Here is a 121,896-nt window from a genome sequence, read left to right on the forward strand (position 1 = left end):
CAATGAAAAAATAGAGTTAGACTAACTTTTAGATTTAAAGTAGACATGTCACATTTTTTAAAATCCTATAATTTTAACATCTGTCCTAGCAGATATATAGATGGTTAAACTTGGAAAACTGCTACATGGCTTCATTCCTAATATTATTTGCTGAACTAGTATATTCAACAAAGTTTTTTGGAACAGCTTAGAAGAACAGTTTCATGTCATGTATATTTTTGCAAGGAAAAGGTTTTTAAAAATTATATGTAGTCTACCATATATATAAAGAGAACAATAAAGTTGTTAATTCACTATATTGATATATTTTCAACTTATGTTATTTTCCACACTCTCATTATTTAAAGGTATAATCAATATCTTTCTAGCAAAGGATACATCTTCTATATCCAGATTTATTTTCAAGACAGAGGAACATATTCATCTATCCTGAAATCTAATTATTTTATATTTAATCTTCCTTTCATAACACATGTTTCAGTTACATAATCAGGTTTATTTAATTTTATTAAACTAATTAAATGTCACAGATAACCACAGGTAGAATTTACAAAACATGGATTCATTCTCTTTCTGCCCAAAGGAGCTACCCACTTCCTTTAGTTGCTCCATAGTCTAATCTAGTTATTGTAGCTAAAAGTAAAAGGTTATTCCCTGGTGGGAGATTTTATCTTTTCAGGGAGAAATAAAATATTTCTTTGCTTATGCAGGTTCGAATAGCTTTGTTTCCCACAAGATATATGACAGATATTTTTGATGCTATTAATCTCATGCTAAATTTGCTAATATTTCAAAACAAAACTAGTTTGGGATTTTCTTCTGTTAGCACTAAGGAATTATCATGCTGTGTATCACAGAGAAAATGTGCACATTCCATGAGAAAGGCCCCTTGTCTTCCAGGATAACTATTCCCAGTCATTATTAAATTGTTTGCATGAGATTTTTCCCTGTTGTATGCTCAATGTATAAATCTCACATACACAGAACTGGGCATGACTTAAAAAGTAAACCAATTTTTCTGTTCCTTAACTGACACAATCTTCTCTGACTATAATGTTCAAGCAGGACACATATAGACAAAATTATGAATGAAGGCCCTAAGGTTTGTGAGTTCTCAGCATGATTGAAGATACATAAGGACTTTAGGCTGGAAACTAAGAGAATGAGGTAGAGAGAAGTAGCACGTGAAGTCAGAGAACATACAGTTTATACAGAGCCTGAGAGGCCATTGTAAGGAATCTGGTTTTTATTCTGCATAAAATGGGGAGTCACTGAAACAGTTTTGAGCAGACAAGTGGCATGACCTGATTTGTGATTTAATATTCTGTGGCTACTTTGAGAAGGATGTACTGTGGAGGCAAGAGTAGAAGTACCCAGACCAGCTAGGAGACTACTGTAGTAATAGAAACAAAAACAATGGTAGCTGACTTAAACCGGGCTGGTAGCAATAAGGATAGTGAGAAATGGTCAGCCTCTGAATGTATGTAGAGTCACTATGATTTTCTGAAGGGATGAATGTGAGGTGGAATTTAAAAAAAGAGAGAATCAAGGATGAGTTTAAGATTTTTGGCTTGACAAGGAGATTTTGAAAGGATGGAGATGGGGCAACCCAGGTGGCTCAGCGGGTTAGTGCCGCCTGCAGCCCAGGGTGTGATCCTGGAGACCTGGGATCGAGTCCCACGTCAGGCTCCCTGCGTGGAGCCTGCTTCTCCCTCTGCCTATGTCTCTGCCTCTCTCTCTCTGTCCGTGTCTTTCATGAATAAGTAAATTAAAAAAAGAAAGAAAGAAAGGATGGAGATATCATAAACTGTTACTCTCAAAAGGCTTCAAAAGTTGCCTCATTACTAGGGTCTGGAATACATTTTGGCTATAGTTTCTCATGAGCTAGCTTCTCATCTCAAACAACATAAGGAAGAGTCCATTCTATACGTAGAAAAGGTATCTATGTATAAAAACTGTAGAATAATTTCTAGGGTGCCAATAGGGTACAATGCCCTCAAAATCCTCCACTCCTTGTTTGTATCTGAAATCTAAATTGTTAGAACTTTCCTTTAAGGTTTTGAATACTATTGCAATACAAATGGCCCCAAAGACAGATGTCGTTTAAGTTGTTATCAATCAGCAAATATATTTACACCTTTGTATGCAAGGGTTATCAAAGAAACACAGAAAGATAGAGGTAGAAAGGGCCTTCTCAACAGTTCTAGATTAAAAATAAGTAACCTGAGGGTAACCAAGGTGGCTCAGTTGGTTAGGTGTCTGACTCTTGGTTTCAGCTCAGGTCATGATCCCAGGGTCTTAGAATCAGGCTCTACATTCAGTGCAGAAGCCTCTGGAGATTCTTCCCCCCTCCTTCTCCCTCTCTGTCTGCTCTTCTCCCCACTAACTCCCTCTCTCTCCCTCCTCTATCTCTCTCTCATAAATAAATAAATAAATAAATAAATAAATAAATAAATAAATAAAATCATTTAAAAAAATAAGTAACCTGAGAGACAAAGAAATTATGTGACTTGTATAGGTTCCTAAAACTCATTGGGATGAGACATGAGACTGGAATCCAAGTCTTCTTGTTCCTAGTTCAGCATTTGTTTAGGATAGATTTGTTGGAGGAACAGAATGAGTAGTGCAGAATGGATCCCTATTTGGGAAAACAGTAGTGCTGAAGGCAGGAATGGACACCAAACACACAATAAGAATGATTATCTTGAACATACACATACATATATGTCAATCTTGAACACCTTGAACATACACATACATATATATATGTCAATCATACATCAATAAGGCAGTTAAAAATAAACATAAAAGTAAATAAAAATTCCTCATTGACCCTCCATCTCTTTGTGTATCTCTCTCCACTTACAACCAACTCCTAAAAATAAACTGTACACTGAATGACCATTACTCTTCACTGTATTCACTCTTGAGCCCACTGTAAGCAAGTTCCCTTTTCGCCACTACTTAAACTCCTCAATGACCCCTTAAAAGATCCACGGGATCTTTTTAATTCTCTGCATACTTGATCTCTCTACGGTGTTTCAGTGCTGCTAACTCTTCCCCCAACAGTAACACTCTGTCCTCACTTGGTTTCTGTGGCTTTATGCTTTCTGGGTTCCCCGTCTTCCCACTCAGCCCACATATTCTCTATCTCCTTTGCAGCTCCTGCTCCTACATTTCCTCTTTAAACAGTGGTATTCCCCAGGGTTCTAATCTTGGTCTTTATCTCTTCCTGCTTTATAAACTTTCTTGGAGTGATTCCATTCTTTCCCTGCACTTCTTCTACCACCTATGTGCTCATTTCTGTCTCTAGGCCAGACTTTTTCTCTAACCTATGTTAGAGAAATTCTCTTGTAGTCATTCTCATGTAGTCATCCAATTAATAACTCAACTTATGTGCATATCTATCCACAGGGATCTGAAACTCAACAAGACCAAAACTGAAATCATCTTTCCATCCAAACTATACCTGCTGATATACTCCTTATCTTTATAAAAGACACTACCCAACTCATAGATGCTCCCCTCCTCTCCATACCTCCCAATACTGTCTTAGTCCAAGGCCTTACCGTATCTGAGCTCACCAGCTGCAGTGCTGTTTCAATGGTCTCCCTATCTCAAGTCTCCCAACCATTCCATTCTCAATAGCATAACTAAAATTGCCTAATACACAAATCTTACCATATCATTTCCCTGATTGAAATCATACTATTCCCCCCATGCTGACAATGGGATACATTCCAAATGACTCATCCAGGTATAAAATGTTCCTAATAGTCAAACTCTTGGCTACTCCCTCATTTTACTCCACGTCTTGCTCTTCTTCCCTCACCACTTCTTCACTTTCACTTTCATTCCATCTACATCCAACAGTCTACAATTTCTTCAAAGAACCCAATCTGCTTTACATTTTCAGGACTTCATACTTAAGGAGCTCTTTTTGCTTGAGGATACCTTATCTCCTTGTCTACCTGGAACATATTCATTAATTCTTCAACACTCAAGTGTCCTTTCCTCAATAAAGCAATTTCTAGCCATCCCAACAAATAGAGTTCATCATTCACTCATTTGTGCCCTCACACTAATCTGCACTCTGTCCTAGCACATACAAAAGTTCATCACACTATTTTTAAACATATGTCTATCTTTTCTTACTAGACAGTGAGAAAACTGGCAAGGATTCTACCTCATTCATCTTTATATTCCCCCAAAATTTGTAAAGTGTTTGACACACAATTCTGTAAAATTTTCACTAAGCAGAATTTATCATATGTAAAATTTAAAAACAATGATTCCTGCATATGTGGTATCTTTATCCAGAGAACTAAATATTGAATCATATACTTTCAAGAAGCAAGGCGGATGTGAGAAGATATTTTAGACATAGATGAGTTGGGGGTGAGGATGGCAATTTCTGTATCCTTTAAGTTATTCTCATATTATTACTGCTCCTACTGTGTCTGGCCAGGATACATCTGCCTCCTGGACTTCACCAATTTTCCTTCACAATATATTAGCAGTAAAGTGGCAGAGAAGTCAGCTCTGTACAGAGATTGGCCTCTATTCTGACCTTATCTGTGGATTATTTGAAACCTCATCCAAACTAGCAAAGCTTCCTGTAACTTTCAGGCAGGGTCTCTACCAAGCCACAGCATTTTCCTTCAAAGTGTGGGTGATGACAATTTTCCTATGACTTGATCCCTCAGTAGCAAGGCACTCATGTTTCTATAAGAAATGGGAGGATATTAAATCATAAGGAGCTCAGACTAACTTAGAAAACCTGTTGAGGGGGATCCCTGGGTGGCGCAGCGGTTTGGCGCCTGCCTTTGGCCCAGGGCGCGATCCTGGAGACCCGGGATCGAGTCCCATGTCAGGCTCCCGGTGCATGGAGCCTGCTTCTCTCTCTCTCTCTCTCTCTCTCTGTGTGTGTGACTATCATAAATAAATTTAAAAAAAAAAAGAAAACCTGTTGAGAATGACATTGTGATAACTGCCACAAATGATTTTAATGTTTTTAAAAACACTCTGAAATAAGAATGGATTAGAGATAATAGCAATAAAATATTTTTTGTTGTTTCTATGAAGTTATATTTATCTCTAATTAAATAAAGCATATGGTACATAGAATCTATAAGCAAGTTTTATTTAAATCTACATAGTTTTTCCCCACTATTCATTTCAAGATTTTGACTTTTCTAATGATTGTACAGCCAGAAGTCACTACAGAAATATTCCATTACATCTCCTTTAAGTGTGCACCATAAAAAGGATGGGAATGATGAAAAACTTATTAACTAAAACTGGACCTTTAGAACAAAAGAACTTCAATAAACCTGAAGAGTTTTCTAAATGCATATCCATACTCAAAATGATTGAAAACCCACATTCACAAATATACTATTTTATATAAGAAGATGCCTCTTTGGTAATCAGGGCAATAAGCACTGATGATTTAAATTTATTTTAAATATTTGATTAAATATTTCATTTCTACCAACATATTCATTATGAATTATACTCCTTAATGATAGAAAACTTGTGCTTTTCAGTTTGATTTTAATATATCACACTCATCTGGAAAGAAACTGAAGAAATATTGTGCACAGGAGAAAATAAGCACTTTAAGCACTAGAACTCCTTCACTGGTTTCTGGTAAAAACAGGGAAACTGCTACCTCCCACCTTTCTGTCAAACAAAATATAGAAAACAGTCCTTTGTTCAAAATATTAGGGGCAGGCAATGCATTAGCTATTGTTATATTGTTTGGCTAAAAATTTCTTCTACATAGATAATTATCTTTCAAAGGATCAAAATACAATGAAATATATAATACCTATTTGACTACAAATAAATCATTTTTTGATGAAGGCAGTTTAAATTGTTAAAATTTCTCAATGATCCCTCTTTTTCTTCAGCTTTATTGAGGTACTGACATATATAATATATATATTTAAGTTATACAACCTGATGGTTAAATATACACATACATTGTGAAATTATTACTACAATCAATTAATGTAGTCACACAGTTACTATATTTTTGGTAGTGAGAACAGTTAATATCAACTCTCTCAGCAAACTTCAAGTATACATTATTCATTATAATCACCATGCTGTACATCAGATCTCCAGAACTTATTTATCCTGCATAACTGAATCTATAAACTCTTTGAACATCTCCCCATTGGCCCCATTTCAGTCCCTGGGAAACACCTTTCTGCTCTCTATTTTATCATTTCAAATGTTTCAGATTCCATATATAAGTAAGATCATATAGTATTTGTCTGTGTCTGGATTATTTCATTTACCACGATATCTTCCAGGTTCACCCACATTGTTTCAAACAGCAAGATCTTCTTCTGTTTTAAGGCTATGTATACACACACACTTATGTTGCTTTCATATATCAGATATTGTGCATAATTGTTCAATGAATGTAGGGATGCAGATAACTCTTTGAGATAGTAGTTTAATTTCTTTTGGATATACACTCAGAAATGGTATTATTGCTGGATCATATGGTAGTTCTATTTAGAATTTTTTGAGCAACCACCATACCGTTTTTCATAACCATTGTACTAATTTACATTCCCATCAACTGTACCAGGGTTCATTTTTCTCCATATCCCTGCCAACACTTGTTATCCTTTCTTTTTTTATAATAACCATTCAAACAATTGTAAGATAATTTTTCATTGTAGGTTTGATTTGCATCAATCTGATGATTAGTGATGCTGAGCATCTTTTCATACACTGTTGGTGATTTGTATGCCTCTTGAGAAATAGCTATTCAAGTCCTTAGCCCATTTTGAATTGGGTTATTTGGGTTTTTTGGTATTGAGTTGTTTGAGTTCTTTATATATATATTTTGGGTATTAATTTCTTACCAGAATAATGATTTGTAAATATTGTCTCCTATTCTGTAGGTTTCTTTCCCACTCTTATTTCCTTTGCTGTGCAGAAACTTTTTAGTCTGATACAATCCCACTTGTCTATTTTGCTTTTGTTACATGTGATTTTGGTGTCATATTCAAAAACACCATGCCTGGACCATTGCCAACAAAAATTTTCTCTATGTTTTTATCTAATAGTGTTTCAGTTTTAGGTCTTCTTTTAATTCTTTAATCCATTTCAAGTTGGTTTTTTTCTTTTTCTTTTCTTCTTTCTTTTTTCTTTTTCTTTTCTTTTCTTTTCTTTTCTTTTCTTTTTTTTTTTTTTTTTTTTGTATTTGGCATGAGATAAGGGCCTTGTTTCATTCCTTTCCATGTAGACATCTAGTTTTCCCAAAACCATTTATTGAAGAAACTATCTTTTCCTCATTATGTGTTCTTAGCACCCTTGTCAAAGATCGGTTGACCATAGATGAATGGATTTATTTCTGGGCTCTCTATTCTGTTACATTGGTCTATATGTCTTTTTATGCCAGTAACATAAGTGCTTTTATATAAGTTTGTAATATATTTTGAAATCAGGAAGTGTGATGCCTCCAGCTTGGTTTTCCTTGTTCAGGATTGCTTTGGCTATTCAGGGTTTTTTGTGGTCCCATATTAATTTAGGATCATTTTTACTATTTCTGTAAAGAATGCCATTGGGATTTTGATAGGAATTACATTGAATCTATAGATGGCTTTAGATACAATGGACATTTTAACAATGTTCAATCCATGAACACACAATATCTTTACATTTATTTGTGTCTTCTTTAATTTCCTTCATCAATGTTTCATACTTTTCAGTGTACAAGGCTTTTCCCTCGTTGGTTAAGTTTATTCCTTAGTGTTTTACTTTTTGTGTTGTTATTCTGAATGAGATTGTTTCCTTAATTTCCTTTTTGGGTGGTTTGTTGTTTTGTGTATAGAAATGTGACTGATTTTTGATGATTTTATATCCCTCAACTTTACTGTTAATTTTTTAGTTCTAACACTTTTTTGTTGTCGAGTCTTTGCATTTTCTACATGTATGATCATGTCATCTGCAAACAGAGATCACTTTGAGTGGGTATTCTTGTTTTGCGCTAGATCCTCAAGGGAAAGCTTTTAGTTTTTCCCCCATTAAATATAGTGTTAACCGTGGAGTTTTTTTCAGATGGCCTCTTTTGTGTTGAGGTAAGTTTCTTCTATATATATTTTCTTGAAAGCTTTAATCATAAATGGCTGTTAAACTTTGTCCAATGCTTTTCCTGCATCTATTGAGAACATATAATTGTATTATATATTATTATATTATTAGTAGTATTATGCATTATTATTATTAAGCTATTTGAGATTTTTCTTGTTTCTTAATATAGGCATTCATTGCTATGAACTCTTAGAACTGCTTTTGCCATATCCCATAAACTTTGGTTTGTTGTATTTCCATTGTCACTTGTCTCGAGATTTTTTTTTTCTCTTTTGATTTCTTTTTTGAACTATTGGCTGTCAGTAGCATGTTGTTTAACTTCCACATATTTTTTAATTTTTAAGTTTTCTTCTCTTTATACTATTGTGATCAAAAGGAGATGCTTGATATGATTTCAATATTCTTAAATTTATTAAGACTTCTTTTGTGGGCTAATATATGATCTCTCCTGGAGAATGTTCCGTGAACACTTGAGAAGAATGTGTATTTTGCTGCTTTTGGATAGAATGTTCCCATATACATGTTAGGTTCATCTGATATAGTGGGTCATTTTAGGCCAATATTTTTTTGTTGATATTCTATCTAGGTGATCTATTCAGTAATTTAAGTGGGGTATTAAAGTTCCCTGCTTTTATTTTACTGCTATTTCTCCCTTTAGGTCTGTTAATATTTGCTTTCCATATTTAGGTGCTCCTGTGTTGGGTGTATGAATATTGTAAATGTTCTATCCTCTTATTGGATTGAACTCTTTATTCATCGTATAATGCCCTTCTTTGTCTCTTAATACAGTCCCTTTTAAAACCTGTTTTGTGTGATATAAGTATAGCTACTTCAATTCTCTTGGTTTCTATTTGCAAATAATGTTTTTTTCCAGTCCTTCCCTTTAGTCGGTGTGTATCCTTATATCTGAAGTGAGTCTGTCATAGGTAGCATATAGATGAGTCTTGTGTTTTTATCCATTCAGCCACTCTATGTCTTTTGACTGGAGAATTTAGTTCATTTACACTAATTATTTTTTTTTAATTTTTATTTATTTATGATAGTCACACAGAGAGAGAGAGAGAGAGGCAGAGATACAGGCAGAGGGAGAAGCAGGCTCCATGCACCGGGAGCCTGACGTGGGATTCGATCCCGGGTCTCCAGGATCGCGCCCTGGGCCAAAGGCAGGCGCCAAACCGCTGCGCCACCCAGGGATCCCATTTACACTAATTATTGATAGCTATGTACCTATTCTCATTTTGTTAAAAGCTTTCTTCCTTTGAGATTTGATGACTTTCTTTAGTGATCTCCTTATCTCTTGTGTATCTACTATAGGTTTTTGCTTTGTGGTTACCATGAGCTTACATATAACAACTTGTAACTGTCACAGTCTATTTTAAGTTGATAACAACTTAAATTTAATCACATTCTGCAGCTCTACAGTTTTCCTTCCCCACCATTTTTTATATCATCTTCACCTTTTTTACTTTGTATATTCTTTAATTTCTGTAGTTACAGTCCTTTATCAGATGGGTCTTTTACAAATGTTTTCTCAGACTGTGGTCTTTCAATTCTCTTGATATTGTCTTTCGTAGAGCAGAAAATTTTAATTTTAATGAAGTCTAGCTTATCAATTATTTGTTTCATGTACATGCCTTTGGTGTAGTATCTAAAAAGTCATATACCATATTGGTGGAGTATCTAAAAAGTCTAGGTCTGTGATTCATTGAGAGTTAAGTTTTGTAAAAGTAATTTTGGTATTTCTAAGGTATAAAATAGGTTTCTGGGATTGGAGTCCTAGTTTATAACACATGGCTAGAAGAACTAAGGATTTGATTTATATGAGCTTGCTTTTTAACCATCCAGGAGTCAGTTAGGTCATATGTTGGAGATTATCTGCTCAAGTGGTTCCCAAACATCTCTCTTTAAATTGGTTTCACTAGAATTATATAGGATGGTTGGATAGTTCGGTTTGTTGTTTAAAATTTAATTCTCAGGAGCAAATTGTCAGAACAGGGGTGTTACGGCACATGGACATGATTAATCATTATATCCTATTACCATGTGTTATTTAAGGTTTTAAGTAAAAAAAAAAAATAAGGTTTTAAGTATTTGTTTATTTAAGAGCTCAAAAAGGAATTCAAGAATTTAACATAATTTAAAGGAGATTGCACTCATACTATTTTTGCCATTGTCTGGAGAATTGGCCTAACCAATACACCAGCGCTAATATTTGAGCTTGGTGCTACCCTTCTAGTGGATGGAAGCTTTGGAAAGTTTCTATATTCTCTGGCAAGTATCACTTTATGCTAACTGTACTATGACAAAGCTTGAGATTTTAGATTCATTCTGAAAGTGTTTCATAACTACTTTTGTACTTTACTATGACACATGATAGTAACCCTTGAAATAGTAAAAAAAAAACAAACCCTACACATTTTATTTGTATTTTTTCAAAACTGCATAATAAATATAACAAGTCATAAGCATAAATAGAATCACCTACAATATTCCTGTTGCTTGATGCTTGGAGGCCCTATTGACAAAACTGGTTGGAAAAAATATTAGCAAAAAGTAACAATTGAGAATGGAGAGTGTGGGAGGTGCTGAGAAAGGGACCAATGATACAGATTATGTCATCTTCATTGAGAAACACTGAATATGTGTCTCACATCTTTCTTTACCCAACCAACTCAGCTTCAACTTCCTCCGTGCTTTTACCTAGTTTATAAGTATTGCTTTATTAACAACCAAAACAAACACTTAGAAATAGTGAATTACTTTCTCCTTATAAGTTCATGTCCAGCGCAGCATTTTGTGTACAGATTACAAATTTTGCTTTATAATTTGTGAGAGACAGAAGGCACACAGCTTGAATTTTCAGTTTTCAGGTTGAGTTTGCAGCAGGTGAGACATAACTTTGGAGTTTGAAATAAATCCAACCTGTAAATAATCACGGACATTTTTAAGTGAAAATTAACAATTACATCTATCCACAGCTAGGCTGAAGAAAAGCTGTGAAGTTCTAAACATGAAGATTTGTGTTGAGGTCACACACCTCCTGCCCTGCAACATATCCTGCCCATACTACAGCAAAACATGCCCAATCCTCCTGATATCAGTTTTTGTTTGTTTGACCTGGCATACACTCCCTCACACACAGCTGATCACCCCTGCCAGCACCAATTTTGCACGACTGTTTCTTTCTCCCACTCTCTGTTAGAACTACACAGATTTTTAACAATGGCTTTGGGCATTGCAATTCATTCTGGAATAGTGACTTTATCCTAATACTTTCATTTTGTCAGGAGGAGGAAAAGCAGTCCCAAGACAGGTTGGTAGTAGAGGAAAAAGCAAAAGAGTCATCTTTGGCAAGCCTCAATCATACTGAGTGGCCATCATCTTCACTTTCACAGAGCAGGCAAAAGTAAGTACAATATGGAATAAACTTCTCAAGTAATTTTATTAGTGACCTATTTAAGGGGGAAAAAACAGTCCTGGACTTGACTGATCCTTATTGTTAATATATACAGCCCTGTGTCACCAAATAATTATAAGCTTCTTGCCTTCATTTTTCCTATGCCAACCTAGGAAGTTTGGGGGTCAATTGCTGATTTTTATTTGATAGACAAATACATGACTTAGTAGTAAGAAGCAACAGCCTAGATTGAGTAGTCAAGAGGAGTTCTATATCCTCTTTTCTCTCAGAGCTAAACAGTGGCAAATCATCAAATTTTTCTCTCAGAATCCTCTTCTGTAAAATGAGAATTTTAAATACCTCATATTATCATTTTAAGAATCAAATAGAAAAATGAACCCGAAAGTGCTTTGCAAAATAGAAAGTTCTATCCATAAATCATCAGCTATCCCGTTTCTACCAGAAAGGGAGTTAAGTTTGTATTAATTCACCTATTCTCTCTCAACCAGTCCTCCTCCTTAAGAACAATTTATTCATTTCCAAAAGAAACTTGAATTAGAGTGTGGCTACAATAAAGTTACCTTTCCCAAAAGGAACTGAATCTATAGCTTTAGCCTAGTGAGATCACTCAGGAAACAGGTGGTCTGTGGAGATGAATTCTAATCTTATCCTCCCTGCCAGGATGGGGTTCAGGTGTGTGACTGTGCAGGCGTACAGGGCCCTGACCTCAGAAGGGCCCTCCCAGGTGTGGTGCTCTGCCACAAAGGTTTGCCGCCTGTTGCCATCTTGGAATTCTTAGTAATTTTTCATTTTGCAGTGGGCTGGGCAGATTAGGTAGCTCACTTCTCCATTACATCCCCTTATACTACACAAATGTGCATACCACAGGTCCAAAATGCATGTTTTATTTTGTATTCAGTTGCATATTATTCTATTTTGTTCTATGTATGTATGTATATCTTGATCTCGCCTCTGACCCAGGGCAGGACATCGTTAGTTTCCTGTTAGTCCCTTGCTCCCAGGGTTAGCAAGGGAGCCTTGAATATCTCTAATGATGCTATGTCATTCACTACTCTAGAGCAGATTAAAATGTATTCTCTCTGGAAAAATAATTAATTAATTAATTAATTTTGCCTGGCACCAGACAGGCTCAAAGCAAACTATGAGCTCAATTAATTCCCGCTCCAATGGTAAGAAGTGACATGAAACTATCAAACATAACACTTTACAGTTCAATATACATTTAAATACTTTTCAAACTATACTTCCTAAAAAAAGGATCCATCCTCTTGTATTTACTAACATGATCAGTTCTTCAGTGAAGAAGGACTCTGCTCGCCCATTGCTCCAGCATTAATATTACTTTTCCTTTTTTTCTTTGCTATTATTCTTTTATCTTTTTATTTTTATTTAAATTCAATTAATTAAGTAATAATGTATTATTGGTTTCATTTGTAGAAGTCAGTGATTCATCAGTCTCATACAACACCCAGTGCTCTGTACATCAGGTTCCCTCTTTAATGCCCATTACCCAGTTACTCCAGTCCTCCATTCCCCTCCTCTCCAGCAACCCTCATTGCTTAAGAGCCTCAAGGTTTGTCTCCTAAGCAAAGTAAGTCAATTAGAGGAAGGCAATTACCATATGATCTCACTCACATGTGAAACAAAACAAGATCATAGGGGAAAAAAGGAAAAAATAAAACGAGGCAAAATCAGAGAGGTAGTATTAATTTTTCAACTTGCCTCATGAGGCCTGGGGGTAAGGTTAACTGATTTCCAGCAAACTTTACAGGATTTAGTTGATGTAAATGGCTTCTTTCAAGTTTAGAGGTCTGTGATAAAGCTCTGTATTGGGTAGGCTATGGACCCCTCTGACCTGTCTCTGCAGCTACATCGGATGTTCTCTTAGGCAAGAACTTTTGTACCTAAGATGCCCCTTTTTAGCATAATGCTGATACCTTACTAGGTACTCATTAATCATTGAGTGCCTGACGCTTCCTGAGGATCATTTTACGAGTTCTTGACCCTGAAGCCTCTCAGAGTTATTCCAAAGTTAACTAAACTTAAGTCTACATCGGTGAGAAAGAGGCTTCCTCCCAGCGAGGCGGAAAAAAAAAAAAAAAAAAAAAAAAGATATTAGAAGGCCCAGACTCACACAATACACGCAGTTTTTCTTTCCTTCTCTTAAATTGTATACCCATATTTCCCTGAAAAGTCTTTTAAAATAACTTTCCTTAAAGAGCTAAGCTTCATCCGTGCTCAGACTCTGCTTTCTCGAAGGAATAAAAGAGGTGCGTTTGGGATCCGTGGGTGGCGCAGCGGTTTGGCGCCTGCCTTTGACCCAGGGCGCGATCCTGGAGACCCGGGATCGAATCCCACGTCGGGCTCCCGGTGCATGGGGCCTGCTTCTCCCTCTGCCTGTGTCTCTGCCTCTCTCTCTCTCTCACTGTGTGCCTATCATAAAAAAAAAAAAAAAAAAAAAAAAAAAAAGAGGTGCGTTTGCAGAGCACTCGCCGGCCAGTTTCCTAAAGCCACCAACTAACTCCCATCCCAGGCTTCCAGGGCAGCCCCGCCCACACCTAATACTCTGCGTAGGGCCCCGCCTCCCCCTTAGAGGTTCCAACCAATCCTGAACTCCTAATGTGGGGCCGCGCTATCGCGAGATTCCAACTGTATCCTCCGCGAGGCTTTCACCGTGTGGACTTGCGCAGAAGCGACTTGTGAAGCCATCACCGGAGAAAAGGGGCGGGGCGCTCCGACGTGCGCGTTCGCCTTGACCCCACGCTCCAGCGCGCACCCGGCAGCTGGGCGCTGTGGTTTCTGGGCCCCCGCCCCCCGGGAACCCCGACACAAACCAGCATAAAGCGCGCGTGCCCGACTGAAGCTGGTGTTCGGCGGGTGGCGAATGCATGCCCGTGACCTGCGGGGGCTTTAGAAGAGCCCCGGACCTTGGTGCAGAGCGGTTCAAGAGGCTTAGAGAACCAGCCTAGGTAGGCGCTTGGGGGATGGAGGGTCAGGGGTCAGAGGTCGGGGACGGTAGACGCCTCCACTCGGAGACGGAGGTCCCCGGGAGGGAAGACTGTTGTTCTGGAGCCCGGGAAGCTACAGGGCTGAAAGGGAGCCTCTGCGCGAGTCTCTCGGACCCTTTCCCATCCCAGGCTTGGGGGCCGCCGGACCGCTTCGGCTCCCCCGGGGGAAGGTAGGGCCGTGGGAAAGGAGGCTGTGCTTCTCCCCGGGGGCTGGGGCCGGGGCCGGGGCCGGGGCCTGCGGCGTTCAGACCGAGCGTCCGAGGGACCGCCGTCGCGCTCCCCGGCCTCGCGGGTGGCTTGTTTGCCCGGCCTGCTGCGAGTGATGCGGCGCTGACAGCCCAGCTCAGACTCCGGGAGCCGCTCTTGAGTTTCGGAAGAAAACCGAGTGGGTATCACCGTTGGTCGGGCACACGCCCCTGGAGACTGGATCCGGGCCGCTGCCTAGCGTCGTGGTGCTCGGGGCTGTACTGTGGTAAAGGGGAGGCGAGGCTTCCAAGTTAGTCTGAAAGTTCTCAGTTACCTTTGGAGTCCGATGAATTACATTCGCTCTCAGAACCATCCTTGTACGTTGTGCATTTTGACTCCGTGGTCCGTGGTCGTTGCTAAGGTTGATGAACAAAGATACATTATTTGATGAGCAAAGATATGTTATTTGATGATTGTCACTTTGAGGCATAGCACTATTAGTTAATGGCCATTAAGCTCGTGCTGTTTGTTTTTTTTTTCTAAGTGACTTTCTAAGTGACTTTACATGACCCAGGAGGTAGAAATACTAGATGTTTGATGGTTTCCTACGTGTATTTAAATTACTTTAACTCTTTAACTGGACAAAATATCTTTTTAAAGCCATTACAGCTACTTAAAATTGTTGTTATTGGATGGTAGCAAGATGTTGAAACGTCCATTGATAGAAATGATGCATCACATCTGTACTGTCACCAGAAAGACCCTTTGGTTTATAATCAGAAATGATGCTGAGCATTACTGAGCATTAACGAGAGACGTGTGTATGTACTGGGTAACCTGTGCTTGCTAGATCTTCCCAAGTCGAATTAGCCAATAAGCTAGCAGTTGACAATAAAATAGTTTACTTTTGAAAGATGCTACTGTGTATATGTCCTCTTTTGGCCCAAGCCTAAGAACTCCACTTGCAGAATTATTAAATCTTTTATTAAAAGTTCAGGCTACAAAGATTCAGAGGAAGAGAATGTACTGGTGAAAAATGCCTTCTTTTTGAGGGCATTTTTCAAGTTTATGTGACTGACACATTTTGGGGTTCAATAGATGCAAACACTCTCATCTTGCTGAAGTCATTACTACAGAAAGATTGTGATATTGCTAGATCATTAAAAGCTTCTCACTAATCCGTGATGATTGGGCTTTGCTTGCATAAGGCTCACCTTGGGCAGCAGTGTGGCAGATGTATACTTCTTATTGTTCTTAAATTCTAAATCCAGGCCTACCATGGAATTGTTTTAAGTCAGGATTTGTATGTGTCTTTTAATGAAGAGATAATAATTTGGAGGGAAAAAAAAATCTAAATCAGAGTTTAGTAATCATTTGTCATATTGTTTTAGTAACTTAGCATTTTATGTTTATTTTTCTAAAAATCTGTCTTTTGTTTTCTCTTGAAGGTATGGGTCAGTCAGTTTTCTCTGTCTCATTCAGAGCCAGAAATAGTAAAGAATAGTTTCACATTACTTGTAATCTTCTAGAATGTGGTTAAGAGACTCTTGTCTAAAAACGAACATAGTACTTAAGAGGGAGGTTATTTGGTATTTGGGGAATTAGAGATATTTGTTTCACCTTGTTTTGAATATCAATTCCATGCTGGCATTGGGGGTACAATGGTGAATAGGATACCATTCCTGCCCAGCTGTCATAGCCTTCAAAGTCATACAGTTGGAACAGTACAGCAGTTGGGATCAGGGAGGAATGGCCCTTAACTCAGCATGCCCGGTGGTGGAAGGTTTTCTGGGGAAGATTGGAACAGCAACAGGTAGAAAAAGTATGAGAGGGCGTTTCAAGCAAAAGGCTTTTTACATTTAAATGTAGGACAATTAAGATGTGGTTCCTATTTTAAAACCTCAAATAAACGTGTTTTACCCAAACTCTGATATTTAAGGAGGAGGAATAAGAAGTAGAATAATCAAAAATGGGACTCAGGTAGTGTATAGAAAACCAGAAGAAGGATTTGGAATATGATTAGAAATCTATAGAATTTTACTGGTACTTGACTTATTAGCTGCCAATTAACATTATGATTATAAGTAGTTTTGATCAAATAACATCTTCTTGGTTCAAGAAGTTATCCCTGGATAGAAATCCCTTAAGAAAAGAGTCAATCTGGGATCCCTGGGTGGCTCAGAGGTTTAGCACCTGCCTTTGGCCCAGGGCCTGGTCCTGGAGGCCTGGGATTGAGTCCCACATCAGGCTCCCTGTGTGGAGCCTGTGTCTCTACCTCTTTCTCTCTCTCTCTATCTCTCATGAATAAATAAATAAAATCTTTAAAAACAAAAAAAGAATCTAAATAAGATTTTTTTTTTTTTAAATCATGAATGTATGTTCAGTTCTGGTTTAATTGGCTAGCGTAGAACTTGGGCATCAAGATTTTTTAAAGTTCCCCCAGATGATTCTAATGTGCAGTCAACTTTGAGACACACAGATGCATGGTCCTTCATCCTACCACATTACAGCTTGGTTATTAGAATATATAATTTATAGTTTCAAAGATGGTGGTGATTAGCAGTTACTGCTCATTGTATGCTAAATTTCTGTTAACTATATTATGGCACTTATATTATTTCTAAGGATAATCCTATCATCCCCATCTTAGAAATGAGAAAACTCGCACAGAGAGGTTAGATAGTTAGATAACTATCTGTGCACACAGTAAATGCCAAAGCTAGAATTAGAATCTTTTCTCCTGTAAGCCATTGCTTTGCAGCTGTGAGACTCTATAGCTAGTTCCTTTTGGGGCCTTTAGAGTTAACAATTCCATAATTGCCATGTTTTAAATATTAGCATTATTGTTGGTAATAAATTATGTAACCCACCATCACCACCACTGCTGCCTCATATCCACACTCTGCCATTAGCAGTTCTACCCGGTAGAGAAGTCTGGTACATTACCCCCCCTCTTCAGTTTGGTCCGTTACTGTGACTTGATTTATTTATTTTGTGGAACCTTGTACTTTTGCTGTGACCACACTTTAAAAAGTACTTGTGTGATTGGATTTACACTGTTACCCTTCAGCTATGGTGATAAGTATATTTGGGAGTTGCTTTACTGGTCCTAGGAGGAAAATGAGAACTACATTATAAGCAGGGTTGAACTGCTCCTCCAGAAACCTCACCTACATCAGCCAACCCTCAGCTAACCAGCTAACCTGCAGATCTGTGAGATTAAATGATTGCTTTCTTAAGATATTGAGCTTTGGAGTGCTGTACAATGTTATCTGGCATTATTTGTGGCCATAATCAACTAATAAGTTGATATAGCTGAACTTTTCAGAGTTCTAGCAGAATGACCAATTTCCAGTATTCTAACCTATGTTCTGATAAGAACTGGACGAAGATAAACATAGGTTATTGGGTATTATTCTTCCAAGATCATAGACAAGATAAGGTACTTATAGTTAACCATAGTAAGAGATTGTTTACAGTTTATTACTTGCAGATTCATAAAGCAGGCACTGGCTAAGGAAATGGAATTCTCATGATTGACTTAGACCTGTACTACTTGCTAGCCTTTTTGCAGTTTTGAGAATGTCTTATATTTGCACCGTCTAGTATAGTAGCCACTGTTCACATATGACTGTTAAGTGCTTAAAAGTGTGACTAGTGAGATTGAGGAGCTGAGTTTATGATGCTATTTAAGCTTATTTAAAGTTAAAAAGCCACATGCAGTGTGACTACTAAGAGAATTAATTATCCATTTATATTTTGTCAGTAAATTACTCATTTTTTCTAGAATTTTCAAGTTAATTAGAATAAAAATGTTCTTTTTTTAAATAAGATTTTTATTTATTTACTTATAAATGAGAGACACACAGAGAGAGGCTAAGACATAGGCAGAGAGAAACAGGCTCCCCAAGGGGAGCCTAATGTGGGACTCCATCCCAGGACCCCAGGATCATGCCCTGAGCCAAAGGCAGATGCTCAACCACTGAGCCACCCAGGCGTCCCAGAATAAAGCTGTTCTTAATAATTCTCTTATAATTTTATTTTTTTAGGATTTTGTTTATTTATTAGAGAGAGAGAGAGAGAAAGAGAACACAAGCTAGGGGCGAGGGTGGCAGAGGCAGAGGGAGAAACGGACTCCCCATGGAGCAAGGCGCTTGACTCAGGGCTTGATCCCAGGACCCTGGGATCAAGACCTGACCTGAAGGCAAGTGGTTAACCAACTGACTGAGCCACCCAGGCACTCCATTCTCCTCTAATTTTTTTTTTTTAAGATTTTATTTATTTATTCATGAGAGACACGCAGAGAGAGAGAGAGGCAGAGATACAGGCAGAGGGAGAAGCAGGCTCCATGGAAGGAGCCCAACGTGGGACTCAATCCTGCGTCTCCAGGATCACACCCTGGGCTGAAGGCAGCGCTAAACCGCTGAGCCACCCCGGCTGCCCTCTCTTCTAATTTTAAGTCTTTTCTGCATCTCCTTTTCGTTTGCACTTTTAAAATCAGCTTTATTAAGGTATAATTTACATATAGTAAAATCCAGCAATGTTAAGTGTACCATTTGATGAGTTTTGACAAGTATGTACAATTACGTAAATACCAGTTGAACATTTCTGTCATCCCAAAACTTTCTCTCCTGCTCCATGCCATCAGTCCACCTCTTCCCACTTCCTCTGCTTTAGTAACCACTCACTGACTTTCAATCAGTAGGTTTTTGCCTTTTCTAGAATTTTACATAAATAGAATCATATAAGGTCTTACACATCTGGCTTCCTTCACTTAGCGCAATGCTTTAAAAATTCATCCATCTTTTTTTTTTTTTTAATTCATCCATCTCATTATATGTTGTATCAGTAGGTCATCAAGAAATATCCCCCTGTTTATCCATTTACCAGGTAATGGACTGTTTCCATTTTTGGCTTTTGTTAAAATTGCTATTAACACTCAAGTTTAAATCTTTTTTGTAAATCTATGTTTTTATTTCTCTTTGGTAAATATCTAGGAGTAGGATTACTAGGCTGCACAGAAAGTTTGTATTTCATTTTGTAAGAAAATTGATGGACTTTTCCTCATGTTTGAGAGTTCAGTTTTAGTTGCTCTACCTCTTCAGTCTTTTAAATTTTAACCATTCTAGTACACACATACATACATAGTTCCCTGTCATGGATTGTAGGTTGAATTTGCATTGCCTTAATGACTGATGATGACGAAGATATTCTCATGTGCTTATTTGGCACTCGTAGATCATCTTTGGTGAAGCGTATGTTCAGAATTTTTTCCATTTCGTCATAAGGTTGTCTTACTATTGATATGTGAGCTTTTTTCTATTCCACATACAAATCCTTCATCAGATACTTGCTTTACTAATACTGCATCCCATCCCATCCCATCTGACTTCCCATTTCCTTTCTATAACAGTATCTTTTGAAGTGCTAAAATATGTAATTTTGTTGAAACTTTATCAATTTTTTGCATTCTGTTTTTGTGCCCTATTTAAATTTTTTTACCTAATTTAATGTCACTTTAATTTCTCCCCTGTTTTGTTCTAGAAGTTTTATAGTTTTAGCTTTTATATTTCAGTTGGTGATCTATTGCAAGTTAATTTTTCTATGTGGTGAGAGGTAAAGGTCAAAGTTCATTTTTTTGCATATGGCTATCTGTTTATTGAAAAGAATATTTTTGCCCATAGATTGCCTTTGAATTTCTTTCAAAAATTAATTGACCAGGTGCCAGGGTAGATCAGTCAGTTAAAACATCTGACTCTTGGCTTTGGCTTAGATCGTGATCTCATGAGTCCTGACATCAAGCCCCAAATGAGGCTCTCCGTTCAGTGGGGAGTCTATTTGAGATTCTCTCCCTCTCCCATTCTCCAGCCCCACCCCCATGCTCACTCTTACTCTCTAAAATAAATAAATAAACAGTAAATAAATCATTTTAAAAAAATCAGTTGACCATACATGTATGGGTCTATTTCAGGATGCTTTAGTTTGTTACATTGATCAGTATGTCATATACCATTACCACACTGTTTTAATTACCATCAGTATAAGTCCTAGAATAAGTGTAAGTCTTTCAACTTTATTCTTCTTTTTGGAAATTATTTTGACCCTTCTAGATCTTGGGCATTTTAATATAAATTTTAAAATCACTTGTCAATTTCTGGGGCGGGGGGGGCCTATTGGGATTTTGAATAGGATTGCTTTGTAGGTCAACATCTAGGAATTGACATTTTGACATCTTGCATCTTTCAGTCCATAAACTTTCCAAATTGAGAATATTTCTTAAACTACCCTGAAGCTAAATTTTAACTGTTTATACATCCTTTTTTTTTTTTTCCAGCTGTATCATTAGAATAGGTGGAATTAGGCATCAATCATCATTACAACTTCATGATTTAACCTCTGAGTTGTGTGTTTCATATAGAAATTGGCTATTATTTTGAGAAAAGTATAGTTTGACCCTACCTAATTGGTGTCAGACCAATTTCCTTTTCAGAGATGACAAAGCTTTCTCTTCTTTTTCCTACATTTTTTCATCTCTTTCTTCTTTTGTCTTTGCTCCATTTCCCCTGGTTGCCATCACCAGCTTATTCCTTGCCCAGCTATTCTTATTTATGCCAATTCATAAAAAAGAAATATGTTCTGTATTTTTATTTTCTTCTTTTGAGAGAGAATATATATATTCGGGAATTCTTCAGCTATGTGTGGGTCAAGGGAAGTTTTGTTAACCTGTTGGGATTATAAAACAAAATCAAATTTCTGTTGTGATGAGTTCAAATGTTACTAAAACTCTTCAAATAGCATTTCCAGGATATTTGAGAGATTTACCTTAGTGTCATGCTGCTCATTACATGCATTTTTAGAATGTATTTTGTTCTATATAACACACTATTACGTTTATCCATTAAAGAACTGGTAAGACCATTGAATTTCTATGATGCATGAGATTATCAATGTGACCTTACTTGTATTTGACTTATTTTAAAAAAATTAACCATTGCTTTTTGTATCTTTTTAAGATTTCATATTATGTGTGTGAGCTGTTAGTTTATGGTGAATTATTCATCTGGGAGCACTTTAATACCAAAATTCTCTCTTGGAATGCTTACTTGTTGCATTTGTCTCCTAGAGTTCACATTTGCTAACCAAGAAAACTTGAAAATGAGTAGCCGGAGGAAACGTGCTCCTCCAGTGAGAGTTGATGAGGAAAAACAACAGCAGCTTCATTGGAATATGCATGAAGACAGAAGAAATGAACCTCTCACCCTAACTGATGATGAGAACCCCTGCTCTGGTTCAGATTTCTCTTCTGCTCACTGCATCATCTTAGGTGATAGTCTAAAGGAAGAAGTGGCTCACAAAGATAAAAAGAGGTGTTCGGAGGCAGTGAGCATCTCAAAATCAAACGATAAAGAAGAGACTTGTGGCACTTTTTCTCCTTTGTCTATAAAGCTGAATATCGTGATTTCTCCCTATCACTTCGATAATTCTTGGAAGGCATTTCTGGGAGAATTAACTCTTCAGCTTCTTCCTGAACAGAGTTTAATTGAACATTTTTCTGAAAAGAGTTTTACACTGATGAGTTCAGAGTCAAGCGATCATTTCCTGATCTATGTTAATTCAGAATGTGAAGATGTAGAGAAGCAAGAAAAAGGACTCAATGAGCCAATTAGTACTTGTGACAAGGGTATTCGAGTGGAATCATCTTTCAGTGGTGAAATATTAGAAGATTTGGGGTGGCTACAAAAGAAGAGAAGAATAAAACTTTACCAAAAACCAGAAGGAAATCACATGATCAAGGTACTCAATTTTTATGGTGTCTCTTAAAGGTTCTTCTGTGTTGGGCAGTCCCATTTTGAAGTTAACTTAGAAGGAAGGTCTAAAAGCCAGAAATAAACCTCTCATTAAGTTTCAAAGTGTACTTTATTTTGAGCTTTCAGTAACTGTAAAAAATGTATACTCTAGCTGATCATTTCCAGGCTGTCCTTTTTCAAGATACTCTTCCAGCTCTGCTCTCGGTGTCTTGTCATCTCTCCTTTTTCCTGTAGCAGTCCTTTAACCGTTGCCCTGCTTGCCTTTTCAACTCCATCTACTTTGTCTCTGGATTAGTATAATGTGAATGAAATGAAATTCTATTCTTTACTGCCTACAGAACCAAGTGTCATCTGGCACATAACTCTCTTCTTTGATAGGCCCTTTTCTACTTTTCCAGCCTCTTCTTTTATCACTCTGCTTTTTATTTTGTCCCAGAAATTCCAAATTGATTTTTTTCCTACATGTTTTCTGGCCATATTTCTGCATCTTTGCTTTTGTTTAATGGTTCTCTGCCTGGTTTTTTCCCTTCCTTTTCCCTAATAACTCCTGGGCATTCTCTAATATTAAGCTCAGAGTTCACTTCTCTAGGGAGATCTTTTTGTAAATTTCATGGATTGTCTTACATGCCCTTTCCCCATAATACTCTATACACATTTGTTTTTACCATGACCACTTGTAGTGTACTTTCATTTTAGATTTTTCTCCTTCAGCAGACTACAACATCATTTATCTTCACAGCCTAGTAAAAGTCCTGATACTGAACAGATTTCCAGCAAATGAATGAGTAAATTTATAACTCATTTCAGGCTCTTCTATTTCCTAGCTAAGTATCTTTATGTGACTCATTTAAATGCTCAAATTTCAGTATCTTTCTGTATAAAATATAAATAATAAACATTCTTTTTGCTTCATATAGTCATGTTGAGAATCAAGTGCATTGCTGTAAATAGATGTCCTTTATAAACTATAAAGTAGGCTAATATGCCTACAGGCCAAAGCTTGAAAGGAAAAGAAATTCTAAAATGTTAAATTCAGTTTTGTTCAATTGAAATCTGTGTCTTGTGTTTCTTACATTAAAAAGCAATTGTAGGGCAGCCCCGATGGCCCAGCGGTTTGGTGCCGCCTTCAGCCTGGGGTATGATCCTAGAGACCCGGGATTGAGTCCCACGTCAGGCACCCTGCGTGGAGCCTGCTTCTCTCTCTGCCTGTGTCTGTGTGTCTGTCATGAATAAATAAATAAAATATTAAAAGAAAAAAAAAAAACGGGTAGCCCGGTGGCTCAGCAGTTTAGCGCCACTTTTAGCCCAGGGCCTGGTCCTGGAGACATGGAATCGAGTCCCATGTCGGGCTCCCTGCATGGAGTCTGCTTCTCCCTCTGCCTGTGTCTCTGCCTCTCTCTCTCTCTCTCTCTCTCTCTGTGTCTCTCATGAATAAATAAATAAAATCTTTAAAAAAAAAAAAAAGCAATTGTAAAAAAAAAAAAAAAAAAGCAATTGCATTGGTATGCTTTCAGAATTGATAATAGGAAAGAAAACTTAGGAGCATTAGATTGTAATTAATTCCTCCCTGGAGAATGAAACTATGCAACCACTTACTCCCTTTCCTTGCTGATTGTGTGTGAGGAAATTGTGGCTCAGTGATAAGCATGTATATAAGAATTCGTGGCTTGTGTATCTATTCTGTCCACCTTCCCCATGGACCAATCCTTGATCTATTCTGTTTTCTTATCCCAATTTTTATAAATATTTAAACGTTTATTGCTGTTACAATAAGCTAACTCTAGATGCATACAAGGCAGAGTACAAATAATAATTAAACGTACTCTTTGTTACTCATTCCTAAATAATGCTGGGTTGGCTTCTTGTTCTTTAGGAAAAGAATATGAGCCTCTGTGTGATTATGGAATCAGATCCAGGATAATGGAAATGAAAGAAAATGTATTTATTGAGTATTTACCATTAGGAAGTTTTAAGTTTGTATTATCTAGGCTATTTCATAGAGGTTTCTCTCCTATAGCAAATAACAGCATTTGGGTTTAAATAAATCAATTACCTTGCCTGTTTTTTTAACTTTTAAACACCGATGCCAGTATTCAACTTTAAATATTTTGACTACAGAACTTCATACCGAATTGTTTTACAAGAATCAGGATATATTACATCAATCAAGATCTGTTTTCCTATACATTTTAGTGTTTGATCTAGTAACAGGTATTCCCAAGCCTAACTGCTTAAGAACCCTGGCATATGCGTCAGAATCTTCTGAGGGAATCTGCATTTTTAACCAACTTCACTGATTATTTTGATACTCATCAAGTTTGAAAATCATTGACTTGGTAGGTGGGATTGGTATTCTCATCACATTGTCCCAAGTTCAGTTCCAGTTTAGGAAGTATTTTTTTCTAGCAACTTGAATGGTGCATCTCACATAGTAGGCACTACATTTGTAGAATGAATTTGTTATTGAAGTTTTGAAATTTGTGAGGGAGATTTAATAGGTATGTATCTAATATTTGTGGAGCAAATACTGTAAATATGTTTAAAAACAGTAATGGTTAAAAAAATTTTTATGTCCTCATATAGAATGTATAGGACTATTAAAACTATTTTTATGTTGATTAATTCTTTGTAGGTTGGAATTTATCTTTTGGAAGGTGGTCTAGCGAAACTAGACTTTTTGAGTGATGCAAATTCAAGAATGAAGAAATTCAATCAACTTATGAAAAGAGTGATGGAAAAGTTATACAATTTTGTTATTCCAGGTAAATTATAAATTGCTGATACTTTAAGAATTGGGAGGTTTCCCCAAATCATATACATAACAAGCAGAAAAATGATAAACCATAATAAAATTAAACAATCTCTATAAAATCACTATCTGATAAAATTATATGTATCTGAAATGCCCCACTAATTTGTGTCTTTCCTTGCTAAATACTGAGCTTAGAGAAGTACCCACGAAATATTTGCAGTCAATAGTCAGAGTCTAAAGGATCCAAGCTGATTAGAATTTTTGCATCATTCTTGTGCTTTTATTTTGTCATGGCCAGAGATTCTTGGCTGGCCTTATTCCACCTCTCCTTTGCAGTCTGACAAATAATCTCAAGAGCCTGCTTCCCATAAAGACCAGTTAACTTTGCTACTGTTTCTTGGCAAGATGTTGCATCTTTGGTCAGGACTGCAGCTTCAGAGTTGTCTACCTTTGGTTCCCAAGGAGAGAGTGTGGATGGCTTGGTGCAGCCCATCAACACTCCTGGAAAAACAGCTCAAACTCTACAAGGCCTGCTCATGGTGGGTCAGCATTATTTCAGGTTCAAATTACAGAACATTTCATACTGGAATATTTGGGAAATCAGTTTCTAAGCTTGACCATTGAGTTGTTTCTTTACTACATTCTTTTGCAAAGCTTCATAATACTAATAAAAGTAGGGGTGCTTGGCTGACTCATTTGGTAGAGTGTGCAACTCTTGATCTCAGGGTCATGAGTTCAAGCCTCATGTTGGGTGTGGAGCCTACTTAATTAAAAAAAAACTAATAAAAATAAATCATTTTGTATATTGACTTAAAAGAAGGAAAATCTCTGGTTTCAGAATTGGAAGGGATGCTTTTAAGTACATCTAGAATTTTTAAGGTTATGGTAAGAATTATTCTGCCTTTTCAAAATAATACAAATTGAACTTTCTTTTTTTCAAAGAAAAACTTCAATTTAGTTATCAGTACTAGAATACACAAGTATAGTAAAAGTGTGAAATAACCTAACATAAAACTAGACATTAATTATAAAATTTTGAAAATCTTGTATGGCATATTTTTTATTGAAAAAAGCAAATTATGTATTTTGTGTTACAGTCTTCACTCTATGGCATGTGAAGTACATTCTGTAAAAGTGTAAATAGGCCTTTTTGGAACAGTTCAGAAGTAAATCATAAGCTAAAGTGGGTTTGTACAGTTATTCAAGATTTTGAATTTTTGTTCATGTTATAGTAGTCACCAGTCTTCTTCCAAATGGCAGTCATGCCCAACAAATGTATCTGATATTTTTACAAATTTGTATTAGTGGCTTAAGCAATTATCTCCTAGTTGGCTTCTGCTGCTACCAAATGCCTGTCCTTTTTTAGCATAAGAAATAAAATGGGAACCTTTGTCTTACTAGACATAGAAAAATTATGTCTGCATATGGATTTTTTATGTTAAGATGTAAAAGTGAAATAAATTATCCTTTTATAAACTGCAAAAGATATTCACATTCAAATGTTTATTAAATATCTACAATGGGCAAAGCATGTGCTAGCTGCTCTGACGAGCTATAAAAACAAAAGACAGCCTTTGCATTACAGTTCAGTGCACAAGGGAAAAATACACATAAATGACTGTACTGCCAGATTGATTGCAATCTATTGCTATATCAAAAGTAGAAGAATGTTACAGGAAACAGAGGAGAACATTAGTTCTAACCAAGGGAAAAAAGAAAGGAAAAGCCATGGAAAAGGTTGAACTATCTTGAAGGGTGGATTTTTGATCAGTGAAGAATTTAGGTAGGGCCTTCCAGTCCCAGAGATGGAAAACTACATAGTAGAATAAAAATTGCTTATAGTTTCAAGAGGTAGATCGGGTTGTTTCGAGTATATTTATTGTTGGATATACAGACGTGTTGGAAGAGGATGAGGAAGAGTCAGAGAGTGAGCCAGAGGGACAGGAGATTGATGAACTCTATCAGTTTGTGAAGCAAACACATCAGCAAGAAACACAGTCCATCCAAGTGGATGTGCAGCATCCTGCCTTGATTCCTGTGTTGAGACCGTACCAGAGAGAGGCTGTCAATTGGATGCTACAACAAGAGCATTTCAGAAGTGCTCCTACTAATGGTAAGTATAAGATGCTTAAAGAAAGGCAAATTGATCATAGAGATTATATGAGAGATAATTGGGATGGGGGATATTGTTAAGCAAATCATATTGAAACAGTAGAATGGGTTTTACTATGAACAAAATGAGAGCTTAAGAAATTCTTTAAAATTAAAATCTAGAGAAATTAATTTGTGGGTTCCCTCATCTTTAAGTGTTTGAACTAATTTTTCCTACCTTGATTAGAATTTTTAAAAACCAATACATTTTTTACATCTCTTTCCAACTAAGAATTGCTTTTGGAACCTGATCAGATGGGAATCTTGCTAATTATCTGCAAGAGGCTTCATAATTTAATGATGGATATTAGCAACAGAAAGCAAATTTACCAAAGTGGGAGAGTGATGTGTAACTAATTCTTCTGGGTTTGCATTTATTTTCTTTTCTCCACAAAATAAATAATAAAATCTTATCTGTTAAGTGTTTTCCTTAAAGTGAATTTATGGGAGTCATTTATACCACTTCTTTATTCATTATCTTTAAAGAGACAGGCACCAGGTGAGATTTTTTTTTTGTATGATTCTAGAAAGTGAAGTATCAACTGTATCTCTTTCTTTCTGTACAGATTTATTTTAATGATGGATAGCTCTTATTTCTCCCATAGGATCTAGTTTGTACTTTTTTATTCCACAAAATTCTTTTTTTTTTTTAATTTTTAATTTTGGAAAAAAATATCCATTTATAGTCAAAATTTCTTCTCACTCCCCCTCATTCCATACTCTAAATTATTCTGAAGTAACCATTTCATATATCACTTAATCTGCTAATATTTCAGTTTATTTTATTAAAACAAAGGATTCCTTTAAAACAGATATAAAATATATATCTTACAATGGCTTTTTAAACCCAGTAATTTCTTAATATCACTAAATCTCTCCCTTCTATACCTTCCTTTCTTCTCCCCTTTCTCTCTGTTTCTCTATTCTCTTTCTCTCTTATAATTTATTCAGATCTGAAACCATGTAACATTCATACATTGGAATTAGTTGTTGTCTCTTAAATTTCTGTAATCCATAGATTTTTATGTCTTCACATTCTGTATTTTTACTTCAAATTTATTCATTGAAGAAATTGTTAGGTCTGAAGTGTGCCACAGACAATTTGTTCTTCAAAATGAAATAACTTTTCTTTAAGTAATTAAGATATAACTTACAGTAAAATGCACAGACCTTAAGGGCACAGTTTGATAAATTTGCACAAATCTGTGCATCAGTATCTCCAGTGACCCAATTAAGACATAGAACGAAATTTCCTCAAAAGCCACTAGCCACCCCTGCCTCTTAAGACTTGAAATGGCTGGGATCCCTGGGTGGCGCAGTGGTTTGGCGCTTGCCTTTGGCCCAGGGCGCGATCCTGGAGACCCAGGATCGAATCCCACATCAGGCTCCCGGTGCATGGAGCCTGCTTCTCCCTCTGCCTATGTCTCTGCCTCTCTCTCTCTCTCTCTCTGTGACTATCATAAATAAATAAAAATTAAAAAAATTAAAAAAAAAAAAAAGGAAGACTTGAAATGGCTGTCTAAATTATGTGTTTTAAGTTTAAAATATATATCAGATTTCAAATAGTACAAAAAAGGATGCCAAACATCTCACTAATAATTTTTATATTGATTACATGTTGAAGTGATAATATAGTGGTTATATTAGGCTAAAAAAATTATTAAAATTGACTTTACCTATTTCTTTTATGTCTGTTTTTCAATGTTGACATGAAATATTTCTGTCACTCCAGAAACTTCCCTCATGACCCAGTCAGTTCTACTTCAGCCCCTTCAGGAGGCAACTACTGCCATCATAAGTTAGTTTTGCCTGTTTTTGAAATAGTAAATAGTTTGACAAAATATGGACACGTGAGGCAGGAGAGAAATTGACCTCTTTCAACATAATGTTTTTGAGATTCAACTATGCTGCATGAATCAGTAATCCATTCTTTTTCTCCACAGAATGCATTTTCTTGATTCAGTCTCATGTGTCATTTAATAGTTATGTTCCCTCTGGCTCCCATAAATTGAAGCTTTTTATCTTTTAGTTTTTTCATTTTATAAAACCTATATATCTTTATTCGTACTTCATCTATTAATCCCTAAAGAAGGCAACAAAAAATTACTTGCTGTTTCACTGGTAGGTAGAGACATACTTCCTAATTTGGCAGTTGGTTTAAATGACTTAAAATATTAAGGGAAAGGATAGTGAAAGATTTTGATTGAAATACATTCTCTACTTCAGTGTCTTAAGATACTTTTTCCTCAGTTAAGTAAGCTGTTCCTCTCAGCCCATGTAAAACGTTAGGTCTGATTTAGGTTAATGTATTAACCCACTAGCATATGTCTGTTGAGTTATTTAAAAACTCAGGCAACTTCTTGAAAGATTTATAAAGGATAAGCTACTTTCCTTTATTGGGTAGGAATTGGTCACATATACTAGTTTTCTTTTCCTGTTAATCCTCTGTGATTTACTACACTTTGTTTTTCTGTCTTAACACTTTATCTAGAAAAATAGTGGTATCTAAAGCAAAGGAAGAATAATTGTAAGAAAGATATCTGAAGAAAAGAATGAGATCCTAACCTTTTCCAGGTGTATGTGACTTTCCAGGGTGTCCTGACTGCTAATTTATTTTTATTTTAATGTGATTAGCAGAAGGCAAGACAAACAGAAACTTTTCTCATGGTTATATTTTTCTTTAGAAAATGCCTTGCACTTCTTATGGCGTGAGATTGTTACACCTGAGGATTTGAAACTCTACTACAATCCATATACAGGCTGGTAAGACAAATTTCTTGTGCTTGGTATTAAAAATAAATATTATGAAAACCTATTTGAGATTGGTAGTATATGTCTTTAGTTTTGACAATAACTTTAAAAGGGATACTAAGTTAAAGTCCTGTTAGACTTCATATCTTTACCTTTTTTAGAAGTAGAACAAATAGAAATTAATAGTAATTTTCATTTTTCAGTAAATGAATGCTATATATAATAGACTTAAGATGCTTAGTTATTGACATTCAAAGAGATGATAATGTTAAGTGAAAATGTCATCTTACAGACCAATTTTTATATTTTCATTATTAATTTCTATTATAAAAGCCTTAGGAATCATTAAATATAATAACATAATGGGTGAATCAGTAGTTATTGGCCTCTTTTTTTATTCACAGACACGAAAGAAAGCAGACATGTTTCCTGTTATTTATAGGAGAGAAAAAAATGATGGGCATTTACCAGTACCACTCCTGTTTCTACAGACTTAGTTGTCAGCTCGGGTAGTTTTTTGATTACCGCAGTTCTTTATTTATGACGTAGGGTTTCAGATTGCTTCACCCTAAGATATATTTTAAAGAAAACTTAGACTTTTATGGATTTCTTCCAGTTTTCTTTAGGAATAGTGTAGTTTTTACTTAGATTCCTGTGATATGTTTTTCTTGTTTTTTCCTTTAGCATCATCCGTGATTACCCAAATGCTGGGCCACAGTTGCTTGGTGGAATCTTAGCAGATGAGATGGGTCTCGGAAAGACAGTGGAGGTTTTGGCTCTGATTCTGACACATACTCGACAAGATGTCAAACAAGATGCTCTCACTCTTCCTGAGGTAGGAGGAGTACTGTAGTGCTGAGAAAGCAGGGGACATATGTTCTCAAAGAGCATCATATGGCGAACATTTGCTTGGCACTTAAGCCAGCACTTTCAGTTTACTTTGAGGCTAATGATTTTTACAAGTTATTAGTTAACTTCAAGTGGGCACAGATAATAGGATGTTTGTGACCTGGCAGGGTTTTTGTAAGTGGTATTGGCCAACTAGGAAGGAGATATGCTCTCTTAGGAAAGTACTGTGAGTTCATTGAATATTTTGCCAGTACTACAAGCTTCCATATTACCACTAAATATTTTTGAGTGATTTTTTTTTAATTGTACAGATCTCAGATATGTAAATCATAGAATCTAATGATTGATTAATAGATTGCTAAATGAATCAAACTCTTAAGTCCTCATTCCAAAATATATAATTGTATTTAAAAATATAAATTTTAGAGTTTATGAGGGTGCCCTGAGACAAATGTAGCTCATAATTTCAAATAACCAGATCTAAAAGCAACACACTAGTTAAGGACATAATTGATTACTTGTAGGGCCCATGGTGCTCACAACTTTAATGATAATGTGATCTTCTGATAGGGTCAGATTTGCAAAGTTAAAGTTAACTTTATAGATTTGAGTATGGAATAGAAAATACCTATTTAATTGTAAAAAAGAAAAATGTTAGAATATATAGTTTTGTCGGTAACTTCTGTATTAATTCCATACTTAAACAAGCCTTTAAAAGGTAATTTTAGAAGTTCTACACTTAACATTTGGGTAATTTAAGATAACAGTTTTTAAAAGTGATGGCCAGCAGTAAGCCCTGAGATATTAAAAAAAAAAAAAAAAAAAAAAAAAAAGGTTTGTATGTATGAATAGCATTCTAGCTCTTTCATCATTTTTTACAACTCTCTTGCATCTCCTTAGTAGAAGGAGGGTTAATTTTAATAAGCAATCCCAATTACTGAAAACAAAGCACTGTGTGACTACTGAATGTTGTTTATATCAGGGAAAAGTGGTGAATTATTTCATTCCATCACATTATTCTGGAGGAAAAGTAAAAAACACAGAAACCCAGAATATGGAATTTGAACCAAAAGAAAAAGTTCAGTGCCCCCGTAAGTATGAAATCTTTAAAGAAAATACCTTTTTTACAGTCATCTTTGTGATAGTTCTTTCATTCCTTGTATAGAGCTGTATTATAATTGTTATGAATTGTTTTCATAGTCATTTATACTTTGTATAAATGGAGTCAATTACAAGTCTTAACAAAAGTAAAGATTTATTCTTTCATTTGATTTTTTTTTTAGTCTAGATAGTTCTTATTTAGTCTTTTATATTTGAATTTCTTAATCTTACAGTTTAATCCAGGTTTTATTTATTCTCAGTCATAGTTACTTCAAATTCTTCTAGCAAATGAATATTTCCCTTAGGTAGCATATATATAGATAATTGTGAGAGGTTTTTTAAAATACAATTTTAAATGATAGTTGCTTTCTAAGGTTAACAAATTAAAGAATAATTCTTCCTTAAGTTATTTCTATAATAATTTATTAATGTGTTGAGATAAACTTATTACATATTCTTCAAAATGATGATACACAAGCAATATATCTCCAATAAATCTTTGCTTTATATTTTCTCAACTTAGTTCTCAATGCATTTAACTGTGTTCTGTTTTTTGATTTTAATTATTTTGACTGAGCTAGCATATCCTTTTGCATATAGCTACACGTGTGATGATCCTGACAGCTGTGAAAGAAATGAATGGAAAAAAAGGAGTTTCCATCCTTTCCATCTATAAATATGTCAGTTCTATATATAGATATGATGTTCAGCGGAACAGGAGTCTTCTGAAACGGATGCTGAAATGTTTAATTTTTGAAGGTCTTGTGAAACAGATCAAAGGCCATGGTTTTTCTGGAACTTTTACATTGGGGAAGAATTACAAGGAAGAGGATATATATGATAAAACAAAAAAGCAGGTAACAGAACATTTGTTAAGTTGCTGTTTGTGATACCTTATAGAAGGCATTGAATAGATCCCATTTGATACTGAGGCTCTTAGACACTAAAGGTAAAAAACAAACTAAAATAATCACATATGGCTGTGACTTATCTTTTCTACTTCCTGAATATAAGTTTCACCAGAGTAGAAATATTATTTTGTTTACTAAGCCCAGAGAAGAGTGCTTGGCACATAGCACATACCCAATAAATATTTACTGGATGAATTATATTAGTGGGTTAAGCATATTATAGAGTTTAAAATAACTCTAAAGAATATATTTTTTAAAGAGAAAAAATAAGCAGCTCTATCCTCATCATGCTATTGTCAGCAGTTAAAAACATCTGTAGTTTAAAAATATTAGCTACCTTACATTTGCTTAGCTCTTTATATACATTTTCAGTTTTTTATATAGATTCTTATTTTTCTCATATCATCTTAGGAAATTTTTACATTTTGTTATAAAATTGCTTTTTGGGGCTCTTAATTTCAAATTGCATTTAAAAAATTGGTTACATAGCTATTAAATCAGGTAAAGGGGGCTTGACTGAATCAATCAGAATAGCGTGAGCATTGGTTATAGAGATTACCAAATAAATGAATGAATAAACTAACTTTATTTTTTTTTAATATTTTATTTATTCATGAGAGAGAAGACAGACAGAGAGAGGCAGAGGCACAGGCAGAGGGAGAAGTAGGCTCCATGCAGGGAGCCTGATGTGGGACTCAATCCCGGGTCTCCAGGATCAGGCCCTGGGCTGAAGGCAGGTGCTAAACCACTGAGCCACCCGGGCTGCTCAGTAAACTAACTTTAAATAAATAAATCAGATAAAGACTAATACAATAAATCAAAGATTAGGACAACCAGCTTGTCTACTGTGAAAGAAATGGCAGATTAAAAAGTTCACTTTCTGGAGTAGGGAGACTCCAGCATTTTCCCTCTCTAGATTAGAATGCTACAAAGATTTTCTGTGCTCTAGTAATCCATTTGTCACCAGGAAAGAAAAATCTTTTTCTTTTCTTTCTTTTTTTTATTTTTAAGATTTTATTTATTTAGTTATTCATGAGAGACACAGAGAGAGAGGCAGTGACACAGGCAGAGGGAGAGGCAGGCTCCCTGCAAGGAGCCCAATGCATGACTCAATTCTCGAACTGGGATTACACCCTGAGCCAAAGGCAGATGCTCAACCGCTGAGCCACCCAGGCATCTCAAAAGGAAAATCTTCAATTAAAACCATTCACTTAATTTTAAGTGTTCCAACTCCTCTGTTCAATCTCAGTTCTTTTTTTTTTTTTTAAGATTTTATTTATTTATTCATGAGAGATTGAGAGAGAGAGGCAGAGACACAGGCAGAGGGATAAGCAGGCTCCATGCAGGGAGCCTGACATGGGATTCGATCCCGGAACTCCAGGATCACACCCTGGGCTGAAGGCGGCCCTAAACCGCTGAGCCATCCAGGGATTCCCCAATCTCAGTTCTTATATCACTTCTAGGGCGCTGTTGCTAGTGCCTACCTCTCTGTCACAGCCCCTCTGTTACATACCCTCTTACACATTCCTATACCATCGTTTCACTTGTTATTATTCTCCCATTTCCAATTGACCCCTTTGGAGACCACGAGTTAAGTATTTCTCGTATTTGTATCCCCAGCATCTAGCACCGGCACAGAATTGGCATTCAGTAAAAAATTTCAGGAAGGGACACCGGTAGAAAGGAGAAAAAAGGAATTTATTTGCTAATTGTAGTAACTAGTAGATTAATTTTCACTTTATTTAAATGCTATGTCTTAGTGCTTGGTATGTTTATAATGATCCTAGTTTGTCTATTTATGTATTATAAAAACTGCAGTCTTTTATCGGTTTAGACAAACTATAAATTATAAGAGGTTAATTTCAATATACTACCTTTCTAATTTTTATTGTCTTCAAATTTTACTTTACCATAATGGAGCCTCCCTTTTTTAGACCTAGAGACTACAGAGGGCAGATTGAAAGCCACTGATCAGGAATGATTCTCCTCTGGGAAAATGGTAGCAAAGAATGACTGTTGGGCTTTTATGGAAAACTTATAAGTAAGGTTGGGAATATAATTTCAGAAATGTAATCATGTTGAAATCAATTTATTTTCCTTAGGCAGTAGGGAGTCCAAGGAAAATTCAGAAAGAATCCAGAAAATCAGGGAGCAAAGACACAGATTCTGAATACTTGCCATCAAACACATCTGATGATGATGATGATCCTTACTATTATTATTATAAGGCTCGGAGAAATCGTAGTAAATTCAGGAAAAAGCCTGTTACATCCACAAAAAAGGGAAAAGGTCAGCCTAACATCAATCTCAGTTCACAAGATCACTGTCCAGCTACCAATGACTCTGGAATTACTGATGTTGCCACATCTGAAAGTGCATGTATCTTTGAAGGCAAGCAAGAACATGCAGCTGAGGACCAAGCTAAATCTCTAAGCCCTGCTGATGGTGATGTGCCGCAATCTACTATCTTGAGTCCCTGTAATTCCTCTGATTATCGCTTTGAATGCATATGTGGTGAACTTGACCAGGTAGACCGTAAACCTCGTGTTCAGTGCCTGAAATGCCACCTGTGGCAACATGCAAAATGTGTGAATTATGAAGAGAAGAATCTGAAGATTAAACCTTTTTACTGTCCCCACTGTCTTGTTGCAATGGAACCAGTATCAACAAGAGCAACTCTGATCATCTCACCCAGTTCCATCTGTCATCAGTGGGTGGATGAAATCAACAGGCATGTGAGGTCATCATCTCTTCGAGTCTTGGTAAGGCAGTTTGGGCTCTTAAAAGGGATAAGAAAATGTTAGTTTTTGCTTCCTTGTGATAAGTTTCATAATCTTTGTCACTTTGTTCTTTATCCCAAAAATTAACTTAATGAGATAATATGAAGTCAGAACTTGAAAACGAGAAATGAAAATGAAATGAAAGAGTGGATTCTATATTCTTGTCTGACATCAGGCACTTTGAGTGAAAAGATGTGAAAGCTTTTGAAAAAATTCATCATGTAAACAAAAAAGACTTCATATATGCATTTATACTCTCAGACAGAAATGCAGTCCAAAGGCACCATTGTGTTTAACAGTAGCTACTTGTCTGATCTCTACCTCTTAGCTCCAGAATCATCCTCTGATGCCTCACCGTATCTGTAAAATAAGAATTTACTCATTCAACAGTTATTGAGCACCTACAATATACTAAGAATTGTGCTAAGTTCTAAAAATAGTACACCCTCACATACTTTGAAGATTAAATGATTTGATAAAAAGTGCTGGTACATAGTACGTTGTAATTTACTAATGTTAGTATTTCTTTTTTTATTGAAGTATAATTGACATACAGGGTTCTATTAATTTTAAGTATGTAACAGTGAATTGACAATTCTATATGTTAAGCTATACTCAACATAAGTGTAGTTATCTGTCACCATGCAATGTTATTACAGTATTATTGATTATATTACCTATACTGTATTTTTCATCCTGGTGACTTATATATCTTAGAACTAGAACTCTGAGGCAGCCTGGGAGGCTCAGTGGTTCAGCGCTTCCTTCAACCCAGGGTGTGGTCCTGGAGACCCGGTATCGAGTCCCATGTCAGGCTCCCTGCATTCAATGGAGCATGCTTCTTCCTCTGCCTGTGTCTGTGCCTCTCTCTCTGTTTTTTTTTTTTTTTTTCTCTCTCTCTCTCTCTCTGTGTCTCTCATGAATAAATAAATTATAAAAAAAACCTTAAAAAAAAAGGACTAGAACTCTGTACTTCTTAATTCCGTTCACCTATTTCACCCACCCCCTCAATTCCCTCTGCTCTGCTAACCACCAGTTTGTTCTCACTATTTATACTTTATGTTTATTCATTTGGTTTTTTAGGGTTCCACATATAAATGAAATATGGGTTTATCTTTCTTTCTCTGACTTACTTCATCAGGCCTAATACCTCGAGGCTCATATTGTCACAAATGGAAAGATCTTACTCTTTTTTATAACTAATATTCAACTAATATTTTTATACACCATATCTTTTTTATCTGTCCATCTGTCAGTGAACACAGGTTGCTTCCATAACTTGGCTATTGTAAATAATACTGCAATAAACCTAGGGGTGACTGTATTTTCAAATTAGTGTTTTCATTTTCTTTGGGTAAATAGTGGAATTACTGGATCATATAGTATATAGTATTTCTGGGTTTGTTTGTTTTAAAGATTTTATTTATTTATTCATGAGACACAGAGAGAGGCAGAGGGAGAAGCAGGCTCCATGCAGGGAGCCCGACACAGGACTCGATCCCAGGTCTCCAGGATCCCGCACGGGGCTGAAGGTGGCGCTAAACTGCTAAGCCACCCAGGCTCCCCAGTATTTCTCTTTTTTAATTTTGGTGGGAACTTTCAAACTATTTTCTACAGTGGTTGCAGCAGTTTACATTCCCACCCACAGTGCACTAGAGAATTTCCTCTTCTCCATATCTTCACCAATGCTTGTTAGTTCTTATCTTTTTGATACTAGCCATTCTGACCAGTGTGAGGTGATACCTCGTTGTTTGATTTGCATTTCTGTTTAGTGATGTCGAGCATCTTTTTTATGTGTCTGTTGGCCATCTGTATATCTTCTTTGGAGAAATGTCTGTTCAGATCCTCTGCCCATTTTTTAATCATATCTTTTTTTTTATGTCAAGCTATATAAGTTCTTTATATATTTTGGATATTAACTCCTTAATGGATATATCACTTGCAAATATCTTTCCCATTCACTGGATTGCCTTTTTGGTTTTTTTTTTTTTTAATATTTTATTTATTTATTCACGAGAGAGACAGAGAGAGAGAGAGAGAGAGAGAGAGGCAGAGACACAAGCAGAGGGAGAAGCAGGCTCCACGCAGGGAGCCCGACATAGGACTCGATCCCGGGTCTCCAGGATCAGAACCTGGACTGAAAGCGGCGCTAAACCGCTGAGCCACCAGGGCTGCCCTGCCTTTTGTTTCGATTGTGTTCTTTGCTGTGTTTAAGGTTTCTGTTTTGCTTCAGTGTCGGTAGTTTACTTTTGTTTTTGTTTCCGTTGCCTGAAGTTGCCAGGCCAACTTCTAAGAGGTGACTGCCAGTGTTTTCTTTTAGGAGTTTTATGGTTTCAACTCTCACATTTAGATTTTTATTCCATTTTGAGTTAATTTTTATATGGTATAAGAAAGTGGATCACTTTTATTTGTTTGCATGTAGCTGTCCAGTTTTCCCAGCACCCATTTATTGAAGATACTATCTTTTCTCCATTGTATATTCTTGCCCTTTTATCATAGATAAACTAACCATATAAGTATGGGTTTATTTCTGGGCTGTCTTGTTCCATTGCTCTTTGTATTTCTTTTTGTGCCAGTACCATACTCTTGATTACTACAGCTCTCCAGTATATCTTGAAGTCAAGGATTGTGATACCTTCAGCTCTTGCAGGATTGCTTTGACTATTCAAGGCTTTCTATGGTTCCATTACCAGTTTTGAGGATTATTTGTTCTAGTTCTGTGAAAAAATGCTATTGGTATTCTGATAGGGATTGCACTGAATCTGTAGATTGCTTTGGGTACTATGGATATTTTAACAATATTAATTTTTTTAATGCATAAGCATGGTTTATCTTTCCGTTTGTGTGTTTCATCTTCAGTTTTTGTCTTCAGTGTCTTACAGTTTTCAGATAATAGGTATTTCACCTTCTTGGTTAAAATTATTTCTAGTATTATTTTCTTTGTGATATAATTGTAAAAGTGATCATTTTCCTAATTTCTCTTTCCTAATTTCCTAATTATTAGTGTAGAGAAGTACAAAAGATCTCTGTATATTAATTTTGTATCCTGTAACTTTACCGAATTCACTAATTGGTTCCGATAGTTTTTAGGTGGAATCTTTAGGGTTTTCTATATATATACAATTATGCCATCTGATAATAGTGACAGTTAAACTCCCTTCTTAATAATTTGGACCAGTTTGGGTGCCTTTTATTTCTTTTTCTTATCTGATTGCTGCAGCTAGGACTTTCAGGACTATGTTGAATAAAAGTGGTGAAAATAGATACCCTTGTCATACTCTTGACCCTAGAGGGAAAGCTTTCAGTTTTTCACCATTGAGTACGATGTTAGCTGTGTGTTGTCATATACGGTCTTTACTATGTTGAGATGTTTCCTCTAAACCCATTTTGTTGAGTTTTGAGGGTGGTTTTTTTTTTTTTTTAAGATTTTAATTTATTTATTCATGAGACACATCGAGAGAGAGAGAGAGAGAGAGAGAGAGAGGCAGAGACACAGGCAGAGGGAGAAGCAGAGTCCATGCAGGGAGCCTGATGTGGGATTCGATCCCAGGTCTCCAGGATCATGCCCTGGGCCGAAAGCAGGTACTAAACCACTGAGCCACCCAGGCTGCCCAAGTTTTGAGTTTTTGATGTTAGTATTCTTCACTTCCTTTGTTCTTTCCACACAAATGTTACTTAAGGTTTTCGATATTTCAGCTACTGCTTATAGACATGGAAAAAGAATATAGTAGTAAGTAAAACACCCATCTGTGCCATTGAGGAGCTCTGTTTTGTAAGGTAGATAGCCCTCGCTTTGAATCTAGACTCTGCCAGTTTTGAGCAAGAAACTTGATGTTTCATATGTGTAGGATAGGAGTAATAACAACTACGAACAAGATTGTTATTGAAGATAAGAGTTAAAGCTTAGCATGGTGTCCGAAATATAAAAGATATTCAGTAAATTATAGCTCTTACTGTTCTACTTTTTTGTACCTTTGTGCTTTTGCACTACCTACCTTTTTCTTTTTGCTCCCCCTGGGAGAACTCCTAAGTGTTCTTCAAGATCCACCTCAAATTTTCACTCCTCTCTGAACTTCCCTTCTCAGCTCCAACATTGGTCTTTCCACTGTGCTACCACTTTTACTTCTGTTACATTTCCTTTCACATTGCTTATGTCATTGGTCTTCCACCCTAAAATGTATCTTTCTCTAGGCATGTTGAGAATATATCTCATAGCGTGTCTGGTACTAAACAAATAGAGCTCAGTAAAGATATAAAGGAATGAATATTTTAGTTATCTTTGATGAGGCTTTCTGCAATAATTCTATCTGTGGTGATTATTTCCTAGGTATACCAAGGAGTGAAGAAAGATGGTTTTTTACAACCTCATTTTTTGGCCGAACAGGATATAGTTATCATTACCTATGATGTCCTTCGTTCAGAACTAAATTATGTAGATATCCCACACAGCAATAGTGAGGATGGACGTCGCTTACGGAACCAGAAGCGCTATATGGCCATTCCCAGCCCCCTAGTAGCTGTGGAGTGGTGGAGAATTTGCCTTGATGAAGCCCAGATGGTTGAATGCCCTGCTGTGAAAGTGAGCATTTCGTCAGAATCTTATGAGCACTGGGGAAGAAAAAAGAAGAGATTGGGGAAACTGTCCATAAAAAATTTAATAATTTAAGTATAATTAACCCACAATACTGATATTGGCAAAAAGTTTGCTATTAAACACAATACATTTGCTTTTCTGTTGTTCCATGAACTTCATAACCCTTAGGAATTATTTTGGTACTAGGTGAATTATTGCTTTATATGCAGAGCCTATGTGTATTTCAATAAGATGGCAGTTTATGTGTGGTGCAGATGAAAGTAAACTCTGTTTAGGGACTTTTCTAAGCATTTCTGCTAAGTGGAAAGCTTATCATATAGGTCCTGATAGTTTTGGGCCAAAGTTAACCGGCAATTTTTTTATCAGAGAGACTATATCATAACAGACCATGCTACTTTAGAATGCAGAGTATTGATTCAGCTTTTGTTCATCATATATCTTTATTCTGTCTTCTTTGGCCAGTTTGTAACCTGAACTCAATTTATGAATGGTATCTATTAGTACATTAGTCCACATCTGAAGAATGGAGTGTCTTAGGGGATGTATCGGTCATTCAGGGAGGCTTTTCATTCTACACAAACTTGAACTACTCTTCCTCTTTTGAGGAGGGCACATGGCAGCTTGCTACTAATGGGAGCCACTGCTAGAAGATGACCCATTCATTTTGACATTTAACTTTGAGTGTGATAGCTGTTAAATAAGAGTGAATATGTCTGACCTGAAGCATAGCTTTTCATGGACTGTTCTTAGGAGTAAGCATATTCCTGATTTGCCGTCTTTTTTTTCTTTTCTTTTTTATTTCATATTTCTCTCTCATTAGGCTGCAGAAATGGCTCAGCGCTTGAGTGGGATTAATCGCTGGTGCATCAGTGGCACTCCAGTGCAAAGAGGATTGGAGGGTAATGTGTGCTTTCCTCACATTTGGCATGTATTTTTAAAGCTTGCTTTTTTTTGAAGAAAATATATGTTTAACCTTTGTTAAAATCCTTACTTAAGTGATGTACATATATTTATATTTAATTCCTAGTGGTCTCAAGCATTTATCTTTTTAAATGAAATTGAGGGGGTTTTTGTTTTTATCTATGAGGACAGATACACCATGAGTAGTCCCATAGTCATAAGTCAAACAGTCATTGTGCCCTCCTCAGCAGGTCTAAAGATGCAGGTCTAAATTGAAGTCAGAGTTCCAAAGCAGTAAGTACAAAACAGAAAGAGCCTAACAAGAGAGAGAGGAGAGGGAAAAGGAATTAATTTCAATTGGCTCTGTCTACAAAAATAAGGATCATGATTTTCATTGGCTGATCCATAAAGAGTGGGATCACAATTTTATTAATTGTAAGAGTTATAAAAGTTCATAGCTTTCTAATATCGCCTCATACACTTAGACCATTATTCCTTCAACTGTTCCTCTTGGGCATTTAGATTGTGTCAGGTTCTCCTCCACTCCCACTTGCACGTTGTAACTCTTGCCTCTACATTGATCTCATCCATATAACTTTTTCTGTAAAACAGACGTGGCATTACAAATTTCATTCAAGTTGTGAATATTTAAAACTAGAAGTTGTATTAAATGTTTTACATAATAAATTTTCAGAAAAGCTGTTATTAAAATGTAGTTATAAAATGTAGATATTCTTGAAGCCCTGTGGCAAATGTTCATCCTCAAAACTTATGTTTCTTTTTAAAAAAAATTTACTGAAATTCAGGTTTTCATGCATTGTTTTCAACAAGTTAACTTACCATTTTTTTAACTTACCATTTTTTAAGATAAAAATATCAGTATTCATTTCTATGATCTGAAAAACTAATTTTTAAATTATTTTTAGGGGCAAAATGTTTTCTAGGAAGATTTTAAGTATGTGTTTAAATATTTGCATAATTTATCAATAGTATCAGGCTAATTAAAAGGCCAAATTTAGTGGTCTGCTATTACATTTGGAAATTGCCCAAATTTTAAGTGTTTAGTTGTTAATAAGATTTTATTAGGTTCAAAAGTTAGCTGAGAGGGTACAAGAAAAAGAAAATGACTGTCAGAGTTACATTTTTCTAATTTTAACATTGAAAGAATATAACAGTAATTACTCAGTTTCCTGGTTAGGTTATTTTGGATACATAAGGTATTGAGAGGTATTTAAGCACTTACACCATGTAACAAATTCTTGAGTAATTTTTTTTAATTCCAGTATAATTATCATATAGTGTTATATTAGTTTTAGGTGTACAGTGTAGTGATTCAGTATTTGTATATATACATTGCTCAGTGTTCATCACAGTAAGTGTACTCTTAATCCCCTTTACCATCTCACTCATCCCTCCACCCACCTCCCCTCTGGTAACTATCAGTTTATTCTCTATATTTAAGAGTCTGTTTTGTTGTCTTTTTTTTTCTTTGTTCATTTGTTTTGTTTCTTAAATTACACATAGGAGTTAAATCCTATAGTGTTTATCTTTTTCTGACTTACTTCACTTAGCATTATATACCCTCTAGATCCATTCATGTTGTTGCATGTGGCAGGATTTCATTCTTTTTTATGGCTGAGTAATATTCCAGTGTATATATTACATCTTCTTTATCCATTCACCCACCTATCAATGAACACTTGAGTTGCTTCCATAATTTGGCTGTTGTAAATAATCCTGCAGTAATGCAGGGATATATAGCTTTTTGAATAAGTGTTTGTTTTTTTAGGGGGGTAAATACCCAGTAGTGGAATTGCTGGATCATATAATTCTATTTTTCATTTTTTGAGGAACTTCATACTCTTTTCCACAGTGGCTGCACCAGTTTGCATTCCCACCAACAGTGCACAAGATTTTCTTTTTCTCCACATCCTTGCTCACACTGGTTGTTTGTTGTGGTTTTGATTGTAGCCATTCTGACTGGTGTGAGGTGATATTGTGGTTTTGATTTGCATTTCCCTAATGATAAGTGATGTTAGCATCTTTTCATGTGTATGTTGACCTTCCAAAGTCTGTATGTCTTTGGAGAAATGTCTCTACAGTTTTATTGAGGTATAAATGACATACAATAAAACTGTAAATATTTAAAATATAAAATTTGTCAACGTTTTACCTACATATATCCCCATGAATCTATTTACACAATTATAATGATGACCAGCCCCAAAAGTTTCCTCAAGCCCAAGTTACCTGAAAAAGACCTTCTCTAAACTGTCTGATAGTTGATCTTTCCTCTTTGCTTCCATAATTCTCTGATGTCTTTAACACTATGATTCTTCATTTATCTCTTCTTTTTGTAGTTGTTGTAGTAGAAATATTAGCCTGCCCAGATTCACTATGGTGTAGTTGGAAGTGGAAATCTCATTTATTTTCTTTTTTTTTTTAATAAATTTATTTTTTATTGGTGTTCAGTTTACCAACATACAGAATAACACCCAGTGCTCATCCTGTCAAGGGCCCCCCTCAGTGCCCGTCACCCATTCACCCCCACCCCCCGCCCTCCTCCCTTTCCACTACCCCTAGTTCGTTTCCCAGAGTTAGGAGTCTTTATGTTCTGTCTCCCTTTCTGATATTTCCCACACATTTCTTCTCCCTTCCCTTATATTCCCTTTCACTATTATTTATATTCCCCAAATGAATGAGAACATACACTGTCCTTCTCCGATTGACTTACTTCACTCAGCATAATACCCTCCAGTTCCATCCACGTTGAAGCAAATGGTGGGTATTTGTCATTTCTAATGGCTGAGTAATATTCCATTGTATACATAAACCACATCTTCTTTATCCATTCATCTTTCGATGGACACCGAGGCTCCTTCCACAGTTTGGCTATTGTGGACATTGCTGCTAGAAACATCAGGGTGCAGGTGTCCCGGCGTTTCATTGCATCTGAATCTTTGGGGTAAATCCCCAACAGTGCAATTGCTGGGTCATAGGGCAGGTCTATTTTTAACTCTTTGAGGAACCTCCACACAGTTTTCCAGAGTGGCTGCACCATTTCACATTCCCACCAACAGTGTAAGAGGGTTGCCTTTTCTCCACATCCTCTCCAACATTTGTTGTTTCCTGCCTTGTTAATTTTCCCCATTCTCACTGGTGTGAGGTGGTATCTCATTGTGGTTTTGATTTGTATTTCCCTGATGGTGAGTGATGCAGAGCATTTTCTCATGTGCGTGTTGGCCATGTCTGTGTCTTCCTCTGTGAGATTTCTCTTCATGTCTTTTGCCCATTTCATGATTGGATTGTTTCTTTGGTGTTGAGTTTAATAAGTTCTTTATAGATCTTGGAAACTAGCCCTTTATCTGATACGTCATTTGCAAGTATCTTCTCCCATTCTGTAGGTTGTCTTTTAGTTTTGTTGACTGTATCGTTTGCTGTGCAAAAGCTTCTTATCTTGATGAAGTCCCAATAGTTCATTTTTGCTTTTGTTTCTTTTGCCTTTGTGGATGTATCTTGCAAGAAGTTGCTGTGGCCAAGTTCAAAAAGGGTGTTGCCTGTGTTCTCCTCTAGGATTTTGATGGAATCTTGTCTCACATTTAGATCTTTCATCCATTTTGAGTTTATCTTTGTATATGGTGAAAGAGAGTGGTCAAACTCTCCCTCTTCGCTGATGACATGATACTCTACATAGAAAACCCAGAAGCCTCCACCCCAAGATTGCTAGAACTCATACAGCAATTTGGTAGCGCGGAAGGATACAAAATCAATGCCCAGAAATCAATGGCATTTCTATACACTAACAATGAGACTGAAGAAAGAGAAATTAAGGAGTCAATCCCATTTACAATTGCACCCAAAAGCATAAGATACCAAGGAATAAACCTAACCAAAGAGGTAAAGGATCTATACCCTAAAAACTATAGAACACTTCTGAAAGAAATTGAGGAAGACACAAAGAGATGGAAAAATATTCCATGCTCATGGATTGGCAGAATTAATATTGTGAAAATGTCAGTGTTACCCAGGGCAATTTACACGTTTAATGCAATCCCTATCAAAATACCATGGACTTTCTTCAGAGAGTTAGAACAAATTATTTTAAGATTTGTGTGGAATCAGAAAAGACCCCGAATAGCCAGGGGAATTTTAAAAAAGAAAACCATATCTGAGGGCATCACAATGCCAAATTTCAGGTTGTACTACAAAGCTGTGGTCATCAAGACAGTGTGGTACTGGCACAAAAACAGACACATAGATCAATGGAACAGAATAGAGAACCCAGAAGTGGACCCTGAACTTTATGGTCAACTAATATTCGATAAAGGAGGAAAGACTCTCCATTGGAAGAAAGACAGTCTCTTCAATAAATGGTGCTGGGAAAATTGGAACATCCACATGCAGAAGAATGAAACTATTTTCTTTTGATGTTAGAGGAGGGTTTCTCAATCTTGGCCCCATTAACATTTAGAGCTGGATAGTTCTTTTTCTTTGGGACCTGTCCCTGTGCATCTTAGGATATTTAGCTTCTACCCACTAGATGGCAGTAACACTCCTGCAATTGTGACACCTACAGCTGTTTTTTAAGCATTGCCAAATATCCCCTCCGGGCAAAATCATACCACTTCATAACTACCAGGTTGACCACATTGAGTTGTATGTCCATTAAAGAAATTACATTCACGTTTTTATTTTTCTTAATCTCTAAAGTAAGATGTTTTAAGAATAATTATAATAAAGTATTCAAAGTATTTAGCATAGTACCTGGCAGGTATTAAATATGCAGTGAATGGTAGCTGCTTCCACTGCTGCTTTTGTTGTTTTTATTATCCATTTATATATTCGTTTATTCATTTTAGCTTCTTTAGAAGTGTTGACTCTAAATTACTTAAGTACTTTGCGGTGCATTTATTGGTTCACTTATTCTTTGTGAAGTGTAACAGCAAAAAATAGACAAAGTCCCTGACCTTCTTGAGCTTACAGCGTAAAAGGGAAGTTATATTCATTAAGTACTTAGACAAATATAAGATTGTGGTCAAGATAATTTTAATGTATGAAATAAATATAAAAGTCAAACTCTAATAGGCTTCAGAAAAGATGTCTTGTTCTGTGACATCACATAATAGAGATATAGAAGGAAGTGACAGCTGAGCCAGGATCTGAAATACTAATATGAGCCAGGTAAAGAGGGAGGGAAGAATTCTCTGTTGTAAAGGAAACAAAATCTAATAAAGATGATCAGGCAGAAAGAGATCAGAAGGATACCAGTGTGACTAGAATCCACAGAGCCAGGGAGAACACAGTAGGTTGAGAGGCTGAGTAGATGGACGTAGACCAGACCATGGAGGATTCTGTAGGCCATGATAAGGAATTGTTTTTATTTTCTGAAGAAGAGTAGGACCTATTGAAAGGATTTAAACAAAGTGGTTGGGGATCATCTCATGGCGAGATTTGGATTTTAAAAGCTCAAATTGCCATGTGGAGATGGTTCAGAAGTGACAAGAGTGGATAGTACATTTTCAATTGGCTACAATAAGTAATCTAGATAAGTGACACTGGCACTTTGGATTTGAACTAGGATGGTCCTGAAGAAATGGGAAAAAATGGATAAGAAAAAAATTAATAAGGCTTAACAGTGATCAGAAGATGCCAAGACATCTGACTTGCATCTATGGACAGTGAGAGTATTTACCAATGAAGAGTACCAGAAGAGAAGCATATTTGGGCAAAGAGGTTATAAATATGATTTTGGCAAGTTGAGTTTGAGGCATATTTTGGATCTCAAAGAAAAGGTAGTACATATGCAACTAGATTGATTTAAACAGAAACATATATATAATATATCCATCAAAATCTGTATATAGGCAATACTTTCAGATGTTAACTAACTCTTAGAAATCATCAAAGTAACTTAATTCAACCTAAGTATTTGTTGGGGCATATTCAGAATAAATGCTGTACATAAGGTCATGGCCTTTTTATAAAAACAATTGTCATGGTTTCTCAAGAGCCTAATGTGAACATGTTTAACAATACAGAAAAATATAAAGAAAATTACACTCCACTATACTCTTCATTTGAAGATATAACCACTATGCTATTCTATTTTACATAAAAGTTTTTAGGTTTATCCTCATACTGCATGCATTTTATATTCTTTTTTTACTGTATCCTAAGCAGTTTTCCATATTTTAAAACTTCATTATAAAAATGAAAACTATGTAGGGTATTAATGTTAAGTGAACAGAAAATGGTGTATAAAATTGAGTGTACCCAATCATGAAATAGATAAGAAGTACCATGCAGTAAATCTAACAAACACAAGACCTACTGGATAAAAAAAAAAAACAAAAAAAAACAAAAAACTTTGTCTTATGGAGAATACTGCATAATTTATTTACTCATTCTTCTATTTGAGTCCTTTTTGTTCTGTTTGTTGTTGCTATGAACATCACCATGTCGATTAATCTTGTCTATATTTTTTATCATTGTTTTCGTCTTATTTCCTCAGTTTTAGAATAATTAAACCAAAGTATAACAAATATTGGATCAGTGAATATTCTTCGTATCACCTAAGTCATTTAAACTTACTTTCATATCCAGCAACTTTTACATCCAATAGTTTCAGTGTCGGACTCTTCTTATGTATCTCTTGATCAGGCACACACAAGTGAGTCATTTTCTGGTTTTACCTCTGACAGAAATTTCAGACTTTTGAATTAAATACAAGGTCTGTGTAATGGTTCCACATTTTAGCTCCTAGCATGAATCCTAGAGCAAAATAAATACTAAACAAATGTAGTCAAAGTGGAATTAACTTTCAGATTCAAGAGTCTGTATTTTAATTCATAGAAAATTTGTGTACTGTGTATAATGTCTGTGAAAGTGGTTATTCAAAATAGTAATGAAGAAATATAGAAACAGTTATTCTCAATGTGTTTTTTTTCTTGTTTTCTTCCCAGATCTTTTTGGGTTGGTGGTCTTTCTTGGTATTGAACCTTACTGTGTCAAACACTGGTGGGTTCGACTTCTCTATCGCCCTTACTGCAAGAAGAATCCTCAGCATCTCTACAGCTTTATCGCCAAGATACTATGGAGGTCTGCAAAGAAGGATGTGATTGATCAAGTCAGTAGGATAAGTTCTTTACTGATTAAGGACATTACAAGAAAAGAGAAGCAAAAGTTGGGATGGAAAGTTGAATTTTCAGGTGAAATCATTTTTTTATTCTCCCCACAGATCCAGATACCCCCTCAGACAGAAGAAATCCACTGGCTTCACTTTTCTCCAGTGGAAAGACATTTCTATCACCGTCAGCATGAAGTGTGCTGCCAGGATGCTGTAGTAAAACTCAGGAAGATTTCAGACTGGGCGCTGAAGCTCAGCAGCCTGGACAGAAGGACTGTCACCTCTATCCTGTACCCATTGCTGAGACTCAGGCAGGCCTGCTGTCACCCACAGGCTGTTCGTGGGGAGTTCTTGCCACTCCAGAAAAGGTTTTATTATCAATTTCCTTATACTGCAATCGATAATATAGTAGTGATATTTAAGCTATTAGTTTCCTAGCCCACGGTTTCATTCAAAGTGTTATAATGAGTTGTCAGTTATTTTTAGTAATGTGTTTCTTTGGTATAGAATCCTATTTATGAAAGAGTCACATTATCAAAATTATTTTCATGATTTTGAACATTTTTTTTTAAAGATTTTATTTTTTTAATTCATGAGAGACAGAGAGAGAGAGAGAGAGAGAGAGAGAGAGAAGCAGAGGGAGAAGCAGGCTCCATGCAGGGAGCCTGACGTGGGACTTGATCCCGGGTCTCCAGGATCAGGCCCTGGGCTGAAGGCTGTGCTAAACCACTGAGCCTCCTGGGCTGCCCTGAACATTTCTTTTAAAGTTAGGACTATTTTGGGGTTTTGTCATTTTGTTCTGTTTTTGTGTTGGCTTTTCTTTTGTTGTTTTTGGCCACACTTCACATATAAAAGCATTTGTTCTTGTTAAATTTTTTTGTTCCACATCAGGGAATTAGAGGAATTAGAATACTATTACGTATTTTTTTTGTAATTGTGCTGAGTCTGTTTGATTACTTCATTTTAATACAATAAGATATTTATGTCCACACTAGTCTATTATCCCAGAAAGTTTCTGTTCATCAGACTGTGACTCAGCAACTGGCCTTTTTTTTCTTAGCACCCAGTATTAAAATGATGAGGTGTTATTAAAAAATATGAAGAGGATTTACATTTTTGTCTTTGCCTTTAAGCAGTTTATGAACAAATAAAGGAGATGAGAAAGATTATAGATTTCTAGATAGAAGGCAAACAAACATTTCATAAAAGGCTATGGACAGTTAGAAGATGGAAATAATTTCTATATAAATGTTTCATGTTAGACAGTCTTTGGGTGGAAATGGCATTTGATCTGATCCTTGAAGAATTTTTTTTTTCTTTTTAGATAAAAATAAAGTCAGACCCACGGGGATTAATTAAATTATAATGCTGGGGATTCAGAGTTAATCTTACCTTCTGACACCCATACTGTTTCAAGTATATCATGTTGTACTTTGTATTTTAGGAAGATTTTTCTAGTTCCCTCTCCATTAACTAAACTGGAACAAAGAATGATGGGATCAGATAGAAGAATGCTTGCTGAAACAATAATAGGCAATTGAGTTAAAAGTGATAGTGGTAAAAATGGAGGTAAAGAGAAAGATCCTGAAGATACACAAAGACTCTGTAAGGGTCTGATACTCTTGATCTTATGTGATATAATTTAGGATTTCCTTTTCATTTCTGAACAATCTGTCTTTTCTTTTAGCACCATGACAATGGAAGAGCTGCTGACATCTCTGCAGAAGAAATGTGGAACTGAATGTGAAGAAGCACATCGGCAACTAGTTTGTGCTCTCAATGGCTTAGCCGGCATCCACATCATTAAAGGTAGAAGGTGATTGCTTTATTATCTCTGATTCTTCTGAATACTTAATGAGACAGATTAGTTACAGTGGAAATCAAACCCCCCTTCCCCCGAAAGACATTCTCACACACTACTGATCTTAATTTAGGTAGGTTCAACCTAATGGAGATCACTTATGCAGAACATTTGAAAAACCTTCAAAGTTTACATATGCTTTCACCAAACATTTCCACTTCAAAAGGTTGTTTTTTAGGAAAGGTAGGATTTGAACAAAAATTTGGCAATAAATTATTAACCTTAGTCTATAGTAGTGAACAACTGAGGACAAGCAAAATATCTAGAAATAGAAGAAAAGTTACATTTTCACACACTCAGGGGGATGTTAGTCATCAATTTACAAAATAATGTTTGTAAATTCATTTTTTCAGCACATATTAGAGTGTCTCCTCTGCATCAGTTATGATCTCAGAACTAAATACAGTAAATAAGATCTTTGATCTTGTGGAAAATGAAATACCAAGTCAGCAAAAGAAAATAATAAAGATCAATACAGGAATCAATTAAAAGGAATTCTCATTCATACAGTGATATTGAGAGTATAAAATTGTACAGCCATCTTTCTATTACTTCATCAAAATTAATAACTTCTACTTCTCAAAAGGCATTCCTAAGAAAATAAAAAGGTGAGGCGCCTGGGTGGCCCAGTTGTTTTAGTGCCTTCGAGTCCAGGTCATGATCCCAGAGTCCTGGGATTGAGACCCACGTCTAGCTCCCTACTCAGTGGGGAGTCTGCTTTTCCCTCTTTCTCAGCCCCTTGCCTGCTCCTCTCTCTGACACACCCTTGAATAAATAAATAATCTAGAAAAAAAAGATAAGCCATTAAATAGAGAAAATACTTGCAAATCGCATCTCTGAGAAAGGATTTGTATTCAGAATATAAAAAGAACTATTAAAAACCAGTAATAGGAAAACAATGTAAGGAAAATAGGCAAAATGTTTGGACAGAAAGTTCATTAGATATATGCACTTTCAAACCACAAGAACATAACTATGTGACTATTGAAAAGGCTTATTAAACAGATTAAATGTTGGCAAGGATGTAAAAACAACTGGAATTCTCATACAGTGATATTGAGAGTATAAAATTGTACAGCCATCTTTCTATTACTTCATTTACTCATTAGCTTCATTTCCATGACCTCAACTTACCTTTGTAATAAGCTTGCACTGAGCTCAGTGCCTCTATCTTTGTGTTTAGAATAATTCATAAATAGAATTTTATTCTAAATTTTTATGATAACCTTTCTGGCTATCTAAACTTAATTCTTTTTTTTTTTTAAGATTTTATTTATTTATTAATGAGAGACATACAGAGAGAGAGAGAGGCAGAGACACAGGCAGAGGGAGAAGCAGACTCCATGCAGGGACTTGGTGTGGGACTTGATCACGGGTCTCCAGGATCAGGCCCTGGGCTAAAAGCGGTGCTAAACCGCTGAGCCACCCAGGCCGCCCACTAAACTTAATTCTTTTGCAACTTTAATGAACCATCAAATACTCTATATTCAACAGAGTCTATTGTTACTTATCTATTACTGCATTTGTAATATAAAAAGTTTGCATATTTTTATAGCTTTTATACCATAATGACTTTTAGGAGCTTCTTGTAAGTAATGAGGAAAATACTGATGCAAGTGTGCCTTTTTATAAAATCTACCTTTAAAACCTTCTTAATAGCTTTGATTTAGATAATTTGATTTTAATTTCTTCAAAACTGAGTAGAATATAGTTCTTGAAACTATATTAGAAGAAATAAAAGTTACCAGTTCTGTGATTTCAAGAATAAAGTTATTGGAATCAAGTTCTTGAAACCATAGAAGTATTTCATAATGGTGAAGTAATATACAGTTTTAAGCACTTTATAATTTAGTATATACAAATGCTGTTTTATTTCTACATTCTTCACCAAATTAGTATATTTAGCTCTTCATTTATATTGTTAGAACTAGAAAGGCATTTTGTGATAAATGCCAGTTCTTTTGACCTAATTTTTTGACAAAAATTACTAATACATTAGTCTACTTGGGTACATAGTCATGGAGAGAATTTACCATTTTTCTCGTAATTTACTAATAAGACCATAAAGAAATTAGTTGCCCAAGAAAACATAGTATTGTCTGACACAAGGAAATATTCTAAGCCTTTTGAAACTGGGTGGTCTATCTGGTTATTAGCTTTTCAGCATAACAGAACCAGAACTAGGCAGTGTCCCTCGTCCTGAACACTTGCTTAGAGTTCAGAAGACTCACAGAAGCTGAGTAGAAGTAGCTCTAGACAAGAACTGAAAAAGACAGGGCTTCTTCTTTGCTATAGTTGTAGCCCTCTGAACTTGTGTATGTTGTTCAAAGTTTGTTAATCTTTTTCCTTAGCAATAAAATATAGATAGTACCACTTGCTTAGTCTCGGTTGAAGTATTAATGTGAAGTGTGAATATACATTGGCTCAGATCATGACCCGGGGGTCCTGAGATTGAGTCCTACATCAGGCTCCCATAGGGAGCCTGCTTCTCCCTCTGTCTATGTCTCTGCCTCCCTCTTTCTGTATTTTTTTTTCTCCCCCTCTCTCTGTGTCCTCTCCAGGCTGATATGTCCAGCCCCTGAGGAGGGTGCTCTGAGCCTGAAGTGAGAGACTTGGCTCTGAGTTAACTGCACTCAACCACTGAGCCACCCAGGTGCCCCAAGAGCTGACTTCTAAAAGAAATCTAAAATTAACTGCAAATTCAAGGGATTTGTTTATATTATATACAAACACATATGTATATATAATGTATATTCTAAGGTCCTCCCTGATTATGGTTTTAAAAACAGTATTACTCCAACTTTGTACAATGTGTTTTCTGCACATACTTTTTGGAGAAAATTAGCTTATTAGCAAGTATCAAATTCAGTGCCATTTATTTACTTGGAAACGTTAGTGCCATCAAGTGGCAAAGAATGAGTATTTCTAAATTTGGCTTAAACTTGTATCACTTACTGAATTTTTATGTGTTTCCCAGGAGGCATGTATTTTTTTAATAAAAAATTTTAAAAGAATTATGGTGAAAATTCAGATTCAAGGGCTTTATAGTCTAGTCATTATACTATCTTTAAAAAGTTGTGATTATGAAAGGAGAATTGTTAAATGAATTATTCTCTCTAAATGACAGTATAAATACTAATACAATGTTTTTTAGTCTTTTGAAAAACTTCATAAGAGTCTTCAGAACTGAAAAAGGGGAGTTTCTTAGTGTGAAGATAATTGAGTGTTACTCCTACCTTATAATATGATATTATTTTTGCAAAAATAATGTTCATCTTTATCAAAGTGAATAGAAATTGACTGTAAAATACAGTGAAATGTGTGCTTTAGAAAACTTTGTATTACATAACTTGTAGAACTAAATATAAAGCAAATGGTATAAAAGCAAGTCTTTTGCACAAAAATGTGAATGTACTTAATGCCACTGAACGGCATATTTAGAAGTGATTGATGTGGCAAATTTTATGTTAGGTATATTTTACCACAATAATATAGATATAGATATAGATATAGATATAGATATAGATATAGATATATTAGCTTTAATGGAAAGAGAGAATCCACACAATTTACAAAGGTATATACATATTTCTTTCATTATGTCTATAACAAAGTCCTAAATCCATGATATTAATAAAACCAGTTTGAAGTGAATAAAAGGAAATATGTGATGATCATGAAAAAAGGTTTCTCAGCAAAAATAGGAACATCTCTTTTTTTTTTTTTTGTATTTTATGATTTTACTACTGTTAGATCTTTATTTTAATTGTATTTGCAAATTACCAGTTTTGAGTTTTTCACCATACAGCAAATATGATACATTTCTGTTATTCAAGCCATTTAAAATGTTTCATGTCTCCTTTTATTGAAGTATCAGAAAACTTTTACTGAAAGAACCAGATAATAAGTATTTTAGGCTTTGATCCAGAGGATCTGTTGCAACTACTCACCTCTGCTGTTATAATGCAGAAGTTGTCACAGACAGTACATAAACAAATGAGTGTGGCCGAGTTCCAATAAAACCTTATTCATGGACCCAGAAATTTAATTCCATATAATTTTTCATGTCACAAAATAGCATTCTTTTGAGTTTTCTCAAGTGTTTAAAAAGGCGAAAAACCATTCTTAGCTCAAAATTGCAGAGATATTGTCAGATGTGACCCATGGGCAATAGTTTGCCAACCTGTACTTTAGTTGATACTTTTTAAGTTACTTTATTTGAATGAGCTGCTAGTTATGAGTAATAATAATAATAATAAAACATTAATCTCAGACTAATTGTGATTTTTGTGATCAGAAATGGAAAGAAGAATCCTGACATTTTTGAAAGGTAGTTTTTAATTGAAAATCATGCTGGCTACCAAACACAATACCTATTAAAAGGAATAGATGATTTCTTTTAGAATTAAGTGCAGATTGATCATAGTGTTTTGAATATTTATATTTAAATTTGTTCTTAATTTCAAACATCAAAATGACTATTAATTGGCGCCTTTTAACCTCAGTAAGAGGAAAATCATTTGTCTCAATTAAAAGTTTATACAGACTTTTTCAGTGTAATTTTATTTAAGATTTTATTTATTCATGAGAAACACAAAGAGATAGGCAGAGGGAGAAGCAGGCTCTCATGGAGAGCCTGATACAGGACTCAATCCCAGGACCCTAATATCAAACCTGAGCCAAAGGCAGATGCTCAACCACTGAGCCACCCAGGCATTCCTTTCAGTATAATTTTAAAACACAAGTTTATCTGATTGGTGTTCTGTGCTATGAAATTAATAAACAGAGCTATCATCAGCTTTTTTTTTCTTTTATCATCAGCTTTTTTATTGGCACAGTCATATTAATACCAAGTCAGATACCTCTGAAAAACCGTGAGGTATAGTCATTGTTCTATTTACAGTAGATATTTTTAGATAATATATAACTAGATCATATTGGGAGGTAAATACATGACTTTCTTATGTTTTCAATACATTTTAATTCCTCAGGTGAGTATGCCTTGGCAGCAGAACTGTACAGAGAAGTGTTGCGTTCATCTGAGGAACACAAAGGAAAACTCAAAACAGATTCACTCCAAGTAAGTAAACACAAAACAATTTCAACTAGTCTGTTTATTTTATGCAAAATAATTTTTCATGATCTGATTTAATTTTTGGAGGTATCTTAGGAAGATCTGGGTATTTGAATTATAACATTTATTTTTTAAGGGAGAATCTACTATTATTAATACGGCATACAGAACACTAATATCATGTTAAGATCAGATCATTGAAAACTTTTCCTTAACACAATTTGAGCACCACCCTTCTCAGAGAAAACCAAAATCAGTTTCATAGTAAAGGTCTTATTTCATAATGGCATAAACTGTCTTTAATTTACAGTCTTAAGAAAATAGTTTTATGAATTATGTCTATATATTTAGCAGAATATGTAATATAGGTATATTTCTTCTATTACACGTGCCTTTGTCTATATAGGGTACTATGATTATGCCAAGTGAGTCAAATAAAGTAGAAAGATTGCACAGACTTGATTGATTCGTCTTCTGGGAAATGAGTGTGCATGAGCCTAGCAATTACAATAAAAATAAGAATAATGAAAAACATATGAAAACAAGGCTGTGACCTGGATTTGTTGAACTTAAGGGCTGAAAAGAGGAGAAGTTAGAGGTAAAGATGGTGTAGGAAAAAGGAGAAAACTATATCTTTTATCTCTGTATTCAGTACAAGCCAGGCTTCTCAGTATGATATTGCAGCTGGTTAGAGGCTCCCTCTGAAGTCAAGGGCTGTGAGAATAAGTAATTTCTGTTAATTGACTCTTTACTTGGGAAAATAGCTACCGGCTAAAGGATAATCAGGAAAGAGTCTTGATAAGATGTGATTTGGGCCACTGATTTGAGACTCTAAAGGTTTACTCTGATTATGGACCATGGTACAGATCTTTGTAGAGTTCATATTTGAAGAGTCACCACAAACGTCTTAGGTCTTTTCAGCATGGCTTCATAGATTATAATACACTCAGCAACACTATCAGATTTAGTAGCAACAACAACCTATAGATGACACTGTGGAAACAAAGTGGCAGAAACTCTACTCCTCTTCTCCTGGACTAGGACTTCTGTTGTTTCTTAAACAAGGTTGCGGAATGGATTGGGAAGAATATATGTCCAGTGGATCATATACACAAGGCTCTCTAGATAAATGGTAAATAAGGATCACTTGTATTAATCTTAGTAAATTTAGGCTTGAGTTTCTAATGGGACTTCTTTGTCATTCAGAATCTAGACCTTGGGACCTACATGTTCACATGTTCCTCAGCGAATATTAGGAGGAGTGTATGGGGGAAAGGGTGAAAACTAAATGCAAGCCTACTTACATTCTGTATGGATAAGGATTACAGAAGTCAGACCTTGGGTTGTAAGCAAATGTGTTTGCCTCATGGAAGGAGGTGGAAATACAAAGGTGACATGCTCCTGAAAAAAAAAGAAGCACAAGTAGAAAGATGGGCAAGAAGACAGATAAGTCCAGTATGCCTGAATCCAAGAGTGAAGATTAAGCAATCAGCCTGTTTGGCTCTCAAAATTATTGCCTTTTGTGTTTGTAGAGACTACATGCTACCCATAACTTGATGGAATTGTTGGTAGCCAAGCACCCAGGAATACCTCCTACCTTACGAGATGGCAGACTTGAGGAAGAGGTAATTATTTTTTTATTCTGTCTGTAAAGGAATTTTTTTTCAGACTTTATCCTCCATCCATTAATATTTCCTAGGGCATACAACATCTAAATAAAAGTTAATCATATGTTTTCCTGCTGCTTTTATATTCCAGATTTTGCTTTGTGATTTTGGATGGTAGAGAATTGCAGTACTCCATATTATTTTACTTCTTTTGTGATCTACTTGCATATAGATATGGTTGTTGATAGCTAGCAGCACACGAAAAGAAATAGAAAGGAAGGAGACCTTGTTGATCACATGGCAGATCTGCAAAAGATATGGCTTAGTAAAAATGAAAATCTTTGTGTTTCCTCCACTTTTCTATGTATTAGTAAAGGCAATAAATAAACTCAGTATTTTGGTGATATTTTTTTGTGTCCTCTCGAAGAAGTTCCTTCTGCAGTTCCTTCTGCAGTGAGTCTTGCCTCATTGGAAAGAATGACATAAATCATTCACTATAAATTGTTAATGAGTCTATTATGCTAATTCCCTCATGGATTTTTGCTTTTTTTAAAGTCAAAGAATAGATGGCAAAGCTAATAAAATCAAAAGAGTAGTATATATGTTTGATTATTGAACCTGTAAGTGGGACCCTTTTTATTTGAATTAAGATACAAAGGGAGATTGTATAAGTACGTACAGCCCTTTCTTGATGTTAGATGACAGTCTGAATGTTGGAGTTTTTTGTTTGTGAGCACGAGGAGGGGCAGAAGGAAAGGGAGAAGCAGACTCCCCGCTGAGCAGGGAGCTTAATGCTCGGCTCTATCCCAGGACTCTGGGATCATGACTTGAGGTGTTGGAGATTTTTGAGTGAAATCTCATTCCCGTTGCAGGCGTCTGATCTTACATACAATCAATCACTTTTTTAAATACCTTCAGTGACAAGAAACACTGGTATACTGTCTAGTCTATTAGTAAATAGCTCTAATGACCAAATAATTATAGCCAAGGAATTTTAACAGAAATTAATTGGAAGGTTGTGACAGGAAAAGGAGAAATGCATCATGGAAAAAGGAAAGGGAAAAATGTGTCACACTGGGTAGGTACATTTCTAAGTAGACCACATTATCACTTTTGCCTAATGCTCATAGATTATGAAGCCACAGTTCCAAGAAATCTACTACAACCACCAGCATTTGCAAATGAAGTAACAGAAGCCCAGAGAAGTGAAATGGCTGGTCCAAAGAGATATATCTATTGACTTGAACCTCATGAAATTGCCATTTTTGTAAATTGAAGGGTCTAGTGTTGGCAGTTCATGTGGGTCAACGTACCTCTAATTGGAAGCATTAGGATTTCCTGTTCCGGAGTCTTTTTGGTTTTCTTCCCACTATCCCATGTCCCCTAACACGTGTGTTACTGTATACCCTCAAGTATTGTTTCTTTTTTTTTTTTTAATATTTTATTTATTTATTCATGAGAGACACAGAGAGAGAGGTAGAGATATAGACAGAGGGAGAAGCAGGCTGATGGGAGCCTGAAGCAGGACTTGATCCTGGGACCCAGGGATCACAGCCTGAGCCAAAGGCAGATGCTCAACCAGTCACCCAGGTGTCCCTCAAGTATTGTTTCTAAAATCAGAAATTCTAAAAGATTGCTTTGCCTCATGATTTGAAATACTGTTGTTCTTCCCATTCCCTTTTTTTTTTTTTAATTAAGAAATTAGAAATATAGGAAGCAGACCCTTGGGATTTCTTAAAATTGTGATTTATAAGTAAATGTAGTCTCTTTAATATCTGTTTTAATTTCTAGCATGGGTTTATGTTCTTAACAGTATACTTGTAGAGGTCTACGTTTAAACTATGTTATGTAGTTTTACATACATAAATAACCATATTGTTCTCATGATATTGTACTAAATTCTTTTTTAGACCTGAAATGAAAGTTTATATTCATTTCCTGTTTCAACACAGGCTAAACAACTGCGAGAGCATTATATGAGCAAGTGTAATACAGAAGTTGCTGAAGCTCAGCAAGCTTTACAGCCCGTGCAGCAGACCATAAAGGAGCTCCAGAGAAAGGTACATCCCCAAAATAACTTCTCTTACCTGTGTTTGTCTCCGTATAGCACTCTGGTTTTTGTCTTGGTTTGGAGAAAAACTTGAACTTTCTTATTCATCTTGGAATTCTTAGCACCTTGTATAGTGCCTGTCCTTTAATAAAAAATGTATTTGCTATTCAGAGTATTTGTTGATTAATAAACAGGTGTGTAGATAAATCATGTACTTGGAAGTTGTGCTCTTTTTTTTTTTTTTTTTAAATGCTATGATGGGTTTTCTCTTATCTTGTAGACAATAACTTGTCTTTTGAGGAAAGTAAAGACTTCCATAACCTCCTTTTGACCTTAGATATGTAATGTATGTTTCTAAAATCTTTTCTTTAAAGATGTCAGAACATTAGGAGTATTTTTCTTATGGAACACGTGCCATTTGCAATTTCTAAAATTTCTCTTTTATGAAATCAGTAATAAGCCTAAAGAGGCTATCCAAAACACACAGTCTTTTTTTATTTTAACCAGTTACTCCATACTGTATTCTTCCTAATTCGTTAATTATTTAGTATTCAGGCATATAATTTTTTTTTAATTAATTTTTATTGGTGTTCAATTTACCAACATACAGAAAAACACCCAGTGCTCATCCCGTCAAGTGTCCACCTCAGTGCCCGTCACCCATTCCCCTCCAACACCTGCCCTCCTCCCCTTCCACCACCCCTAGTTCGTTTCCCCGAGTTAGGAGTCTTTATGTTCTGTCTCCCTTCCTGATATTTCCCAACATTTCTTTTCCCTTCCTTTATATTCCCTTTCAGTATTATTTATATTCCCCAAATGAATGAGAACATACACTGTTTGTCCTTCTCCGATTGACTTATTTCACTCAGCATAATACCCTCCAGTTCCATCCACGTTGAAGCAAATGGTGGGTATTTGTCGTTTCTAATTGCTGAGTAATATTCCATTGTATACATAAACCACATCTTCTTTAGCCATTCAGGCATATAATTTTGCCAGTAATCATAGAGTATTATTGAGTACGATCTAGTTCAATTAGTTGAAGAGTAGCAGAATATCTTTATTATACTGAGAAGGAGACCTATCACCTTTTCAAATATATACAGTGAATACTGAGTTTTCATTTGGTAGTGTATTTTTTTTAGCACAACTGTGTTACTCAGATGTATACAATAAATTCTCATTCATCCACAGTAATTCAGGAAACAGGTGTTCTCGTTAATTATGTATGCAAAAGTTTGTATATAGAGTGTGTATGCTTTTCTCCACCACTGTTATAATTTCTTTGAGACTAGCATTTATTACTTCCTTTGAATTTTTCACAGTACCTTTCCCAGTGATAGAAACAGTGAGCTGTTTTTGTCCTCTTTACAGATTTATTCTAATTCTCCTTGGTGGCTGAATGTGATCCACAGAGCAATAGAATTTGCTATTGATGACGAACTTGCTCAGCGAGTGCGAAATGAAATAACAAGCAACTACAAGCAACAAATTGGCAAGCTTTCTATGTCAGAGAAGTAAGAAAACAGTACAAAATAGAATAACTTTATGAGTAATGACCCCAAATATTCAGATCATTTAATGTTAAGAGGTGGAATTAACTATCAAACATACTGTGATTATGAATATCTGGATTTTACCTATTGTTAAGAGTACATTTCAAACAAATATTAGATAAAAGCCTGAAAGAGGAAACCTGTCTTCTGTATGTTAGTCATTTTTAAATAGTCCATTTCTACTGCTTTTTAAATCTACTTAAAGTGTATTCATTGTACCTCTGCTAGACGCCCCAAAGCCAACTATAAACAAAGTCTTGAAATAGACTTTGTTTTGAAGAAATTTGTCCTTGAGGTTAGACATTCATGCTTCCAATTTGTAATTCACCCACAAAGAGCTAAGCATCATAGCATCACAGTAGTCCAGGTTTTATGTTGTAAAATTATCTGCTCTCTGCCCCATCTTTCTTCTCATCAACACTCATCATTCTTCAGGGTCTTTGTAGGTAAGTTGGATTGTTGCTTTTTGTATAACTGGTGAGTGATTTTTCCCAAAGACCAACTTATTCTTTATCAATAGTATCCACAGTGGTTTAACTCAAAGGAATATCACTCTAATGTGGGAACTTGAAGTATTCTGGCAGGTAGGGGACAGAGAGAGGATCTTTTATTGCTTCTTAGATCACATCCCAGTATAAGGTCAGCCTTGGGATTAATGTTAGTTTTTCAGTGAAAAATTCAGCATAAGAATATCTTTCAGATGTTTTAAAGTGTTTACTTTTAAAAGCCTTTCTTTTAAAATGCCTGCTAAAACCCTAACGATATATGCTCCATTTTCCATGTGGCATTACTAATTTAGATTTACAGTCATCATCTTTTTCACCATATAGAACTGGACAGGCTTCATTTCTGAGGTATATGCAGTACATTATACTCTTGAGTGCACTTCCTTTTCCCCTGGTAAACCCAGGAGTCACCGTTCCAGGATAAATTGTCATTTAAGTCATGATTCATTTTATCAAGTTTTAAAGCTGATATGTTTTGCCAGCATTGTGGAATCAGTTGATAAAATCGTAAAATTATTTTGAAGTTGTTTTTCTTAAATCACATAGAAACTACTTAAAAGTTGCAAATTGCTATTTATGAGAACATAGCCCCTTGTAAAAGTCGAGGTCCCAGTGCTATAAAACGACCAGTAGGTAATGTAAAACATGCCATTTATTACACATTTTTTCTTCAGAAACATTAGACATAAATAGAAAGTAATAAACACTTTTAAAGTAAAATTTTTTTAATGTATAGTTTATCATCTAGGTGAGTTAATATTTTTTGTATTGCATCTACATTCAAAGATCATTTTAATACTGGGGCTGTGTTTCTCAGTGAGATCCATATCTGTGAAGCCAAATTTTCATGTTTGCTTCTTAACCAAATCTTAGAAAAGCAAAACCTTAGTTTTCCTTAGATTAAGAGCACAGGTAGATTCTCGAGTCAGACTGCCTATGTTCATATTCCAGCCAGTTCCACCACTTACTAGCTCTCTGACCTTGGGAAGGTTAGATAAGCTGTTAGTTTCGTCATCTATAAAACCACACAGCATTGTTGTGAAGATTAGCAAATTAATGTCTGCAAAGTGCTTGTGTACTTAGGATAGTACCTACCAATAACATGTTGATTATAACATATTCTTCTTTTTCACTTAAATGACCTGCAAGAGAGAATATTGCTGAAATAGTTAAATGCTGGTGTATGATCATTTTTTTAGCCCCTGTTGCATAATTTATGAATAATAGTAAATAATACTGATGTGAATAATATACCTAACCTAGTTATGTTCTTGTATCCCTGTGCAAATTCTTTCAGAAATTATTGAGCAGTTATATTGTATCTATTTCATATTTTTAAAGATATGATCTAATTCTTACCTTCTAAAAATTAGCTTAATCAGGAGACAAACCCATGAACAATCTTAGAAACATAAATATGTATAAATACTCGAATCTGACAAAGTACTAAAATGAATGATATTTTCTCTTTTTTTTTTTAAAGATTTTTTATTTATTTATGAGAGACACACAGAGAGAGAGAGAAAGGGAGGGGCAGAGACACATGCAGAAGGAAAGCAGGCTCCATGCCGGGAGCCCGATGTGGGATGCGATCCCGGGACTCCAGGATCACGCTCTGAGCCAAAGGCAAATGCTCAACCACTGAGCCACCCTGGCATCCCAATGAATGATACTTTCAAAGAACTCCATGGACAGAAAGAAACAGATTAGTGTTATAAATACTAGGAAGCCTTAAGGAAGGAGAGCAGACTCTTAATTTGGTGAAAAGCATCTTTGGCATTTTAAAAGAAAAAAGATATACCCTTAACCTAAAAAGCCAACAAATCCTATTTGTATTTTCCATTTTTGAATTTCTTATTATTTTAGGATTTCTTTCTCATTTCAGAAACCCATTCACACACACGTGCATTTCTTTTCTTGGCACACATTTCACTCAGTTTTATTTATTTTTTTTTTAAGATTTTATTTATTTATTCATGATAAACATAGAGGGAGAAAGAGGCAGAGACACAGGCAGAGGGAGAAGCAGGCTCCATGCCGGGAGCCTGATGTGGGACTTGATCCCGGGACTCCAGGATCGTGCCCTGGGCCAAAGGCAGGCGCTAAACCGCTGAGCCACCCAGGGATCCCCCATTTCACTCAGTTTTAAGAGTTAAGAGGGCAGCCCCGGTGGCTCAGTGGTTTAGCGCCACCTTCAGCCCAAGGCATGATCCTGGAGACACGGGATTGAGTCCCACATTGGGCTCCCTGCATGGAGCCTGCTTCTCCCTCTGCCTGTGTCTCTGCCTCTCTCTCTCTCTGTATCTCTCATGAATAAATAAATAAAATCTTTAAAAAAAAAAAGTTAAGGGCATTGTGTTTGGGTTTAACTCCTAACTCTGCTACATGATCACTTTGTAATTTTAATTAAATTATTTTAATTCATTAAGCTTCATCCATAACATGAGCACAATAGTATCTGTTGAGATTATACAGGTAAAGAGCTTGGCAAAATGCTTGACATCATATAATAAATGTTTAGCAAAATGTATATACATGTAAATAATATGTATATATATTGTAAAATATATGTGATGATATTCATATAAACACACATCGTGTATATGTATATATGTATTTATAAACTCTTTGTAGCAAGCAATATAATTCTTGGCTGTTTTTCTTCTTTTTTCTCAATTTTTCTCTTTATTTTTCATCCTCCAGTCACCTCTCCATATAAAGCAAGGATTTCAGGAGGGACATTTGTGGTCACTTGTTACTAAAAAAGAAATAATGTCGCAGTCTTGGTCTTTCAAAGACATGTGAGACAGAGACAGGTTTCACAGACTCTTTTTCAGTTCCTGAGGACAGAGACTATTAAAATTTTGATATATTTTATAGTAAATAACCCAGTGTTATTATACCTTATCTACTAGTAGATTGAACATACCACTAAGGTAAATTCAGTCAAGGTAGGCTAAATAAAATGTTACAGTTTCTTTAATATTTTATTTGGCAACCATTTTCTGAATTTGAGGGAATTGACATACTCTTCTTTGTGTTGTGTGTGATGCTGGTGATGGAAACTAGGTTCCACGACTGCAGAGGTCTTCAGTTCTTACTTACAACACAAATGGAAGAGCTAAATAAATTCCAGAAGCTAGTAAGAGAGGCTGTAAAAAACTTGGAGGGACCTCCATCTCGTAATGTTATTGAATCAGCGACAATCTGCCACCTCCGACCAACCAGACTTCCTCTCAACTGGTAGGTAATAGGAGAAGTCATGCAATGAAATGGCATCACCCCATTAAGCTAGGTTTCTTCTGAGAGAATAAACAGTGGCTCATCTAATAAAGGTTTTTTTTCATTTAAATTCAGACGAAGTTGAAAGAAACATAGTGTTAATCTAACTTTTAAAATACCACATACTGAAAACTATTTTTTTCTTAAATGGTATACGTATTGTAAAGAATAAAATGAAATATAAAATACTAAGCCACTTTTAGAAATTGCCTGATTGCTAGTTATCTGTTTAAATATTTCTCTGATCATTTCTTTCTTTTACAGCTGTGTCTTTTGTAAGGCTGATGAATTGTTCACAGAATATGAATCAAAGCTGTTTTCCCACACGTGAGTTCTCTGATTGATTACCATCAGGAGAATGAAATGTTTACAAGACTTGGTGTTTTGATTTATAAGACTATGTATTTTCCTCACAGTAACTTTCCTGCGTTTTTTCTTTAATTACATCAATTCAGTGAATTTTGGCATGTCATCATTTAACATGTTCGGTTTCACTTATACGAAGTTACTTCCAAATGTTCATGTCATCTAGTAATGTGTGATGAAGAAACAGTTTAGGGAAGTGACAGACTTTCGAGTCCAACACTTTTCAACTCCAATCCCTGCCCATATTGTGGGCAGATTGCCTCTGTAAGTCTCAGTATCCTTATTCATGAAATGAAAATAGAAACGCTTACCTCACTGAGTTTTTTATGAATATTAAATTTTGAAGTGCACATAATTGCTTAGCACATAGTATGTGATACATAGTAAGAGTTCTGTAAAAGGTTAGCTGTCATTATTAATATATTTTGTCTACACAAATTTGAAGATCTCATTCCATGTCAAGAATTAAGGTACCTCGTAAGTGCATAATAGCTATGATAATTAGCAAAATTATTCCTGTTTTACAAACAAATTAAGAAAAGGCTAAGTTCTGATTGCCTTGAAAAAGATTGACAGTGTACTTTGCGATCATCTTATGGTTTGGTCTGGTTTTGTTTTGCTTTTGCATGGTTGGTAGTAGTGATGGTAGTTTGTGTTTTGTATTATGATAATTCTCAGAGCTAGATTTTAGCATGAAAATTTATAGCCATTTTTTATCATGTCACATTGCTGTCAAGATACTGGACAAATTTATGATGCCTTCAGCATTTATAGAATTGCTGTAGTTTTCTAAAGACTTGTAAGCATGATCTTGTAGACATGAAAACAACTGAAACTGAACAACTGAAAGTTGTTGATGAAAAGTTATTGACCTTGCTTCTCTCTTGCCTCTGCCAGTAGGATTTTTATAATGCTTGTTAACCCACTGACAGTAATTACTATTGTTTTGTTCTCCTATGTTTTCAGAGTCAAAGGCCAGACTGCAATATTTGAGGAGATGATAGAGGATGAAGAAGGATTGGTGGATGATCGAATACCCACCACAAGCCGGGGTCTGTGGGCAATAAGTGAAACAGAGCGGTCTCTGAAAGCATTGCTCTCATTTGCAAAATCACATAGATTTGATGTTGAATTCATTGATGAAGGAAGTACTTCAATGGACCTTTTTGAAGCATGGAAAAAGGAATATAAGGTACAGTATTTCTGTATTTTTTCCAATATTGAAATTTTTTCTTCTTTATATTAATTCTAATTACTACTTGACTTTGCTTTTTTCAAAGAGTTTTTTAAAATCTGTTTTACAGACTTGAAGTATCCTAATTTGTTTCCCTAAAATGTAATGATTGTAATGAAGAATAATAAATACAATAATACTGAATAAATAAGGAACTTCCCATATATTAAATTACTAAAAGAAAGTCATTATTAAAATGAAATTGATATGAAGCCTTTTATTTAGCTGTAAAAGTGTTTCATTCTATTCTTAACTTGATCTTACACTGCAGGTCTGTGAAATTGGAGTTTTATTTGTTTTCATTGTGTTTTGTTTTGCTTTTGCTCTGTGAATAACAACCAAACGTCAATTATTTTTTTAAGATTTATTTATTTATTCATGAGAGACCCAGAGAGAGGGAGAGACATAGGCAGTGGGAGAAGCAGGCTCCCTACAGGGAGCCTGATGTGGGACTCATCCCAGATTCTGGGATCACGCCCTGAGCTGAAACAGACGTTCAACCACTGAGCCATCTAGGCATCCTCAAACATCAATAATCCTTTTTTTTTAAACATCAATAATCTTGAAGATTGGAGAACATAGTAAATATTTCTCAGCTTACAAGGCTGGAAACCATTGCAGTTAATAAAGTAGAAAGTGAGCCTTTATATTTTGATAATTTTATATACCACAACTTTGTACTTGAATGAGATTCCAAAATTCATTAATTTTAAATTATTCTTTATATTTGGAGTTGTTATCCATCATCCTGTTTTGCAGGTGAGATGGGTGAGGAAATGAAAAAACTTTTATTTATAATACTATAATTCCATTTATATCCTTTTTTAAAATCTGAAGTTCTTGACTTTTAAAGCAAAAGATAAAAATTTCTATCCAGGAGGAGAAAATATGCTATCTGTAACATCATTTCATATGTTTGATAAACTGAGGAATAATAATTTTATAGTTAAAGTCATTGATTCATAATAATTATTTTTCTTCTCACATTATTATTCTAAATGCAAGCACACGTTAATTACAACAAGCAGTTAGAAGAAGACAGTGCTATATACAGTGTCCAGTTGGCCCTGCATTTTTCCTCTGGGCTTATTTTGATGACAGACTATGTTTCAGAGGATTGCCTATTATGCAGTTTTCTCAGATCTTTGAATTTTTTCTCTATAACGTTGCAGACTGAACTCTTGTGCAGCAATGCAAATTAATAAGCTAATATTAGACATATTAGTCAGGGTCTGCCTCAAAGTATAGTGTTAGTGAAGAAAGCATATCAAAAATTTTATACCGACTGATAACATTTCTATAAATTTCAGAAACTTGTATAACCTAATTATTAAGAATGTGTAGATTAGTATAACTCCAATGAAAAGTACAGAATGTCTAATTCAGAATAGTGGTTAGTCCATTGTAGGAGTTGAAGGAAGAATGTGCAAGGAAAGAGGGATGCAGTTGAGCAGGAACAGATTTTCCAAGGCATTTATAGTGTTCTCTTTCTTAAATTGGATGTTAAGTACTCAGTTGTTTATTTTAGTATTCTGATTACCATATGTACATATTATTTTGAAAATGTGAAATATTTTATAATAAAAAATATTTCTTAAGAAAGCAGAGATTCCACCAGGCTAGTGTTGACCTGTAAAGATCTTTGGTCTCACCAAAATATCTTTGGGTATTCTGTTCCTAAGAGTCTAAAAGCACAATATTCTACAGGGGCCTATAGAGGTTATTCAGTCATATGTCCTCATCCTAAAAAGTGGCCCCAAAATTGCTTGTATCATAGACACTTAATGAAAAAAAATATATCTTAGAGCTCACTGAAGACTTTGAATCATGGCACATTTTGGTGGTCTTAACCAATTTTAATTCTGCTTATCATCCTTTGTGTTTTCTGTTTTCCAGTTGCTTCATGAATATTGGATGGCTCTGAGGAATCGCGTGTCTGCTATTGATGAACTTGCAATGGCTACAGAACGACTAAGAGTACGTCATCCTAGGGAGCCAAAGCCCAACCCACCCGTTCTTCATATCATTGAACCACATGAGGTAATTTGCAAATAAATCACACAAACACAGCCAATAGGTGTCACAAAAATCCAAGGTCCATAGAAGAGTTAAGACAGTCATCTCTTCCATAAGAATGTATTTAGTCTCTGCTCTTAGTTTTAGCCATATAAAAGTGTTTGGCTTTATAAGTCAGAATGGACAAGGATGAACAATGTCTAACACATGCATAGAATTCACTATTTAGTTTTGTTTGTTTCTCTTCAGATTGCATATTCATGTGTTTCTGAGTACCTTCTGTATGCCAAAATCTAAAGGTGGTCTTAGTCAGTTTTAGGCATATGTCCTTCTTACCTTAGTTTTTTTCAGAAAAGTTTTCTTTTGCATTTCTTTTCTTTTGCATTTTCTTTTGCATTGCTTTTCTTTTGCATTTTTCCTTTGCTACTTATAAGCAAATATTAACAACTTATCTTCTAATAAATCCTCTTTGTATCCCAGGATTAAAAAATGACTCTGCCAACCTTTTCCTCCCATATTAAAATATAATTCTCTTTATAAATTTATTCCTTGTGTATTTTTGTTGTTGTTGTTGTTTTGTTTTGTTTTAAGTAGGCTCCATGGCCAGCATGGATCCCAATGCAGGGGCTTGAACTCATGACCCCCAGATCAAGACTTGAGCTGAGATCAAAGCCAGATGCTTAATCAACTGAACCACCCAGGCACCCCTGTTTTATCTTTTAAATCTTTTTCTTTCTTTTTCTTTTTTTTTTAAGATTTTGTTTATTTATTCATAGAGACAGAGAGAGAGGCAGAGACACAGGCAGAGGGAGAAGCAGGCCCCCTACAGGAAGCCCAATGTGGGACTCGATCCCAGGTCTCCAGGATCACACCCCAGGCTGCAGGTGGCGCTAAACCGCTGTGCCACCGAGGCTGCCCTAAATCTTTTTCTTTCAATAAAGCTTAGAAATTGCCTTAGAGGGGGATCCCTGGGTGGCGCAGCGGTTTGGCGCCTGCCTTTGGCCCAGGGCGCGATCCTGGAGACCCGGGATCGAGTCCCACGTCGGGCTCCCGGTGCATGGAGCCTGCTTCTCTCCCTCTGCCTGTGTCTCTGCCTCTCTCTCTCTCTGTTTTCTATAATAAATAAATAAATAAATAAATAAAAATAAAAAAAAAAAAAAAGAAATTGCCTTAGAAATATTTTTAAATACTCATTTTACACTATCTCAACTTTTAAAATATGAATTGTCAGTAATTTTTTTGTGTGTAATCAAGTTTCTTTTATTTTTATAATCTTCACTCTACTATTTTCTACTGGGCAAAAGAGATATGTGTGTGGGTGTGAGTATGCATGTACAGGAAGAGTCTTCCCTAGGTTTCATAAAATAACTCTTACCAAAGCAGCAGATCATTTAGCTTTTCTTCATCCCATGGATATATTACTGAAAAATAATAACAAATAGAATTTGGGTAGATTTTTATCCAACTTAAAGTATATAGGGAAATTTCCTATTTAAAAGAATTTTGTATTGAATTTTGTCTTCTATAGAGCTCTCTGTGTGTATTTCCTTTTAAAATATCTAGTATCCATTGGCAAATTTGAGTTTTCACATGTCAGTGGGTTTTCTTAAAATAGGACACAAATTACTGAGGAAGAATTGTACCTGTTTATTATAATTTTACCATTTCATAAGAGAGAATAAAGAGTTGTTTTGTTTTGTTTTTTAGGTAGAACAAAATCGTATAAAACTACTAAATGATAAAGCCGTTGCTACTTCACAGCTTCAGAAAAAACTTGGGCAGCTTCTTTACCTAACTAACTTGGAGAAGGTATTGTGTTTAAAAGATGCTACTTTTTCCCATGCTGTATATCAATAAACTTTAGTGACTCCTTCCATTTAATCTCTTAGTCCCATAATTAATGGTACAGGGTTTTCTTTAATCTTTTGTTTGTATTAATTATATTAGAATACTAGTTATGTCTATAGTAGCTACACAAGTTAGCATGATATTATGTATTAGATAACTCTAAGTGGACATGTGTACTTACACAACAGGTGAACCTATAGAAAATATAAGTTACACAGATTATATAAAGGATGTGCAGTCTAGAGTATAGAACAATGTAAACAGACTGTTGTTCAGAACCTTGAATAGTGAAAGTATTACAATATACCTCTGAGCAAAGGTTGCATTGCATAATCTGTATATACATATATGTGCAACATTAATGCATACATAAATTTTTTTTCAATTTGTTATTTGGAGCTATTAAATATTTGGAAGGCTACTAAATCAGAAGATGTAATGATTATTTAATGTAATTTAAAACACATTTTCTGAGTTGTGAGCAATGTATTATATTGGACATTGATGAATAGTTCAATTTTATTGCAGGGATAAATGGCTGTTGGCAGTACCTTATCAGAAAGATAGATTTTTTGGATAGGATAAATGAAGGAAGGCAGTAGACTAGAGTTGGTACTGAAAACTCATACAAAAAAAAAAAAGAAAAAAAAAAGAAAGAACACTCATACAAAATACAGTAAAGTGAATCAATAAATCCTAGCGCAGATAAAATGAAAAGTTGGACATTCATGTAAGTAAAATAACATGGTAGTTAAGAAGAAGATTTTGGCACCCAGTTCAGGTTTGGATCTTAACACCAGTATTTTCTACATATGAGACTTTTATTCAAGTTATTTACCTCTGTTTGCCTCATCTGTAAAATGAGAATAACAAGATTCTGTTGTAGGACTCTCTTCAGGACTGTATGAAATTAATATACATGAAATGCTAGAGCAGTTCCTCATTTATTAAGCACTTTCTAGGTCTTTACTATTAATATTATCGTATTGTTGCTGATATTACTATGATGACTGCTAGTATAATCCTGGCAGGAGAAAATGATTGGGGGAAAAATTTTTTAAGATTTATTTGAGAGGAAAAAAAAAAAAGATTTATTTGAGAGAGAGAGAGCATGAGTGAGTGTGGGAGAAGAGGGGGAGAGAGAATCTCAAGCCAACTCCAAACTGAGCACAGAGCCCTGCCACCTCACAGCCCTGAAGTGGTGACCTGAGCCAAAATCAATAATAGGACACTTAACTGACTGAGCCACCCAGGTACCCTAGATGGGGCAAACTTTTAAAAGTCAGTTTCACACAAAGTGCTAGCATTAGAGAAATAACATTTGGAAAAATTTCTTGATGTTCCTGAATGTGAGTTTTGAATATTAGTTTTCTATACTTTAAATGTGAAAGTCAAAACTAAGAGATAATTAATTGTTATAGGATAATTTGGTATCCATCCTGTATTTGTTGAATCGTTTTTAAAAAAATAAAAATTCTAAGGATATACTCTGCCTTGAAAATCCAATTCAGTTAATAATATAAGAAAAAACATTATGAAGGAAAAATCAAATTACCATTTCCTGCCAACAAGTAGGCAGAGATTTTTAAAACAACACTTCACAGTGGTAAAAGGACAGTGAAGGGATATTTTGTGTATTACCAATGGAAATATAAATTTATATAGCCCTTTCTTCAAAATACTTAACATGTATTAACAATTTTAGAGAATTCATATCCTTTAACACAGTAGTTCTTAGAACTTTTCCTGAATACTCTAAAGATACAGATATTTGGGAAGTGAATTAAACGTAAAGATAGTTATTGCAGTGTTATTTATAATAGTAAAAACTAGAAGACCAAATGTCCAACGAAAAGTACTGTATTTCCATATAAAGTCATGGATTATTTACATATAAAGTCAATGAGGTTATGATATAAATATTGTAAATGGCGTTTTCAGAAAATAAATGAGATAAGAATGCTCATGTTAGAAAGTTGAGAGAAAAAATAAAATTATAAATGGAGTATAATCCCAATTTTATGTGACTATGTTTAATTAAATAAAAAATAATAAACTAAGCAAATTTTTCTATTTTCTGGCAATCACCAGATACAAAAGTAAGCACCTATGATGTATAGGTATTATAATAGGAGTTTGAGACAGACTTGGTCCTTAGCCTCAAGCAACTTAATGTAATTTGATGTTGACAGATCATAGACACTAATCAAATTGTGATTTAATAAGTTGTTAGTGATTCAACCAACTTGGGAAATAAAATATAAATATTTAAAGCAGAATGGCATACATTCAAGAGTTCTGAGGAAATTTAAAGGTGAACATTTTATATTGTTGATCAAGTAACAAAAAACTGGTAAATTTCTAGTAAAATTTCAGAGCATAAGGGAGATCTCCAATAAATAAATATTGAATCACTGTGTTATATACCTGAAATTAATCTGTGATGTGTCAGTTAGATCTCAATTAAAAAAATGGGTTCTTCAGAAGAAATTTTCTGAATACTAAGCAACCACACAAGATCTTTGGGGACCGCTACTTCTCATATGAGAATAGCAGTGATGTCTGGCCATTACCTTATTAACATCTTATTTTTAAAGACAGTGGAGACTTGTGGAAGCAAAAAGGTTGAGGTGAAATGACATTCCAGGGAAGGAAGAGCTCTTTCTAGGTGAGCTGAGATTGCTGGCTATTGTCTTACCTGAAAACATTTGCAGTATCTGGATACAGGCTGAGATTAAGGTCAGTATTGCAGAGGGACTCAAATAGGAGAAAGAGAAATCAGAACTTTTGGTGGCCAGGTGAGTTAGTGTTACACTTTGGAACTTTGAGGAGCTTCAGATACACAACAAACTTCACTCATTTGCTGAATGATAAGGGTTACATGACAGCTGGGCCTGAACTAGAAATACAGTGAAATCTCAGTTTCACAGCACTTAGGAAATAGTTCCTCCCCAAGGGAGCAAGAGACCAACAATAAACACATAACAGGTCTTATCCTTGAGACATTTAAAACGTGGTGGCTTGATTTTGAACATACCTTACAGCCCATCCCCAAAACTAGCTCAGTTTTTTACTGAATTGAGATAATCAGCCACTCACGCATCAACCTAACTGCCTACTGAGGTAGGGGCAATCCTCTGTGGGGAAAAATAACATTTAATTTTGTCCGTGCAGTTTGTTGTATAAATAAACTAGGAAGTGTAGCGTACAATAGGAAATTACAAGAAACATGAAAGGCAGGAAAATGTGACCAGTAATTAAAAGAGGAAAGACGGACAATCTAAGCAGATCTACACATAATCCCGATTGTGGACATAGCAGGAAAGGACTTTAATTATGATTTATACATGAAAGGGGAAATTCTGGACAGCATAGATAAAATGAACTAATGAACTAAAATGTATATACAGTAGAATCAGATGGACATTTTGGAAAGGCAAAATCCAATATCTGAAATTAAAAACTCATTGGATGGTGACTAGGCCCAGAAGTAGGGAATTCAGGTAATTCGACCAAAAATATTGAGTTTGAAAAAACATAAATAAAAATAAAGAACAGGATATAGTGAAAAAGATGTGGGACACAGCCATATGATTGGCATACATGTCATTGAAGTTCCAGGAGAACAAGAACAGAGCAACCTGAATAGATAATGGCTGAGAGTTTCCCCAAACTGATGAAAGACAATAAAATAATGCCTTAAAGATTCAACAATCTCAAAGAATCCAAACAAAATAAAAATATTTTTTTAAAAAACACCTACAAATATCATAATCAAACTGTGAGAAACCAAAAATCATGAAAAAAAGTTTTAAGCAATTAGAATTGGGACAAAAAAAGACATAATACTTTCAAAGGAGCACCATAAAACTGGTGACTCTACCTTCTCCTTGTTGACTACACAGAGAAACTGTTTGCTTTTAGCATTTTAAAGATGACATTCCACTGTTACCAGGTTTCAGTGGTTTTATGCTGTGCAACCAGGTAGCAGTGGAACAGCATCTTTAGAATGCTGTTTTGAAAAATGAAATTAAGATGTTTTTAGATAAACAAAAACTTAAAGAATTCCTTCCCAATAGATTCACTCTATAACAAATATTAAAGGAGGTTCTTTGAATCAAAGGGAAATTATCCCAGATTGAAAGATGGACGTTCAGGAAGGAGGAATGCAGGGCAAAAGAAAGCCTAAGTATACAGGTAAATAGAAAATACTGATTGTGCAAAGCAGCAGTGCCAATGTATAGGATATAAAACACAGAACTGAAATACCTAACACAGAGGAAGAAGGTAATAAGCCGATACAAGCTATCACAAGATTCTTTCCTATGTCAGCCAAATGGATAGAAAAAATCAGTAAAGATAGCTAACATTTGAACACTAAACAACCATGACCTAATCGACAAAGCAGCTACAAAATGCACTCTTTTTTTTAAAGATTTTATTTATTTACTCACATGAGACACAGAGACAAAGGCAGAGGGAGAAGCAGGCTCCCCAAAAGGAGCCTTATGTGGGACTCAATCCCAGATCCTGGGATCACGCCCTAAGACACTCAACTGCTGAGCCACCCAGGCATCCCAAAATATACTTTTCTTAACGGTACATGGAACATTTACCAAAATAGACCTTGTGCTGATTCAAAGAGCAACTCTTAAAATTTTTAAAGGATTGAAATTCTACAAGATTATGTTTCATGACAAAAGAGGAATTAAACTAGGAATGAATATGGAAAGATAGCCAGATGAATCTCCAAATATTCAGAAATTAACACACTCCTAAATAACTTGTGAGTTAATCACAATTAGAAAATGTCCTGAACTGAACAAATGACAATGTGCAGGTAAGATGCACTTAGAAGAAATTTATAACTTTAAATCAGCGATCTGCAAAGTACTATACATGGGCCAAATCCAGCTCACTACCTGTTTTGTATTTATAGTAAAGTTTTGTTGGACTCATTTCCTTACATATTGTTTATGGCTGCCTTCATGCTACAATGACGGAGTTGAGTAGTTGCAACAGAAACCATATGGCCACAAAGCCTGCAGTATTTACAACTGAATCTGAGAAACCACAGAGAAGCCACACCAATGCAAACACATGAGGGTGATTTACAAGCTCAAGCTTGTGTCCAAGTACACTGGACACAGAGGAGCAGGGACTTGGACCCCAAGCTCAGTCACTCATCAGGAAATGCATCCTTATGGATTTGGAGAGAACTGAGAGACATTATCACCAATGGTCCTATTATTATGTGAAGGATTCTTCCCTGAGATTCTTCCCCTGTTTCAACTGACCCTGAAGCACTGTGAACACTTTGGAAGAGAAATGTCAAGGAAATAAATGTTATACATTGCTAATTTTAAATGCACTTGCAATATGGTGTAATAGAAGTATTTTTATCTGTTTTTTTGCTATTTATTATCCTTTCCTGCTTTTCAGGTTGAGGAGACATTATACATGTTCATAAGTGTTTTTCTTTCCTTCTGATATATAATTCTTTCTTTGTTCCCATCAAAAGCACTCTTTAAGAATAAGGCAAAAGTTAATTAAACTATTAAAATGTCAAAAAAAATAGTAATTTTATGGAAATTTTATGGAAAAATAGTAATTCTTTTTTTAAAAAGAGATGTTGTAAATTATGAAAAATAGCTTACAAAAATGCTGCCTAATGCCCCATATTTTATGCATCCCCATGGATGATCTCCCATACTGACTAGGTTTTATCATATGACCTGGTTTTGGCCTGTGACATAAGCACAGAGATGTGAAAAGTACATGTACATTGGAGTTTTCACAATCTTATTGCTCTTTGGAACTTTGAGTCTTTGTGAAGCAGCCCAGATTACCTTTCTTCAGGAGCAGAAATCTCAGCTTAGCCCTTTCTTCAGACCAGCTAGTCTCCCAGCTGCTACACAACAACATGAGGCCATAATGGACCATCCAGCCCCTCAGGACTCAGTCCACACCCAGATCACTTAGGTGACCTGTAGAATCACGAGAAACTCATGTTTGTTTGAGCCACTAAGATTTTAGGTGGTTTCTTATCTGAAACAGAAATCAGTAATAGAAGAAAAAATTCAATTTAAAAAAAATCGTTATGTTTTAGTTAATGGAATTGTTTTGAGACTATAGAGTTACTGAATCTATGCACAATTTACCTTTTTTTTTTTTTACTACTTAACAGAAGTCAAAAGATAATCAAGGGATCCCTAGGTGGCGCAGCGGTTTGGCGCCTGCCTTTGGCCCGGGGCGCGATCCTGGAGACCCAGGATCGAATCCCAGGTCGGGCTCCCGGTGCATGGAGCCTGCTTCTCCCTCTGCCTATGTCTCTGCTTCTCTCTCTCTCACTGTGTGCCTATCAAATAAATAAAATTAAAAAAAAAATTTAAAAAAAAAAAAGATAATCAAAACCAATTTTTAAAAAATATTTGGTTGATGAAACCACAGACTTTAAACTTCAATGATCAATGAGTCTAATTTACTTTTCTTTATGTTTTCCTCAGTGTTAATACTAAAACCTGCCCATGACTTTGAGCTAAAAATTTTTGAAATAGTTTTAAAGAGATTTTGAAGAGAACTGTTATATTTCAATGTAATTTCCAGGCAAAATAGGTCTCAAATCAGATATTTCTGCTCTCTAGTTATGTGCTTTGCCATAATGAGATTACAAAATGAGAAGAAACCCATATTAGTAAGGAGATATGTAAATGAATGCTGCCTCTTCCCAAGTCTGTGATCTCATGTCCGGTGGATGTACAGAATAAATATTGTCTGTATAGTATTTAAGGGGCCTTTATTTCAGAATTCCAAATTGTATTTTTTTAAATAATACATATATAAAATCTAGCTTAAAAGTAAAATTTTGAGAATTTTTCTGTTATAATTTGCCTTTCATTTTACCTTAGTCACAAAAATTAGTAATATAGTAACTTTAATAAACTCTAATGACAGTTATTTCCATTTTTTATTTGTTCCTTGAATGTTATTTGTATATCCCAGGAATATTAAGTAATACATTACTAAATCACCTTAATTATCAGGTTATTTAACTAGCAATTGCCAGCATTTACTTTTATATATGAGTTATAAAGTACATATCAGATTTTAAAATGCAACTAATCTTTTTTTAATTATTTTTTTGAACAGTCTCAAGATAAAACGTCAGGAGGCATTAATCCAGAACCTTGTCCAATCTGTGCTCGGCAGCTGGGAAAACAGGTGAAATAATAATAAGTATCATATGTATTTATAAGACGCTTTACACTTTTCAAAGGCATTTACCTACAATAGCTCACTTTTCCTCTCATGACAGTTTTTTTTTTTTTTTTTTAAGATTTCTTTATTTGTTAATGAGAGACACAGAGAGAAAGAGAGGCAGAGACATAGGCAGAGGGAGAAGTAGGCTCCCTGCGAGGAGCCCGATGCAGGACTCTATCCCAGGCCCCGGGATCATGCCCTGAGCTGAGGACAGATGCTCAGCCGCTAAGCCACCTAGGCATCCCTCATGACAATTTTATATACAAGGCAAAAATTACCTCTGTCTTAAAAATAGGGCCAAAGGTTAAATGAGTACCACATATGTTTGAGCAGTGTCCCTCCTTAAGTAATAGGTGAAAAAAAAAAAAAAAGTAATAGGTGAAAACATATTTCTAGAATAACCCCATATTTTTCATTAAAGGTGCATAGTTTTGCATATTGTTTCTAGTCACAAGATCAAGTCTAAATACATAAACCTGTTTATTAGTAATTATACGAAAATATAATAGAGCATACATTGATTTATTTAAGGTATTACAAAGGTATGGCAACATAGCTTTTACTTGGAATTATTAATATTTAATAGTATCAGGCTTTAAAATACAAATAATATCTGTCCTAGGGGAATTTAGTTGTTATTTTTACAAGGCCATTATAATAAAGAATAAATACTTCTTTTTGAATATTGGCATACAAACTTCTTTTTTTTGTTGTTTAAGATTTTATTTATTTATGAGAGAGGGAGAGCATAAAGAGAGCATGCACACAAGCAGGGGCAAGGTGAGAAGAGGGCTACCACCCAGCAGGGAGCCCAATGTGGAACTTGATCCCAGGACCCTGGGATCATGACCTGAGCTGAAGGCAGACACTTAACTGAGCCACCCAGGTGCCCCAGTGTACAAATTTCTATAAACTTTGGCACCATATTCTCCTCAAAGAGATTCTTTTATCCTACCAACTGTGATTTTTTTTTTTTATTTTTTTTTTTATGATAGTCTCAGAGAGAGAGAGAGGCCGAGACATAGGCAGAGGGAGAAGCAGGCTCCATGTACCTGGAGCCCAATGTGGGACTCGATCCCGGGTCTCCAGGATCGCGCCCTGGGCCAAAGGTAGGCGCCAAACCACTGCGCCACCCAGGGATTCCCTGATTTTGATTTTGAATCTCTACTTTGTATAAGTCAATATATACAATATCAGAATATTAATTGCTCCTTAAAATTTGAAGTCTGTAAAAGTGTTCTTAGCTGTTTTTTTTCTATGGAATCAAGAGTAGAGAGTTAAATGTATGAGCTCCACATTCTGACCAGTAGTAATCAGAAAGAAAATACCTTTTAGTTTCTACAATTTATGGAGACCATGAGATTTTAAATGATATTTTATTGATAATGAATTTTAAATGCATCAATATTACTTTGGAAACCAAGCAGAATAGTAATGTACAGATGCTAGTGATTTCTGAGAAAAGTCACTGGTAAAAATGTGATAAAAGTGATAAAAATGGAAAAGATCATGAGGTAAGCACTGTCTTTTTTACTTTTAGTTTCAATGAATCTCATGCAACTGGATGAATTAGAAATTTTAATTTATGTCTTAAACATTTCCAGGTTTTAAAGTTCTTTCATGTATATTATTTCATTTAATTTTAGTATTCCCATACTATAGTATGACCCATATTTCCTTCAGTTAGGAGAACATACTGGATTACAACAAGAGTAACAATACTTTACTTTTTTAATTCTGTTCCTCACCACAGTCTGTAGGAACTCTAGATCCTTTAGCTTCCCAGTTCTCTTCTTCCCATCCTAATTTAGAGAAATCAGTCAGAGATAACTCATATACTGACTAACACCTTTGGAGACATTGCCACTTGTCTTCTGTTTGAGCTACTTCAGTCAGCTTCCAGTCACTTCTGAGGCCCTGACAGCAGGTGTCTGATTTCTCCTGAATTGCAGGTATAGATGGACTTGTCTTGTTCAGCTTTTCCATTCTGAGCTCTCATGAGCCACAAAAGTTTTCTCAAATAGAGGAAGTGCCCCTCTGTTTCATTCTCACTGGCAGAAAAGGTACACAGGGTACAGAAAAATGATGCCGTGTTTATAAAAATGCCAGCAAGGGCCTCCTGGTGGCTCAGTTGGTTAAGCAACTGACTGACCCTTGGTATCAGCTCAGGTTGTGATCTCGGGGTCATGGAATTGAACTTAGTGCAGAATCTGCTTGGGACTCTGCCCTTCTCCCTCTCCGTCTGCCACTCCCCTCTGCGTGTGTACACATATGCTCTCTGTCTCTCTCAAATAAATAGATAAATCTTAAAAAAAAAAAAAATTTTGCTAGTGAAACAGCTCTTTAATTTTACTCCCAAGGACTGCCACAAGTCCTTGAGAGCAGATGTGCAGCTAGACAGCAGCATGAACCCTAAACAGCCCCTCCCCCTTCTCAAAAACTGTTTTCAAATCCAGTTCATATACCTTATTCTTCTCTTCCCTTAGTGTGAGTTCCCTTCTGAGGGGCTTTTTAGTTTATCCTGCAAAGTATCTCGTGTGGGCCCAGCTAAGCAGCTTCTTTCCATGCATGTTCATACATGCCCAGATCTAGAAAAACACAGCTTAGTGCTTAGGAATCTAGTCACTCATAATACTTCAGTTTTTGTTGTTGTTTACCAGGTGAAAAAAGTTAAATAATTTACATAAGATGCCATAGCTTTTAGAACTGACACCTCACCTAAAACCAGTACTCCTCTATATCCCTCATTGCCAAAAAGAGGGAGTCTCCATGGTATACTCCAAGAGTCAGAACTATTGTACTTTTCTTGAAGTAGAACAAAACAGAGTTTTCGAAAATGTCTTTTTATTAGTTTATGTAGGTTTTTTTAATGTATTCAGAACCACTTTTAAAATAAATCTGAGGTATCAGCCCATCTTACATTCTATCAATAAATACTGTAGCATGTGCAAATGTAAATCCACTCAATGAGTTATATAGAATATATTGAGGATATTATCTCCAAATTAATGTTGTTCTCAGTCCCTCTATTATATCTGCAGTTGCATGCTAAAAGAGTAATTTGCATTTTTCCTAAATCCTGAAATGAAAACAACAACTTCTTACAAAATAATGGTGGCTGACTGTTAATGCTCACAATTAGACTAAGTAGAACTAAAGACTATGAAAGCGTACTCTGGTTGAACTAAAGTAATTCAAAAGTAGTCAAAGTACAAGTAGTTAAAATAAGCTTAGCTTTTATGACTTAGAATGTTAATGTCATAAAACATTTAGGAAGTGAAATTAGGATTTCCCTTCTCCTCCTTTTAACATATTTATAAATTAAAATGCATCTTTGATAGCATTTCCCTAAGATATGTTCTGTGTATTTTCTTTTTCAGTGGGCAGTACTGACCTGTGGACACTGTTTCTGTAATGAGTGCATTTCAATTATAATTGAACAGTACAGCGTGGGGTCTCACAGAAGTTCCATTAAGTGTGCCATCTGCCGCCAGACCACATCTCACAAAGAAATCTCATATGTCTTCACCTCAGAGAAAGCCAGTCAGGAAGAAGACATCCCTGTGAAGGTAAAGTAGGTTAAAAACATGCGGAAGCATAGTCAGAGCAGTGTAAGAGAAATCGGCGTTTGGCAGTGAGAGCATCAAAATCAGAGCAAGGCTGGCACAGTAAGTGTAGAAACCACTGTTTCTATCTGTAAGAACACTGCCTGAAATCCTCAGCTTTACCATCTACACTGTCTGTGGGAGGAACACAAAAATGCTTTTTCAAACGTGGCTGGCCGTAGGTCCACTGTGGCAGAAAGTAACGTCTTAGAATTTCAGTTCCCCATCCATCATCTTTGATAGTATTTCTGTCCACTACAAATAGAGCTCTGGTTAAATTAGAGATTTACTTAAAGAGGGGTTCTTCCTCATTCTCTCATTTGCCCTAGATAGCAGGGAAAAGGAATGAGCCCAGCCTCATTCGAGGAAAAAAGAGTGCTTAGGAAGTTAATGTACTTAGGAGGTAGTGTACTTTTAAATGACATGATTTGGTATCTCATGGTATAGCCAAAACATGGCCTTATTTTCCTAATTTTTTCCTGTGCTTCATTCAGAATTCTAAGAAAATTACTAGAAATCCATGGCAACCTGGGTGTCTCAGTGGTTTACTCCAGGGCGTGATCCTGGAGACCTGGGATCAAGTCCCACCCACATCGGGCTCCCTGCATGGAGCCTGCTTCTCCCTCTGCCTGTGTCTCTTTCTCTGTGTCTCTCATGAATAAATAAATAAAATCTTTAAAAAAAATTTTTTTGAAATCCAAACAGGATCTCTAATTGGACTATCTAAGGGGCATTTATGTAATGAAAAACTTTCTCAAGACTTTTTTGTTCTTTGCCTACCTTAAACATGCTTTTTTTTTCTTCCTAACCAAATTTATTTTTTTTTTATTTTATTTATTTATGATAGTCACACACACAGAGAGAGAGAGAGAGAGAGAGAGAGAGGCAGAGACACAGGCAGAGGGAGAAGCAGGCTCCATGCACCGGAAGCCCGATGTCGGATTCGATCCTGGGTCTCCAGGATCGCACCCTGGCCAAAGGCAGGCGCCAAACCGCTGCGCCACCCAGGGATCCCCCTAACCAAATTTAGACAAAGAACAAATCAATATATGATTGTAGTAGGAAATATAGGCCTGAGAATTAAAAATCCTTTATTTTTAAAGATTGTATTTTTTGAAGAAAATGAACTGCAATTTGAAACTCTCAAGAGTTAGGGCTCCCCCTCCTGACAAAAGTGTGGTTAAATTAAAGTATGTCTAATTGCTGTTTATTCCTACCATTTTTTGAGTAAAACCTGAAGGTATCAATGATATTACTCTCTAGTGTGTTGAGATAACCAGAATCCCAAAGTTGGAATGAATTTCACTCATTTATTCATTCATTCATTCCATACCTATTTATTGGACATATAGTGTGTGCCAGGGAGTGTGCTGGGCCTCACAAACACAGCATACACTCCTGAATAAAACAGATACGAACACTGTCCTTGTGGATTTTACAGTTTGGTAATGGGGGGGGGGGGGGGGGGGGCGGGACAGAATTTGAGTTAGAGTAGGAGCACAGACAATACACAAATAATTCACATATAATTGTGATAAGCCCTACAAAAGAAAATCAGACCTGGCTTCTCTGAGGGAATGACAGTTAAGTAGATGTCTAAAGGATGAATGAATTAACCTGGCTGGGAAGAAGAGAAAAATGGTCCTGTGTGGAGGAGCCTGCCAGACAGAAACAAACAAAAAACAATACATAGAAGTACCTGAGACAAGAAGTCACACAGTGGAATTTAGTGGCTCCAGTGTAGAAGGCACAAAGGACAAGTGAATGAAATGAGTCTGGAAACCACAGAGAGACCAGATGCTGAAGGGCCACTGAAGATTGAAGAATTTTCTTTTCATATAAACAGAAAGGCATTACATGTTATATGCAGAGAAGTACCATGATCAGATTTGAATCTTTAAAAGGTCCCTTTTGTGCAGTGTGGCAATTAGATTAGTAGGAGTAGAAAAAAATAGAAAAACTTGGGAGAGACCAGATCAGGAGGCTACAGCAATAGTGATGGTGGCTTTGATGAGGTCAGGGGTAGTGGAGATAGAAAGAAATGGATATAGTCATGAGATATTTGAAGTAAAGTTGATTAGTAAGATAGAATGCTGGAGGGATTGATAGAGATTTAGTAGGGGACCCTCTGGGTTCTGATGTGAAAAATCAGTTGGATAATAGTACAGTTACTGATAGAAGGTATTTGGAAGAGGAGTGCATTTGTGTTTGAAATCTCTAAAACATCCAAGTAGAACTGTATAGCAGAGTATTGCTATGTGGAACAAGAGATAGAAAGTTCAAAGTTACTGGCATAATGATGTATGAAGCCATGAGAGAGAAAGTAGAGATCTCACTGAAGTCAAATAAGGAGAGATTGGGTTACTGAGCAAATAAGCTATAGGAGTAAGTGTCCTTGTCAGAGGCTGGGCTCTCTTATCCTTTCAGAAAGGACAGGTATTCAGTATTCCAGATGTGACTGCAGAAGCAAGTGACCCAAGTGAGGTGGAAGAAATAATGTGATAGAAGATGAAGTGGTAAGACTTAAATGTTGAAGGAGTTGTTCAAGTGGACAATGTATCATATCTAGAGTTGAGGTATAGAGTTAGTCACCAAGATTATTCCATGAATGAAAGGTAGTGTTCAAAAAATAAAATAAATTAAATTAAAAATAAATTTAAAAAAAAAAAAAGGTAGTGTTCAGTAAATGATGACAGCAACAGGTAGAGAGGGAAAAACTGGGTTTCATGAAGCCCAAAAGAATGGAAATTTTTACAAAAATGAGGAATAATTATCTGAAATCTGCATGAGGGACCAGAGGATACCCATACTCATAATGCAAGGAATATGAAAGAGTGAATTCCTCCATCCAGAGGCCTGCTGAGAAAGTGGTGTGCTCAAAGGACAGCCAGGTTCTAATTAAAGCAAGAAAATAGAACACAATATTTCCACCAAGGGTTAAAAGTGTAAAAAAGTTTGTTGACCATAAAGCACCAGTTCCTGGGGAACCACCAGAGTTTGGGAGAGAGAGAAGAATGGGAGGGTGGGAACTGCATAGCAGTGTGGGAATAACACAACTGTTGTGATCAAGTGATGAGAGGGTCATGACTTCAAGGAGTCATGTAGTCCTGCTCCCTCTGGGAATCCCCTGGATAAATGAAATGTGTATTTTTAAATCAAATGCCCAAGAGTTGCTAAGTGAAGAGGAAGGTTGTCTGTGGTGCAATCGGCTGACCAGCCCTAATGAGGCATTTGATGGTCAGACTCAATCTTCCTGTCCACCCAAAGAACTGCTTTCCTGCCAGATTCCCTCTCCCTTTTTTCCCCAATTCTGCACTTTCCCCCTCCTTCTCTTAAAAATAGTCTTTCTCAGCCCTTCTTTCTCTTCTGCTGTCTTTTCCTTTAGCCTCAGGCATCCCAAGGGCCACTGATGGCATCCGTGGCTAAGAAGGGCTGCTGACCCTTAGATAGAAGCATTCATCACAGCGTAAGGAACGAGTGAGAAAGAACTGCTGCGTCAGGCTTCATGCCATGAGGTTTAGGAAGTGATTGCTCTAGCTACCAGTAAACAGCACAGCCTCTATGAAACTGAGTCATGGAGCCCATCAAACCCAAACACCTGTTCATTTAATGGCACTTTTTCTAGACACACAGGAGAGAGATCAGGACAGTTACACTCACTGTCCTGTTGGGACAGGAATATCAGTGTACAAATACTGTTATGCTCTGACTTCTTCCTGTCTTTCCTACATACTGATGAGCACATACATGAATTAATCAAAGCATCTTATAAAAAGTTACAAGATTACAGAGTCTACTAAACTTAATTTTTCTTTTGTCATAGATGCATGTATATTTGTATTTCCTTTTTATTAAACATGACTGAATATTGTACCCACTATACTTGTAAGTTTCATCTTTCACATCCTCACATTGCTTCTTCTTGCCATATTTACTTTTGCTTCTCCCTGCCTTTACTGTCCCCGTTTGTCCTGCCACTTCTGCCTTCTGCTGCCTGTCCCCTTTTCTAACGTCTGTCACATTTCCGTCTTGTCTGCCACCTCCTCTTTGAAGCATCTGCCTGTTGTTTTCTCAGACCCTCACTGCATCTGAAACTACCCTACTGAATAGTCATATCATGTATTGTGAAGTTGAGAGAGTAATCATATGTAAAATAAAGGTGACTCTGTATGAATAATTGAAGCATTACTTTGAAATTATATAAATATTAGTTCAAACTATTACTAACCCTAGGGACTTGTTCTTTTAAGTTGATTATCAAATCTCTGGCCTTTATTAAACAATAATGAAAAGTAATTTATTTCATTGAAGTTTTTGTATTATCGGAAATGTTTATTTCACTTAAGTATTACTGTCAAGATTCTCAGGAGAGACAATGTGTCACACATAGTGGTTAATTATCTAGCTGGTCTTGGATAAAAGATATTTGGAAAACATAAAAATAATATTTAATAATATAAGACATTTTTTTCCTACTGGTATTTCACAATATAAGGAATCTTATTGATGGACCATAGAATATTGGTCAGATAAACTGAATATTGAGATGACAATGTTCCCTTTAGTGGATACATGTAAGTTAAAGACTGTATCTACCCTAATGTCTGTGTGACAGTATTCCTAAATGACCCTTGGAACCTACTGGGCATTTCACAAAGTAAACAAAATTCCCCTTGCAAGTTCTGACAACTGCCAGGCGTTTTGGATGGTGAAGTAGGCTTCCTGGCAGAACATATGCCCCACGTGGCATGTTCCCTGTGTTCTAAGTTTGGATAGGTTTCATACAAAGCATTTTTGTCAGTGGAAACCCTGACCCTATGACAGACACGGCTCTTTATGTCATATGAAGTTTCTATCCAGGAGAAAATATGCTACGTGGGTATAGCCACAGAAAACAGCAGCCTTCCCACCCATCCTACACATGTGCACTACTGCTTCATCTTCTCAAATGTTTTTTTTTTTTTTAATTTTTATTTATTTATGATAGTCACAGAGAGAGAGAGAGAGGCATAGACACAGGCAGAGGGAGAAGCAGGCTCCATGCACCGGGAGCCCGATGTGGGATTCGATCCCGGGTCTCCAGGATCGTGCCCCGGGCCAAAGGCAGGCGCCAAACCGCTGCACCACCCAGGGATCCCTTCTCAAATGTTTGAATGTCTAATAACTGGCCTACTTCCTTAAATAAAGATTTTTATCAGGCCCCGTTCCCATTTAAATTTTAACTCATTAGACCTGGGATCTGCCCCATGAATCTGCATTTTTAACAAATAAAACTATTGTTAACAGAGCTGTCTTAACACAGCCTCTTTGTGAAGGGACAAAAAAAAAGAACTATATTTCTACACTCAAACTCCCCAAGAATTTTAGAAATACCATGTGTCAAATCGTATGTGTAGCTACCTGCTGTTTCTCTTCTTTTTTGAGTTTTTGTTCATTTATTCAAGGGTGACTTGTTAAATCTCTCTTGTACTTTCTAAATATAATCAAACATCTGGATGGAAAAAAACTGATTCCAAAATTCTGACTGAGCCTGAAATAATTTGGTGAATATAATCCACAATTATATTTAAATATACTTATCTAAATATTTTTACATAAGATACTTGTATATGAACATTAACTGGTAATTTTAGAATGCAATTGTATGTTTTTGTTAGAAAATGTTATGACTAAGTATAATTATAATCATAAAAAACAATTTCTGTTCACTGGCCAAGTTAACACTTTATAGTTCTGAACTGTTAAGGAGTCTGGTATGGAAGTTAGCAATGGCTTACAAAAATCAAACATCCAGTAGATACTTCTAATATATAAACTATCTTTTTGAAATTACTGTTCTGAAAAACTTATATTTGCAGGGTGTAAACTCCATTACAATATGGAAAGGACATTGTACATGAAGTGAGAACTTGTTTTATGCACTATATCCCCAGCATCTAGAACAATGCCTGGTATATAACAGGTACTCAGTTAAGTAGTGGATATCTGGATAGATGGATGGATGATGGTGGATGGATGGATAAACATAAACAGATAAGCAGTTAAATAATATCCCTAAAAGCCTTTGGGTGCCAATAAAATTTTTAACCTTTTTTTTTTTTTTCTACAGTTGCTAACCTATCTCTTTTGAAATCATTATGCAAATGTTTAAAGGGACAGAATAATATTTTTAGGACCTAGTGCACTTGTAAGATTTCCCACCGCACATGTGGCATCCATTGTACTTCATTCAAGTAACATGTGAATGCTTGAAGAATCCAGGACTTGCCCCAGGCATTAGCTTGAGAATTGTTCCTACTTCATGAGACCAATCATACAAGCTATATAACTGCACTAAATTGTATCTGTCACTACCAATATGAGTTTTTAGCATGGTGAACAGGTGCAAACAGAAATAAAACAATGTTAACTGATCTTACTCAGCAGAAACTACTATGGATAGCACAGTCACATTCAAAGAGTTAGCTGTCTTTCAAAAAGAAAAGTCCAGAATAAAAGTAACAAAAGACAGAAATGGTTTTATACTGAACATTCGTGTTATTTGCAAATTACAAGCCTACCATGAAAAACTAAAGAAAAAATCGATGATCTGTCACCATGTGATATTTGATCATGTTACTGATTAGAGAACATAGTCCTTTTTTGAGGTGGGGCAGTGACTAAGTTGTATAAATTTATCTTCTTTACAGGATGTTTTTTAGTCAGATAAGATATTCAAAAAAATCTCTAATCTCAAGACCTTTGTAGTATGTTTTACTGATTGCAAAAATCAATCCATCTAATAACTGGAAGATTAAAATAAAATCTGTGCTCTGTTTCAGATGTAATTGCCTTACCTCTCACAAAGCTGAAACTCCTCATCTGTGGTAGATAGATAGCTCAGATTAGGCATCCATTTGACCCTAGAGCAGTAAGAGACACAGCAGGTACGCAGCATTAGAGCTCTGTCAGAATTCAGAGGGTCAGTTTGTTTGCCATAAACACAGTGCTGATTGTATTGTGGAGGTGACAAGATAAAAAGGTCCCAGAATTACAGGCCTCCTGCCCATCCCCCTGAACCTCTTGTCCATCTGTAAGAAATAAGGGTAGACAAGAATTATAACATTTTTAGCAGTAATAATTTACACAGAAAAACAAATTCAGAATAAAATGGAATGGCACACAATGAAAAGGAATGCTGTCCTTCATTCTCCCTTATTTGCCTTGCCACTGTGATCAGTTTCTATTTTTAGTTAGAAAGATCACCTATATGACTTTCAATAATATACATAGGTTTTGTTTCTTAAAGTATTAGCTGTAGACAGTATCTATTATCTCCTCACTTCAAAATAAGAGGACATTAGTGCATCTTTCAATCTATTCCTCTTTCAATCTTTCTTTGCTCTTCCACATCCTAACTTCTGTTACAGGATCATTTTTATAACATGATGTTTATATAGCATTCACATCTTATTACCTAATTATAAATGTCTTTCATATCTACAGAAAGTCACTAAAATAGTGAACAGTATTATACACTGTAGAACAGAGTAGTGATTGAAGTCATTTAGAAAGGAATATAATTCTAATCTTGCAGATTTAAACTTTGCTTTTTGAAAAACTTTACAAGCACCTCAGTCTAATGGCCCTTCTAACTTTTTTATAGAAAACTTCCTTTTTTTTTTTTTTTTTTTTAGAAAACTTCCTTAATGTCTATGTCAACTTTATCTGGCACCAATATCCCTGTAATGCTCATTGTAATATTTTTTTCACTGTGCTGCAGTACTTCAAGAAATTTTAGCATGAGTATGAATGGCAGATTTCAGAAAACAACTTCATTTTGATTTCACTTTAAACTGATAAGTAGCTTACAGCCCCATGATTTGAAACATTTCACATGTACTAGTATTTATGTATTTCACATATATGGACTATATATAATACACATAAAATCTCTAAAGATACGGCCTGCATGTTGACCTAAAGTAGTCTCTAAACAATATTCTCTCTGATATTCAGTGAAAAATAAGACTGACTGCATTCCTCATCTCTACTGTTTGACTCATTTTCCTGATGTTCTTCAAGACCTAGCAGCCACTTTAGCTCTTAATTTTACCAGTGGAGCAAAGCATAACGAGAATCCATTGATACTGCAGAGAAAAAGTGAGAGAAGTAGACAGATTAACTAAAAGAGAAAATAGAAGGGCTCCAGGGAAAAAGACTGGTGACAAAGGGCTATAATACAAAGCAACGATACCTGGTGCTATGACTGAAAACTCATAGAGCACTAGTTTTATTTATATAAATCAAATGCAAGTAGCACTTCGCTGCTATGGTAGGGAGATGTCATATCTGTTCCCCTTCCTTTCCTGCCTTCCCTAAACAAGGATTCTCAGCAATAGGAAATAGTCATGAAGGGAGTAGAGTGAAGCCAACAACTGCATATCTTCCACACCATACTCAAAGATTTTACCTATTCTCTCTTGCCCCAATAATAAGACTTCAGGGATTGAAAAGCAGTACCTTACTCTACGAACAACCTGGTAAGATATTGAGTCCCATTATGGAGGGGAAGCGTTTATCAAAGTCTAAATCAATACTACTTGATTGCTTTATTATTAGAATTCTTCTACTGAATATATGACAAAGAAATAAAAGTGAGTTTTCCATCCTTTTAACACATTTAACACTCTTAGAGTAGATAAGAGGCTGCATGACATTTCTGATCTTTAGTTATGAAGCTAGACAACCTCTAAGCCAGACTTCACAAGAAATATTCTTTGTTGGCCTTTGGTGCTAATGGGTATCTGCTATTTTTTGTTGCCTTGACTTCTACCCAAAAGCCTAGAGCTTTTAACTTTGCGGTTAATTTTCCACCAAGTAGAAAAACCACCTGTATATGTAGCTTGGAAACCTTGTTTGTTTTTGTTGATTAAATTACAGACAAGGGAACAAAGATTTTTATAAAGAATATTTTATGATTCCTTTGCTATAAAGAAGGACAATCTCATCCGTATTCTTCATTAATGATATAATACTCTTCACTGCTTATCTCATGAGTGGAACACCAGAAGTACGGACTTGATCTGACTGGTGACACTTTGTACGTCTCTCATCCTGGTTCTCCAGGTGACCTTAGAACTAGTGCCTTAAGGAGAAAAATTGTGAAGATATGGTCATGGGAAGGCAGTACAGATGATTTGTCTTTATTCCAAAGTTGAGCCTTCATCTTTGATGTTTCAGAAACATGAAGAAAAGCCAAGCATTGATCACAAAGTCAGGGTTGGTGGATATATATCTGGAAAAAAACAGAGGTTCAAAGAAGGGGTGGAAACAATGAAAGGAACAAGAGTTTCACAAGAGGACAGAGGTGCTTATAATTAAATACAACTTTATCAATCTAATATATTAAGTGATCCAGCATTTTTTGTGGGATGTCTATTCCCATGCACCGTGCTAGCAAATACATATCATTACAGCTTAACTTTGTATGTTTACTGATATAACTAAAAAATAAGCCAAGTTGGACTCGGGCTATCAGGTTACCTTTCTGGAGAATATTCATACTTTGTTACTTTGTTAACACCTTGCATAGGGATAGATTCCTGTGCACAGTTCCTCATCCTAATCTCTTTTGTGCCTCCTTCTGTGATCTCCTCTAGCCTTGCCTGTATATAACCCATCCCTTCATGTTTTAACCTTTTTTTTTTTTTTGACAAACTGAATATTTAGTATGTGGCCATATTGAATAATCTTCTGAAGAACGGAGTTGAGCCAAACTTCATTTATGCATTTGAGATAGAAACATTAAAAAAGAGCAGTAGAATATGTATAGTACTCATTAAGATGGTATAATAAAACATTCATTTAAATTGCATCTAGGTCAAATCAGCAGTATAAACCATCTTTTTCGTTTTTCTCCATATTCTGTAACATGCATTAGACTATATGTTTTGGGGAGTAGGAGGAGGGTATATCTTTTGATCTTTGTATATCCAGTGCTTAATATAGTTCTTGGCATTTTTGTTGAGTAAGTAAATGAATGATTTGGATAATCAAATACGAACTTACTTGAAATGTTGAAGGGACTTGAGTGATGAGGAAAATGCAGAAGAAAGTTTGCCCTATCTCTTTGTTCACTTTCATTGATTCTGTTATAAGACCAACCATAGTCTTTTCAGTATTATCTTGGGACTCCTGCTTTTTCATTTGGAAATAAAAATCACAAGGAAGAGAAAAGAAGTCCATGAATAAGGGCATAGAGTGGTGGGAATCTAGGTTTCTGAAGATTGAAGATAAGATAAAAGCCCACTGGGTTTGGGCACCTGGGTGGCTCAGTTGGCTAAGTGTCTGACTTGATTTCAGCTCAGGGTTGTGAAATTGAGCCCCACATCAGGCTCTAGTCTGAGCATGGAGTCCACTTGGGATCCTCTCTCCTTCTCCCTCTGCCTCTTCACACCCGCCCCCCCAAAAGCCACTAGGTTTGCTGTCTTTATTAACCTCTCCTGTAGCTCCTAATTGTTTGGTTAAAAAAAAAAAAAAAAAGATTAGTGTTTATCAACCCATATATAATGAAATGGTACCACCCTCCAATTCACAGAAGAATTCTAAATGGCTAGTTAATGATATAAGTTCACTGTCAGGAAAATATAGACTAAATGAAAATTTAATTCCTCCTTTCACCTATCAGACTGGCAAAAAATTAAATTTTAACAAATGTGCAAAGAAGCAGACATTTTTAACCATTGGTAGTTAAAATTTCCAGCATTTTTAGATGGCAGTTTGACCCACCAAAATCCACCAGGATCCAAGTATATTAATAAATTTTTTGAGTCTTTGGCCATCAATTCCACTTTAACGTGCCTATCCAACAAAAATATTTTCACATATGGCTTTGTATCCAAAGCTGTAAGTATCACTAAAGTATGGTTTATAATAGCAAAAAAGAATGCAAGAGTCTAAGTGTATATTAATAAATAAATATAAAGATCCTCTATGAATAGATTGTTAAGATACAATGTTAAATGAAAAGACCATTTTATAAAACAAGTTTACAAATATTTGTGGAGTACATATGCATTTTAATGTAGGCTTCTAAAATGCCTAAGGAGGTATAACAGAATAAATGCCAATTCTTAGTGCTGTTTTGAGAAGGTAGGGCTTTAAAAAAGTATTTAACTTCTTTAATTCTTATATTTCTGTTACTTAGTTGTCCAATAAGCATATTTTGATTTTATGTAATTTTTTTAAGTTATCCAAAATGTGCTTGTGATAGATGTGGTGAATCAAAGAGAAACCAGATCCTATTCAACTTCTATTCAGTTTTTCTCCTATAGCTTACTGCCTTTCTATGGTAACTTTTTAGATCAGTAATCCTTAATTGTGCATAGCATTTTCTTTTCATTTAGTAGCAAATTAGGAATCGTTATTAAAATAAACTCAACAGGGCAGCCCGGGTGGCTCAGCGGTTTAGTGCAGCCTTCAGCCCAGGGTGTGATCCTGGAGACCTGGGATCGAGTCCCACGTCAGGCTCCCCTCATGGAGCCTGCTTCTCCCTCTGCCTGTGTCTTGCCTCTCTCTCTCTCTCTCTCTCTCTCTCTCTGTCTCTCATAAATAAATAAATAAATAAAATCTTTTTTAAAAATAAATAAACTCAACAGGGGCATCTGGGTGGCACAGTCGGTTGAATATCCAACTCTTGATTTTGGCTCAGGTTGTTATCTCCAGATCATGAGATCGAGGCCCACATAAGTGCTCTGTGTTCAGAGTCTGCTTAAGACTCTCTCTGTCCTTTTCCCTCTGCCCTCCCCACTCAATGTGTGCATGTGCGCTCTCTCTCTCAAGCAAATAATCTTTAAAAAAATAAACTCAACATATCCTCTTGCAACTGGAAGCAGCGTTTTTAATGACAATTTATGATCATTTAAATGGCTTCAAATAGTCTAAAATAGGAAATCTTTTGTCTTGAAAGAAACTATTTAAACATATTGGCCTAACAGGATTTTGCATGTATTGGATTTGTTTTTTAAAATTATGCAGGGCATGCAAGTCAGTATACATGGGCTACCCATCAAGAATTCTATGCATTTTTCTCTTCTCAGTAGCCACTTCCATCCATGTGGAAGAAAAGAGTGTTAAAGTAGTCTCACTACCATGTACCTTTCTGCCAAGCAGAGCTTTAGATTTCTAGGCTTCCTTATTATTCATTCACAGTGAAAGTAACTGAACTAGGACCAAATGGTTCCAGGCTGTGATATTTGCAAGGGCTCATTGAGAGCTACCACTGAACTGTCCAGACTTTGATAAAAGTGAATGTTCTGGTCTTTTCCTTCAGAGTTAGCACTCTAATTTGGAATGTTGTTTATTAAAGATTATTAGGTTTTCTTTTGAACTTTTCATAAGAAGCAACTTAGTAAATGGAAGGTTTTATAGTTATGGTATTTCATTTGAAAATATTTTTGAGGGGCGCCTTGGTGACTCAGTTGGTTAAGTGTTTGCCTTTAGCTCAGGTCATGACCCTGGAGTCCAGGAATCGAACCTGGCATTGGGCTCCCTGCTCAGCAGAGAGTGTGCTTCTCCCTCTGCCCTTTCCCCCTGCTTGTGCTCTCTTTCTCTCATTCTCTCTCTCTCAAATAAAATCTTTAAAAAAAAAAAAATTTTGAAATGAGACTTTGCGAGGGATACGTATGTTTCTATCTAAACTCATTAACAATACTTCATGCTGATTTCCTGCTTTCTCTTATTTGATATAATTTTGCTCTTTTTTAAGACAATTTTTAGACTGAAACAGATCCTTTATATTTTTTAACCTTGCACGTATAATTAGCAATCTGCATACCAGAGAATTATATAATTATGTAGACTTAAGATTTTAGTATTAGAATTTTAAAACTTCTTCCATAATTCTGTCTTGCTAACTAAAAGTTGCAATGCCTTTCTTTCTTGTTTCATTTACATATTTTACCTCTGAGTGTCTCTGTAAAAGTGCTAAAAATCCCATACCCTTAATATCTTCATGTCTTGCCATCTCCCAGAGCATTCCAGGAGGAAAATTTTCTCAGAAGGCTATGAAAACATTTGCTCATTTCCTCATTTTATTATTTCTTCATTTTTTTCCTTTTCATACTTTAATGATGGAAATGGTTATGGAAAATGTAAAACCCACCCGTGTGTGTTTATTTAGCTTTATAGAAATCTGCTGCTCTCCAAGTAGATGTTATTTATACCTCTGTCACTGTCCTTTGTAATTCCCTCCAAGAAAGGATCCTTCCTGAGTTGGATCCTTCACAGTTTGCTTACATTAGAATTCTGATTCATTATATTCTTAAGATTTCTAATGCCATATAATATCTGAAGTGAGGAGTGCTTTTAATATATGAATTCTGCTGATCTGAAATAATAAAATCTTCTAACTACAAATCCTACCTACTTTAACCTAAAAATCTTCTCTTTATGGTCATATATCACTATATGATTTTCTGGTATGTTTCAGAAGCAGTTTTCCCTAGATTTAAGTTCTATAGCTTCTAGCTAAAGAAAATTTCCAGCAAATACAAAATAAAGAAGAGTGAACACATAGAACCTGATAGTTTGTTTTGATGTACATGTAGTTTTGGTAATAAAAGTGTTTTATATTGGTTTTCCTTTCCATTGTAAACTAGATTTATTTGGTAGTGATGTGTTTTCTTGTTTATGTCCAAAGGGCAGCCATTCTACAAAAGTGGAAGCTGTGGTCAGAACTCTGATGAGAATCCAACTTAGAGACCCAGGGGCTAAAGCACTCGTCTTCTCAACGGTATAATCAACATTTTCATTCTGAGTCTTACCTCAGACTGGCTTTCTGTCAGCTCATATCTGAGAACTCATGTTTAATGTTTGTTCTAATATAGTTGAGATTTAGAATTACTGTTAGATTTTCCATGTTCTTTTTTTTTCTATTTCCATAGGATAAAATTATTTTTAGAGAAATTTGGTGATGCTTTACAAAGGCAATTTCTATAGCTACATTTCCTGTTAATGTTTTATGGGCATTTTCTAATGTTAATTTGTTAAAAATTAGAATCTGTAACCTTGAAAGTCTCATTCCACAAATTAAATTGGTTATTTGAGAAAAAGAAAAAGTAATCTATTGAATAAAATATGAAGTAAAAGTTGTAGTTTTTATTTTTAAAAGATAGGCAACTTTATCCATTAAGCATTCCATTATTTATGTTTATCTTAATTCAGTTCCCAAAAACACCTATGTCTTTTACCCTAAATTTAACCAGCATTTGACTTAGAACAAACAAAAACCACTGCCATTTTGGTAGTGTAAAATAATATTGGTAGAACCACATTTGAAAGTTTGTTTTTATGTTAATTCTGAAGTACAAAAGTAATTTAGATTTAGTTCCTTTTCAATTCCTTTTTATTTGAAAACTATACAAAAATTTGTTTTCTTATTTTTTTACGTGTTCTAGTGGCAAGATGTATTAGATATTATTTCAAAAGCCCTCACTGACAACAACATGGAATTTGCTCAAATCAGTCGTGTTAAGACATTTCAGGTACGTCAAGAAGATTTTTACTTTTTTTGAGGGGAGATTTAGTTGTAAATTAAAACTGCTGTTAATAGCTTACTTGCATTTATTGTCTTGTGTAAAGATTTGAGTTATTGATTCATTATAAAACTAACATTCAAAAGCAAAGTAGAGAAACTAATTATTTTCTATCTATTCATTTATACCCATAGCAAGGTCATTTTTTTTTTTAAAGATCTTCTGACTTGAGGTCGTTTGCTTCAATAGAGGAAAAGATGATCTGTGATACACCTGTTCAATGGACAGGGCCCTCATGCCAGGATTAGGTTCTCAAGACACTACACCAGGAAAAAACCCTATGTGGTCAAATTGCTTACGCTACGCTCAGCACGACGACTGGCGCACACCCTGAGACAAAAAAACACAAAAGAAGACCAAGTAAAAATGTAACAGATTTATGTCTCTGATCTCATCCTCACTCTGGCACACACTTTCTTTTTCTCTCTCATGTAGTTTAATTGGCATACATCAGGTACATGTATCTTGTGTTTCCACTGTATCATAAAGAATAAGAGAGTTTATGTGACCCTTGTCCTCACGAAGGTCAGACAAGTTTACATTTTCTGAAATCGGTAATTTATATTTAATTGTCTTAATTATTACATTTCACAGTGACCTGAATACTATTAGGCTTCTTAATATGAGCTATAATATACTGCTCTAAGTGATCCAGCTAAAATCTAAATATACCTTTCTTTTTTTAGGAGAACCTTTCAGCATTTAAACATGATCCCCAAATCAATATCTTGCTGCTGCCCCTGCACACAGGTTCTAATGGATTAACTATCATTGAAGCAACTCATGTTCTCTTGGTGGAGCCCATCTTAAACCCTGCCCATGAGCTTCAGGCCATTGGGAGGGTGCACCGGATTGGACAAACAAAGTAAGGACTAAAGTTAGCATCAGTTACATTTGCTTCCAGTTTCTAAGATATAAATCAGTGTTTAAACTCTTAATTTATATTCATATAACCTATTCATTTTTAATGACTTATTTATTAAATGTTCAAGTATATGACCAAAAGACATTTTGAGATTTCCAACCCTCTCTCCTCCAAACAGCAAATCCCTGAATTCTCCCATATTTGTGTCTCCCTTCTTGGAAAAATTACGCTGTTCACTTCACCAAAACAGTTTCTTAAACTAAGCTGCAGAGTTGAAAGCATCCATCATGACTTTGAGGAGAAGTGATTTTTGATTGTTTAAAGTAGCCTGTTTTTAAAAGAAGGCATATCCCATTCATGACTCCTTTTTAAATTCTTTCCCTTAGGAAAAGATAGTCCCTTAGGGCTACTCTAAGAGATAACTAGATTTAGTTGAGGCCCAACCTAATAGTGAGTATTGTGTAATATCTACTACTTTCATTCAAATGTCAGAATAGACAGTTACCCTTCATAAGGCTTCTTAGATGTATTACCTCCTAGATGGTAGATGCCTTGAATGTTTAAAAAATATCTGTACTGAGTATTCATTAAATATTGACTGAGTGGCAACTATATGTCACTCATTATACTAGATATTGAAGACTCAAATTGAGTAAGACATAGTCTGCTCCCCCAAAGAGGTTGCTATGTAGTATAGGAAGCCCAAGAGCTGACCTATTGCAGCAAAGTGTGCAAAAATGTAATAGAAGTACTGTGGTAACAGAAGGGAGTCATTAGTTGTGCTTAGAGTCATGGAAGGCTTCATTAGGTTGAGTCTTGAAGAACAATTACTTCAAAGCTAGGCTAGAAAGGGGTGCTCACACAGCCAAAGAGAGTTGCATGTGCAGGAACACAGAGGAGATAAACACCAGGAGATCCCTAGGGACCCAAAAGAGTTGAGAATTGCTTAGGAATAGAGTATGTGGAGAGGAGTAACAGGAGATGCCATCTTGTATGACCTACTGTTAAAAGCTGGATTGCTCTCTAAGCAATAGCCAGGAGAACAAATGAGGACTTTTAGTTTTCAGCATGAAAGAGACATGTTCATCAAACAAACCCATAGTAAAATATGACAAAGTAACATAACTGTAATAACAGCACACTTGTTCTAAGTACTGTCCAGTGTCATTTAAAATGCAGTTATGTCTTATTTGGTTGGGGTTTTTTGGGTTTGTTTTTCTTCTTATATTTTTAAACATTGCCGCCTTGTCTTATCATTGTTTTCCAAAGCATGGTCTGGATTCAGCTCAGATGAAAGGCCATTCAGCACTACCTGACAATCCTACTATGCTTCCCTAGTAGATAGATTTTTTTTCCATTTTCTGAAGAGATGATCTTAAAAGTCTTCTATAACTTCCTGCTCCCCACTGATGACAGTCTTGCCTCATATGTAGAACACAGATAAAGTCAGATTTGAAGCATCTCATCTTTCCATCACCAACTTGAGTAATATACCTGCATCAGTACCCACATACTTCATTCAGTAAATTTTTATTGAGCACCTTCTGTGTGCCAGGCACTGTTCTAGTTATTTGAGATGCCCTCATGGAAATTATGATAGTTGGTAGAGAGACAGATGGTGAACAATAACATAAGTAAAATATATGCTATGTTAGGAGCTGGAAAAGTAGAGTAGGGAAGGAGGATAAAGAGTGCATTTGGGGGCAGCCGGGTGGCTCAGCGGTTTAGCGCCGGCTTCAGCCCAGGGTGTGATCCTGGAGACCTAGGATCGAATCTAACATTGGGCTTCCTGCTTGGAGCCTGTTTCTCCCTCTGCCTGTGTCTCTGCCTCTCTCTCTATCTCTCTGTGTCTCTAATGAATAAATAAATAAAATCTTTAAAAATAAAGAGTGCATTTGGCTGGGGACTCCTGAGCGGTCCCATTGGTTAAATGTCCACCTCTTGATCTTACCTCAGGTCTTGGTCTCAGCGTTGTGAGTTCAAGCCCCAAGTTGGCCTAAAATGGAGCCCAGTTAAAAAAAAAAAAAAAAAAAAAAAAACATTTGACTAAGCAGGATGGCATGCAGGTTTTTTTTTTTTTTTTTTTAAAGAGAAGGAGGAGCAAGGGGCAGGGAGGAACAGAGGAAGAGAGAGAATCTTAAGCAGGCTCCATGGAGCCTGACATGGGGTTATGGGGCTCAGTCTCTCAACCCTGACATCATGACCTGAGCCAAAATCAAGAGTCAGATGCTTAACCCACAAAGCCACCTGGCATGCAAGATTTGTATGGGGAAGAATATTCAAGCAGATAGCACACTTAGTGCAAAGACCCTGTCAAGACTGCCTGGTATGTTTGAGGAATAGTAAGGAGCCAGAGTTACCGAAGCAGAATAAGTAGAGGAGAGTAGTAGGAGATGAAGTCAGAGAGCTGGTAGGGGAGGGGATTTTATAGGGCCTATGAGGTCACTATGAGGACCTTGATTTCACTGTGTATAAGATAGGGAACCAACGGCAGGCTTTGAGCAGAGGAGTGACAAGTTCTAACTTGTTTTGAGATAATCTTTCTGAGTGCTGTATGTTCAGGGCCAGGGGAAAGGGGAACATATGAGGAGTAGAAGAAGAGAGAACAGTTAGGAGGCTGTTGTGTAATCCTAGTAAGAGTTAAAGGTGACCTGAACCATGGGAGCAGCAGTGGATATGATGTGAAGTAGTCAGGTTCTGGACATATTTTGAGAACCAGTAGTTATGTGTGGACAGAGTAGACATGGGATGTGAGCAAGTCAAGGTCAATGCCATGGTTTTTGACCTAGAAAACTAGAAGGATGAAGTAGGTTTCAGATGAGCCAGGAAGGACTACAGGGTAGAGCAGGTTTGGTAAGGAAAGAACAGAAGTCTATTTTAAATAGAAATTTGAGATGTTTGTTTGATATTTATTAGAATAATGGAGATAGGTATTCTGTAATTGGATGTACAAGTCCTGAGTTCAGGAGAAGTCTGTGCTAGAGATATATTTGAAAGTCAACAGCATATAATGGTATTTTTAAGTCACGGGGCTGAGTGAGATTACCAAGGGAATGTGTATAGATAGAGAAGAGGATCAATGACTGGACTCCAGAGCACACCAAAGTTAGAGGCCATGGGAGAAGAGAAAGAACCAGCAAAGGTAACAGATGAAAATCAAACAATGAGTTGGGAAGAAAATCAGAATAGAGAGGTTCCTGGAAGTCAAGTAAAGAATGTAACTCAAGAAGAAGGATATGACCAACTGTATCAACAACTGTATTATTAAAATGCCAAGTAAGATAAAAAATGAGAATTGACCCTTAAATTTAGCAGAATGGAGATCGAAACCAGTTTTGGTAGTTGTGGAGGCGATAGCCTGATTTGAGTATAAGAGAGAATAGGGTTTCATTTATTTATCAACAAACACTTATCTAGCAGAGAGGGTTTAAGTAATTTGTCCAAGGTCACATAGGTAGCAAGAGTGGCAGCGGGTTTCAAACATAGCTCCTCTGCCTCCTCAATCATACTTTTAAGCACAGTACACTGCTGTCTCTGCATCACTGATGGGACTCGTATTTTGAGCAGTTTTGCTTCAAAGAACAGAGAAAAGGAAGAGTATGAGATCAAGAAGTTTTTTTGTTGTTGCTTTTTCCTTTCATATGGGAGAAATAATGGAGCAATCCATTAGAAATGGAGAACTAGTGAAGCAAGAGAGAAGAGAGAGTGCCAGAATAATACTCAAGTGCAAGCCTTGGTTGTAGGTAGAGGTATGAATAATTCATCTATAGCAATAAGCAGGAAAGCACAGTATGTTCCTTCCCTTTTATTACAGTGGGTGAAATGTCCCTTTTCTTTCAAAAGCCAGCCATTCCACTTGTCATAGGTCCCATCCCTTCTCATATTCTCAAGGACATTCCTCTTGTAATATATGACCAGATAAATATGTCTTAATATCATCTGCTTTAAAAACACTCCACTGCCCCCTTTCCCTTCTTAACCTTACTCTCTCAGCCTTTCCGGTTGAGTTTTTGTCCTCACTGTGCCACTGAAATGTGATTCATAATATTATTATGACCTACTTCTTGCCATTGGTCCCTGCAGGTTCTTTTTTTCTTATCTACACTTCTAAATGAGCTTATCCAGTTCCAGAGCTTTAAGTAACATTTATATGTGGATGACTCTCAGATATATGTCCCTGGTCTAGACATGCCCTTTCAGCTCCTGTCTCAGACTCTCATTCCCAGCTCTTTTGCTTCACCCATAGCTGGACTCCACCTCCCCTTAGATACCTAGCTAATGGAAAACTCAGATTTAACATGGGTAAAAGAAAGTGTATTCCTACTGCATTCCTACCCACTCCAAGCCCTCCCCATCTTATAATCTGACTCTCTTAACTGTAGTTTCTCAGACCATAAATCTAAGACTCTTCCATACTTCTCTCTTTGTGCCACACATCCAAACCATCACTGAAGCCTTGCCAACTCTACCTGCAAAAGATATTCCAGACCTTCTGTTAGTTACTGTTTCCATGGAAACAACCAGAACACAACTCTCCATCTTATCTGGACTCCTACAGAACTCCTTAACTGACTTCTTGGTCTTCCCTTTGCTACCTAATAGGCCATCTCCCACACAGCAGCCAAAGGGGTGTCTACAGTATAATCAAGTATAAATCAAATCACGCATAAAACCCACGGATGACTTCCCCTCATAACCACAATAAAACCCAGATTCCTGCCATGTCCCTCCAGACCCTACACGATCTGTTGTTTCCTGCCCACTCTCCAATCTTATTTCCACTCCCTGCCTCTCTGTTAAAATACACTTCTGCCACGCTAGGCTTCTTTCTGCCCTTCATACATTTTAGGCTTGTTCCAAGCATGTTCTCTTCCCAAGAGCTTGCATTTATTTATTGTTGCTTCTGTTTAGATGCTCTTTCTGCTTCTTGGCTTAGCAGCCTCATTCCCATCAGTCATGTTTCAACTCATATGTCAGCTTCCTTATGGCATTATCTGTATCATCTAATTTATGTGTTTATTGTGTGTCTGCCCTCATTAGAATGTTAGTTCATTAAGACTAGTTTGTTTTATTTACTGCTGACCACCGCCCCAGCACCTTGATTAGTACTTGCCACAATGGGCACCGTGTGACTGATGAATATAGCATATAATATGTGAAGTCTTGTTTGTTCTAATTGGTTTTAAGAAGTTTTTGAACTTACCATTGTTTCATACCTTCTAGACCTACTATTGTACACAGATTCTTAATTAAAGCAACAATAGAAGAAAGAATGCAGGCAATGCTGAAAACTGCTGAGAAGAGGTACATAATAATCTGCTACAAGCCCGATGGATGTTACCTGTTTATATAAGGTTATACAGGTGTTGGGACTTCTTCACTTAGATGACCGGATACATTTTTTAAAGGCAAAACAGGACATTTTACCTATCTAAAATTTTCCAGTCAATGCTCTGGGCATCCTATATTTGACTTAATTTATTAATAGAGATTGTAATGTTTAAAAATATTTAAACTGCCCTACATTTCTTTGCCATGTTGGATTACTTTTTAAAGAAATCTATCTTTATGCCCACCCTAAAAGCCTTCGTCTGATATCTCTAAAAGGAAACTTACAGTGTTGCTTTATACATCACACATGCTGGTCACATGCACATGAGAAGATCTGGACTTAAAACTCAGCTGATGATTGTGATATTTGTTCCAAAGGCAGAACAGAAGCAGAGAGACCAGAGTGACCTTAATTTTAAAAACTTAATTTTAGGGACTCCTGGGTGGCTCAGTGGTTGAGCGTCTGCCTTTGGCTCAGGGTGTGATCCTGGAGTCCTGGGATCGAGTCCCACATCGGGCTCCCTGCGAGGAGCCTGCTTGTCCCTCTGCCTGTGTCTTTTCCTTCTCTCTGTCTCTTATGAATAAATAAATAAAATCTTTAAAAAAAAAACATTAAAATTATAAAATTTTATAAAGTTTAAAAATTATAAAACCTTCTAATATTTATTCCATAATTTTCTTCAAAGTCATTTTGAAAACATAAACCAATGCCTTACTATATATCCTTATGAGACAGGTATGGTTGGCAGATACAGAGAAATGATTGCCTTGGAAGGGATGTCTATACAGAGGCACAGTGCATAGCAAAGAAGCAATTTGAACCAGAAATCTCCTTCCATTGGTGGTTTATGAGAAGGAAAGAGTCTGCTGTGAAAGCTATTTGCATCAGACATGAAGGCTTTTTATTGCTGATGTTTCCATGTGTAACAGAAATCAGCAATTATAGTTAAGCTGCTTAAATAAAATAGCAGTTACAAGAGCTGTTGAAATTCTCTTCAAATACACTAACTTTGGGTAGTAAGAAGGCAGATTCTAAGGTGAGAGCTGTAGCAGCATTTGGCATGGGTTCTGTTTCTTTATTTTAGGAATTGTGGAGAGAAAAGACATTTTATAACAAAACCTAAAAGTGCTATACAGAAGTCTTCACTAATTTTGACGAGATGTACTAATGATCCTGTCATTGACTTTCTTCTTGAAGGTTCTTATGGTTCACTTACAAACACTTATGAGCAAATATGTTTTTATATTATAAGAATATTTTTATATCATTATGTCTTAATATTATTATGAGACTAGAGCAAAATATAACACAAATGTAACCATTTATTCCTTGGTTTCTTTCTGACTCTACTTCCTTGGGAAACCCTGCAGTCACACGAGCTCATCGGTGAAGCATCCCGAAGCTTCCGTCTTAACCTTGGCTGATCTGGCAGATCTGTTTACCAAAGAAACTGAAGAACTTGAATGAAGTACACTTGATTCAATCCAGAGACTTTACTGTAGTTAAGTTTTTCATTGCTTATAGAGAAGGTTACAAGTAAAAAATCCAGTAGATGTCAGTAAATACTGTTCTTCATTGAATGAATTTCTTTCTTTTTTTAGTTGTATGGTGTCCTAGTAGTTACTGAGTCCTTTCCAATTATCTTGTTTCCAAAAGATCTATAAAGATTTTTGATCTTACACTCCTAATACAACATTTATTTTTGTCCCAAAGAATAACTACATCTGATGATGCAAGGGAATTAAGAGAGGTAATGTGTACTTTTCTTTTGATAAGATCAGTCTTAAAAAGAGTTGGAGTAAGGGAGAGAATAAACTGGTCTAATTTTATATGACCTAGTATATTTGACCCACATAAATCTCGTTTTGGAAGGGCCTTCAGTATCTTTAGTACATGATTCACCAATATCTTGGTAGTAATATTTTAAGTAGATGGCAAATTATATTAACTTCTAGTTATTTGAGTAGCTTTAGACTATAACTCCATGCATAGTGACTTTACAGTAATACTATTCCTAACAATAAGTTAACATTAGGCAAGTTTTTCTTTTCTCTGTATGTTGCTACTAAAAATTGAAACATTGAACACTTTTCTTATTTCTATGTTGTGTTAAGTAGTATCCGTGTAAGCAGTGAACTTTAAATAGCATTTAAGTGTATTCATGTTTATCATAAAATTATCTAAACTGCTTTTTCTATTTTTAATTTTCCTTGTTTTTACATATTTTAAGATTGATGTATCTGTAAATATTGCAGTTTTTATCATTTTATTTCTTAATCATAACATGGAAGTATGGCCAGGTTTTGTGGGGTTTTTTTTTTCTTCATTATTATATTGATGTCTTGGATTCTTTTTCTTTCCTGTGTTGTTGGGAAACTAGACTTTTAACCACTAGTATCTAAATTTGTGATAATTTGTTATTTTATTTTACTAGGACTTCTCTCAAGGACTAGTATTTGATCTTTGGAATAAGAGAATGTCGTATTTACATAAGCAAATAATTGCAACTGATAACTGAGTGTTTCTTCTTCTGTGAAGAATTAATGGACTTTGAAATCACTAAATAAGGAGTAGGTTATTTTATCCTAGACATTTGATGTAACACAACTATTCTTGTTTCATTTTCTTTGAGCCTCCAGAGTTTTAAATGACCCTCAGGACTCATTAGCTCCTACTTAGCTGCCCAGAAAACTGTAATAGAAATATCCCTTATATCACATTTGTCCAAGAAGCTTTGGTGCTTAGTTAAGGTGCATTTTCTTATTCTAGGTTTATAGGGTGACATAATTCCACTGAAGAAAACACACACACACGTTTTTGGTGCTTATTCTTCAGTTGAAGGAAGATATGCATTGATTCTTTTATATGAAATTAAACAAGACTATTATTTTTGTAGCTCTTTACATATTATGAAGAGCTTTCCTGTACATTCACATTCAGCTTTAATTTGCCCAACAGTCCTGTGAAGTTGGTATAACTAATATCATTCCTCTTATAAAGGTAGAGAACCAAGGTTCAGAAATACAGAGAACCATGCTTGTGACACGTAACAAGGCAACAGTGGAGCCCAGATGCCCTAACTCCCAATCTCATGGTTTTTCTCTAAATCTTCTGTCATACTGAGATTCAAAAGGTCCATGGTTATAATTTGATGATCAGCATATTTCAGTATTTCTGTTTGTTTCCTAGTATTCCTTTTTGAGCTAAAGTTTTAGGGAAAACAATTTGATATGCTTCGATTTTGTAAAAAAAAAAAAAAAGAAAGAAAGAAAGAAAAAATATATATAAATACACCTATCTGTATTAGAGAAAAACTGTTCTTATTTATTTCTGTAAGATATCATTAATTAAATAAATATTTTAGTGGAAATTGAAATTTGGGGATTTATTAATTTCTGAGCTATACAACATTCAGTATATTTTCTTGTTTTTTGTTTTGGTCTCTTAACAAAAGATGTCAAAATAGTTTTTACTATAGAATTCCATATTTTATAGACATTTATCATTTGTTCAAAACAGTCACGGCATTTCTCCCAGAAAGTTGGTCAAAACAAATACAGATCTAATCCCCACATCTTCTTGGCTTCAAATGAAGGACTTTTCTGTTTCCTTCTTCCATCATTTTATATTTTCTGAACTATTACTGTGCTCATAAATAGTTGTTCTGAAGTGGGTGCTGTTTTAATGAACCAGTGAGGAAAAAAGAGATCGTGCCAATCCTTAAAGAGCTTAAATGTATTTGGCTCTGGGGAAGTATTCTCTGTTACATGAATCTGAGTCAGCTTATTAGGACTGAAAAGATGAGTTGTATACAGTGTAAAATACATGTGCCTAATTCCATATTTCTTTGCTACAAACCAGATAACTTTACTGTTTATTGCAGCTTCAGCTTTTCTCGTGGTCTTTATTGTGGCAGAACGATCCATGTGTTTGGCTTTTTAGGGATTCATCCTTTTCATGTCCTCTTAATAACAAACTAAAAACTATCGACATGGTAATTCAAGATGTGACCACAAATGCTTTATGAATAATTACAAACTCATAATTCGATAAATATTCAGGAATGGAATTGAGCCATACAAGATTAGCCATCAACTTAAAATGCCCTTTCAAGTGGACAAAAAAACAAATCGTCTTTTAAATCTTCTCCTGCTCTCATTTACTAGATTTAGTAAATTGAAATTTTAGTGTGCTTGAATTCTTTATTAAACTACAGAATAACCTTTTGAAATGCAAAAATCACCTATGCTAAAATGAGATCAGGCTTAGTTAAATAAAAGTATCTTTGGGGGGGGGGGGCACCTGGCTGGCTCAGTGGGTAGAACATGTGACTCTTAATCTTAGGGTCATGAGTTCAAGCCCTATGTTGGACATGGAGCTTACTTTAAAAAAGGTATCTTTCAGTTTTTCTAGAATTTAAACAAAATCCCCCCAATAACGTCATTTCATGATCTTTAACTGGCATGCCAATATAAAAATGAAATATCATTAAAACAGTACAGTGCAAGCAATGTATTTTGAGCCTGTCTACTCTGATAAGGGAAATCTAATCTTTAATAATATTTCTTCAAAGCGGGACCAATTAACTATATTTTATAAAATGTATGAGAATCTCCATGTATCTCTGTTATATTGTGAAACCCACAAGAATGCTATCTTGTTAAGGTTAAATAGGAACCACTCCCAAGCCTTCCTTTAGAGGAGGAGCCTGCAGGGTAATTGACAACCCAAGGAGCATTCCAGGTCTCAGGACAGGTATGCGGTGTTGCATCTGAATTCTAGAAAGCGCAATGTCACAGACAGAAAATAGCACGAGAACCTGTCTTCCCTTACCTTCAGCCAGCCTTTCCGGGACACACATACCTTGTCTTTGAAGGTCCCATACCATCCCTCATATTCTTTTCCATTATTTAGTATCAGTGACTTAAGACTGATTGTGCTTGTTGAAACTGACCTTCATTATATGGAAACTGAATCCTTTGTACTGCAACTTATGTATGCAACTTCTTACAAACCAGAAATAAAATTTAGCCTCCTCTATCTGTATGATGATCATTTGTATAGGTGTCTGTTATTAAATTGTTCAGTAACTTTCTTTCTTCCTATCAAATAACCCATCCCTTCAGTCTTTTCTTAAAAGTCTTCCTCCAAAGCCCTTTGTTATATTTGTCTCCTGGAAACTGGTTCTTATTTATGTTCCACACTTCTGATAGAGCCTGATCAGGGAACAGTTTTGTCCAAGGACTGATACTGTTTGTGTGAGATCTGCGATTTGTATACCAGCACAAGTGCCTTATGGAGCAAATATTTGTTCCCAAATTTCCTTAGAAATCTAGTGTCTCCTCACTTTGTTAGTGACTTGTTTAGAGTATATCTATGGAGATTACCTGTGTTTATTTTCTTTCATGACCATTTAGTTTATATTTACCACATCCCTAATTCTGTACTCAGAACTGCAAAGGCATGTTATGTCCCCTTCTGTTTCCCAGCTTCCTATAATCACATGAGAGCTACATCCAGTTATTTTTTCAGACTCCTTTTTTTAAAATATTTATTTATTCACGAGAGAAGCAGAGAGAGGCAGAGACATAGGCAGAGGGAGAAGCAGGCTCCCTCTGGGGAGCCTGATGCAGGACTCAATCCCAGGACCCTGGGATCATGACCTGAGCCAAAGGCAGACGCTCAACCACTGAGTCACCCAGATGCGCCTTTTTCAGACTCTTCATAAAAATTTCCACTAAGAGGAGAGCATTATTGCCTATTGATTGTGTTGAAAATATTTTCCTTTGGCAGACACGAGAAGATGTCTTTGGTAAATGCAAACCTATGCTTAAGAAGAGAACTTAGTGCCTGATCTTGCTTTATTATATCAGTATTTATCAGTGATTAGTTATTAAACTATTAAGCATCATTATGGGATGTTGTATTTACTTAAAACTTCTTCTGGGCTTCTCACTTTTTAATTCTATAATTGATTACCTGGTTACTTCTTTTATTCTGAGGGTGACCATTCTACCTTGCTTCCCACATGACTGCTTACCAGCATGATACAGTACAAATAAATACATAGCACTTCTGTCCTCTTATTAAGTTGCTAAGGACAACTCAGATAAGCAGACATCTGATTTATGCAATAAGTTCTTTTAAAGGGATGATTATTTTTACTCATAGTCTTTATGCATACAGCAAAGGATTGGCAAGTTTCCTTCTTAAATGGTTTTGGTCTTTCAAGCATTAAGATAAAGATCTTTACTGATTAAACCACTTTTTAATTCTCTTCTTTCTTCCTTTCTTCTAATCTGTTCTGTTCTTCCTCAGTTTTGAGACTGTTTGTCTCTATCAGAAAAGTAGTTTATCCACCATTACATAAAAGGGTACTTACCAGATCCCCTACCTGAACAGTCCTAACGGAGTCAGTGGGCTTGGGGAGTGAGCAGGGCACCCCTCAGATGAGCTTCAGAGGGCACCCCCCCCAAAATTGCAAATAGCTGCAGCTCAATGGAGAGAGTACTATAGCAGCCCAAACTAATGACATGACCCATATAAATAAAAGCCATTAAAGCCCTCAGTAATTTTGATACATATGAAAGTCCTGAGACCAAAAAATTTGGGAACAACTGCAATAGCCTATTTTTAAAGTATCTTCAATTACATACTTACTTATTCGTTAAGAACAAGGTAGGGAATGGCAAAAATTTTCTAGCCAGGCATAAATTTGCTATATGTACATGTTTATTGATCACAGACAAAAGTTTATGTTAAAAAATCTACCCGCACAGCGGCAACAGTATATGCAAGTTTGGTGGATCTTGTATATAACAAGGGTTCCGTTTAATTTTGCATCATGCACTGTTTAAAAAAAAAAAATGGTTGAGTTGCATATAACGCTGACTTTGAACCAAATGCTGTTGCCATATAAATATAAAATGGAATAGTGATAATCATTCTGTGACTGCTCTGTGACCACAGAGATAATTCTCACCTGTGAATGGTGAGTTGTATAAGTCACCTCTGTTGGCCACAGTTTCCGGTATCAATCAAATAGTAATCTTTGTGTTGCTGTGAAAGTGTTTTATAAGTTTGGTTAAAGTCCATATTCAGCCAACTTAAAAGGAGAGCATTATTCTAGATGACCTGGATGGCTTTGATTCAGTCAGTAAAAGGGCATTAGGAGCAGAAGTGAAACTTCCCAGAAGAAATTCTGTGGACAGCAGCTTCCACTCATGCCTGAGAGTCCCCACCTGCTCTATAGACTTTGGACTTGCCAAACCAACATCCACAATCACAAGCCAATGCCCTATAATACTTTACTATATCTCTCCTGCCAGTTTTGTTTCTCTGATCGAACCCTGAACACATAGACCACCCTTGGTTACCACTTTTAAATAGCATTATCATATTTCTTAGAAAATACACCCAAAAGTGTCTAGACATAACCTAAATGTTTGTATATAGAAGGAAGATTGCAGTGGGAAAAAAAGGTTTTTAAATTAGTATTACTAGTGTCCATTATGGCTTCCAGTGTGGCATGTGCACATTGCAGGACCAGGCAGGCAAGGAGATCATTAAGGTGTGGAAAGAAGATATTGGAACTTCTATTGAGTTGGGAGGATTATTTGTAAAAAGAGAAATTTAGCTTCCTCTTATTTAATACACAGATGAATAGTAACACCCTTATTCCCATCCACATATATGGCAGTCATATGTCACCTATGTAAGTGGAGATGGGGGGTCCTCACACATCAGGCAAGGAAGGGTGAAGAATTTCATTTTTGTATCAAGATGTTGGAGGGTAAAAGCTAGTCATCTTCCCTACTAAATGCAGAGGAGGGATGTATAGCATCCAATATGATTTTGATTATCCATAAGAAAGAAAGTTTAGAACATAAAATGGGTTCTTGAAGAGATAGTGAAATCATTTCTGAAAGTTTAAGAAAAGACGGAGTTTTATCAAACTACAAATGAACTCTAAGGTTCTTTTAAGTCCTTTAGTTAATGATGGTATTTCCCATTCTAGGTTTTGTTTTCTTTTTCCCAAAACGCATGGCGTTAAGTTCCAGAATCTCTTTACCCAAGTGAATAATAAATACCAAAAAGAGGGGCACTGCTATTTTCCCTTTCTAAAAAGCTCATAAGCAGGAAATGCAACTATTTTTTAAAATTTAATCAAGAATTAAATGAATTCAGTAGAAAAGGTGTTGCCTTCCATTGGGTATGCAGTAAATAGTTGTTGAATTTAATTCATTGGAATAACTGATAAACATGGCTCACATCAAAGCAGAGTTGTGAGGGCTACTGAACCATTTGCAAAAATCCAGTCCACTAAAGAGACCTGGCTAATTATAAACACTGAGAAATCATTTCACATTTCTCCTACTGTACTATTCCTGTGTGTTCCACATTTGATAGTACGTACTGTTTGATTTTTATTCTTTGATTCTGATATCAGTAACTGTTACACTAACTTTTATCTCTAAGACTTATTTAATATTGCATTGAGCTGTTTAGGTTTTTTTGGACTTCCATGAATCCAGCTGTCAAAAAATGTGGTAGCTCTGCCCTGAAATCACAAGACAACTGCATTGTCAGTGGATCTGTTGAGGAGGCCAGCATAAAATATTAACCATGTTTCTCTCACACTAGTGTCAGGAAGCAAGAATTTCCTGTTCCCTTCAAGGTCTTTATAGATGGGCTAAGAAATTGACATGAGACAAATTAACAGGAGAAAGTCAAATTTAATCTCGAACATATGGGGAATCCACACAGACATGGAAATTCCATGACAAGCAAAATGAGGTCTATATGTCATTCTGAACTAAGAGAAAGGGATGGAGCCTGGGACGTCAGAGGGATGGAATGCAATTCACAGGAAGTTGAAAAAGAGTAAATGTTTGCTGAGCCACTGAGAAATAATGGGGCACAAAGGACTTTGACCAAATAGGCCTTACCCAGTTCATAAGATAATGTAGTTAACTATGGTGATAGCCCTCTTCCTGGAGCAGGTCCTCTATCTAAATTATTTTAGACAGGGGGTCGGGGCAGGGGGGAAGCAGGGAGTAAAGAGCTTTTCCAAAATCTGCTGGGGTCTGACTGTTTTTAACTCAATAATCTTCATGCCAAAATGGCCCATTCTGGGGCAGCCTGCCCTTGGCCCCTACACTAGACAAAATCATGGGGTTTTTTTTCCTCTCCAATTGGAAGCAAATTCAACCTTAAAAAGCACTGATATCCAATAATAAAAAGACAGCCCAATTTAAAAATGAGCAAAGATTTTGTGTATCTGTGTGTGTGTTTTATAGACATATTTTTATTTCAAAATGAAGACATTGAAAGCATAAGAAATCCTAAAGTCCTATGAAATTACTTCAAAAATATCCTATGTATTTTGTATTGCCACAATATAGTGCCACTAAATGGCCTCAAAAACGATTATCAGGTAGTACAAATAGTAGCATCTTAACTCTGAAGGTTTTTTTCCCAACTTTAGCAAGAAGAATAACTGACAAATTGTATATCTATTTAAAGTGTACAGTGTGATGATTTGATATACATACACATTGTGAAATGATTACTAGGACCAAGGTAATTAACACGCCATCACCCCACATAGTTAAAAATCTTTTTCAGTGTGTGGTAAGAAAGCTTAAGATCTATTGTCAGCAAGTTACAAGTGTACAGTCCTGTACTGCTAACTACAGTCCTCATGCTGAACTTTAGAATCTCGGAACTTACTCACCTTATAACTGAAAGTTTTTTTTTTTATAATTTTTATTTATTTATGATAGGCACACAGTGAGAGAGAGAGGCAGAGACACAGGCAGAGGGAGAAGCAGGCTCCATGCACCGGGAGCCCGACGTGGGACTCGATCCTGGGTCTCCAGGATCGCGCCCTGGGTAAAAGGCAGGCGCTAAACTGCTGTGCACCCATATCTCCCTTCCCTCCAAACAAAACTATCTAAGTGGCCAATAAGCACATGGAAAGATAATTAACAGTATTAGGGAAACGCAAATAAAATGCAATCAAAACCATAGTGAGGGATTGGAGGATGGGAAGAGAGGAATGCACAGGAAGAGCACTGACGGATTTTAGGGCCGTGAAACTTCCGACATTGCAGTGATGGCTACATCACTATATGTATGTCAAAACCCATAGACTGTGCAACACCAAGAATGAACCCGAAGTGAAATAAGTCAGACTGAGAAAGACAAATACATTGACCCAGCAACTAAAGGGACCCCATGAAAAACTTCTTTATTCGCTCCTTCTCCTGCTTCCAAGCTCATTAGGACCTACACTCTGGCCTCACACATACCTTATACAACAGATGGAGTATGTCCTCCTTCTAAAGGTCAAGGACTTAATGATTTCTTTGGTCTTTCAGTACAATAGGAGTGACTAGGCAGGGTCATGATGAAGGTTTTCCAAGACCACTGACTCACCAAGACCCCTGACTCCAGAGCATAAGTGACTTGTGGAGGACACCTAAACTCTCATCTTTGTTCTTGGATTACTAAAAGACATGTACACCAGACCACCGTCCTCAATAAAAACCCCAGTCCCCAAGCAAAGACAAGACCCATTTTCCATTTCTTTCTGAGTCTTCCAGATGCCCTGTCTGTATCTATAATCTCTCTCTCTCTCCACTAAACTCTGCTCTTACTGCCTTTCAGCTCATGTTTGATTTCCATCCTGCATGAAGCCAAGGACCCCCTTGGCTGGTCCTGCAGGATCCCCTTTGGGCCCTCAGACCCAGCCAGCCTACATCAACATGATTCCACTCATAAGTGGAATCTTCAAAAAAAATTTTTTAATAAATTAATAAAAAGCAGGATAAGACCTATAAATGCAGAAAACAGATAGTTGCCAGAGGGAAAGGAATATGGAGGTTGGGCAACATCAGTGAAGAAGAGTGAAAAATACAGGCTTCCAGTTACAGAATAAATGAGTTATAGGAATAAGAGGCGCAACATAGGGAATACAGTCGATCCTGTAACAGTGATGCATTGATGTACTGGGAGAGATGGTAGCTACACCCATAAACATAGCATAATGTACAAATTCGTCAAATCACTAAGTCGTACACCTGAAACTAATGTAACATGATGTGTCAAACATACTCAAATAAATTAAAATATTAAAGATTTTAAAATAGAGTCAAGCCCATGAAAAGTTAGTGACCTCTTCCCCAACTACCTTATAAGTAGTGCAGGTGCTTCTCCCCTGTTCTCTATCACCTGCTTATTCATGACCTGGCATGGATGACTGCCCTTCCCCCAGCTCATTGTACACCCATTCCTATTTCCGGGATTTGTAAATGATAAGTCTTGTGACTCAAAAAAAAAAAAAAAAAAAAAAGGATGAATGTTAATATAAACTATGGACTTGGAGTGATGATAGTATGACAATATAGGTTTGTTGATTGTAACAATAGTTAACAATATATGTTCATCCAATGTAACAAATTTACCACTCTGGTGTGGGATATGATAGGATTGGGAGCAGGTAGGAGCAATATGGGAATCCTGTACTTTTTGCTCAATTTTGCTGTGAACCTAAAATGGCTCAGAACAATAAAGTCTATTTAAAACACACACACACACAGATATAGCATTTCACACCCACTAGGATGGCTATAATAAAAAAATAGACAATGACAAGTGTGGGCAAAGATGGGGAAAACTGGAGCCTTCCTATATTGCTGGTGGGAATGAAAAATGCTACAGCCACTTTGGGAAATGGTTCATTTCTTTACAAAGTTGAACATCCACTTACCAGCTATGCCACTCCTATGTATTTACTAAAAAAAGAAAACATATATCCATACAAAGACTTGCATATGAATAGTCCAGCAGCTCTGCAAATTGTGAAACACAGAGTTCCCATCTGACCCAGCAGTTCTGCTCCTAGGCACACACCTGTGTTAGTCTGCTGTGGCTGCCATGACAAAATGCCACAGACTGACACGAGAATTTTATTTCTCACAGTTCTAGAGACTGGAATTTGAAAGATCAAGACGTTGGTAGGTGTGGTTTCTTCTGAGGCTTCCCTTTGGCTTGCAGACAGCTGCCTTCTCCCAGTGCTCTCACATGGTGTCTCTCCTGAGTGCCTGTACCCCTGATGTCTCTCTTTTTCTAGGGACAGCAATCACATTGGATTCTAGCCTCACCAAAAAACTTGTTGTTGCCAGCATTAGTTACAGCAGGGAGCCTGGGTGGTTGAGTTAAACATCTGCCTTTGGCTCAGGTCATGATCTCAGGGTCCTGGGATGCAGCCCTATGTCAGGCTCCCTGCTTAGCAGGGAGTCTGCTTCTCCCTCTCCCTCTGTGCTTCCCCCTGCTTGTGCTCTCGCAGTCTCTCTCTCAAATCATAAAAATATAAAATTAAAAAATAAAATTACTCTAAAACAAAAATCTAAAAAGTATGAAATGCTTCCTTACTAAAGTGATTTTTTTTAAAGTTGTAGCATCTAGAGTTACCAGCTATAATTGCCCCTCATCTGAATAAACAGCCATAGAAATGGAATGACTAAACAAAGCATAGATCAAGTTCTTAGACATAAAACAAAGGTGGCTATTACCTTCCAAAAATTCACTAAGCTTGATGGTACTCTCATGAAAAGCCTTAATCTGGCACACTTGCCAGTTTCTAATAAAGAATCATAAAAAAAAAAAGAATCATATGATACTTCACCTCAAGTAATGACTAACCAATAATCATGTAACCCTAAAGTGATGTATTTTGTCCCATCCTAGAAATACATCATAGTGCCAATCTACCTTTGCACTCAAATATTGACTTGAACAGTTGAACGATGAAGCTCAGTTCAAGGAATGAGATTGTGATATAAACTATAAAATGAATTGTGAGCAATGGCATACATCAGGGATTGTTAACCTCAACACTATTGACATTGTGGGCCAGATCACTCTCGTGGGGCCTGCCCTACACATTCTATGATCTTTAACAGTATCCCTTACCTCTGCCCCCTACATGCCAGTAGCACATCCTAACCCCCAAGTTATGACAACCAAAAATGTTTCCAGACATTACCACGTATTTCCTAGGGGGCAAAATTGGGAACCACTGCCATAAGTCAAGGAAGATTTCATGAGTTTTCATGGTACTAACACAAACTGTGTACCAAAAGAAAAAAAAATCATGTTTGATTTCTACTTTACTTGTATAAGCTCTGTTGATTTGAAATATCCAGAATATTGTATAAAAAGCAGTTCCGGGGCGGGACCGGCTGACAGTAATAGAGCCGAACGGCTGTTCACAGAGCAAGTGAAGATGAATGCCAGAGGACTTGGATCTCAGCTGAAGGACAGTATTCCAGTTACTGAACTTTCAGCAAGTGGACCTTTTGAACAGCATGATCTTCTTTGAAAAGGTCTCCCTTGTGTGAAAAATGAACTTTTTTTGCCCAGTCATCCTCTTGAATTATCAGAAAAAAATTTCCAGCTCAACCAAGATAAAATGAATTTTTCTACACTAAGAAACATCCAGGGTCTGTTCGCTCCACTAAAATTACAAATGGAATTCAAGGCAGTGCAGCAAGTTCAGTGTCTTCCATTTCTTCCAAGCTCAAACCTTTCATTGGATATTTTAAGGGGTAATGATGAGACTATTGGATTTGAAGATATTCTTAATGACCCATCACAAAGTGAACTAATGGGAGAACCACACTTGATGGTGGAATATAAACTCGGTTTACTGTAATCTGTTGTGCTGTTCATGAAAATAGAGGGGCTGCATGTTGGTTATAGTCATCTTTTTACTATAATTTGATGTATACAATATTAAAAGTACTGACACATGAGAAAAAACAAAAGCAGTTCCGTTGATCTTACTAAATTTAGATTACCATATTCTTTGCCAGTTTTATTTGGAAGATATCATATTTTGATCTAAAATTTGAATCCAATGCTGAAATGCCAGCTTGGAGCCAGAGGAACGAGTGTTTGTATTATAGTAAAAGACTGCCCATTGACACTTATAAAGGGAAATATTTATAAAAAATCAGGAATGTAATTTTATAATGAGTTTTGCCACATAGTAGATTTGCTATCGACAGACTTTGCAAATACACTCGATGTCTTTATCATTAAAGACACCAACTCAGAATGGTACAACTCACTTTCATTGTCCCTGTAGCCTATCAATCGCCTAAGAGTGAAGGACATCATCATTTAAGTCTGATACATTGTACTTCAAGGGTTGTAAATATGAACTTAGTGCATTCTGAAACTATGGTATGGATGGCAGTGCCCCACACATTTTGATATGTCATAACAGTAATATAATACCACCTTGTAACATTGATTTTCCCACTGAAAAGTCTTTACCTCCCTCAAGAGGATCATAAGTAGACAGGATGGTCTTTTAAAAGATGGGATGGGATGAAATGGTTAATAACTTTCCCTCCTTCCTCCTTCCTTCCTTGCTTCCCTCCCTCCATTCCTTCCTACCTCCTTTATCAAGAGTCACTGAGACACTAAAGCTAATATCCGGGATCCCTGGGTGGTGCAGTGGTTTGGCGCCTGCCTTTGGCCCAGGGCGTGATCCTGGAGACCCAGGATCGAATCCCACATCAGGCTCCCGGTGCATGGAGCCTGCTGCTCCCTCCACCTGTGTCTCTGCCTCTCTCTCTCTCTCTCTGTGACTATCATAAATAAATTTTAAAAAATTTATTAAAAAAAAATAAAAAAATAAAGCTAATATCCCATCACCCTTCGTTATTACAAGCAAGCATGGACACACTAGCCTCTCCAGTAGCAGGATGGGAGGCTTTATCAGGAGCGATCCCCAGAGTTCACATCCATGGGATTGGCTACAGATGCCTATTAAAGATATATAATGACATCATGAGCAGTGAAAAACAAAATACACTTCTTAATTGGAAGTTTTGTGAAGTAATAGTGTAAGAATAAAACTACTGGCTGATTTCTGTACCTCAGTAAATGGCACTCCATCTTTCTCTTCTCAAGACAAAAACCTTGCAGTCATCCTCATGTCTTTTTCTTCTTTCACCTCTTATATCCAATCCATCAGTTCACCCTCAAAATGCATCTGAACTCCAATCACTTGTCATCACTTCCACAGCGAACAGCTAATCCCTGCTGTGATCATCTTAACTGGGTTATTGTGACGGCCTCCTAGAGTCTTTTCCCAACACAACCACCAATGTGATCATTTTAAGACATATGGCAGATAATGTCCCAGCTCTGTGCAAAGTCCTCCCATGGTTATTCGGCTCACTCAGAAACCTAAATCTATATGAAGGCTGGAAGGCCCCTGCTGATCTGAGCCTCGGTGGCCTCTGTCCTCATGACTCACATTCTCCCTCTATCCCTCTGTTCCATCCTCAGGGAGCCTCTTGTATCTACAGCTGCCAAGGATGTTCCCTCAGGGCCTTTGAAATGGCTGTTCCCTCAGTCTGTATGATCTTCCTCTAGATATTCAAATGGTCCGCTTCCTCACTTCTTGTGAACCTCTGCTCCAAGGCCAGCTTATCAATGAGGCCTTCTCCACCATTCTACATAAAATTGCACCCTTCCTACCCACTACTGTCATTTTCCCCAAACTCTTATCACCATCTGACACATATTCATTTCATTTTTTTTCTTCCTTCCTCTATAGAAAATAAACTCCCTAATTATTTTCTTTACTGTTATAGCCCAGCAGTTGGTAAACAGTAGGAGCTCAATAGGTACTTGTTGGGAAAATGAATGAATAAGATCTTGTCTTACCATATTATAGACAGAGTTAAGATTAGTTCTGTTCTAAATATTTCCCACAGAAAGTTGGGTTAAAAAAAAAAAACACATCAAAAGCTTATAATTCATCTCACTGTTCCATAAAGTAGAACATGGGATATGTTTTAAATATTATGAATTCTGGGATCCCTGGGTGGCGCAGCAGTTTAGCGCCTGCCTTTGGCCCGGGGCGCAATCCTGGAGACCGGGGATCGAGTCCCACGTCGGGCTCCCGGTGCATGGAGCCTGCTTCTCCCTCTGCCTATGTCTCTGCCTCTCTCTCTCTCTCTGTGTGTGACTATCATAAATAAATTAAATAAATAAATAAATATGGATTCTAGTTTTTTGGAGCAGTTCTTGCTAATCAAGGCTTTGCCTTTTAATCATGGCTTCAGCTCCAACAATAACATTTATAAACGACCCTCTAATCTTTATTTCTACTCTTTAACTCTCCTTCTAGCCCCAAACCCTTGTTTCTAACTTGCCTTTGAGTATATCCAGCAGCACCTCAGTTTGGAGTAAGGCTATTTGAGCTCTTGACTTGATCTGATTTTATCATTAACAAGCAGAGAGTCTCCTTGAACAGAACAGTGATTCTCTCAGCTTCCTCATATGTGAAATAGCTGGGTTAGCTCAGCCACTCTCAACAAGATATTGGTATATTTCAGTCACTAGAGATAGTTGGGATGAGATGAGAATTAGGCCTCACCAAAGTATTGTCCATACTCCAGCTGGAAAGTCTGAAATTCTACAGAGAGGGAGCCTGAGTGGTTCAGTCGGTTAAGTGTCTGCCTTTGGCTCACATCTTGGTCTCCAGGTCCTGGAATTGAGCCCCCCCAGGGGCTCCCTGCTCAGAAGGGAGTCTACTTCTTCTCCCTCTGCACCCCCAACTCATGCTCTCTCTCTCAAATTAATAAAAATTTTTAATAAAATAAAATTCCACAAATAGTGCTAGAACAACTGTACATCCACATGCAAAGAAGAAGGAATAGAAGGAGGAGAAGAAGGAGGAGGAGGAGGAGGAGGAGGAGGAGGAGGAAAAGAACCTGGGCATAGACCTTATACACTCAACAAAAATTTGCTCAAACTGACATTAATGTAAAACTCAGAATTTTAAAACTCCCAGAATATAATTTGGGAGAATTATAGATGAACTTGGGTTTGTTGGTGAGCTTTTTGAGACAACACTAAAGCCACAGTCATGAAAGAAAGATTGATATATGTACTTCATTAAAATTAAAAGTTTTTGCCTTGTGAAAGGCACTGTTAAGAGAATGAAAAGACAAGCCACAAACCAGGAGAAAATATTTGTAAAAGACGCATCTGATAAAGAATTGCTATCCACAAAAAAAATTGTTATCCACAATATGCAAAGAATTCTGACGGGATGAACACTGGGTGTTATACTATATGTTGGCAAATCGAATTCCAATTAAAAAAATACACAAAAAATATGCAAAGAATTATCAAAACTCAATATTAACTAAACAAGCAACTGATTTAAAAAATGGGCCAAAGACCTTAAGAGATACCTCACCAAGGAATAAGATCTGTATAGATGGTAACTAAGCCTATGAAGAGATGCTCCATATCCCATGCCATCAGGGAAATGCCAATTAAAACTACAGTGAGATATCATTACACACCTATTAGAATGGCCAAAATCCAAAACACTGACACCAAATGCTGGTGAGGATGTGGAGGAACAGAAACTCTGATCCATTGCTGGCAGGAATCAGAATAGCACAGCCACCTTGGAAGACAGCTTGTTGATCTTATTATCCTATCTTGCATTCATGCTCTATGGTATTTACCCGAAGGTGTTCAAAACTTACGTCCCCACAAAAACCTGCATGTGGATATTTATAGCAGCTTTATTCATCATCAAAACTTGGAAGCAATCACAGATATCCTTCGGTATGTGAATGGATAAATAAAAAGTGGTATATCCAGACAGCGAAATATTATCCAGTGCTAAAAAGAATGAGCTATAAAACTATGTAAACTTCATAAGTGAAAGACATGAATCTGAAAACACTACATACCACATGATTCTGACAATATGATATTCTGGAAAAGGTAAAATTATGGAGATGGTAGGAAGCTCACTGGTTACCAGGACTGGGGGGAGGAATGGATGAATAAGAGGCATACAGAGGATTTTTAGGGCAGTGAAACTACTCTGTATGATACTATAGTGGCGAATCTATATCATTACAAGTTTATCCAAACCTGTAGAATAACTCTGAGACTGAACCCTCACTTAAAGTAGGGACCCTAGAGGATACGATGTGTCAGGTTAGGTTCATTGATTATAACAAGTGTACCATTCTAGTTGGGAGATGTTGATATGGGGAAGGCTATATACATGTTTGGGGGCAGGGTGTATATGGGAAATCCCTGGACCTTCTGTGTCCTAAAATTGCTCTAAAAATAAAATGTATTGGAAAATAAAAATATTAAATATATTTAAAAATATAAATATAGAGGGACGCCTGGGTGGCTCAGCAGTTGAGGGACTGCCTTTGGCTCAGGGCATGATCCCAGAGTCCTGGGATCGAGTCCTACATCGGGGCTCCCTGGATGGAGCCTGCTTCTCCCTCTGCCTATGTCTCTGCCTCTGTGTATGTCTCTCATGAATAAATAAATAAAATCTTTAAAATATATATATATAGATAGATAGATAGATAGATAATAGATGATAGAGATAGTTGGTAGATGGATAGATAGATTGATAGGTAGATCAGAGCCTAGCTCAAATATTCTCTCATTTTTTATACCCCTCCCCAAGCCACTCCTTCCCCAATCCAGGCAAAAATTATAGCTACCTTTTGTGTTTTTCCATGTACTTTGATTTTACTGTTTATATGGAGCTATATGTCAAAACTCTTTAGCTACATAGCTTCTCCCAAGAGATCTTTATTTTTAATCCTCTAGGCAATAGCACTGACTTTTTACATAGTAAAAAATTTAGCACAATTCAATGATATTTATTATGGAGCATTTAATTGTTTGCTAACTTAATTCTGGTTTTTTTGAATCTTCAGATGTTTGGGTAGGTAACAAATAACATGTCACTTAGCTGCCTTCTGCTCTCAAAGGCAGATATGATGGTCTCTTGCAGTTTCTGCCAGTGGCAAAATTTGGAGATTCTTGAGGACTTTCTGTGGTACCTCTTTCCCAGACTCCTGTTAAGAAATTTCTCTAAAAATACTCCCCCTACCAGACAATTTTCTCATTTTGAGTTGTTTATTTAAATTTGTTTCAGTTATAAAGCAACTCAATTTTATCATCAACAGATTCTGACTCTAAGAAGAAATCAAGAAGGTAACCAAGGATAGTGTGAATGTCAGTTATAGCTTATAATTGCATCAGGCCTCACAGAGGCTTAATATCCTGACGAGTCTTATCCTTTGGATAGCAATGTACTGTATCACTGGTTCTCAACTACAACATTACAGCCTACTTCAAAATCCTCTGATGAGCTTATTAAAACAAGATTGCTGGGTCCTGAGCCCAGAGTTTCATTAGAAACTCTGCATTAGCAGGAGGTCTGAGTGGAGACTGGTTATTTCTAACAAGTTCCCAATTAATGCTGATCCTGCTGGTACAGAGAACCACACTCTGAGAACACCTCCTCTATATGGGCAAGTGCCTGCGGAGAATCTCTCTAATGGTATATCTCCTTTTTAACTGTGAAGACCATGGGTTCGTCAGAAATGTGATGTGTCAATGTTCTAGAACTCTATAATGTTATATGACATTGAAATGGAGAAACAAGTTGCATTTGTCTGCCATACACTTAAAAGGATCAGTGCATTGTCCTTTCATCACCACCGAATGAAATAAGTACAACTTAGCAGGGTCCAAGGAACCAGCTTTAAAGAGGGTGTACAAAAGGAGTAAGACAAATGGCATAAACTTCCAGGGCAAATACATTTGCAATTTAAGTGAAGGCATCCCAGGAGAAACACTGAGTATGAATGTATGTTAGTCTACTTATGTCAGAGAGCCCTCACACTAATTCTTTCATAGCCCAGGACAAAGAAGAGTGACATTGACTCTCTAGACATGGTGGAAAGCTAGAAAAGAAGCTGTGCCCTAATAATTTTGTAGAAAGATTTCTCTTAAGATTAGCACCTTAAACAGCACACACTCCTTGTAGGTTGTGTTTTGACCAGCAACACTAACTCTTAGGCAGAAATCAGTGAGATCATCATTTGTTCCAAAGATTTGAATCATGTGGAAATCCCAAGTGGTTTTGTTGTCACTGTTGTTTCTACAAAGATTTTCCAACCGGAATGCCTGGGTGGCTCAGTGGTTGAGCAGTTGAGCATCTGCCTTTGGCTCAGGGTGTGATCCCAGGTCTAGGGACTGAGTCCCACATAAGGCTCCCTGTGAAGAGCCTGCTTCTCCCTCTGTCTATGTCTCTGCCTCTCTCTGTGTGTCTTTCGTGAATAAGAAAATAAAACCTTTAAAAAAAAGAATTCCCAGCCTTATTAATATGGGTTTATTTCAAATACCTAAATGTGGAAGGTTTTCCTTCTGTATAGATATTCTGGAGCAATATGCTTCTCTCCTCAGGCGGTAAAGGCTACAAGGGGGAACAAGGAAATCTCTGAAAGGTTCAAAACTGTTATGGTCAACTA

The 121,896-nt window shown here is 36.2% G+C and overlaps 1 protein-coding gene and 1 pseudogene across 2 annotated transcripts; both read left to right on the plus strand.

The window, feature by feature from the left end:
* Positions 1-14,235: 14,235 nt before the first annotated feature.
* On the plus strand, positions 14,236-104,867 carry SHPRH (SNF2 histone linker PHD RING helicase). 2 transcript variants are annotated; one of them, XM_025997968.2, is made up of 30 exons: positions 14,236-14,505; positions 21,854-22,524; positions 25,171-25,300; positions 27,185-27,403; positions 30,126-30,204; positions 30,877-31,027; positions 32,024-32,132; positions 32,743-32,999; positions 35,156-35,815; positions 40,161-40,412; positions 41,248-41,326; positions 48,290-48,453; positions 48,565-48,821; positions 50,141-50,262; positions 55,306-55,394; positions 56,921-57,013; positions 58,948-59,055; positions 60,420-60,562; positions 64,177-64,350; positions 64,654-64,716; positions 65,722-65,947; positions 67,886-68,029; positions 69,713-69,814; positions 77,003-77,074; positions 80,494-80,682; positions 94,400-94,492; positions 95,157-95,243; positions 95,981-96,159; positions 101,383-101,463; positions 102,862-104,867. In XM_025997968.2, exons 2-30 carry the CDS (start codon positions 21,886-21,888, stop codon positions 102,956-102,958), a joined length of 5,058 nt encoding a protein of 1,685 aa, XP_025853753.1. In that variant the 5' UTR covers positions 14,236-14,505; positions 21,854-21,885; the 3' UTR covers positions 102,959-104,867. The 2 variants fall into 2 exon arrangements, with proteins under 2 accessions (XP_025853753.1, XP_025853754.1); XM_025997969.2 differs by lacking the exon at positions 14,236-14,505 and adding an exon at positions 14,525-14,714.
* A 9,634-nt stretch (positions 104,868-114,501) lies between these two features.
* LOC112919436 (proteasome maturation protein pseudogene) lies at positions 114,502-115,276 on the plus strand (annotated as a pseudogene).
* The last annotated feature ends 6,620 nt before the right edge of the window (positions 115,277-121,896 follow it).

Source organism: Vulpes vulpes, chromosome 1, assembly GCF_048418805.1.
Source record: "Vulpes vulpes isolate BD-2025 chromosome 1, VulVul3, whole genome shotgun sequence".
Taxonomy (NCBI): domain Eukaryota; kingdom Metazoa; phylum Chordata; class Mammalia; order Carnivora; family Canidae; genus Vulpes; species Vulpes vulpes.

Coding starts and splice junctions, on each gene's coding strand:
- SHPRH (XM_025997968.2), top strand. CDS start 21,886: ATGAGTAGCCGGAGGAAACGTGCTCCTCCAGTGAGAGTTGATGAGGAA. Junction 65,948..67,885: donor CATGGAAAAAGGAATATAAG/GTACAGTATTTC, acceptor TCTGTTTTCCAG/TTGCTTCATGAATATTGGAT. Junction 96,160..101,382: donor CACCGGATTGGACAAACAAA/GTAAGGACTAAA, acceptor CATACCTTCTAG/ACCTACTATTGTACACAGAT.